A 144,179-nucleotide genomic window follows, 5' to 3' on the forward strand; every position below is an offset into this window, starting at 1 on the left:
ACAATCTCCCTAATATCTGATCATTTCCTTTTCCCCAAAACACAATTACCCTGGTAAAAGGCCACAGGTCTTTTTTGGGGAAAGCTGTAGGGTGGATTAACAGTATATTTTTGACAGTGTAACAGGATCCTTCTGTAATGGGACCTGGCCTTCCCTCATTCAAAGGGCTCTCAGTCTGTAAACTGTCTCAAGTCTGGGAATTAAGGGGCAGAGACTCTCTGTTTCTATGATTCAAGTGAGGGTTTTGTTCAATCTAGAACTCTTCTGCCTACATAGATCAAGTAGGAATTTAGTAGACTGTCCATCTATTTTACTTCTAGGTACTCCATCATCTATTAGCCAACACCATAGATCTGTGCAATTCACACTCTTTTGATTGCTGCTTTGAGTTTGCTGTTCATTGTGGTAGCCATGCCATCCTTTTCTTTAGCAATCAAGTGCTTGCTTCTCCCAGCCCAGGATCCAGTCATCCCCACAATGTTTAATGATTCTTGTTCCATGACAGCAGTTCCCACAGTAAAATCTAACCAACAGGGAAGAGCAACCACAGAGCTCTTCAGGGAAAATGAAATTAGTGTCAGAAATTTATTTGTCACAGTCCTGGTTAAAGGTGTGTCCTCTGGACATTCCTGGGTATGGGTAGGCAGGTCTTAAATTGTGAATCCATTCTCTCTAAGTCTTAGGATTCCCTCATCTACAGTATACCAGGGTAATCAGGCATCTTGACCTCTAACAGTTTAGGTCATTTTTTGGTCCATGTTTCTGTCAGACACCCAAGCAAACTGTTAGAGCTCATTCTAACCCCTTGAGCTACAGCCCTGAATCCAGAATCTCTGCTTAGGGAGCCCATATCAATAAATCAAGCCTGGTCCAACTTTATATTCCTTCCACCATTACACCATACCCTTAATATCCATTCCCACGCATATTCCCCTGATTTCTGTTTATATACATCAGAAAACTCATGCAATTTTTTTAGAGTATAGCATACTTCCTTATGGGCCACAGTTTGTATTTTACCTTTGGGGGCTTGTTGTGAATATAGTCTAGTTATAGTTCTAGGAAATAAGAAGGGTAGTGGGGGTGAGTAAAGAGAATAATTAGAAATATCTTCCAAGCTCATTACCTCAGGGTATTTCTTTACAGTTTCATCTGTTGTGACAGGATTAATCTCATCAGGCAGGGTTTGGATGGCAGACTCCCCAGGGTAGGACAGAGATTGGGTGATGTTTTCTTCAGGGCAGGGAGGAGGTGGAGACCCCTTGGGGCAGGCTGTAGGTTGGGTGATGCAAGCTTGACATTGGGTGGTATCCACAGGGCAGACCAACACAGGTTTATCTGGCAAACCTCAGCAGAATTTAAGGTTTCAATGTCTCCATCAATATCATCAACCCATATGTTTCCATCCCAATTCTCAGGGTTCTACTCCTTTCCAATTAATGTCCTTACTTTAACAGGAGACACCCTACAAAGTAGAGATTTTAATTTCTGTTGCTACTCTGCATACTCATATAATGAGACTCTGAATCTGTTTTTCAGAGATCTCAAGTCTGTGGCTGCACAAAACAAGATTTTCTTTTGTAGCACACATAGAAACATTCACATCATTCATGGAGTGCTTAAGTTGTAAATTTGAAGCCTTCAGCATATTTAGGAACAGCCATTCAACAGCATTATAACTTTTAACTCCACAAAACTTTGTTATGATGTTTAAAAAAAAACACTCTTACCAAGATCCTTGCCTCTTGTAAGCATGGAAGTGGTCATATCCAGTGGTAATATTTTGCTTATCTGTATTGCTAACTCATGCTGTGGACTGTCAGTCACCCCTTGTTTATTGGAAAGAGAGTCATTAGTGCCCTTTGAACCTAATCAAAGTAGTAAGCCAATTGCAATAATCTAAGAAAAAATTCAGAAATCACATTTTTAAGATTGTTTCTCAGGAACAACTCCTGGTACCAGGCCATATTAGTCAGGGTTCATCTCAAAAAACTTTTGAATTTTCCTTTATTTCCTATTTGACCCATTATTATTTAGAGATTTATAATTCCTTTGTAGCAATTTGGGAATTTTTAAGGTCTCTTTCTGTTATTGATTTCTAATTTTATTTCCTTGGCAATAGAGAATGCTCTTTGTATGTTGAATCTTTTAAAATATTTTGAGATGTTTTATGGCCCCTAATGTAGTATATTTTAGTTAATAACTGTGTGTGCACTTGAAAAGAATATGTGTTCTGCTATTGTTAGGTGGAGTGTTCAATAAATGTCAATCAGGTTAATATAGTTGATGTTTGTCAAGTCTTCTATATCCTTACTGATTTTATAGTATACTATGCTATCAATTATTGAAATATGAGTTTTGAAATCTTCAACTATAAATGTGGATACTATGAAATATAAATTGCCTAAATCCTATTTAAAAGGCAGAGATTATCAGGTTGAATGAAAAAGCAAAAGCAAAAACTGATAAAACTGTAAGAAAAAGGGGAAAAATCCACATTTATAGTTGGAGATTTCAAAACTAAGACTGCAAATAGTCTAAAATTCTATCAGAGTAGATGGTTAAAGAAATTATGAGTATCAATATAAAATTATGTGAAAGAAAGAAGAAGCACTCCTTTTCCTGGGGCTAAATATTTCCTTAATAATCATTCAATTCATAGAAAGAGATGAGAAAATCTTCACTAGAGAAATAGTTTTTAAGGTTGAATGGCAAACAAATATTTACAAATGGATTGTCTATTGGTCAATAATGAAAGTATGATGGGACATAAAAAAATTTAAACATCAATACTGTCAGCTGTGAGATGGCTTTATTCAGATATAACTAGTTTTACATGTACTCATTTATGTGTGTGTACATTTAATTCTTTGCAATTTTATGACAAGTACATTCATATGACCTCCAACACAGTCAAGACACAGAGTAGGTTTATCATAACATCTCTCCTGCTATCCTTTCAAAGAGACCTCCGTTCCTGCCCACTCCCTAACTCTTGGCAACTACTAATCTGTTCTCTATCTCTGTAATTTTATCAGTTAAAAATATTATGTAAATGGAATCTTATGTATATTTTAGTTTCCCAGCTGCTAGAACAAATAGCACACAATAGGTTGGCTTAACCAATAGGTTTTTTTTAAAAAAAGATTTATTTATTTATTTATTTATCTCCCCTCCCCCCCAGTTGTCTGTTCTCTGTGTCTATTTGCTGTGTCTTCTTTGTCTGCTTCTGTTATCAGCGGCAGGGGAATCTGTGTTTCTTTTTGTTGCATCATCTTGTGTCAGCTCTCGTGTGTGCGGCACCATTCCTGGGCAGTCTGTACTTTCTTTCGCGCTGGGCGGCTCTCCTTACGGGGAGTACTCCTTGCACAGGGGGGGCTCCCCTACGCGGGGGACACCCCTGTGTGGCACGGCACTCCTTGCGTGCATCAGCACTGTGCATGGGCCAGCTGCACACGGGTCAAGGAGACCCAGGGTTTGAACCACGGACCTAATAGGAATTTTTTGACTCACAGTTTTGAGGCTAGGAGAAGTCCAAAATCAAAGCATCAGCAAAGTAATGCTGATGCAGAATGTGGTATTCTGGGCTGCCTGCTGGCAATCCTTGATCATTGGCTTTTCTGTCACATGCAATGCACATGGTGGCATCTTCTTTCCCTTCTGGGTTCCACTGACTTCAAGCTTCTGGCTGTTCCCTGTGACTGCTCTTTCCTTCTAACTTTGCTTCTGCTTATAAACGACTCAAAAAAAAAAAAAAGACTCCAATAATCTGGATTAAAGCCCACCCTGATTAATTTGGGTCACACCTTAACTGAAATAACATCTTGAAGAGATTATTTACAATGGGTCCATACCCACCTGAATGTGGACCAAGACCATGTCCAAACTAGAGTACACCATTCTATCCACCACACACTATATAACCTTTTGAGACTGGCTTTACTTTTTTCTTACAGCATAATTGCCTTGAGACCTTCAAGATATTCTGTGTATCATTAGTTCATTCCTTTTTATTGTGTAGCAATATTCCATGTGGGTATATTATCATTTAACTATTCATTAGTGAATTGTTTCCAGTTTTGGGCTATTTAAAAGAAACAGGTGCTATGAACATTTGTGCAGACATTTTTGTGTGGACGTTTTCATTAATCTGGGATAAAGAGTGCAATTGCTGGGTTATTTGGTAAGCATTTGTTTAGTTTTGAAGAAACTGCCATATTCCCTTCCAGAGTGCCTGCACCATTTTACAATTCTGCTTGCAATGTCTGAGTTATCTAGTTTCTCCACATTCTTGTCAACACTTGGTATTATCACTTTTTTAGTCATTCTTATTTTTAAGTATTGATAGTTCATTGTGGTTTTAATTTACATTTCCCTAAATGAATAATTATGTTGAGCATCTATTCATGTGTTTGTTTTTCATATGTATAGTCTCTTCAGTGAAATGTCTGTTTATGTCTTTTGCTCATTTGCCAATTGGATTCTTTGCTTTTTTATTGCTTTGTTTTGAGCTTGCTTTACAAATTCTAACTACATATTCTAAAATCCCTTGTTAGAAAGGGCATAGGCAAATATTTTTCTCCCAGTCTATAGCTTGTCTTTTCATCCTCATCACAGTGTCTTTCACAAAGAAAGTGTTTATAATTTTGATTAAGATCAATTTATCAATTTTTCTTTTTTTTTTTTAATTTTAAAAATTTCTCTCCCCTTTCCCCCAACCCTCCACCCCCGTTGTCTGCTCTCTGTGCCCGCCTCTGTTGTTGTCAGCGGCATGGGAACCTGTGTTTCTTTTTGTTGCGTCGTGCAGTGCCATTCCTGGGCAGGCTGAACTTTCTTTCGCGTTGGGCGGCTCTACTTAAGGAGTGCACTCCTTGCGCAGTTCTCCTTACGGGGTGCCCTCCTTGCGCGTGGGGCTCCCCTACGTAGGGGACACCCCTGCGTGGCACGGCACCCCTTGAGCGCATCAGCACTGCGTGTGGGCCAGCTCTACACAGGTCAAGGAAGCCTGGGTTTTTTGTTTTTTTTTTAATTAATTAATTAATTTATTTATTTTTTATTCGTTTTTAAAAAAATATTACATTAAAAAAATATGAAGTCCCATTCAACCCCACCGCCCCCACCCTCCACTCCCCCCACAGCAACACTCTCTCCCATCATCATGACACATCCATTGCATTTGGTAAGTACATCTCTGGGCATCTCTGCACCTCATAGTTAATGGTCCACATCATAGCCCACACTCTCCCACGTTCCATCCAGTGGGCCCTGGGGGGATCTACAATGTCCCATAATTGTCCGTGAAGCACCACCCAGGACAACTCCAAGTCCCGAAAACGGGGGAGGCCTGGGGTTTGAACTGCAGACCTCCCATGTGGTAGACGGACGCCCTATCCACTGGGCCAAGTCCACTTCCCAATCAATTTTTCTTTTTATGTATTGTGTTTTTGGTATCAATTCTAAGTATTCGTTACCTGAAGATTTTCTGCATTTTTTCCCTAAAAGTTTTACAGTTTTCATGTTTTTTACATATATGTCCATGGTCAATTTTGAGCTAATTTTTTTCTTATTATTGGATTTAAAAATTTTTTTAATATAGATAAATAGATCACACAAAACATTATGTTAAAAAAAATGAGGTTCCCATATACCCCACTCCCCACCCCCATACTCTGTTCCTCCCGCATTCACATTCCCTTTCATCAGTAAGGCACATTCATTGCATTTGGTGAATACACCCTGGAGCACTGCCACACTGCATGGACCATCATTTACATTGTAGTTCATACTCTCCCCCCATTCATCCAGTGGGTTATGGCAGGATAAATAATGTCCCATGTCTGTCCCTGCAATATCATTCAGGACAACTCCAAGTCCCCAAAATGCCCCATATCACACCTCTGCCTCCTTCTCCCTGCCCTCAGTAACTCCTGTGGTCACCATCTCCACATCAATGATACAATTTCTTCCATTGCTAGAGTCACAACAGTTCTGTAGTAGAATACCAGAAAGTCCACTCCAATCCATATTATATTCCTCCATCTTGTGGACCCTGGGATGGTGATGTCCACTTCACCTCTAAATCGAGAGGGGCTTAGATCCCACATGACTGATGGATGTGATTCTCCTGCTTGCAGTTGTAAACACTCTCGATTCCCTGGTGTTGGTGGTTGACCATTCTCACCTCCCCATCAGCTGACCCGGGTACATCCAATGAACCAGAGAGTAGGTGTTGCAACTCTGCTGATGCTCAGGGCCCAATGGCATATGGACAGTGCAGAGACTTAAGTCTCCTGAGGATACACAAATCCCAGTACCAATCACAGGTTCAGTAAAAGTGACAGAAGTCATGTGTAGAGAGGTCACTTCTGAGTTCAACTCCATCACACTCAGGAGCACAAATCCAAAGTAGGGCCCACTGGCAAGGCAGTGAACTCCAAAGCCCTCTGTCATGACCATATAACCTGTGTGTCTCCATAGCCATCAGGAGCACCAGTACCTGGGGTTGTATCTACTTTGGCTATCTCTGGGATCCTGCTGAGACATGCATAAGCGTGACCCCTCTGGTGACCTCCTGACTCATTTTGAAGTCTCTTAGCCATATAACCTCATTTGTCTTTCAATCTCCCCCTTTTATTCAAGTTCTTTTTCTAGTTGCATCACCAGCTGGTGATAATAATCCCTTAGCACCAGGGAGGCTCAGCCCCGGGAGTCATGTCTCACGCTGGGGGGAAGGTAATGCATTTACATGCTGCATTTGGCTTAGAGATTGGCCACATTTGAACAACATGGAGGCTCTCAGGAGGTAACTCTTAGGCACCCTGCAGCTCTAGGCCTAGTTGAAATTTCAAGCACACAGGCTCCTAAGCATAGTCATCAGTATCAAGGGCCCATCATTGAACCATCCTTCTTTACTGGTCTTATTCCTTGCACTTGGGGGATTATTGCTGTTCCACTGGGGAATGCGACAGAGTTCCCCAAGATGGAAATTCTGCACTCCCTCAGTTGTCATGTGTAACTCTATCCACTATGACAATACCCAATGAACATCTGGACATATCTATATACCCTATATGCATGTCCTGGAGAACTCCTTCCCATCCATACATCCCCATCAGTGACACCTGCACCAGTGCTCTTCCCTGCCATAGTTGAACCCCTTTGTGATCTAGAACTTCTTAAAAAATGAAGCCTAATATATTGCCAAATTCAATTAGTAGGAAAATGAAATAGTATTGACAGGTTTAAAGATTAGAAATACATAATAATTTAGAAAAACTAAAATACAGTAAAAAATAAATTAGGGTATTAAAAAGTGAAAAATATCATAAAACTTTGCTTTTGACATTTTGCCTTTCATCACAGTAGGTGTTGCCCTGCATGTACAGTGGCAAGACAAGCTTGTCCATTCCTTCCTCAGTGTCTACATCCTTTTATTTCTTTTTTAATTTTGTCTTCTAAAAAGTTTTAGATCATCATAAAGTCACATATACAATATAGGGAACTCCCATATACCCAACATCAAACCCTTTTCCCACTTCCCCAGCAATGATCTTTTTGCAGGTGGATGTTATATTTGCTACAGCTGATGTACAGATATTGAAACATAGCTACCAACCATGGTTCTATTATGGCTTACATTATGTTTATATTTTAGACTGTACACTTTTCTAAATTTTGTTTATATTATGGTTTACATTTTAGACTATATACTTTTATAAACTCTTGGTGAAATTTAACATGGTTTATATCCATTATTGCATGAACTTGTGAAACTCTTCCATTGCCCCCCAGTGACCCCCACTTCCTTCCATTCTATTTCTCTCTCCCCCTTCCCTCAGGGTTGAGCTAATTTTTGTATAACATGTAAGGTTAGATCAAAGCCTATGAATGTCCAATTACTCCAAAATAATTTGTTGAACAGGTTATCCTTCCTGCACTGAATTGCTTTTGCATCTTTGTCAACCATCAAATACGATGTATAATACTCATTTGAACAGGCATTTTATTTTTGCCCCTACTTTTACTCATTCCAATTTTCTTTCCTTTCTGAAGTTGCAAGCCTCTTTCTTTCAATTCCTTTCTATTTAGAGAATTCCCTTTATTCATTCTTTCAGGGTAGATTTTCTAGTGACAAATTTGCCCGGTTTTCCTTTACCTGAGGATGTCTTTATTTCCCCTCCATTCCTGAAGGATATTTTAATCAGATATAGAATTAACAATTGGCAGTTCTTTTCTTGTAGCACTTGAAGAATGTTGTGCCACTTCCTTCCAGACCATGTGGTTTCAGGTGAGAAATCTACTGTCATATGAAGTGTTGATGTTCCCTTGTAATTAATATAGTACTTCTCACTGGCTGCTTTCAAGATTTTTGTTTTGTTTTCAGTAGTTTGATTATGATGTTTCTTAGTGTGACTCTTTTGTTATCATTTTATCCTTTTGAGGTTTTCCTCAGCTTCTTAAGTTTGTAGGTTTATCCCTTTAGCCAACTCTGGGAAGTTTTCAGCCATTATCTCTTTATATATCTATGCAGTCCCACTCATTCCTCTCCTCTGGAACTCCGATGAAATCAGTGTTAGCTTTTTTGTTATTGTAACACAAGTCTTGAGACTGTTCATTTATCTTTGTTCAATTTTCTCTCTCTTGTTCAGATTGGGCATATTCTATTAATTTGCCTCAAGTTCTCTGTTTCTATTTTCTGTTATATCCACTACACTATTTTTTTTTAAGATTTTATTTATTTCTCTCCCCTTTCTACCCCCACCCCGACCCCAGTTGTCTGTTCTCTGTGTCCATTTGCTGCGTGTTCTTCTTTGTCTGCTTCTATTGTTGTCAGCGGCTTGGGAATCTGTGTTTCTTTTTGTTGTGTCATCTTGCTGTGTCAACTCTCTGTATGTGTCATTCTTGGTCAGGCTGCACTTTCTTTCGTGCTGGGCGGCTCTCCTTACAGGACGTACTCCTTGCGCGTGGGCTCCCTTATGCGGGGACACTCCTGCGTGGCACAGCACTCCTTGCGTGTATCAGCACTGTGCGTAGGCCAGCTCCACATGGGTCAAGGAGGCCCAGGGTTTGAACCACAGACCTCCCATGTGGTAGACGGATGCCCTATCCATTGGGCCAAGTCTGCTTCCCAATATCCACTATACTATTGAGCCCATCCAGTGAGTTGGTTTTTGTTTGTTTGTTTTGTTGTTGTGTTTTTCAATTCTATAAATACTATTTGGTTCCTTTTTAGGATTTATGTTACTTTGCTGAAATTTGCTATTTTTCATTTGTTTCAAGATAATTTGTAATGGCTTTTTAAAGCATTTTTATGCCAGTGGCTTTAAAATCATTCTCAGATACTTCCAACATCTGATTCATCTTGGTGTGGATAACTTGTCTTTTCTCATTCATGTTGAGATTTTCCTGGTTCTTAAAATGATGAGTGATATTTTTATTGTATATTGGACATTTTGGGGATTATATTATGGTGCTCTGGGCCCTATTTAATCTTCCATTTTAGCTAGCAGTTCACCTATTTAGGTGTAGTGCAAAGTCTGGTTGGGTGTGTATCTTTAACATCTTACTGGAACCTTCCAACACCACCCTGGCAAAAGTACAGTACTGACTCACACTCGTTCATCGTAGTAGATGAGGTGGAAGTTCAGCTCCCTTTTCAGCTCTACTGACACCTCCCTGGCAACAGTATTGCACTAACTCACATAACATTTCTGCTTCTGAATGGGAGTGTAAACTCACATTTCCGCTGGGTCTCAAGGACACTAAGGAGGGGAAAGCAGAGGGCTGACTCACACAGTCTCTTTGATGCAGAGGCAGAAGCTCAGCACCCACTGGGTCATGTTGACACAGGGGAGGTACTGGTAAAGTGCAGTGCCAACCATCCTCACCTTTACAACCTTGTTGATTCCAGGTGGGAATAGAGGCTCAGATCTCTGGTGAACCTTTTGACATCAGAGAGAGTATATTAGTTTTTTAGAGAAGCTGTAAAAAAAGTAACACAAACTTGATGACTTAAAATAATAGAAAATATTCTCTCACAGTTCTGGAGGACAGAAGCCTGGAATCAAGGTTGTTGGCAAGTGCTCATCTCTCTGAAGTCTCTAGGGGAGGATCTTTCCTTGCCTCTTCCAGCATCAAGTGTTCTTTGGCTTGTGGTTGCAAAACTCCAATTCCTGCCTTTCTCTTCACAAGGCTGTCTCCTCTCCTCTAAGTGTTTTTCCTAAGTATGCATTTTATAAGGACACTTGCCATTGAATTTAGCCCCACCCCCGATAGTCCATTATGATCTCATCTCAAAATCCTTAACTTAGTTTCACCCAGAAAGACTCTTTTTCCAAATAAGACTACATTCATAGGTTCCAGGGATTTGACATGGACATATATTTTTGAGACCATCATTCAACACACTATGGAGGGGAAACTGGGGTGCTGACTTCTCTACCTTGAACTACCTTGTTCAGACACCTTGATGCCAGGTGCGGGTGGAGGCTCAGCTCTCTGTTGGGTCTTGCTGACACCAAGGTATGCATGATGGTGACTAGCCCTACTTTGAACTACTTGGTAAAGTTCTGTTGCTGCCGGTTGGGGAATTCAAAATTGCCACTGGATTGCACTGATACTACTCCAGCAGGGAAACCAGAGCACTACTACCTGCTTCAGAGAGGGGCATGAAGGGGTGTGGTAGAACATCTCTCTGCTCTACTACCATGAAACCATGCATTGGGGGGGTGGGGAGGGAGGTAGGTTTTAGGTTGGTGTTTGGGTGGTGTAGGTATAAGGTGGGTATTGCCAATAAATTTTTGTTAGGTCACCCTTTTCATGGTCCTATGGCTAGGAAGAACAGGATTTTTTTTTTCCTGAAGTGTGGGTTGTGTATCTGTGCCTGTTGGTGGTTCTGGATGGGAGGCTTTGCAGTATATGGGAGGCAATAAGGAAACTCAGAGAACTCACTGCTCTGTCATTCTTCAAGTTTCAAGGCCCCTAGGCAATTTGTCTTCTTTCCACTTTAACTTCCTAAGCTTTGTTGTATTACGTCCAGGGGTTTTCAGCTGTAAAAGGAAGGAATTGGGAGGAATGGGGCTATTACATCTAGGCTGAAACTGGAAGTTGATTCATAATTTATTTAATTTTAAATTCTAAATGTCATGGTCAAACATTCTCGTGGAATTTTCATTTTTTATTTTCATGGTTCCTACAATGTTCAATTTAAGCAGTAAGTAAAGTGAAAAATGTAAAATGTATTCTAAACTTTAATTAATGGTGACTTTTGACTGTATCTGCTTTCTTATTCATTTCTTATTCAGAGCATTTTCCAGGGAAAAAGCAAAAGATACAGATATATATTTTTTTTAATTTTTTTATTTTTTATTGACTTTGTAATAATATTACATTAAAAATATATATGTGAGGTCCCATTCAACCCCACCCCCCCACCCCCCCTCTCCCCCCCCCCCAACAACACTCGTTCCCATCATCATGACACATCCATTGGATTTGGTAAGTACATCTTTGGGCACCTCTGCACCTCATATACATTGGTTCACATCATGGCCCATACTCTCCTCTATTCCATCAAGTGGGCCCTGTGAGGATTTACAATGTCCGGTGATTACCTCTGAAGCACCATCCAGGGCAGCTCCATGTCCCGAAGACGCCTCCACCTCTCATCTCTTCCTGCCTTTCCCCATACCCTTTGTCCATTATGTCCACTTTTCCCAATCCAATGCCACCTCTTCTATGTGGACATTGGATTGGTTGTGTCCATTGCACCTCTATGTCAAGAGGAGGGTCAGATTCCACCTGGATGCTGGATGCAATCCTCCCATTTTCAGTTGTAATCACTCTAGGCTCCATGGTGTGGTGGTTGTCCTTCTTCAACTCCATCTTAGCTGAGTGTGGTAAGTCCAATAAATCAGATTGTAGGTGCTGGAGTCTGTTGAGGCTCAGGATCTGGCTATCACATTGTCAGTCCAGAGATTCAAATCCCCTAAATATATCTTAAACCCCAACATTAACTGCACCTCCAGCACATTAGCATGAAAGTCTTATGAAGGGAGATCCCATCTGAGTCCAGATTCATCACACATAAACACCATTTCCAAAGAGGGGCCATCTGCCCTGGTAGTTAACCCCATCGGCCATGACCATAACTCCCATGGGTCTCTTTAGCCCTCAAAGGAACCAATATCTGGGGGTTGTATCTGCTTTATCTGTCTCTCTGACTCTGCTCAGTTGTGCATGAGGGCAAACCTTCTGCCAGCCTCCAGACTCTTTTTTAGAGACTCGTAGCCATATAAACTCATTTCTCCTTTCCATTTCCCCCTTACTTTAGGTCAAACAGCATTTTAAAGTCATGGTATTTTATGTAGACATGGATATTCTGCTGATCCGCATTGAACCTTCCGAAGATACAGATATATTAAGGGCACTTGTTATTTAACATCATTCTTAGGTGAGATTAAAAACTACATTTAATGCTGTTCTCTTGTACAACTATGAGTTCTTATTTTCACAAAGTACCTTCAATAATATGTACAAGACTACTATCTAGAATAGTTTACCAGTATTCATTCATAATGCTTTAGTGGTTAACTGCAGTAACTGCCATCCATGATTTTAGAGTAGGACAGCCTCACTTCTTCCGGATTGATGTATGACCCCTACGACTGCATTCTCGTCCTGCCGTCTGGATTGCCTTTAGTCCATCTTTTGCGTTGATGATGAAGCTTACTAAGTTAGAAGGCAGGGTTGCTTCAATTATTGATGGGGACAATCTTCCTCTCATTTCTGTCTGGACAAACATCACTAGTTTGGAATGTGCTGGGTTCCTTTAAGCAAAGAAAGAGTTAAAATGATGAGAATTTTTAGTATTAAATATTGAATTTATAAGTTTATGGTGAACAAGATTCTTGACTTATTAGCCATTGTTTCCCTCAAAAGTGCTTATCATAGAATAGTTACTGAAGAAAGGAAATCTAAAAAAGACTAAGTAATTTGCATATACATCCTTATAAAATTTACATAAAAACATTAAGAAAGAAGTCAGAATGTGTTTTAAAGTCTTCAGCTTTAGGAAGCTTTTACCATTTTTGTCATTTTGTTGATATTTTAAATTACTAAAGCAATATATGCTTATTATAAAAACTTAAATACAACATTTTCATAATTAAAGATGACTGTCCTCCCTTATTCCCTTTATTTTGTTCCCCAGAGATAATCACTGTTTATAGTTTTGACTATTTTTTTAGATGGCTTTGTATATACAAACAGAGCATACATATGTAGGTAAATGTATATATATCACACATATATGCATATAAACATTTTTGCTTTTACAAAATTAGATATATTTATTTTTCTGCAACTAACTAGTTCTTTTCCTCTTAATGGTATATCATACATTTTCTTCTGTGTCAATACATACAGATCTGCTTAATTATTTTTTGTGAATGCACACAGTATTTCATATTCTATTTAATCAGTCCCTTATTGACTACAGTTTAGGTTGTTTCTTAATTTTTGCAATTATAAATAAAGCCTCAATAAAATATTTTTGTAATGTATCCATTTGCACTTCTATAAATATGTATATATAGAATTTCTAGGTCAAAGGTTTTTTGCATTTAACATTTTGAAATGTTATTTCTCAAATTATTCTTCAAGAAGATTGTAGTATTTTATACTCTTACCCACTGATCTTCCAACTGGAGTATGTGAAGACTTTTCAAGGGGTATAAGAGGATGAATACTTTTAAGGGAATACATTTTCAAAACTTCAACTTCCATATGCACTTTTTCCTTATACTGATTTGAGAATATGTCTCTGATAGAGAAGGAAGTTTTTCCTTTCCCATCAACCTGTCCATAATCACCCTTCTCTTGTTTTACAGAAAAAAGACATACATGTCTTCCATCCCGAATCTGAATAATACTAGGTAACTTTACCCTGGCATATAAAAATCTTTGAGGTGTCAAAGAGAAATTTGTATCTATTGAATGTGAGTTGAAAAGTAAAAGACAAATGACTGGGTAATAAATCCTTTTGAAATTTGTCAATTCTTTGCTTTTCAACAAAATGGAAGGACTTAACTGAGTTGTGAGCTGAAAGATCGTTAAAAATGATCTCTGATGATAGGGTTCTATATAATTTTTGGTATACAACTCAGAAGTAGTTCAAAGCATCAGTAACACTGCTAGAATTAAATATCTTCTATTTATGTGAGCAAAGTTATTCAGTGCTCAGATCGATAAAAATGAAAAGAGTAGACATGATGTTAAATACTGTCTCATTTTATTAGTATAGTGAGTAATATCTGTTCACAGTTAAATGAAATAATGGGTAGAAACATGGACTCTGGAACCAGTCTGCCTCAGTTTGAAGCCAAGGTTTGCCATTACTTATGTGTAACCTTAAGAAAGTTACTTAATTTCTTGAGGCTTCTGTTTCCTGTCTTGTAAAATATCTGTTATATCTACTTTTTAGGAGTACTGTGAGAATCAAATGAGTCAATATATGTAAATTGTTTATAACCATGACTGGCACATAGTATGTGCTATCTAAATTTTCCTCACAATAAAAGATACATTTCCAACAACTGTTTTTTTAATGTTAAATAATAATTTAACAAAATTTAAAATATATTTTTATTTTGATCAATGGGTACTGATAACAACTCAATCCAGAAGACATATATAATTTTTAACATTTAGATACTTATGAATCTCAGGAAATAAAAAAAATTAAAATATTAAATTTAAGTACATATTTTTGTTTCAGAGAAATATGATAGGGTGATTAATAAAAGACTTCAACACATAAAATACATGCTTGTAGATAAAATTATATGAGGAAAAAAAGAATAAAAATGTGAGTTCAAGGAGGAAAGGAATGGTGTTAAATTTTTACTGTTAAGGGTAGTGTGCATTTTGAAAAGGATAACATAATGGTGGGTTCAAATTGTGGTGTTTAGATTCTACTGGACACATTTATAAGAATGATGTGATCAGTTTTTAAAATGTCAATATTTACAGTATGCTGGAAATGCACCCATTTGCCCATTCAAACTTATAAAAAATTTTATTGTCAACCCAAAAATGTGTAAGAGGGACTACAGTTTTACAAAATTCTTTTAGGTAGTATAGAAGCCATTGCTCCAACCAATAGTGTGTGTCCTTTTCCTCATTCCCTTCTCTAGGCAGAATTTAGACTTTTTTTTTTTCAATAAGGGTGCCCTTGACAAGGCAGTATTAATTATTATTATTATTTTTTGTATTTTTTATTGTATTAAAAAGAGATCACACAAAACATTACATTAAAAAACATAAGAGGTTCCCATATATAGACTATTTTTATAGTGCCTCAAATGGCTAGCCTGAGAATCATACTAGCAGTATGTATGGTCGTGAATTTATATTTGCGTCTACTAGGGCTTTACACACTTAAACTCTTTTCAATTTTTACTGGAGACTATCATTATTAGTGATAACATGTTTTACAAGTTTTATACATGACTTGGAAACTGTCCAAAAGTTTGGTGTATTAGTCAGCCAAAGGGTGCTGATGCAAAATACTAGAAATTGGTTGGTTTTTATAAAGGGTATTTATTTGGGGTAGGAGCTTACAGATACCAGGCCATAAAGTGTAAGTTACTTCCCTCACCAAAGTCTATTTTCAAGTGTGGAACAAGATGGCTGCTGACATCTGCAAGGGTTCATGCTTCCTGGGTTCCTCCCTTCCTGGGTCTTGCTTCTCTCTGGGCTCAGGATTCCTTTCTTCCCAGGGCTTGCTTCTTCCTGGGCTCAGGGTTCCCTCTCTTTCTGGGGCTTGCTTCTCTTTCCTCTGTGAGCTTACTTCCTGGGGCTCCAGCTTAAGGCTTCAGCATCAAACTCCATCACCAAAACTCCAACATCAAAAACCCTCAACTCTGTCCTTTGCCATGCCTTTATCTGTGAGTCCCCTAGGTAGGGACTCAACACCTTAATGATGTGGTCCAATCAAAGCCCTAATCATAACTTAATCATGCCCAGGTACAGAACAGATTACAAACATAATCCAATATCTATTTTTGGAATTTGTAACCATATCAAAGTGCTACAGTTGGACTGCCTGAAAAGGGACAGTACAATAGATTGTTTTTGCCAGTATCTTTCTCTGTGACTATAAGTGAGACTATATATTTACTCCAGCAGGATGCTACACAGTATTCCCTTCCTGGAAGAGGAGAACATTCAATGAGACTTTTAGGTCAGCATTTTTTGCTGTATAAAGGAAAACTGACAAGCTTCAAGAAGGGAACATTGTTTGTGAAGCACACTTCAGGGTATAGCTTCCCAACTGGGCCATGCCAATAGCTCATTAACCTTGCTGATTTGAAACAATAACCCTTCTTTTGTGTTGTTCTCCCCTGCTATGGAAAATAAAGTAAAGGCCATAGACTTCAAAATTGATAGATGGGTAGAAAGTCCACACATTATTATTACTTTTATCATTATCTGCATCAATAATCCTGTCCACTTATGCAAATAATTATGAATTTCTTTTATTTTACTGGGTCAATAGAGAAAACTTTAAGAAATACAGGTCTAAAATGTAATTTTATCATGTAGTTTTTTTCTTACATTGATAGGTTTATAACTAATACCAAATTTTTGCATGTTTTTTATATACCAATACATTTACTTAAAATCATTTAGCAAAAATTGGAAATTGAGGAATTTGTGAAATGGTATAGATTGAATTGATGTATATGATTTTACTGAATATGTGTATTTTATGTTACCATTTTATTCCTAGGCTGGTTATTTATAGGCACTGATTCATCTCAGATTCTCCAATTTTTCACTTATCTGAATTTACCTATTGGATACTTAATTCTGCAGGATTTGCTTTCAGCAGGCAGTCCCTTGGAAAGAATTCACTCAAGGTAAATTATTAATTGTGGATAAATTTAAGTATAATTCTGGGTAAATTTAGTTTTAATACAGGAATATCTTAATAATTCATAGAAGTAACTCTAATGGAAAAATAGGAGACAATAGTGAAAGGGTAACTAGGGGGAAATGTTTGTGTGTATGTGTGGCATGCATGTACATATGTGTGTGTGACTATTCCCAGCAATATGAGATCATACTTTACAGAAAAGTATCCTTTTTGTTTATACTTAAGATGTAAACGAATGCAGATAACACTTACCCTTGAAGAGGTGAGCATATATAGCCACAAGGATGGTTATAACCACGGATGTAATTTGAAGATGGAGGATAATCTGGCAAATCCACACTCTTAGCTAAGTGATTAAAAAAAATTAAAATGAAACCTATTCCACAAAGTCTAAATGTAGGTGCATATATTTTAGAAAAATGTCTGATATAGAATTTAATTTTACCTAATTATTGTCAATATTTTCATTACTTTTATATGTGTGTGTGTATGAATGCACACTCAGGCCCAAAGTGAAAAAATGCCAGCATAGCAGTACTGTCCTCTCAAATTTATTCATGCTGACATTTCAAAGACGCTGTTAGCTTTTTTATAAAGGAAAAATTGTAAAAAGTAGCATTTAATTATTTTCTGAAACTTGAAGCAAAGGAAGAATTCATAAAGAAAAGACTATTCTATCAATGCAGTAGAATTATAGATTTTAGTTAATGTTTTTTTTAAAAAAGATATTTGAAGTGGTTATATGGCTTGTCAATAAAGATAGTGTAAAATCCTACCTTCTGCCAACTCCCTGTAGCTAACCTCAAAGTATAAAGAAAAATCAGTAGCATTTGTTTTGGGAATTATGCAGCATAATATCAGTGTTGAGCATGAATGTAGGAGGGAGGTGATTTGATTATAGTTAAGTTTATGGTAATTATATATACTCTTACTAAAAATATAAAAAATGTTTTTGTTTAATCTGTGCATTTGAAGTTTGCTCTTGTCAGAGAAAATGGCTTTTCCTATATGATTTCAAAATAAGCTATCAAATCTGTGGGAACTATAATGTTAAACAATAGTTTAGCAGACTTAGTGTGGTTGAATTAGTTTTCCATTTTAACAAGTTGGCCTGCATCATAACCTAAGAGACTTTTAGGCTGGCATAATGGTACTGCCAAAAGTGATATTAAAATATTTTTTTCTCTTAAAATATGAACATTATGCCTGTCTTTGAAAAAAATCTGTTATATTCCACAAAAAGACACATGTGGGTCTTTTGTGAAGCATATAGTGGTAATTAGTATGGATTTTGGAATATCAGAGATGCCTGAGTTTTAATTCTGATTCAGTGGCTTATCAGTGATGTGACAATTTCTTAACTGTTTAATTTCTGTAAACTTCAATTTCTTCATTTGTGAGATGATGCATTCAAAGTATTATATTTAGCTCAAATCAGGTGCATAGGGAGCTAAAACTAAGTCACTACAAAGAAAAATATCAGTATTTGTTGAAAATTATTTCAAAGGAAACTGCTTACAGCAAATCCCGTAGTGATTTGTGCACTAAGTGACTGATTATCTCTAGTTGTTATTGTGATTTTAACTTCTCACTTATTTTTTTACTTCCCTTCTGACCATTAATAACGAAGACAGAAATGATCTACTTTCAAAATATGCAAACTAACAGATTTGTGATTCTGCCTGTATTTTGTGTCGTAGGCAGCAAATAAATTTTCTATGTGCCCTCATTTATAAAATGAGGTAACATATATGAAGGTTATGAACCTCATTCCTTAGTGGTATGAGCTACCTGGGTTTGAGTGTATTAGCAGAACTATGGTAATCCAGACTCTAAACTTGAAGTACGACAGAAATATCAGAGTAACTGAAACTTTGCTGGGAAATAGCAATTAACAAAATTTAATTGTCCTTACCTCCAAGTAGTTTATAGCAGACAAAGTTATTCATATAGGAATGGTGAGGTTAAACCTAATTATGGACAAGAACAGGGTTCTACATCACTGTCCCACCAAATTCCCTCTTAAGTTGTCTGAGTTCAGAGATCTTTTGGTAGGAAGCAGGAAGTGGTTACACATTTGTATTTTTCAGAGTGATACATTTTTGGGAAGACTAGGGATAGATCAGAACCTCCAGTTTCTTGAGGAAATATTATAAGTATATTGATGTAAAGACCTATTTAGTGGGAATGTCTTTAATAGTTTTATCAGTAATTGGATATGCCTATTCTAAGCAATGTAAATTTATATATACAAAAATTAATTTTGTTTCTTAGGGATTTAAAAGTGTGTTCCTTGAGGTTTTAGCCTACAGCTATTTATACTCAATGCTGCAGGGTATATGCTGTACATGTCCAGGAGATGCCATAGTCATTGACCATGATGTAAATAATGGCACCTTTGGAGTTGGAGTAAACATTAGACTTGTCTAAATGATACAAGTATTTGTTGGTCCCACTGAATAAATAAAAACATACAGGAAATAATTGAAAATATAGTTTCTTTCAAATTGTGAATTAAAGGAAAAATCAAATTGTGACTCAGTAATTCTAAAACATGGGCAAAACGTTTCAACTTACAACTGACAATCTCAGTATTCCCTTCGTAGTGCTCGATGTGTACTAAGTCAATAAAATCTCGGGGGGAAATTGAGCCCATGGCAAAACTTTGTGTAATGGTATGACATATAATAGTGTCCTGCAACAAATCAAGACATAATTATTGCAACAATTATTTTAATATCTATTCTTTGTATTTTTTCCCAAGATTTTTTTGCACAAGGTTGGCCCTACTCCAAAAAAGAAAGTCTTTGAAGTTTTAAGGCATTATTACTAAATAAGCTTGTATTTTCTGTGTTAAAGAAGCATTTGGTCCTATTGTTATAAATATAGAGAATCAAGAAGAAATCTGGAGGATCATCTATCTTAATTTAAATGAAGAAATCGAGGTCCAACAGATTAATTCACATGTACAACTAGAGAAAATTGCAGACCTAGAATTCATTTCCAGGTTCCCCATACTGTACTACTTTCTACTATTCCACATTGGCTAGGTAAGTTCTAAAACACTGATTTAGCACTTTTGGAGATGAATACTATAAACATTCAAGGGAGCTAAGGTAATTCTTCTTACAATGTAATGCTCTTCAGAAATAACTGAGGAACACTGGAAAGGGAATCAACTTTGGAATCAAGAAACCAGGTACACGTCCTGGTTCTGCCACATAGCGACTGTAGTAACCTTGGGTAAGTCACATAATGTCTCTGATTTGTTTTCAAGTCTTTTCTTTTCTTCCCCTCCCCTCCCCTCCTTTCCTTCTTTTTCTTCTCCAACTCCATTCTTTCCATTATTACAACTGATTTGCAGCAACAGCAGAAATATTGAAGTGGTAACAGAATTTTGTTATATAATCATAAAAGGGACAGTCCAAGTGTTTAGATTTTTAGTTTTAAAGGCAATGTTTCTCAAACTGAAGCTTGAAATCTCAAGGGGAGTATGGACATGTGTTTTTTGTGGATAGGAATTTCAGGATTGCTCATCTTGTAGATGAAACTGATTTACCATCCTGGCTTTCTACAACCTCTCTACCATCCAAAATTTTAGAATCATTTTCCTAAAAGGAAGGAAAACAAGCTACAAAGTTCTATTTTAAATAAACGGCAAGATGATGGTAGATGTGTTGAGTATTATTTTTGTTTGTTTTGATGAGTGGAATACGGCAGGGAGTCTCAAAGACCTTAAGACCCAATGATCTGGAATTTAACAAACTCAATCAGTTGTAAAAATCATAAAAGTTTGTTTTACCCCATCATTTATGTTTACTACAAGTTTCTAACAAAGTTATTATTAGCCAAAACCCTGGAACCCATTTTTTAAAAAACACATTTATTGAGTTACTATTTACATACCTTAAAGTCACTCATTTTATTTTGAAACTATCAGCCAATCCAGTTTTAGATCATCTTGACTCCCTTTCTATCTTTGCATTAGTAAGTACTATTGACTCCATCTCTAAAAAATATCTTTGAATCCTCTGATTAATCTCCCTCTCCACTGCTACCACTCTAACTTAAGACACCATTATTTCTATGTTAGCTAACTGGTCTTGCTGATTTCCTTTTTGCCCTTTTGAATCCATTCTCTATTCAGCAGCTATCTCTCTCTTTTTTTTTTTTTTAAAGATTTATTTATTTCTCTCCCTTCCCCCCCACCCCGGTTGTCTGTTCTCTGTGTCTATTTGCTGTGTCTTCTTCTTTGTCCGCTTCTGTTGTTCTCAGCAGCACGGGAATCTGTGTCTCTTTCTGTTGAGTTATCTTGTTGTGTCAGCTCTCCATGTGTGGGTGCCATTCCCGGGCAGGCAGCACTTCCTTTCGCGCTGGGTGGCTACTCCTTGCGCGGGGGACACCCCTGCGTGGCAGGGCACTCCTTGAGCACATCAACACTGCACATGGGCCAGCTGCGCATGGCTCAAGGAGGACCGGGGTTTGAACCGCCGTCCGCCCATGTGGTAGACGGATGCCCTAACCACTGGGCCAAGTCTGTTTCCCTGCAGCTATCTCTTGAAAGTGCAAATCAAATCAGCCATTCCCCTGCTGAAAAGCCTCCAATGGTTTCCCACTAAACTTAGAATAAAAATTTTCCTCATGATTGATGACGTTCTTACAGAATCTAATCCCAGTCTAAGCTCTCTAACTTCACCTCTTTACCACTCTTTTCCTTTCTCTTTTTTCTCTCTTATTCTTTATGTGCAAACCCCACAGACCTTGTTTTCTATTCATTAAAAACTACCAAGGCTCACTATAGTTCTAAGGCCTTTCCATGTACTTTTCCCTCTGCCTGCAACACTTTTCTAGATCTTTGCAAGTCTATCTCCATCATCTTCATCTTGATATTCATGTTTCTTCTCTAATGTTTGTCACTCAGAGTCCTCCTTCATTAGCTTCTCTTGGTCATATCCTATCCTATTAGCCTTCATAATACTTGTCATTCTTATCAGTCCTTGTCTTAGTCAGCCAAAGAGGTGCTGTTGCAAAATACTAGAAATTGGTTAGTTTTTATAAAGGGTATTTATTCGGGGTAGGAGCTTACAGATACCAGGCCATAAAGCATAAGTAACTTCCCTCACCAAAGTCTATTTTCACGTGTTGGAGCAAGATGGCTGCTCATGGCTACAAGGGTCTAGGCTTCCTGGGTTCCTCCCTTTCAGGGTTTTGCTTCTCTCTGGGTTTTGGGTTCCTCTCCTTCCAGGGCTTGCTTCTTCCTGGGCTCAGTGTTCCTCTCTTCCTGGGGCTTGCTACTCTTTCCTCTGTGTGCTTATTTCCTGGGGATCCAGCTTAAGGCTTCAGCATCAAACTCCAATATCAAAAATCCAACATCAAAACCCTTCACTCTGTCCTTTGCCATGTCTTTTATCTGTGAGTTCCCACCCCTTGGTGGATGGGGACTCAATGCCCTACTGTCGAGGTCCAATCAAAGCCCTAATCATAATTTAATCATGCCCAGGTACAGACCAGATTGCAAACATAATCCAGTATCTATTTTTGGAATTCATAACTATATCAAACTGCTACATTCCACCCTCTGAATTCCAAAAAGACATTACAATATTTAAGAAAATCTCAAATCAGTAACCATGCAAGTACTAAATCATATCATAATCAATTTAAAGAAATACAGTTTCGCTTTGGGCAAAGTTCTCTCTACTTTAGACCTCTGAAACTTAAAAACAATTTATCTGTTTCCAATACACAAGTGGACAGACAAAGGATAAGCATTTTCATTACAATAAGGAGAAATTGGGAGGGAAACATGAGTCATGAGCCCTCTATAGTTCAGTAAACCTGCAGGGCTTCCTCCATTCGATTTCAAAGTCTGAGAACCATTCTTAAAATGATGGTTACCTCTCCTTGATGCCTTATGGGAACCGACCCTTTCCACATGATTGCTCAATGGCCATTTTCTTGGTCTCACTTTCATCCAGCATCTGGGTGTGGAACAAGCTCCAGAGCTCACCCCCAAGAGTGTTGGGGTGATTGCCACACCTTACCTGATCTTTGGGTTAGAGTCTTAACCACCCTAGTATAGTGACACGAAGACAACATTCTCCGTAACCTTTGGCATACAGCACAAGTTGACCACCTGGCTTTCCCTAATCTTTGGCATACAGGTTCAACCCTCTCAGAGCAGCAAGTTGACCACCTGGCCTTCCCTAATCCATGGGGGACAGGTTCACCCCTCTTAAACCTGTGGAGTGCTGACCTTAACCACCCTAATCCTTGAGGAATGTGCTCTACCCTCTCTGTACCCTGGGGTGGCAAAACTCTCCCTGAACATTGGGTGGGAACATCTACCCTCTTTAACTGCTGGGGAAAACTTACCCTCTCTGTACACATGGGTGGGGTTCCTCTCGGCCCAAGGTGATGTCTTAATTCCAGATCTCAGCTTCCATGGTTTTCCTCTGAAAGCTGTTTCTCCTTCAATCTTTCCTTTCCTTGTCCCTTTTAGTTCAAGCCTACAGTGGTTTTGTTCATATAGTTCTCTCAAAAACCTTGTTGGTTTAGCGTGCAAGAAGCAGGGGTCCAAGTCATCAGACAGTAAGACTTTCCACAAGTCTTTCCTAGATTACAGCATCTTCAATCTTTATTTACAAGTTCCAAGTTTAGTTAAGTCCCCAAATGAGGCACTTTCATCTGGGAGCTTGATTTCCAGAGGCTTGGAATTTCCAGAATCAGTTTCTGTGTTCTTTGTGCCCAACAGTTCAGTCCTCAGGATATCTCTCTCATCTAGCATTTTTCTATAAGCTGCAAGGAGAAGCCAAGCCGCATTCTCTGGGTTTCCTTTGGAAATTTCTTCAGCTAAATGCCCAGGCTTACGATTTGCAAATTCTTCCTTCCATAAAATACCAGAAGTTAATCTTGCTAAGTTCTCTGCAACTTTAAACCATGGATCACCTTTTCTCCAGTTCAAATAATAGTTTCATCATTTACTTCTATGGCATCATAAAAAGTCTCTTAAGCATCCATTTTGCTGTCAACAGTCTCTTCAAAACACTGTAGGTCTTTTCTTCCAAGCATTTCACAATTACTCCAAAACATACCTCTTACCCCTTTACAAAACTGTTCCAGAATTTCAATAATTGCAAAAGCACTTCCCCACTCCTCAGTATCAAATTCTGTATTAGTCAGCCAAAGGGTGCTGATGCAAAATACTAGAAATTGGTTGGTTTTTATAAAGGGTATTTATTTGGGGTAGGAGCTTACAGATACCAGGCCATAAAGCTTAAGTTACTTCCCTCACAGTTCATTTTCATGTGTTGAAGCAAGATGGCTGCCAATGGCTGTGGGGGTTCAGGCTTCCTGGGTTCCTCCCTTTCAGGGTCTTGCTTCTCTCTGGGTTCAGGGTTCCTCTCCTCCCAGGGCTTGCCTCTTCATGGGATCAGGGTTCTTCTCTTCCTGGAGCTTGCGTCTTTCCTCTGTTTGCTTACTTCCTGGGGCTCCTGCTTAAGGTTTCAGCATCAAACTCCAACATCAATAATGCTTCCCTCTATCTTTTGCTAACATGGCCCAATCAAATCCCTAATCATAATTTAATCATGCCCCAGTAAAGACCAGATTATAAACATAATGCAATATCTATTTTTGGAATTCATAACTATACTATATCAAACTGCTACAGTCCTAGACTTCAAAAAACTTATTATCTGGTACTATCTTGTTTTTTAAACTGCTTACTTGTTTATTATGTCTCTTCTGACTATAATATAAGCTTTGTGAACTCAGGGATATTTTCTTTCTTGTTCCTTCATGTATCCCAGAGTCCAAAACAGTATGTAGTTCATAATAGCTGCTCAGAAAGTATTTGTGGCAAAAGGACTGTGGGAAGATGGTGTTGTAGGAGTCTCCAGGAATCAGTACCTCCACCAAAACAACTATTAAACTGACAAGAACTGTCTCAATCAACTGTTTTGAAACTCTGGAGTCTAGAGGAACACTGTAGTATCCATGAAGGAGCAGGAGGAAGAGGCTGGTAAATTGCAATAAATAATGGAAAGTTTCACATTTACTGCAGTGACCACCCATTCACTTAACACCCAGACTCTAGGTGGGCAGCAGTGGGTCTGGAGCTCAGGCTTATGGCATGGCTTACTGGTGCCAGGGTGGGACATAAAGGCCTAGTTCTTCAAATGCTGGGTGTGTTGTTTTATTGCTGATCACTACTCTTGATCAGCTACTTCAGATCACAGGGGACCAGCTCAGAGGGTAGCTATTGTTCTAGTCCCTCTCAGGCAAAAGTTACTGTTTTTAATATAGTAACCTTCCTCTAAACTACAGAAAACTGTTAAAGGGCTACATTAACTGGCAAGTGCTGAATCAGAAAACACAGCTTTAAAAGCCGCAGAGAAAGCAAGTTCCTTGGGCCCTTGCTGGCCTGTTCCCCACTCCCTCTACAACACAAGGTGGACCCAGCTTGTATTCCCATTGTAGGTTCCTGGTCCTGTTCTACATGGAGCAGAGTGGCCCCTGTGTGCACATGGGGGTACATGTATGCAGTACATGGAAGTCCATGAGAATAAGCCAGGGAACTTGTCTCAGGTTTACCCTCCCAGAGTTTGTCCTGAGAAGTGTACTGTAGACCGCTGGAACAATGTGAGAAATAATAAGTTGAAGTGACCTAGGGCAAAGGACTACCTGCATTAAGTCACTGGAGAGACCACCCAGGAAGAGGTGAAAGACTATTTCAAGGGAGTAAAGGGGCATTCACTCCAACTCATGTTAATTGTAAATGGAGAATTCCTAAGGCCTCTACCATGCCCAAGCCCAGGAAAAGAAGCAGGCTCCACAGTTTCATACAGACTCAGATAAGACAGAGAGGACCCTGTACCTCACATTTGCCTCAAGCTAAACTTCTTGATAGGAGGGCTAAGCTCTGAAGCAACCATTAGCCAAAGCAGAGCCAATTTGCAAAGACAGTGAAATATGCTTTTTCCTTCGGTTTGTTCATTTTGATTGGCTCCTAGCATTCAAGAAAATCTATGTCACATCACTAGTTGAATACTATACAAACTGAAAAAACAGCTCAAATACTAAACCCACAGTTAATGCTTTAAAATAGGAAAATTTGGAAGCGGAGTTGGCCCAATGGATAGGGCATCCATCTACCACATGGGAGGTCCGTGGTTCAAACCCTGGGCCTCCTTGACCCATGTGGAGCTGGCCCACGTGCAGTACTGATGCGCACAAGGAGTGCCGTGCCCGCCGTGTAGGGGAGCCCCATGCGCAAGGAGTGTACCCCATAAACAGAGCCGTCCAGTACGAAAGAAAGTTCAGCCTGCCCAGGAATGGGGCCACACACACGGAGAGCTGACAAAGCAAGACGATGCAACAAAAAGAGACACAGATTCCCGTGCTGCTGACAACAGAAGCAGACAAAGAAGAACATACAGCAAATGGACACAGAGAACAGACAACTGGGGTGGAGGGGGAGGGGAGAGAAATTAATAAATAAATCTTTAAAAAAAATCTCAAAAAAATATGAAAATCCATGTATGCAGCAAAAGATTACAAGGCAAACAAAGAAACAGGAAATGATGGCCCATCCAAAGTGTCCTAGTTTCTTCTGTGGACCCCAGAAAATTATATTCTTAAGTTAAGCCATCCCTGTGTCTGCAAATCTATTGTATGTGGTGGGATCTTTTGGTTAGATTCTGTTATGGGAACTTTTGATTTGGTCAATTTTGATTAGATTGCTCTAGGACCTTTGATTGAACTATGTCAGTGAGGCACAGCCCAGGGTGGGTCTAGCCCTCTTGTTAGTCTTATATAAGCAGAGAACTGAAAGCAGAAACACAGAGAAAAACAGCTCCCATTTTGACCCTGCCATGTGAGAACCACAGAAAGACGGAGAAACCCTGAGAGGCTGAGAGAGAGATCAGAGACTGGAACCAGTGGAACAAACCAAAAGCTAAGGAGACAGACCACGGGAAACGGACTTTGGCCCAGTGGTTAGGGCGTCCGTCTACCACATGGGAGGTCCGCGGTTCAAGCCCCAGGCCTCCTTGACCCGTGTGGAGCTGGCCCATGCATAGTGCTGATGCGCGCAAGGAGTGCCGCGCCACGCAGGGGTGACCCCCGCGTAGGGGAGCCCCACGCGCAAGGAGTGCACCCATAAGGAGAGCCACCCAGCGTGAAAGAAAGTGCAGCCTGCCCAGGAATGGCGCCGCCCACACTTCCCGTGCCGCTGATGACAACAGAAGCGGACAAAGAAACAAGACGCAGCAAAAAGACACAGAAAACAGACAACCAGGGGAGGGGAGGGGAATTAAATAAATAAAAATAAATCTTTAAAAAAAAAAAAAAAAAAAAAGGAGACAGATCTGGGAAGAGATGGGCCATATGCCTGATCACCCACAGCTAAGCTCAGGGAGAAAGCCTGGAGGAGAAAGCAGAGACTGGCCGCCATCTTGCCTTGCTACATGGCAGGATTCCAGGATTGCCAGAAGCTGATTTTTGGTAGGATAGAATCTTTAATGATGCTTTGGTTTGGACATTTTCACAGCCTCAGAAATTTACCCTAATAAATTCCCTTTATAAAAGTCAACCTACTTCTGGTATTTTGTTCTTAGCATCTTTAGCAAATGAAAATATAGAAGAACAAGAAAAAAAATCCAGGAACCAGCAACAAAGAGGACCAAACTTTGCACTTACCAGACAGAGATTTAAAAAAAATGATCCTTGATATACTCAAGGAGATTAAGGAAAACACAAAGAAAGAACTAAAGTCTATGAGGAAAACAATGAACATAATAACAGTAATGAAAATTTCCTAGATGGTTTCAACAGAATATTGGAAGTGGCGGAAGAACGAAGAAGTGATTTCAAAGATAACACAACTGAAATGTTTCTGACTGAGGAGCAAAAAGAAAAAAGGAATGAAAAAGAATGAACAGAGCCTAAGAGACCTGGGTGACACCATCAGTACCAATATAATGTATAGGAGTCCCAGAAGGGGAAGAAAGAGAGAAAGGGACAGAAGGAATAGTCAAAGAAGTAATGCCAGAAAACTTCCCAAATTTAAGGAAAGATATTAATATGCATGCTTAAAATAAACCCTATACAGGCTAAACCCCAAGAGAACCACACCCAGACACAAGTAATCAAATTGTCCAATGCCAAAAACAAGGAGAGAGTTCTGAGAACTATAAGAGAAAAGCAAATAATTATGTACAAAGGAATCCCAATAAGATTAAGATTTCTTAGAAACCATGGGTACAAGAAGGCAGTGGTATGAAATATTTAGCTGAAAGAAAACAATTGCCAACAAAGAAGTTCATATCTGGCAAGGCTTTCTTTCAAAATGAGGGAGAGATTAAGACATTCCCAGATAAACAAAAGCTGAAGGAGTTCATTATCATTAGATCTGCCCTATAAGCAATGCTAAAGAGAATTCTTCAGACTGAAAGGAAAGGACACTAGACAGTGAAGCAAAGCAGCAATAAAAAATAAAGACCTCTGGGAAAAGGTAATTACATGTAGTTATAAATGCTGGTATTATTATATTGTATGTTTTGTTTTTTAACTCCACTTCTTCCTACAGGTGCTAAAATGCATAACATAAAAATTAATGATAAGTCTAAGGTTTTGGACATATAATGTGTACAAAGAAACTTATATGAAGTACAGATAAAAAAAGGTAGAGAGACAGAGGGGTATAGGAAAAGTGTAAGTGTATGCTATTGAAGATAACTTGGTATCACATTAAATTATTGTTATAGATTTAGAATATTAAAAAAACCCTGGTAACTGCAAAGAAAGTACATGAAAAATATATTCAGAAAGAAATGAGAAGGGACCCAAAATGGTACAGTAAAAAAATATGAAAGTAGTTATTAATGGAAAAATTGAGGAACAGAAAAGGTATAAGACCTAAAAAAAAAAAAGACAAAATAGCAAAATGGCAGGAGAAAGTCCTGCATTCTCAGTAGTTACTTTAAATGTAAGTGTATTAAATTCTCTAGTCAAAAGGCAGAGATTGGCAGAATGGATGAAAAAACATAACTCAAAAATATGCTGTTTACAAAAGACTCACTTTAAATTCAAAGATATAAGTGGTTGAAAGTGAAAGGATGCACAAAAATATACCATGCAAGTAGTAACAAAAAGAGGGCTGTGGTAGCTATACTAATATCAGATAAAATAGACTTTAAGTAAAAAACTATTATGATGAACAAAGAAGGACACTGTATTCTGAAAATGATCAATTCAACAAGACATAACAATTCTAAGTAAATATATACCTAATGAAAGTGTCCCAAAATACATGAAACAAATATTTATAGATGTGAAGAGAAAAAGAAAGCTCTATATTAATGGGAGATTTCAATAATCACTTTCAAAAGTGGATAGAACAGTGATGGAATAGTACACTGCTGTAAGAAGGAATGAAATTGGGACACATGATAACATGGATGAACCTTGAAGGCATTATGCTAAGTGAAATAAGCCAGACACAAAAGGACAAATAGGGAAGTGGATATGGCTCAAGCGACTGGGCTCCTGTCTACCATATAGGAGGTCCAGGGTTCAATTCCTGGGGCCTCCTGGTGAAGGCAAGCTGGCCCACATGGTGAGCTGGTCAGCATGGTGAGTAAGCCCGTGCAGAGAGCTGGCCTGAGCACAGTGCTGGCCCACATGGAATGCTGGCCTGCATAGGAGTACTGGCTTGCAGGGGAGTGCTTGGCCCATGTGGACAGCTGGCACAGCAAGATGACGCAATGAAAAGAGACACAGAGGAGAGACAATAAGAGATGCAGTAGACCAGGGAGCTGAGGTGGCACAAGAGATAGAGGGCCTCTCTCCCACTCTGGAAGGTCTCGGGATTGGTTCACAGTGCTGCCTAAAGAGAAGACAGGGAAGCAGACTTGGCCCAGTGGTTAGAGCATCCATCTACCACATGGGAGGTCCGTGGTTCAAACCCTGGGCCTCCTTGACCCATGTGGAGCTGGCCCATGCGCAGTGCTGATGTGCGCAAGGAGTGCCCTGCCACGCAGGGATGTCCCCCGTGTAGGGGAGCCCCATGCGCAAGGAGTGCGCCCCACAAGGAGAGCTGCCCAGCGCAAAAGAAAGTGCAGCCTGCCCAAGAATGGTGCTGCACACATGGAGAAGCTGACACAACAAGATGATGCAACAAAAAGAAACACATTCTGACAACAGAAGCGGACAAAGACTTTGCAGCAAACAGACACAGAGAACAGACAACTGGGGCGGGAGGGTGTGTGTGTGTATATATATATATAAATAAATAAATCTTTGAAAAAAAAAGAGAAGACAAGCAGACATAGAAGAACACACAGTGAATGGGCACAGAGCAGACAGCAAGAACAAACAATGAGGGGTGGGGGGGAGAAATAAATAAATCTTAAAAAAAAAGGACAAATATTGTATGGTCTCACTATTATGAACTAAATATGAAGAACAAATAAATGGAGTTAAAACACAGACTATAGATTACTAGGAGATAGGATGAGGACTGAGAAGGGCTACTGATGCTTAATGTATGTAGAATTTTCAATTAGCTTGAATGTAAAAGTGTGGAAATGGATAGAGTTGATGGTAGCACATTATAGTGAGCATAACTAACATGGCTGGTTTATAAATGGGATTTTGATTGAAAGAGGTAGTGTAGAGATGTAAATGTCAATTGAAAGAAAGCTAGAGAATAATCTAGGGACTAAATAACATAGTGAATCCAGAGGTGGATGAGGACTGAGGTTAATAATACAAATACAAGAACGTTTCTGTATGAACTAGAACAAATATACATCGCTATTATTAATACAAGGTAATAAGAAAATAGTGATGCATTAATTATAATACACAATTAATGTAATTTGTGGACTATAGTTAATAGCAATATTGTAATATTCTTGCATCAATGTCAAAGAAGGCATTATATCAATGCTAAGTGTTAATAATAGGGGGTATGGGATTTTTTCTTTTGGACTAAGGAAAACGTTCAAAGATTTACTAGGGCAATGACTGCACAACTGTGTCATGAAAGTGAGAACCACTGAGTGCACACTTTGGATAGACTATACAAGGCATGGGATTATATAACACAGTGAACCATGTGGTGGAGAAGGACTGTGGTTAACAGTACAAATATGAGAGTGTTCTCTCATGCTCTATAACAAATGTACAGTATTAATACATAGTGTTAATAATAGGGGTGTATGGAAAAATATACCAGATGTATGCTTTGGACATATTTAGCAATAATAGTCAGATAATCTGTAACAAATGTTCCACAATAATGTAAGGTTTTGATGGCGGGGTGATGTATTGGAATCATGCACATTATGCATAACTGTTTTGTAAGCTCACAACTTCTATTATTTAAAAAATGGATAAAACATCTAGGCAGAAGATCAATATGGAAATAGAAAACCAAAATTCTAAACCAATAATACCTAAAGATATATATATATATCTGACATATATCTATATAACCGATATATCTATATCTATAACAGATATATGTATCAGATATTTATATCTCGAGATAGAGAGAGAGAGAGAGACTACTTTAGCCAATAGCAGCAGAATACACATTCTTCTCTAGTGCATATGGATCATTCCTCAGGATAAATGACATGTTAGGTCACAAAACAAATTTCCATAAACTCAAAAATATTGAAGTGATACAATATATCATACCTGACCATGGAATAAAGCTGGAAATCAATAACAGAAGGAGAAAGGGAAAATTCACAAATATGTGGAAATTTAATCAATGCACTCTTAAACAACCAATGGGTCAAAGAATAAATGAGAAGGGAAATTAGGCAATATTTTGAGGTGAATGAAAATGAAAACACAACACACCAAAACTTATTGAATGCAGTAAAGAAAGTGCTGAGAGGGAAATTTATAACTCTGAATGCTTTCATTAAAAAAGAAGATCTCAAATCAGACACCTGACCTCAAAACTTGGAGGATCTAGAAAAAGAGAAAAAACTAAACTCAAAGCAAGCAGAAGGAAGGAAATAACAGTGATCATGAAACATAGATAAAGGAAATAGAGAATTAAAAAAAAAACCAGAAGAATCAACAAAATCAAAAGTTGGTTCTCTGAAAAGATCAATAAAATCGACCAACCTTTAGCTAGATTGACCAAAAAAAAAAAAAAAAAAGACAGAGGACAAAAATAATATCAGAAATGAAAAGGATGACATTACTTATTGACTCCACAGAAACAAAAAGGATGATAAGGGGATACTTTGAATAACTGCATGTCAACAAATTAGATAACCTAAATGAAATGGAGAAATTCCTAGAAATAAACAAACTTCCTGCCCTGACTCAAGAAGAAATGTAAAATCTTAATGGACCAATAACCAGTAAAGAGATTCACTCAGCATTCAAAACTTACAAACAAACAAAAAGGCCCAGAACCAGATGGCTTCACAGAGGAATTTTATCAAATGTTCCAAGAAGAAATAACACCAATTCTGCTCAAATTCTTGAAAAAAACTGAATGCAGGGAACATTCCCTAACTCATTCTGTGAGGCCAACATCACCCTCATACCAAAGCCAGATAAAGATACCACAAAAAAATTACAGATAAATGTCTCATGAATATAGATGTAAAATCCTTAACAAAATATTAGTAAACCAAATCCAATAGCATATTAAAAGAAAGGGATTTATCCCAACTGTACAAGGGTTTTTAAACCTAAGAAAATCAATTAATGTAATATACCACATTAAGTGAATGAAGGAAAAAACACACATGATCATCTTAATAGATATAGAAAAGAGATTTGACGATATCCTAAAATGCTTCTTGATAAAAATACTTAGACCTATTCCTAGAAGGAATTTCCTCAACATGATAAGGGCATATGTGAAAGTCCCACAGCTAACATCATATTCAATGGTGAAAGACTGAAAGATTTACCTCCAAGATCAGGAACAAGACAAAGATGCTTACTATCACCACTATTACCAACATTGTGCTTGAAGTTCAAGCCAGAGCAATTAGGCCAGAAGAAAAAATAAAAGGCATCGGAATTGGAAAGGAGGATATAAAACTTGCCCTATTTGCAGATGGCATGATCCTACATACAGCAAATTTTGAAAAAAAAAAAACACAATAAACCACTAGAACTAAAAAACAAAGTCAGCAGTATGGCATGGTACAAGATCAACACCAAAAATCATTACATTTTCTCTACACTAATAATGGGCAATGTGAAAAAGCAATAAAGAAAAAAAATTCCATTTACAACAGCAAGTAAAAGAATCAAATATCTAGGACTAAATCTAACAAAGAATGTAAAGGACTTATACGAGGAAAATTAGAACACATTGCTGAAAGAAATAAAAAAGACCTAAATAAATGGAAGGACATTTCAATTCAAGGATTGAAAGACGAAATATTGCTAAGATGTCATTTCTACCCAAGGCAGTTTACAGATTCAACAAAATCCCAGTAAAAATTCCAACCTCTTTTTTTGCAGGAATGGAAATGTTAATCATCAAACTTCTATGGTAGGGGTAGGAGTCCTGAATAGCCAAAAGCATCTTGAAAATGAAGAATAAAGTTGGAGGACTCTCACTTCCCAATCTTAAAATTTGTTACAAAAGCCACAGTAATCAAAACAGCATGGTACTAGCACAGAACATAAATACAGACCAATGGAATCAAATAGAAAGTTAAGAAATCAACCCTCACACTTATGGCCAACTAAGTTTTGAAAAGGGTGTCATGTTTGCTCAATTGGGTAAGAATACTCTTGTCGGCAAATGGTGCTGGGAAAACTAGATGTCCATATACAAAAGAATGGCATACACCATATACAAAATTCAACTCAAAATGGATTGAAGATCTAAATATAAGAGCCAGAACTTTAAAACTCCTGGAAGAAAACATAGAGAAGCATCATCTTCATGACCCTGTGATAAGGATAAGTTTTTTAGACTTTACACCCTGAGCAAAATTTACAAAAGAAAATATTGTTAAATGGGACCCTCATCAAACATAAAAACTTTTGTGCATCAAAGGACTTCTTTATCTTTAAGTAAAAAGACAACTTAAAAATTGGGAAAAAATATTTGGAAACCACATATCTGATAAGTGTTTGATATTGAGAATATGTAAAGAAATGCTACAACTCAACAACAAAAAGACAAAAAACGCCATTAAAAATGGACAAAAGCTTGGTATAGACATTTCTCTAAAGAAGATACACAAATGGTCATAAAGCACATGAAAAGATGCTCAATATCCTTAGCCATTAGTGAAATGCAAATCAAAACCACAATGAGATACTATTTCACACCCCTTAAAATGGCTACTATAAAAAAAAACAAACATGAAAAGTACAAGTGCTGGAGAAGATACAGGGAAACAGGTCAACTCATTCATTGTTGATGGGAATGTAAAATGGTGTAGCTGCTGTGGAAGACAATTTGGCTCAGAAATTGTTCCTCAAAAAGTTAAATATAATATTACAGTATAAGCCAGCAATTCCTCTTCTAGGTATATAACCAAAAGAATTGAAAGCAGGGACTCTAAGAGATATTTGTACACTGATGTTAATAGGCCATTATTCACATTGCCAAAAATGAAAGCAACCCCAATGTCCATCAAGTGATGAATGGATATTCATATAATGATATATTATTCATTTGCAACAAGGAGTGAAGTTCTTATACGTGTGACAACATGGATGAATCTTGAAGACATGGTGAATGAAATAAGCAGATACGAAAGGACAAATATTGTATGATCTCAATGATATGAAATAATTAGAATATGCAAATTCATAGAGTTAGAAACTAGAATATAGGTTACCAGGGGCCAGGGCAGGAGGGAGAGATTGGGGAATTAATGTTTAAATTATACAGAGTTTCTATTTGGAGTGATGGAAGACTTTTGGTAATGGATGCTGGTGATGGTAGCACAATATCATGAATATAATTAGCAGCACTGAATTATATATTTCAATGTAGTTAAAAGGACAAAATATAGATTTTATATGCTTATAGAATAAAATTTTTAAAAACCATGGGGATGTAAAACACAGACAGTGAACCCTAATATAAAGCATGGACTATATTTAATAGTACAATTAAAAATGTTCTTTCATCAATTGTGACAAATATACCACCACTAATGTAAGGTGTTAATAATAGGGTAGTATGTGGGAATTCTGGATTTTATGCATGATTGTTCTGGAAACCTACAACTTCTTTAATTTAATATAAAAAAATTAAAAATTTACTCATGGAATGAATTAATTGGTCAAAGGAGTGTAAACATCTGCCTGGGAAGGAAGCAGAGAGAGGTCCTTCTTGCCTCTCTTATTGCCTTTCCCTTCTTCTCACCCTCCATGTCCTCAACTTTCTATTCTGATTACCTATATCTTTCTTTTGTCCTTGTTTTCCTTCTCTCTTCATCTCTGCTTAACAGAGATAAAGTATTAGAAAATGTTTCTAAAACTGCAACAGTCTATATAATATTATTTAACACTTTATCCTTTGTCTTAAAAAATGATTTTTATCTGGTCTTAAGCCTTCATAGTATGATTTAATTGTTCCTGTTATCAAGTTTAATATGACTAAGTCTACTGACTTCAAATTAACCAGGCATGCTTACTCTCTTTTCTTTTTAATCTAATTGGGGAAGTTAAATCCATGAATTCAGTCTCCTCACAAAGGCATACATCTGCAAAAAAGCTGACGTGTGAGATTCAAAATGTGGTATGTATTTACAAATTGAACAAAGCTAATTTGAATTAAATAGCTGACTAAAAAAGAGGGGTTATAAGGCCTTTATGAGGATTTCAATTTAATTTGAATAGAGAAAATACTAAATGTCAACATGAGTTCAATAAACTCAAATTGCTAAGATATAGAACTAAATACAAATTAATAGAGTAAAAATTCAATATTAAACAACTAATTACCGAATCAATCCTGTGTATCATATTACACCTTTTTAATGATTTATCCCATGTAACTCTCTGTTCAGGTACGAAAAGGAAATCAGATACTTTGCATGTTGACTCTGGAATTACTGCTTCAACACGATATCTAGAGTTAACAAATGAAGAAAATTTAACAGTTTAGTGTAAGCTGAAAATACAATGCTATAAATGTAAAGGAGTGCTAATTTAGCAAATAATAGTAAAGAAATAAGCCATGTATATTTAAATATTAGATAATTAATATACATCAATTTATTTCAAAAATATTTTTCTACAGTTGTGTTTATATGTTTCTTTTTTGTCTTTTTAAAAGGACTGCTTTCATTTTATTTATGATCATTCTAAAATCTTCTAATCAAATTTTACCTACTGTATTTATCATAAGCCAACAGTAATCAAATTTTGTATGGTTGTGCAATATCTTATAGTTCCAAGTCTTAATTTCAGGATGTAAAATGGTCTTTAGTAAAGGGGTAGACAAACCTTTTTGGTAGAGTAGCAGATAGTTTACCAACCCCATCTGGATGAACTAGTTTTGTCCTGAATTCATCTAAATTTTAATTTACAATAAACAATTTGGGCAATAACATTTGTGTGGATTTGGTTAACTACAAAAAACTAAGACAGTGTGAGAAAACTGGATTAACACCCACTACTTATAGCAGAAGGTTGTTAAATGAAATCTGAACAATATTGGCTATACTGTCTTTTCCCTGTTAATTGTTCTTTTCAGACGAAGGTGACAGGCTTGAGTGAAATCAAACTTTTAAACCTCTAAAAAGTTAAGATTTCTGGAGGAAAACCATATTCCTGTGGACCTTTGCTTTTATGATTTGGTAAACAAATAAGGAATTCATTAGAATATTTGTATGTTGGGTTTTTTTAAAAGATCAGAAGTTTCCTAATTTTCTCTAAGAGGTATTCTCAAATTTCCTTAGTTCATAAGGTTTCCTTCTTTTATATATACAGCATTTTTCAATGCTTATAATTAGGTGCTGGGCAAGACAGTGAGAAAACATCTTATTGTCAGGCACTGAAAAAAGAAGTTCACAATTTAGAGATGTCAGACATGAAATTTTGCTGTTTGCATTTACACTTAAACAATAGTATAAACTATTAAGTATAAAACTATTGTTACAAGATTTGCATATATTGCTGTGGGTTTTAAAAAATTATTATTAATCTATTCTCTTTAATTAGATTGTATATCTTTGAAGACAAAGAGTTTTAAGCTTTCAGTATTTCTATTAATAGCTAATATCTATTAGGTTTCTTTAGTTTTTATTTTTATTTTTTTTAAAGATGTATTTTATTTCTCTCCCCTTCCCCCCACCCCGGTTGTCTGTTCTCTGTGTCTATTTGCTGCATCTTCTTCTTTGTCCGCTTCTGTTATTCTCAACAGCACAGGAATCTGTGTTTCTTTTTGTTGCGTCATCTTGTTGTGTCAACTCTCCGTGTGTGGGGCACCATTCTTGGGCAGGCTGCACTTTCTTTCGTGCTGGGCGGCTCTCCTTATGGGGTGCACTCCTTGCATGTGAGGCTCCCCTATGTGGGGGACACCCCTGCACGGCAGGGCACTCCTTGCGCGCATCAGCACTGTGCATGAGCCAGCTCCGCACGGGTCAAGGAGGCCCGGGGTTTGAATCGCAGACATCCCATGTGTTAGATGGATACCTAACCACTGGGCCAAGTCCACTGCCTAGGTGTCTTTAAAAAAGCAGCTGTTCATCATATATTTATTGATACCTACTCTAAATCTTTTGATAAATTCTTTCATTGGCTAATCAAATATTTAGTGCTTATTGTAAGTATACCCCTAATAATAAAAGATTTTCTACTCTGGGAGAAGATGTGGCTCAAGCGGTTGAGTGCCTGTTTCCTACACAGGAGGTCCCAGGTTCAGTTCCCAGTGTCTCCTAAAAATAAAGACAAACAGCAAACAAACAAATGAAAAAAAGCAACTCAGGGGAGCTGATGTGGCTCCATGGTTGAATGCTGGCTTCCCATTTACGAGGTCTCAGATTCAATCCCTGGACCTCGGTACCTCAAAAAAGAAAAAAAAGGGGGGAAAAAAAGGAGAAAAAGGAAAAAGATTTTCTACTCTAATGTAGTTTCAGTCTAGTGGAGTACCAGGCATCTTATGATAAATGTTGAAGAGATAGAAAACATAAGAATATGATGGTAAGAAGAGGAACTCTGTATTGAAAATATTTTTGGAAGATTTATCTAAACTTTTTGTTATTTTTGACAATACTAGGGATGGGCAATATTGAAAGAGGACTTTTAGGCATTAGATGTTTTTTCTATTTTATTGAAGAAGATCCAGTCTTTAACTTTATGTAAACAGTACACCAAACATTTTTCTGAATTTTGCTGTTTTCATTTAATACTTTCTTTTAAGATGTATTCACATAAATCTTGTATGCTTATTTCAAGTTATGTTTATTATAGAAGTCTTATATATATATATGTATATGTATGTATTTTTTTTTCAGTTAGGCCAGTAAAAAGAATCTATTTGGGAAATGAGGGAAAGAACAGAGCTTGCTGAGAAATGAGAGGGAAAGATGGAAATACACACCAAAATTTGGTGCAGGCTCCTCTAGGCAGAGAGAGCAATATATATTTTTAATAAAAATTCTTTGTTAATTATATACATTACAAATATTTTTTCCCAGGCTACAGATTGTCTTTCTACTTTGTTTATTTCTTGTGACACAGAATTGTTTAATTTTAATGCAGTCAAATTTATCAATATTTTCCATTATTGTTTGTGCTTTTTATGTCTTCTTTAAGATATCCCTCCCGACCCCAAGATCATTATGATACTCTCATATATTTTATTCTAAAATTTTATAATTTTGTATTTCACATTTCGGACTTTCATCTACCTGGAATAGATATTTGTGCATGGTATGGGTTTGAGGTGTGGATCTAATTTTATTCTTTTAACATATGAATAAAAATTATGTCAGTATAATTTATTGAATAGTTGATTATTCCCTTACTGTTTTATAGTACCTCTTCTGTCACAGATCAAGATTCCACGTAAGCATGGGCCTGATTATGCCTTACATTATTGCAAAGCCAAACTAACATTTGAAAGAAGTTCCCCAGATATCTCTTGATTGGATTGGCTTATAATAATTCTAATAATACTCTATATCTATATTTACCTAGTTTCTTATACCTGGGCACTTAATAAATATTTAATTGTGTATGCTGGTATTCATAGTTAATAGTACTTAAACACATAGGCAATACCATGAAAATGCTAAGAGAGTAGCATGGAGAGTCAGCCTGCCTTTTCAAATTACAGCTCCAGCTTTTATCAGCTATGTGATCTTAGATAGGTTATTCAATCTAAGTTTTTCTCATATGTAAAGTGGAGACAGTATTATCTATTTCACAGTTCATGAGGACCAATCAAGTTTACTTATTTAAAGGACAGCATGTGGCATATATTAAGTGTTTACTGAGTGTTAGCTATTATTATTTCACATAAATTGATTCTTTTATGGCAGTAATACCACTCTGCTTTGCATCATAGGTATATGTTTCTCTCCCTTACAAAGAGTAAAAGTTGGATGAAAGGATAAAACATTAATTTTATTTTAAAGGGTTTTTTCCCCCTTGAGAATGTTACTAAGATTATAACGCTTATAAGGATATGAATATGGATTGTGACTGTCTTGATCACCACTATATTATTAGCACATAGCACAGTTCCTGGCACATAGAAAGTAGTGAATATTTGAATGTAATGAACAAACAACATAATTTTAAATAAATACAGATACCCTGTTGAAAAGATGGCTGGAAATCATGACTTTGTAAATTTACTTTCTTGTGAAAAGTCCAGATTTGTCTTTATAGTCTTCTGTACTTTTTTTCCATGTAGAGAAAAGTTACAATGCTTTGTACCTTTCTTTAGGATTGCCTAATTATTAAATATCATATTTTACATAAGCCTGTAATTTATCTGGAATTTAGATTGATGTAAGGTAGGAGGAAGAGATCTAATTTCAAATATTTATATTTTCCTGTTTCTCATTCATTCAACAAAGAGTACTTACTATGTGCCAGATATTGAGGATACAAAGATGCTACAAGCAAAATATGTCCTACCCTCAAGCTACTCTGTGATAATAATAATCAGACTATCATTTACTGAGTACATAATATGTGCCAAATATTGTGTTAAGCGCTTTTCAAAGAGTATTTCACATAATCCTCACTAACAACTTGCAAGACATAATTATTCTCATTTTATAGGTGAGAATATAGACTCAGAGACATACTTGTTTCAAGTCTGAATGATTCCAAAGCCAATACTCTTCTCATTATATTATACTAATATATGATGGGCTGACTATATCTGTATCTCTGAGATTTGGGTATGAAAATTTTAGGGGAGGAAAGAAGGCTTCTCCACGTACATAGAAGTTCATCAACATTTGAAGACTTGTGATTTTAAAAATCTACCTAAAGACAGGGGTTGGCAAAACTATGTATGGTCTGAGGTCAAATCTGGTCTTTTGCCTGTTTTTGTAAATAAAGTTTTATTGAAACAGTCATACTTATTTATGTATTGTCCATGGGTGATGTGCATTATAATGGCAGAGTTTGGTAGTTATAAAAGCAACCGTATGGCCTGCCAAGGCCTAAAATATTTACTATCTGCCCCTTTACCAAAAGTTTGCTAACTCTTGGGTTAGTCTGTCTACTCAGTGGCTATTCATTCATTTTGCAGCAACTTGCAAAAGTGAGAAAAATATGAGTTTTAGATATTATATGACCACAAGGCAGAAATTATTTAACTTCTGGAAGATTATAAAACAGTATTAAAGCTGTGTCTTGAGCAGAGGTTAGACTACTAATTTAAAAGGATTTTCTGAATTCACTAATTAGAGATGTATGAGAGTTACAGTCTTTTAAAAAAATATGTAAATAGCATGCCTCTTTGGAAACATAAAATATCTAAATGTCTTGAGCACTTGAGTCTATTACCCAATCAACAAATATTCAGTATCTCCTGTGTTTGAGACTCTTCAGAGAAATCAAGTTTGCCATATTTCAACCTAAGAATTCTATCAATCATCAAGATGCAACAGTTCTTTAGATATTTTACTAAACTCTATAATAAAGCTTTATGCTCAATTTAAGTACCTCAGGTCAAATAAAAAATATTTTAATTACTTTATTTTGTCTCTTTTCGTTTCTGACAAACTTTAACTGGTATCTGGAACAAATGACAATATGTGTGACATTATACCTTTTACAAATCATACATTTCATGAAGATTTCATGCTGCAGCGAAGAGTTTTTAGTAAATGTAGATTTGTATGAGTAGGTTAATTTTAACATGTCACTAAATCACCTTACAGCCTATTATGACATGGATGAACCTGGAGGACATTACATTGAGCGAAGCAAGCCAGACACAAAAGGACAAATACTATATGATTGCATTATTATGACCAATTATTTGGGTAACACATTGTATGACTCAAAAAAAAAAGTTATAGGGATCTAGTACATTTAATTGAGAAATGTATGTTTTATTCAATTTTTCTTTTTAGTTTTTAATTGTTTATATTTTCAATTATTAAATGTACAAAATAAAGTTAAAAAAATTTAAAAAACTTATGGTTGTTGTGATTGAGTAATGTCAGAAGAGCAACTAGGAGGGTAAGGGAACAGAAAATTAGTGTATAATATCTGCTTTTGCATATTAAAAATTGTAAACTTGAGGAAGCACCTTTAAGATGACAAGGTACTTAAAGGATTTTAATGATGTTATTTTTGGTATTTCAACTGTAATATTAATGAGTTAAGGGCAGGACTTCTAGAGTGGCTTGTGAGGAGGTCAGTATACCCTCTCCTTAGTGGCCCAGTATTTAAATGGTGAAAATTATAAAAATGCAGTCACTTAAAAGCTTCTGAGGCATCTCTGACAGACCTGGAGTAGTTAATGTCTGTTGCTAAGGTTTCCACTACAGATGCAAAAAAGAGAAGGTCCTTATGCTTTCTGTCTGTTTGGTTGTAGCAGCCAAGATTGAATGGGGAATATAGGAAATCATAAAAACATGGGGAAGGGGAAATAATCTTTGCAACTCAGAAATGAACTTAAAAACAGCAAAATAAAGAAATAAATAAGAGTCTCTGGAAACTGACCTAAGGGCATACAGCAAATGGAGAAATCTTTGTTCAAGAAAGTCTACTAAATCTATGTAAGAGAAGTGAAAGTTTGTGGCATTTTAGCTATGACCTGCTTGCAACCACCCCATACCGCCATGTTACAGAAATTCTTTTCTTGTTGGGTGCAATCAAAATAATAAGGGCTTCCTTTCCCCACCAGCTCCAAGTCTGGTGCTATGGTTTTACCCAAGAAGGGGCAGGTTATTGACTTTTCTCATTCCTGCAACTCCAGCTCATATTGTGAAAGCTCTATTCTAGCCAGGTGTTGCTGAGAAGACTGGATTTCCCTTCCCTTCCTCAGCTCTCACTGGTAGGCTCAAGGCACAATAAACTGTGAATACTGATTATTCCTTACAAGAAGAGAGACATGCTAAGAAGCTATAAAGACTGGTAGCACTTCCACACTGCCTGAGGGGGTTGGATTTTATTTCTCCATACAATGTAGAGAAATGGTAAAAAGAATAAGAGCGAGCTCCTAGAACCAAACAATTAAGAGAAAACTATTACGTACATGAAACTAATAGAAACAACCCAAACAGCAAGATCAGCCAGCAGTTTAATAGAAAAGACCAGGGAAAGAGATAGTCAAAATGACCCTTGTAAATTTATACTCAATCCAGGGGTCTGGAAGGCAGGCTGCCCCTGCTCAGGAGCAATCAGAGGGGATGTGCGGCAAACTTGAAAGCATTACCAAAGCCTCACACAGACAAATCAGCAAAGGGACAGGGATAAGGCTTAAGTGACTTAAGCACAATCTCTGAATGAGAGCTTGTGGTGGTTTGAATTTAATTCTTAAATTTAATCCATTCTTGTGGGTGTGGACCCATTGTGAGTGGGACTTTTTGATGAGGCTGCTTCAGTTAAGATGTGGCCCACCTCAATCAGGAGGGATGTGTTTTCATCCCATTACTGAAGTCCTATATAAGAGAATAAAATTCAAACAGATGAAAGAAAGCTATGGGAAGCAGCCAGAAGCTGCCATAAATGGAAATCAGAGGAGAAGGGAGAGACCTGGAGATGCTGCCCCGTACCTTATCACATGACAGGGGAGCCAGGGAGGGTAGGCAGCCAGTCCCAGAATGCCACAGTCTTGGGGAGAAAGCATAACCCTGATTAGGACTTTTCTTTAGTCTCAAAACCATAACCTAATTCCCATTGTTGAAGCCAACATATTTCATGGTATTTGCTTAAGCAGCCTAAGAAATTAGAACAGGCTAGACCTAGTGATTCATTTCTAATGAATAGAATATTGCAGAAGTGATGGGATGCAACTTCGAAGATTAGATTGCAAAAAGAGTTTTGCTGCTGTCTTGCTTGCCCATTTTTTTCCCTTGGAGCCCTCATTCTGAGGGATGCAAACTGCTGTGTTGTGAGTGGTTCTCTGGAGAGGTCATGTGTCAAGGAATTGAGGGAGGCTTCCAGTCAAGAATCAGCAATGAACTGAGGTCCCTAATCCAACAGTCCAAGAGGAATTGAATCCTACCAACAACCATGTGAATGAGCTAGGAAGCAAAGCCTCCCTCAGTTGAACCTTTGGATGAGACATAATCCTGAGCCCACTCTTTGATTTTAACCTTGAAGCTGAGGCACCAAGTTAAACATTGCCTGGTATAGAAGCTTGGCATTGTTTATGAATTTCAAAAATAGATATTGGATTATGTTTTTGAACTGGTCTATTCCTCTGGGTATATTAGATCATATTGGATTTGGAAGTTTTAGTTGATTAAATTATGATTACGGCTTTGATTAGGCCACATCAGTAGGATGTTGCATCCCTGCTTCCTTGGAGGGTGGGACTCAGAGAAAACAATGCCACAGAAGAGGAGTTAGTGGGAATTTTTGAGCTGGAGCCCAGGGAAGTAAATGCACAGGAGAAGAACACAGTGAAATAGAACATAGCACAGAGGCCCCAGGATTAGAGAGAGCCTGATAGTCTACAGTCTTGTGAAGAGAACAGAGAAGCTGAGCCCAGAAAGGAATGAGCTTGGACAAGACTTATCTCAATCTACAGCTGATATTGGAAGAAGCTGGGACCATGGAGCCTTAAGGGGAAGAGGAGGTTGAATGCTTGCTGGTGTTGGCAGCCATTTTGTTCCAACATGTGGCAACAGACTTTGGTGAGGGAAGTAACTTATGCATTATGGCTTTGTGACTATAAGCTTCTACACCAAATAAATAACCTTTATAAATGCCAACAGATTTCTGGAATTTTGCATCAGCACTCCTTTGGATGATTAATACACCTGGGTTCCTGAAATCATGAAATAACAAATGTTTGTTTTGTTAAATTCTAAGTGTGGAGGTAATTTGCTGCACATTAACAAATTAATATTGCACAGTGCATATAAATTTCACTCAAACCGTGAATGCAAAATATTCCAATTGCCTGCTTAGTTTTGCATGTAAAATTAAAATATGTCTTTTAAAAAGTTTCAATAAAACTTAAAAATAGTCTCAGATTTAATCTCTTGCCTGAGGTTATTCTTTGAATTGCTCTAGGCATGGTGTATGGTGTATCACCTTATGTATAAACACCCATTAACTATTTGAAAAATAGATGAGAAACTTGCAAGGTATCTTTGATTTGTGTGTTGCTGTCTATACTGGTCTGATCTGAAAGGCACAAAAAACCATATTATTCAAAAGTATATTTCCCTAGTGTGCCTAAGCTTGAGCTTACACATTGCCCGCCCCCCCAATTTTAATTATGAAAGTGCCATTATTAGAATTGCTGTTTAGATATTAAAGGTAGGGATGATCTTCCTGATATTTTTAAATGAATGGGAAAAAGTATACCAGCTTTGTCTTATTGTCAAAAATTGGTTGGTACACAAATAGGCAAATTTCAGTCAGATGAGAAAAGAGCAAGAAGCACAAAATGAGGGAGTTGACAGAGTAGACCCGAAAAAAGTTAATAAAATTTGGTCTGCTCAGTAATATATGATGATCTGATGGCATTAATGTGATCAGAGCAAAAAATGAACAACTGTTCAAAACAAGGTACAAAAAAAAAAAGCACAATTTCTCTTGATGTTCTTGTACTTGAAATAACAGGATACACAAAAATATCCTTAAAAGCAGCTTACAGAAAAAAATTGCCTGTATCAGCAACCATAAAATAAGTAAATAAACTTTACTATTTAGTGGCTCATTTAATGGAAAGGTGAAGGGTTTAAAAGGTGATTTAATACTACTATCAGCAAGAAAATCTGCTTTTACAGTAATTATTTCTTAAAATGGAAATTTCCTATCTTAATTTGTGAATTATTCATTGGAAGGATTATTTTTCTGTTTATCTTTAAGTTTGAAAATAAGTGATAGAGGTTCCTAATTGCTCTATTTTATAAATAACACATTTCAAACTAGTGACTTTATAATTTCTATTTCTTGATCAGTATCAAATAATTTCTTCTAGCAAATGAAGTGGCATTGAATTTAAAATAAAAAGAATTTAAACTAATGATTGTAAATAGGAAATTGTACTCACATTTTTCCATGGAATTTTTTAGAATCCTTGCAGGAAACAGTTATCTTTTTCTCAAAGGGGAATAAAAATCCACAAATAAATTAGCTGTCAGATACAGAAAAAATGGAAATGAAAAAAAAGCAAAGATGCATTTTTTGATTTATAAAAGAAAATACTTAAAAAAAAATCTTTACAATGAATTGGGTTTTATTTTTTCATTAAAAAAATCTTGAAACATATTTAACTTATTTTCTTACTGAAATTTTAACCAATTTCCAGTCTGATGTATCTTGACTGTAACCTAAAACTTCTTGGGTAGTTTCCTGGGCAATTGCCTTATAGTCCATCTATCTGCAAAATTAAAAAAAAAACAACCCAAATGTTAAGATTGTAATTATACAAAAAGAAAATTTAAAGGGCTGTATTCAATTTTAATACATTTCTATTTAGCTGGCACATACCAATGAACAATAATTATTTGTTGAATACATGCATGTATGAACCTCTTTGTCCTTATTCATAGTCTCTCAAATGTGAAAATATGGTATATTGCAAATGGTACAGGATTTGGAGTCAAAGAGACCTGGGCCAAACCTTGTGTCTGCCACTTACTAATTGTGTGAAACAGGTTATATAGTATTTCTGGTTCCTCATTCTGCTCCAGTTGTAAAACTGAGATAATACCTATCTTGTAGAATTAGTGTATGGGTTAAATGAGCTACTGCACTTAAATATCCTGCCCCAATGCCTGGCACATAATAATTATTTCATAAATCATCATTATTTCTAACACCTTAATCACGCTTCCTTCTCTTGTAAAGTATCAAAATGTATTGATCATGTGCTCTTAGATTATTCTTTTTAAAGTGAGTGGTAGTGGCATTACATGATCTGACACCTGGCCTCCTCTCCAAATACTTTGTATCTCTCTTCTTCAGGCCATTTTACTCCAATCACATCTACCTCCTGGTTATTACTCGAATACTACCAAGCAACTTCCTATCTCAGGGTACTTGTTGTTCCCTTTGCTTGGAACATTCGGAGTTGCAACTCCTACTCTCCTGTTCTTTGGACTTATCTAGGTCAGCTAACAGGGAGGTAAAGATGGTCAACCACCACACCAGGGAACTGAGAGCCTTCAACTGTAAGCAGGAGAATTGCATCCATCCACCATGTGGGATCTAATTCCCCTCTCAATATAGAGTTGGAGTGGACATCACAATCCCAGGGTCCACAGGATGGAGGAATAAAATATGGAGTAGGGCAGATTTACTGGTATTCTACTATATAACTATTGTGACTAGTAATGGAAGAAATTGTAGTGCTGATATAGAGAAAGTGGCCATGGTAGTTGCTGAGGGCAGGGAGAAGGAAGAAGAGATGTGATGTGGGGGCATTTTAAGGACTTGGAGTTGTCCTAAATGATATTGTAGGGATAGATGCTGGACATTATATATCCTGCCATAACCCACTGGGTGGACTGGGGGAGAGTGTAAACTACAATGTAAACTATTACCCATGCTGTGCAGCAGTGCTCCAAAATGTATTCACCAAATGCAATGAATGTGCCACAGTGATGAAAGAGGTTGTTGATGTTGGAGGAGTGGGGGTGGCATGGGGTGTGGGGTATATGAGAACCTCTTATATTTTTTAATGTAACATTTTTTGTGATCTACGTATCTTCAAAAAAATACAATGAAATAAATTTAAAAATTTTTAAAAAAATCTATCTTCCTCCCAAACCAGCAAGACACATGACTTATATATATCGATAATTTTACTCTACAGGCAAATGAAATGATAAAATCCACACAATTTAATAAATGTAATTAACTTTCAAAAACAGTTAATTTTTTTATGTTCCTGTAACTGACTCTTCTTCATTGGTGTTTTGCTTAAATGTCATCTCCTCAGAGAGGATCAATTTCAAATCAGTTCAAGATAAACACCACTAATGAATCCTTGCTAGGGGTTCTGTACTTTAGTAGGTGTGGCAAAACAGTTGAGTAAGATACTGGTTCTGCTCCGAAAGAGCTCAGGAAGCAATAGTCTCATTAGTCCTTTGATCCATCAGGGGAAGTTGGCTACTGTCGTGGAAAGAATGTGGTGGAAAGAAGGGTTTCAAATCCTGTTTTTGTCACTTACCACTGGCTGTATTATTTTGGGTAAATTGCTTAACCTCAGAAATTAAATTTCCAAATCTATAAAATGGGGATCATGATACCTATCTCATGAGGTTGTTATAAGGATTGAACTAATTTATATAAAAGTGCTTGAAATAGTGTGGGTCCCATTATAGGTAATCAAAAAGATTAGTTTCTTTTTAAAAAATGAACAAATTTAAACCCATTTATTCATGAAATGATGAAAGTTTGAAACTAGAGTGCTGGTAGTTGCATAATATTGTGAATACACTGAATACCAATGAACTGTACACTTAAAATGGTTAATTGTTTGTTACATGAATTTCACCTCAATTAAAATAAGAGACAATAAGAAGTGAAAGAATAAACCTCTCCAAAGAGCTACCTCCTTAAGCACCTCAATAAACCATTTTAAAGTTATTATCAGAACATTTCTTAGCTCTCACCTAAAGCTCTTCAGTTTGATCATAAATCTATCTTCTCTTGTTTAGTTCTCCAATCAACCATAACATCTAGCTACCATCTTCTAAATTTGAAAAACCTTAGTAAACCATTAACCTCCTTTTTCCTTAAGTAAATTCCTGGTTTCTTTACCTTTCCTAATAGATCTAGTCCAGAATTTTAACAACTATTGGGACTCTTCTCTGAATCCTCATGGAGATCTCCATCTCTCTTAACCTGTAAAGGAATAAAGTGGAAATAGAATTATTGTGATCCGTGAATTGGGTTGAGGTATTTGATAATGCCCTTTATAATTTCTCAGTGTTCTTTATTTGCACTTTATATCCTCAGCAGGTAATATCTGCCATAATGCTCCAAGACAGAAGAAATAGGTAGTCTGAGAAGCTTTGAAGATACTGTTTATGAAAAGAAGTTTAAGAAATTATGTTTAAGAAATTATCTTATTTTTTAAAAAAGGACAGGTTAAAAAGACATTTAGGAGGAATGTGGATAAAAATCCAACTTAACAAGCATCCTATACTCACCAGGCAAAAACTCCCCCTTCTGAAATCTAACTTTTTAAGCTGATTGCCATTAACATTTTATATAGACCTCATACAGCCATTCTCGGTTGTTCCCTGACCTGGGCTTGTCCTAGCTTGTTTTAGTTCTTTATTTCCTATTAGCAGCCTTGATTAACCTAGAAATTGCACAAATTATAGGAACATAACCACTAGACTGTAGCTCAGGGTTTTAAGAACTGTGATATATTCACTTTCACATCACCAGCAATTAGCACACTAGGTTTTTAAATGAAGCACTAAACTGAATTTTATGGCTTCTGGACTTTTCCATTTGCTAGGAGAAAAGGGAAGGTTATTGGGCTGGAGATGGATGAAAAGAAGAGTATTTTACCTGGTGATACCACTTGTTTAAGCTGAATCATAGTCAGATGGAGTAAAGGTCAAGGATATCTTCACAGATTCGATCAGTGGAAAATAAACATAAACCAATATGAGATGGCATTCTTTTTTTTGATACACCACTTGGATGAAACTGGATTCTTCGCACCTCACGTTCTGTCCCAGCCTTGTAGACAGGTTCACACATGTTGTTAGTGGGTCTTTACACCTGTTTGTATAATCTCCCTCTTTCTGAGCTGCCTGACTGGGTCCCCAATCCTTGGGGTCACTGCCATTCTTCTCTGGTCCCCAAGGAGTTTCTTAAATCCCCTTTCCGGTCAAACTCCCTCCTCTAATCACTCATTTGATCTGAGCCCTTTGAGAGGCTGGCTAGAAGCCCGGGGGACCCTGGGCTCAGGGATGGGACGGGGAAGGCACTGGTGGGAGGGAGGGAGAGGGAATGAAAAGGGGGGAGCTGCCCCTCCTGCTGAGATGCTGTCGCTTCCCGAGAGGGGGTTGCTCTGAAAGCGGGGAGGCCAAGTTGATTTGGTAGAACTGGGGCTGCGGAGCTGCTCTCGCCGACAGGCACAGCAGTTGCCAACGCCCCAAAGCGCCTACCCCACCCGCTCCTCTTTCACAATCCCGGGAGCCGGCCCAAGGAAGCTCAGCCTGGCCTGTCACCTGAGCTGACTGGCAAAGAATAGGGGTGACGGCGGGGGAGAGGGCGCGGGGGAGAGGGCACGGGGGGCAGCGAACTGGCCTCAGTCCGGAAGCCCTCAACCCCAGAAGAATAAGGAGGGAGAAACTATAACTCTCACAAGGGGGTGCAGCCCAACTCCCCACAGCGTTCCCTTTTCCTCAGCCGTCTCCTCCCCCTCCCTCCGCCCCTCCAAGGGACAAGCATGCGCACCGCAAGCCAGCGCCATGTTAGGGCGGTTTGAAAGCGCGCGCGGGCGGAGCTCTCGGCTGTGACGGCGGAGAAAGCTTCGGGGTAGCCCAGGCGTGGCTCTATCTCGGACGGGGTTGCTTTGTCGCATCTCCCGCTGGGTGACAGAACTGGGCTTTCGGCGGAGAGTTGTGGAACTGTGCGTATTAATCTCTTGTTGGGACTTAGTCGGTGAGTTAGGGCGGAAAAGGGGGGTATTATTTGCGAGGGGCGCCCCATCCTCTGACAGCCCGAGGAAAAGGGCTAAAGTAAGGGAGGCCAGGAGGGAAGAGGAAGACCTTTTCTGAGAGCGGGCAAGAGTTGGGATTCCCTGTGGAAATAGTAAAACTTTAGGGCAGGGCTGCCGCGGCGGTGGAGGGTCGCGTGGACGGGATGCAAGGGACCTGGCTGGGCCTCTGGGAGCTTGGGGCGGATGGAAGCCGGTGGGGGAGGGATGGGGCTTGCGGTTTAGGGGCGGAGGCCTCGGTGTCTCCCCCCCACCCACCCCCCGTCCCCCGTAGCGCTCACTGTTGCTGCTTAATAAATGGTTTCTAAAAGAAAAGAAATTAAATGAAGTCTGTGTCTGTGTCTAATGGGAGGAGTGGAATACCAAAGGGGAGGGTGTTTCCTGATAAGGGCGGAAAAGTTTGGACCAAATGCCCTCGGGTTGTGGCAAAGATGCGCTGTGCAGCGGCTCCAGAAATTTTAGCTTTCCAGGTTCATTAACTACTGTCTTTCTGCTGTAAAATAAAGGTTCAGTTTCGTAACTTGTAAATTACAGAGATATGATTTCAAATGGTTCTTAATTTCCTGCGATATTCCCACTATTTAACCCCGAACATTCTGCTTTTTGAATCAAAGGTAATTGAATTTTTTTGCCATAAGTATAACATTTTCTTCGGAATGATGGATTTTCTTTTAGAGAAACGAAGTTTTTACAGAAGAAGTGGTAAGCTAAATGGGGTTTGCTTCAAAATAACCCTGTGGTTGAAGAGGGGAAAAGTGGGTGGGGGTATAGATAAGTTCAGTAATAGAACAGGTCGATGGATGCTTGGGCATTTATTATATTATTCTTTATACTTTTGTGTATTTTTGAACACTTTTCATAATAAAAGTTGAATTATGGATTTTCTTTTTGCCAGTCTTGTGAATTAGAATAACTAGTCAATGTTACTTACCCATGTGTTAAGAACTATAACAGCTATCCCCTTAGGCTTTTGTTTTTGGTTGAAGATTTTGTAAAATAAGTAACCTGTATTGTTATCCAAGCAATGTTTACATAAGTAATAGGGGTAAAGAAAGGGCAAAGCTGACTTAGTTTAGCCATTCTTTAGAGTTATACGAATATCACAGCATTCAAAAGGAACTAAAAAAGGCTAACTCATCTCAGGTTCTGCTGCTTCTGCTGACGACTGTCAGATATCTTGCAAAAAGAGTAGCTTGTGTTTTGGCTAAGGCAGAATAACATTTTATTTTTGTCTCTTCTTTAATTGGAGGACTTTGAATATTTAAAAGTAATATTTGACGTTATTAAGATAACATTAAAAGTGGTAATATAAGTATTTCCAGAATTATAGCAAAAATTAAACATTAACTTTATATTATAGCATCTTAAGTACTAGACATTAATTCATTTTTAGTAAAGAAAATCAATTTGAAAAGAATGTCATGTACTGAAAGAGTACCTATTCATTGTTATTCCTTTGATTTTTAAAATATAGATTCTATTTATTGCTCTACTATGGTAAAGAGGATTTCTTTCCATTTTGGTATTGGAAAAGTAGTAAGATGAATAAGTCAGTTTCTAAATTATTTAAGCTTTAAAAGAAGTGGGCTGGACCTGTGTAACATAAGAATTGAAAATAGTGGGAATAGTATAAAATATAAAGATCAGGAAATGATTATTAACATTAATATTATTTATATTATTTTAGGAAAAGGGCATATTGCTAGCTCATTCTATAAAAAGACAGTCTTCAAATATAAATGTAAATTATTTTGTTCTTTTTGAATCTTTTGAAGGGATGTTTTGGCTACTGTTTTACATATTAGCATTTAACATTGAAAGTGGATCTTCTCCATTTTTTCTGTTTCCAATAACGTGATTTGATGTGTTTAAAAATTTTATTGAGCACCTGCTATACTATGTGTGGTGCACGGTGGGGGGATTAAGAATTGAAAAATATTCTGTAGAGGTGATTGTTTGGTATTGTGATGTCATAGAATATATCACCCTAAGTGAAAAAGACTTCATCTCTAGTTTTTTGGACTTTAAAAATAGTGAGTATTCTTTCTTTGGTACCTTCCATATATGTTCTTAGATGACTTTTGTATACATACTTCTGAGCACATAGTAGGTGCTCAGTAAATATTTGTTAAATCATTGAGGTAATTCACAATAATTAAAATAATATAAAATCTACAATGTACTGTGCCTAAAAAGGAATGTTTATAGATCATAAGTCTTAATCATGAAATTATAAAAAGTTTACATATTCATCTGCATGTGGCCATTATTCCTTTTAATTGGAACCTTAATATTTTGTTTTTGTATTACAGTTATTTTTAAGAGAAATGACTAGAAATAACCCATATTGAGGAAGCCATGGCAAAATCAAGTACAAAGTACAGAACTTGTTCTCGAGAATCTTCAGTATCTTCTCTTCTAGCAAGCTGCAGCCTGAGTGGTAGTAATTCCACAAACTCTGATGGCTCTTTTCAGTACAAGAATAAACTATACAGATCTGCTTCTCAGGCTTTACAGGCCTATATTGATGATTTTGATTTAAGCCAAATGTATCCTGGTGCAAGCACTGGAAAAATTAATGTTCATGAGAGTTCTACTAATATAGCAAAATTCTCCAAGTATATTTATAAACCAAACAATGGTATGCTTCTATTATTCTTTGTTTTCAACAATTTAAAAGCCTTGGAAAGTTTGACTTTTTTTCCTTTGCATAAAAATGACTTTTACAATATTGAGATCTGGATATTTTTGTAAAATGATTTTGTAATTCTCTAGTTCCTAGGAATTTTCAGATAAGATCCTTTTTGACTTTGGAGAGGAGGCTGATAAATTTTACCTACTAGACATAGAATGGAAAAGGTTTTCATTGAACTCTCTTAGAGGGATGTGGACAATATATTCCAAAAGAGGAGAATTAGAACAGCTGTCTTCTCTGTGTTAATGGCATTGTAGGGGTTAGTAGGCAAGAAAGCAAGTTATTTTTCCAACTAGTTTAATGGTCAATTTTTTTTTCTATGTAGCAGTCAGTATTGAGTAACCAATATTAATGTGTTTGCAATGTATTTATAATGTGTTTGTGTATCAGGTGTGTTTAGATGATAAAAGTTGGAGAAATGGGAAAATTCAGAAGGCTGTAGAGGAAAGGATAGAAGTTAAGTAAAAGTGAAGAAACGTGAGAAAGAAAGCAAATCCTATTTTTTAACCTTTTTACTTTTTCTTAAAGATTTGGTGAGGATAAGGGTGAAGTGGGAAAGAGAAAGATTCTTAAATTCTTTATTTTCATTTACTGTAGAATATTATTATGGAAAGTTTATATGTGATGTGGGAAGATAAACAGAATTGTGCTTTGTTTTTCAGCTTTTGAAAATCCTGATCACAAAAAGGGCTCACATTCCTTGTCATCCTATAAAAGACAGACTAGTAATGACGTAGACTCCATTAGCCTGACAACTGATGATCTGTTAAAACTTCCAGCAGATGGATCATTACCTTCTTTCACTTTTGTTGGACTGGATCACCAAACTAAAAGGAAAAACAAGAGCTGTGTTGGAAGATTAGGTTCATCACACATTGAAAGGAATCTGGATTATCAAGAACCCTCCACACCCATAGACAAAGATAATTTAGTTACTCCTGTTGTATGTACAAACATAGATGGAAAACAACGTGTCAGGCTTAAAAAAACAAAAATTATGAATAGGACTAGTAAATGCATTTCTGAATCATCTTTTTCCAAGAAGGCTTCTTTCAAGGACAGTCCAGAACACAATCTTGAAAAGAATTATCCAAGATGGCTTACCAGCCAGAAATCTGACCTTAATGTTTCAGGGATAACTAGTATACCTGATTTCAGATACCCAGCTTGGCTCCACAATCAAGACTTGCTACCTGACACAAATAGTCAAAGGATTTGTAAAATATTTAAAGAAGATCAGTGTTCCCCTAAGCATAGTTATCAGGCACAAAGAACTTCTCGGCTTACAAATAAATTAGATTGTTTTGAATATTCTTTTGAACCCTCAAACTTTTCAAATTCCTTGAGTGATGATAAAAGATTAGGTAATGAATACAAATGTGATTTTGAACGTAGCCAATGTCAGTATGAGAATCCACTTCTCTCAGGACAGCCCAAAAAGCCATTCAGTGGTAATACTTTTTTTTTTTTTAAAGAGCCAAATGTATTTTTGTCCTAACATTTAAGAGCTTTCATGTTTTCCTTTTGATGTAATAAGTTAATGTATATTTAAGAGCTTATTGTCTCACTTAGCATTTTTAAAAGAAATGTGTCTTCTCCCCTTTTTCTGTTTGAAATGTCACATTTTGATGTAACTTGCTGTAATAGATATGTGTGCATTCTGAATTATCTGAATTCTCACTGCGTTTGTGAGATTTTGCTTTGCTTTGCATTCATATTGTTCCTAAAGAATTAATATAATCTTTTTAAATTAGATGACAAAATTGAATTGCTTATCCTGAAGGCTAAGAGAAATCTAGAGCATTCCACTGAAGAATTACCAAGGTCTACGAAAAATGACAGTCCCTGCTCATTAGATAAACTTGAAGCAGAAAGATCATGGGAAAATATTCCTGTTACTTTGTAAGTAAGCAACAATGGACAAATTGCTTAGTTTTCCAAATGAAAAAAAAATCATGTGAACCTATCATTTATTTTAAAATAGCAATGAAATAAACAAATGGTAATACAATAGAACTAGCTTTCAGTATTGCTTGTTTTAAATTGCATTTTTCATTTGTTACTACAAGGATGGTGTAATGTTTCATAAACCATGTATGTTATATAACTTTTGGGTTTCTTATTCTTTTCATTTCACTATAAAAAGTATATATATCTTAATATGAGGAATTAGAATCAAAAAACTATTTTGCAGATGGAGGAGTGCTGAGAAATTCTTGTTTCTTTTTACTTTAAGCTTTTCTGACCCCCACTCTCCATATTTTCTCCATATGTTGCAGTTACCCTTTTCTTTTCATTTATACTTCACTTAGTCTTTTATTTTTTTCTCCCTAAATGATATGTGATTTTCTTGTATGGTCTATTGTGTACATTCTTGTCGTTCCTAAAATTGTTTTTCATTTGTTTGTTTAACCTTTCTATGCCAGTTTCTCAGAGTAATTTTTACTGTGGATATATATACATACATATATAACGTAGAACCTGCCCTTTTAACCATTTTTAAGCATACTCTTCAATGACATTAAGTACTAAAACTTTTTTATTAACCAGAACTCTTTACCCACAGTAACTCTCCATACCCCTATCCCCAGTTGCTGATAACCTATAATCTACTTTCTGTCTTTATGAATTTGCTTAGTCTAGATATTTCATATAAGTGGAATCAAAATATTTGTCCTTTTGTGATTGACCTATTTCATTCAACATGATATCTTCAAGGTTCATCCTTATTGTAGCATATATCAGAACGTCATTCCTTTTTTGGCCAAATATTTCATTGTATGTATATATCACATTTTGTTTATCCATTCATCTGTCATTTGGCAGTTGCATTGTTTCCACATTTTGACTATTGTGAATAATGCTTCTGTGAACATTGGTTCTCAGAATAATTTAAAAATGTTTATCTAGATAACTGTGAGAGTGGATTTAGAATTGGGAGCTTAGATATAAAAACTCATTCTTAGTGATTGATATTCCATCTGCACTTAATCTTGGTGACTCCATAACCTGCCTTAGGTGCTGATTATTTATTTATTTATTATAACTTCCATTTTGTTAAGGACAGAGTCTGTTAATTTCTGGATTATTACTGATAAGTTGAATGTCTTATTTTTTTTGAATGTTGACACTGACTATAATTCTGGTTTGGAATATAAATGAATACTAGGGTACTTTCTGGTGTATGGTGAACTCTCTTGTAAATATGGTGATGATTATCCAGAATAGGTTTTCTCCATTTAGTTTTGTTCCCCAAGTTGTTTCCATAGTATCTTTTTTTTTTAAGTTGGATTAATGACTAGTTCATATAATTCTTAAATTTTTCTTATCTTAGTTTCATTTCTTATTTTCTTTTCCATTGGTCTGCATATTTTTAAAGTGCAATATATTTTGCTTTCAATTGGAAACAAAATGGATGAGCAAGTAATTGCAGGGATGTTTAAAGTAAAATTTTGAATGCATTTAATGTATTTTATAATTAGATAGTACAACTTCTGACTTGATAATTAATATTATCAATGGTTTGGCCTGTACCTTGCATTTTTGGAAAATTCAGTTCATATTATGTTGGGTATGTTTGTAGATAAAACTAATGATGGATTGCTGAGAAGGAATAGATCTTAGTTTGATATTGACAAATTATTATCAACCTGTCATCAAAAGCAAAATTGAATAGGAAAGTACTCAAGGTAGTGTAGTGAAATAGAACACAACTGTAGTCCAATAAGTGTTTTTTGGTTAACTGTTATGGAAAATTTCAAACAAATGCAAAAATAGAGTAATAGTTTAATGAACCTCTATATGTCTAGCACCCATCTTCAGCAATCTGGTAAATGCTTTTTGATGACATTGGGTGGATGTATAGGCCATGTTGGCAAAGAATGGGGGAAGGGGTTACTGGGAGCAAGAAAAATCTCATGGTAAACTATAAATCAAATGAGTCAATAATGAAGAGCTGCTTATTAAGAAAAAAATTAGCATTATGACTTTTAGGTGTTTTAAAAAGATTCTTAGATAACTTGAGTTACAAAACACCTTATGTTGATATATAAATAAAAGATAGAATTAATTTATTCTCTGTGACAAAAAGAATTTGATTTGGGGAACATTCTTGTTTTTGTGTGACTGCTTTATCCTTTGCTAGCCCTTGAACATCAGGAAAGAAACCAATATTTATTGAGCAACTATTAAATGTACAATAAATGTATTGAATTCATTCATTTAGTTTATATAATACCTCTGTGAGATAAATAGTATTGCTGATCATCTGTGATAAGATAGCTATAAGAAGTGAGAATAAACAGTAGAAACGTTCATGGCACTGTTAATGACATTTGGATTATCTTTTGCAAAAGTATTAGTCTGTATTAGATTAGGAAAAAAAAGGAAAGGAAAATGGTCCTTTAGCACAGATAGATTGGAGAAACTAGTTAAAAATGTCAGTCAGTGATAATTATAATTTTTAAAACTAGGCAAGAGAACACATATAGATCATGAGATCTTGGTATCCAAAAGATTGGAATAAGATTTGGGTTAATGGAGAACTCAATTTGGAATTGCAGCTCTCAGGTAGAAAGCATAATGGATGCTTAGGAGAGGAGAGGGAATTAGGTATAATTCAAGGAGACCATTAAGTCCTCAGCCCTACCTCCAAGAAAGGTAGCAGGGAAGAGGTTAGGTATGGGTAGGAGATGGTGAATATTATTACTTTAACTTTTTTTTCTTCATCTTTCCTGGATCAGACTTGGGATATGTGAGAAGCAGGAAGATAGGGATTGGATTTTGGTATCCGTTTAGGGAGAAGTTGAAGGAGTTATATCCATGATGGTTATTTCTTGTATTTAAATGATAACCATTAAATTATATAATGCCTGTTTTTTGTAAATTGGAAACTTACTTGCTGTCTTGTATCCTTTAAACCCTATTTAGCAAATCACCTGTTCCTGTTTACTCTAATGATAGTCCTCAACAAACCTCAAGGGCAAAATATGCTAAAGAGTTCCTTGAAGACTTTTTAAATAATGATAATCAGGTGGGTGAAATGAAATCTTTTTAACTTTAAAAAAAATTAATTTATTGAAGTATATCATTCATACATAAACATACATGAATAATAAGTGTATAATAGTTGTGAACTTACAAAACAAACATATGTAACATACAGGACTCTCATAACTTATCCTACCACCATTAACTTGCATTGTTGTTAAATGTTTTTAAATAATAAAGAGCACTGACAAAATACTACTACTGACCAAAGTATTTTTCCCCAACCATACCTATTATTATTATCTTTATATCATTTATATATGAACATACATAAACAATTAAGTGTATAATCAAAGTTGTGAACTTAAAAAGCAAACATGCATAACATCATACAGGGGTTCTCATACATCAGTCCTCCACCAACAATTTCCATTGTCATGAGATGTTACAAATTATGAAAGAATATTGTCAAAATCACATTTGGTGTGTTTTTCCCCCAAACCACCCTATTATTATTTTTTTATTTTTTATGATAGAAGTTGTAAACTTATAAAACAATCATGCACATGTGCAGAATTTCCAAACAACACCCCTCCATCAACACACCACACTGTGGTGGAACATTTGCTACAGATAATATAATCTGATTGTTACCATGTCCATAGTGTATATTAGGCTCACGTTTTCTATAATGCCTCATTGTCAACACAGTACATCTTTGGCATAGATGCAATAATATTATGTTATTGCTCACCACATTCCATAGGTCAATCCAGCTGTGTTTTTCCCATGCTTCTCCACATTTCCAACACCCTGCAGTAGTGATGTACATTTGCTCTAGCTCACAAAGGACACTCTTGCATCTGTACCATCAATCACAGTTCTCATCCACCTCTTGGTTTACTGTGTTATACGATTCCTAGATAATTCTCTAGCATTCTGTCAGTTGGCATTTACATACCTAGACTACAATTTTCAGCCACATCCCCATTTATAAACTAGCTGTTAACTCACTGTGTTACCATTCACTCTATACATTTCCACATTTTACAGTAAAGCTAATTAAAATTTCTATATACATTAAACATCAGTAGTCCATCTCAGTCCTCCTCTTATCTCCTTTAAGAATTGACCACCTACCACCAGGTCTTGAAGATATTTTCCTACAATTTCTTCTAGAAGTTTTATGGATCTTGCTTTTATTTTTAGGTTTTTGATCCATTTTGGTTAATTTTTGAATAAGATGTGAGATCGGGGTCCTTTTTCTTTCTTTTGTCCATGGATATCCAATTCTTTCAGCACCATTTGTTGAATGGACTGTTCTGCCTGAGCTGTGTGGGTTTGACAGGCTAGTCAAAAATCACTTGAGCATACATGTGAGGGTCTGTTTCTGAACCATCAACTTGGTTCCATTGGTCTATGTGTCTGTCTTTAGGCCAGTACCATGCTGTTTTATCACTATAGCTAGGTAATATGATTTGAAGTCTGGAGGTGAAGGTTTGCTTTTCCTTTTTATGATTCTGGCTATTCAAGACCCTTTACCCTTCCAAATGAATTTGATGATTGTGCTTTCAATTTTTTTTTTTTAATTCCGGTGGACTTTTTAATGGGATTTCATTGACTCTGTGTATCAATTTGAGTAGAGCTGACATCTTAATGATATTTAGGCTTCCAGTCCATGAACATGGAATGTTCTAGTTATTTAGGCCTTTTTAAATTTCTTTTAACATTGAGTTGCAGTTTTCTGAATACAAGTGCTTTAAATCATTAAGTTTATTCCTGACTATTTGAGTTTTATCTGTCATATTTTATTTTCACCTCTCTTTTGATACTTTTAGTTACTTTTATTGATATATCCATTTCTAGACTGTCTTTCAGGCCTCTCTCTTCTGTCTTTTCTTTCAGGCTCTAACACATCCTTTAATATTTTCTGAAAATCTGGTCTCTTGCTTAGAAATTCTCTCAGTTTCTGTTTATCTGTAAATATTCTAATCTCATTGTCATTTGTGAAAGATAGTCTTGCTGGATATAAGATTCTTGGCTGGAAGTTTTTCTCTTATAGTATCTTAAATGTATCAGACCACTGTCTTCTTGCCTCCATGGTTTCTGGTGAGAAATCAGCACTTAATCTTATTGAGTATCCCTTATATGTTATGTATTGCTTTTTTTCTTGTTTTCTCAGAATTGTCTTTTTTGTCTTTGGCATTTGAAATTCAGATGAATAGGTGTCTTGGAGTTGGTCTATTTGGATTTTTTCAGATGGGAGTATGTTGTGCTTCTTGGACATGGATATCTATTTCTTTCAACAAGGTTGGGAAGCTTTCTACCATTATTTCTTTAAATATTCCTTCTGTCCCTTTTCCCTTCTCTGGGACACCCATGACACATGTTTTTATACCTTTTACTGTCATTTAGTTTCCTGAGACCTTGTTCAATTTTTTCCATTCTTTTCTTCATCTGTTCTTTTGTATGTTCATTTCTTCAAGCTCACCAATCCTTTCTTCTCCCTCCTCAAGTCTGCTATTGTATGATCCCAATGTTTTTAAAATTTCATTTATTGCACCTTTCATTCCCATAAGATCTGTTATTATTTTTCTATGTATGCTTTCAAATTCTTCTTTGTTGCTCCTCCAGTGTCTTCTTAATATATCCTTAATCTCTTTAGCCATCTCATTGAATTTATTAAGGAGATTTGTTTGAACATCTACGATTAGTTGTCTCAGCTCCTTTATGTCATCTGGAGGCTTATCTTGTGCCTTTAACTGGGCCATATCTTCAGGTTTCTTGGTGTGGATTGTAATTTTTTGTTGGTGTCTTGGCATCTGGATTACTACTTGGGCAGATTCACATCCCAGCTGTTCCCAGGGTTATATCTTAGCCACCTACTCTACCAATCAGTAGCCGAAATTGGCAGCCAGCCGTCTCCTCCTCCCCTGTTTTTGGGAAATGGAGTTTCCAATTCCAGCCACAGACTAGCTCATGAGGTGGCTTGTGCTTCCAGAGTAGGATTATCATCGGCCTCTGCGACTTGGCTGGTAATTTCCCAGAGAGGCTGGTGCAGGTTCCCCCAGCTTTCTCCCTGTAAGAGGTGGGGCTGGGGCATGGCTAGAGCTGCAATCTGACCCTGATGGAAAGAAGCCGGACCCCACCAGCACCTGATTTTCAGTCCACCATGCTTCCCCTTGTGCCTGGCATGGAGTTCAGATTTTGGCTACCGGCCTCTTTCTGACTTGGCCAGGCTCAAACTTTGGCTGTTCTCAGGATACTTTAGCCTGCTGAATTTTCTCATCAGTAGTTGAAATTGGTGCCCAACCGTCCCGTTTCCCCCTCACCCCCCCGTTTATGGGAAGTGGAGCTTTCAATTCCAGCCGCAGAACTTCTTCCGAGTTGTGCCTCCAGTGGAGGATGAGAACCAGTCTCCGTGGTGCTGAGTGCTCTGCTTACTAGCTTTCTCTGCAGATGAGTAGTCTCCTCCTTCCATTCCTTCAAGTATGCTGCAGGATGCTCTTTGGCCTTCTGGAGCCCCCAAACAGGTGCTTCAGCTAACTCCAGATAGCTCTGGGTGTTTACCAACTGCCCTATAGCAGGAGCTGATTCTAGTACCTCCTTACTCTGCCTACATCTTGCTGGTTGTCCTCTCTTTTTAGCTTTTGAAAGAAGGTTTATGACTAATCCACAATTATTAATTTCTAAGTTATTTAGATATTTTTAAACAAAACAAATTGCCTATATTCTATCCTCCCCAATACACATCCACAAAGCCAGAATTTCTGATGTTATTTTAGTATTCTAAAATAGAGGTGTCTTGTATTGAATTCAACAGAGAACGTGATTTGTCATTACAGAGTTTTTTCTGGGGGAAGTGTTAAGAAAAAGTCACTTGGGTGAAATTTTAGAAAAGTTGTTCAGGGAAGGCCTCTCTAATGAGATGGTAGTTGAGTAGAAACCTAAAATGATGAACAAGCCAGGCATCCATGGGGGATGGCTTTCAGGTAAAGGTCAGTAGTAAATGCAGTAGCCATAAAGTAGGAGTGCGTTTGTATGTTCAAGGAATATTGGAGTCCAGTCAGTACTGCTCTGTAACACTTAGCAATAGAGTGAATGGTAAAAAGATTGGAGAGTAGCCAAGAGCTAGATCATAGGGGGTTTGTAAACTATGGAAGAAAATGTTAGATTTTATTCTGGGATGAGAGGTGGTTGGAGAATTTTGAGTAGGGGAATGAAATCATTTATATTTCAAATATAAATGGCAACTGTGTGGAGCTTAGACTTAAGAGGGGCTGGAGAAAGAGCAGGGAGCCCACTTATGAGGGTATTGTGTATTTCATTAGAAAGATGGTAGTGTCTTAGATTAGGGTGGGTGCATTGTAAGTGTTCAAAAGTAGTTAGATTTGGGGTGAATTTTTAAGGTAGATCTTATAGGAACAAGATAGAGAAGATTTGAAGGATAAATCTAAGATTTCTGAGCTAACTAACTAGAGGACTTAGGTAAAGAACACTGGTGGAATACTGGTAAGTCTACTCTAGTCCTCCTTTCATTCCACCGGTATTTTTTACCTATAGACTTATTGTGATTCTAGAAAGGAAGAACTTTTATCATTGATGTGGAGGCATTGGCTGCTGGAGGTTCTGAGGGAAGGGAGAGGGAAAAACAGGTGTAATATGGAGTCATTTTCAGGACTTGGGAATTGACCTGAGTGACATTGTAATGACAGATACAGGACATCATATATCTCATCACAACTTATAAAATTTCATGGGAGAGAGTATAAACTACAATGTAAACTATAATCCCTGCTTAGTGGCAATGGTCCAAAATGTGTTCATCATATGTAACTAGTGTACCATACTAATGAAATATGTTGTTAATGTGGGAAGAGAGGTAGGGAGTGGGGCAAATGGAAATCCCCTATATTTTTTATGTAACATTTATGTAATCTAAGTATCTTTTTAAAAAAACAGTATTTTCAAAAAAAAAAAAAAACACTGGTGGAGGAACAGGTTTGGGATAGATGAGGGATCAAGAGATCTAGAATTCTGTTTCAGAATTTTAAGTTTGAGATGGAAGACTATTAACATACTAACCAATTCACCCCTCCTCCAAGTCCCCAAAGTACGATTTCACTAGCAGGGTGGTTTTGTTGCTATTTTCTACTTTTTATTTTGAAATAATTTTAGATGAGTGTTGCAAAAATAAGGCAAATTCCCAGTTATCCTTTTCCTGGTTTTCCTTAATGCTGCAGTCCTTTATAACCATAGTATATTATCAAACCAGGGATTTAACCTTGACAACAGTACTGTTGACTAAACTATGGTCTTATTCTAATTTTATCAGTTTTTCTACCAATGTCCTCTTCAGGATCCAATCCGGGATCCAGCTTTGCATTTAGTCTCCTTAATCTCCTCCAATTTGTGGTAGTTCCTCAGTCTTTACTTGTTTTTCATGACCTTGGCACTTTTGAAGTAAACTGGTCATTTATTTTGTAGATAGTCCCTCCATTTGGGTTTGTCTTTTTTCTCATGGTTTGAATGAAGCTATGCATTTTTGGCAAATGTTTGTGCTGGTCTCATTGCTTTATGTTAGGGGTTTCATGATATCAGTAAATATTTTCACTAGTACTGTTAAATTCGAACATTTGTTTAAGGTGGTGTCTATTGAGTATCATCTTAGTAAAGTTACTGTTCCCCCTTGTAATTCACAGATATCTTGGGGGAGATACATTGGGACTAGGGAAATATCCTCTTTCTCCTCAAAACTTTGTCAACTAATTTTACCATCCATTGGATCTTCTATTTATTTTACATTTATTAAATGAAATTCTTGTGTAATGGCGAGGTGTTCCTTCTCCCCTAATTATTTATATCGGTATGGACTCATGGATTTTTATTTTATTTCAGGTTTATAATACAGTATCATTTTTTATTTTTTTGCTCATATTGTTACAGTTTAGGCCATTAGGAGTTCCTTAAGGTTGGCTCCTATGTCCTTTTGACATTTCCCTGTCCTTTTTTTTTTTTAATCTATTTTATTGATACATATTAATAAAGCATACAATTCATTGAAAGTGTATAATCACTGGTATTTGCTGTAATCACATAGCTGTGCATTCATCATTTCAATCATATTAGCATTTTCATAATAATAATAAAACTGTACATACAAACAAGAGAGCTGCTCACCTCTCAATCTCTGTGCTTCCCTCACTGTACGTAACTGCTGTTTCTGGGTATTCTATTCAGTGAATCATCAGTGACTTTTAGCATAATCACAGTGTTGTACATTCACCATCTCAAAAATTTTAAAATACTTTCATTGCTCCAAAAAGAAAGACTCAACACCCCTTAGCATTTCTTCCTCAGACCTACATAACTACTAATCTTTCATTTTTATAAATTATTTGTATTTATATTTTATGTAAATGAAATCATACAATATGTAATACTCTGTGTCCGGTCTCCACTTACTATAATTTTGTTTTTGTCTAATATTAACATTTTATACTGTTAACATTTGTTCAGCTTGAAGGAAAAATGGTCTTATACATGCAATTCTGCATATATTCTTATTTCACATAATATATTTATATTCACATAATATATTTAGTTCATAACAGGGCAGTCATACAGTATTTGCCCTTTAGTGTCTGGCTTGCTTCACTCATCATAATGTCCTCCAGGTTCATCCATGTTGTCACATGCTTCATGACTTTATTTCTTCTTATGGCTGTGTAATATTCCATTATTTGTATACTCCACAATTTGTTTATCAGTTGATGGACACCTGGGTTGTTTCCATCTTTTGGCTATTATGCATAATGTTGAAATGTACATTGGTGTGCAGTTTATCAAATCGTGTCACTGCATTACTAAAATACCTAGTAATGGTATTGCTGGGTCACATGGCATATCTATATTCAACTTCCCTTAGGAACTGCCAAACAGTCCTCCTCAGTGGCTCTCCCATTCTATCATCCCACTAACTGTGAATAAGCATTTCTATCTCCATATCCTCTCCAACATTTACAGTTTTCTGACTTTTTAATAGCCGGTCTAATAAGTGTGAAATGGTATCTTATTGTAGTTTTGATTTGCATTTCCCTAATCACTAGTGATGTTGAACATTTTTTCATTTGTTTCTTATAATTCTTTTTTGGACAGTTGTCTTTTCAAGTCTTTTGCCCATTTTTTAATTGGATACTTTGTCTTTTTACTGTTGAGTTGTATGATATCCTTATATATCATAAATATTAAACCCTTATCAGATATCTGATTGCCAAATATTTTCTCCCATTTTGTTGGCTGCCTTTTCACCCTTTTGACAAAGTCCTTTGAGGTACAAAAATGCTTAATTTTGAGGAGGTTCTATTTGTCTATTTTCTCTTTTGTTGCTTGTGCTTTGGGTGTAAGGTTTAAGAAACAAACTACCACCTACCATAAGATCTTGAAGATATTTTCCTACATTTTCTTCTAGGAGCTTTATGGTTGCTTTTATATTTAAGTCCTTGATCCATTTTAAGTTAATTTTTGTATAGATGTGAGATAGGGGGCTTCTATCATTCTTTTGGATATGGCTATCCAGTTCTCCCATCGCTATTTGTTGAACAGAGTGTTCTGGCCCAGCTGGGTGGGCTTACCAGCTTTGTCAAAACTCACTTGACTGTAGATGGAGGGTCAATTTCTGAGTTCTTGATTCAGTTCCTTTGGTCAATTTGTCTGTCCTTATATCAGTATCATGCTGTTTTTACCACTGTAGCTGAGTAATATGCTTTAAAGTCAGGAAGTGAAAATTCTCCAACCTTTTAAAAATTTTTTTGCTATTTGGGGCACCTTACCCTTTCAAATAAATTTGATAATTAGCTTTAACATTCCTGCAAAAAAGGCTGTTTGGATTTTTAATGGAATTGCATTGAATCTGTAAATTACTTTGGGTAGAAATGACATCTTAACAATATTTAGTCTTCTAATCCATGAACAGTGAATAGTCCTTCCATTTATTTAAGTCTTCTTGGGTTACTTTTAGCAATGCTTCATAGTTTTCAAAATACAGATCCTTTATGTACTTTGTTAAGTTTATTCCTAAATATTTGATTATTTTAATTGCTATTATAAATGGAATTTTTTTCTGATTTCCTCCTCAGACTGCACATCAGTAGTGTATAGAAGCGCAATTGATTTTTGCATATTAATCTTGTATCCCACCACTTTGCTGAACTCGTCTATTAATTCTAGTAACCTTGTTATGGATTTTTCAGGATTTTCTAGATACAGGATCATCTCATCATTGAATAGTGAAAGTTTTACTTTGTCCTTTCCTGTTTGGGTGCCTTTTATTTCTTTGACTAGCGTAATTGATTTAGCTAGAACTTCTAGTACAATATTGAATAATAATTGTGACATTGGGCATCCTTGTCTTGTTCCTGATCTCGTTAGGAAAGCTTTCGGTCTTTGACCACTGTGTACAATGCTAGCTGTAGGTTTTTCATATATGCACTTTGTCATATTGAGAAAGCTTCCTTCTATCTCTGTGTTTTGGAGTGTTTCTATCAAGAAAGGGTGCTGTATTTTGTCAAATGCCTTTTCTGCATCAATTGAGAGGATCGTGTGATTTTTCTTCTTCAATTTATCAATGTAGTTTATTGCACTAATTGATTTTCTTGTGTTGAATCATCCTTGCATACCTGAGCAAAACCTACTTGATCATGGTGTTTAATTCTTTTAATGAACTTTTGGATTCCGTTTGCAAGTATTTTGTTGAGGATTTTTGCATTAATATTCATTAAAGATACAGGTTTGTAATTTTTTTTTTTCCATAGTATTTTTATCTGGTTTTGGTATTAGAGGGATGTTGGCTTCATAGAATGAATTTGGTAGCATTATTTCCTGTTCATTATTTTGGAAGAGCTTGAGCAAGACTGGTATTAGTTCATCTTTAAATGATGGGTAGAACTCACCTGTGAAACTCTCTTGTCCCAGGCTTTTCATCTTTGGGAGGTTTTTGATGACTGTTTCAATCTCATCGTTTGTGACTGGTTTGTTGAGGTTTTCTCTTTCTTCTAAAGTCAGCGTAGGTGTTTCATGTGTTTCCAGGAATTTGTCCAGCTCTTCTACATTTTCTCGTTTTTTGGCATACTGTTGTTCATAATATTCTCTTTATGAGATCTCTTATTTCTATGGAGTTCTTGACAATGTCCTCCCTCTCATTTCTGATATTATTTATTTGTGTTTTCTCTCTTTTTTTCTTTGTCAGTCTAGCTAAGGGCTTGTTGATTTTGTTGATCTTCTCACATCAACTTTTGGTTTTGTTGATTCTGTTGTTTTTCTTTTTTGCTCTAGATTTCATTTATTTCTGCTCTGATCTTTATTTCTTTCCTTTGGCTTGGTTTGGAGTTAGATTTTCAATTTTAGCTCTTTCTTTTTTAATATAAACATTGAGGGCTATAAATTTCCCTCTCAGCACTGTCTTTATGGTGTCTCATAGGTTTTGATATGTTGTGTTCTCATTTTCATTTGTCTCGAGATATTTGCTGAATTCTCTTGCAATTTCTTCTTTGACCCACTGATTGTTTAAAAAAGTGCTGTTGTATCTCTATATATTCATGAATTTTCTCTTTTTCTATCCATTATTGATTTCTAGTTTCATTCAGTTATGATCAGGAAAACGGCTTTGTGTAATTTCATTCTTTTAAAACTTATTGAGACTTGTCTTGTGACCCAGCATATGGGCTATCTTTGAGAAGGATCCAAAAGCACTTGAAAAGAATGTATACCCTGCTGTTTTGGGGTGCAGTACTCTACAGATGTCTGTTAGGTCTACTTCATTTATTTTATTATTCAAGTTCCTTGTTTCTTTCTTTATCCTCTGTCCAATGTTCTATCCAATACTGAGAATGGTGTATTGAAATATCCAACTATTACTGTAGAGACATCTATTTCTCCTTTCAGCTTTGCCAGTGTGTGCCTCATGTATCTTGGGGTACTCAGTTTCGGTGCATAAATATTTAGAATAGTTATTTCTTCTTGTTGAATTGCTGCTTTTATTAATATATCATAATCGTCTCCATCCCTTATAACAGCTTTGCATTTAAAATCTATTTTGTCTGATATTAGTATTGCTAGTCTATCTCTTTTTTGGTTATTCTTTGCATGGAATATCTTTTCCAACTTTTCACTTTTAACCTGGTTGTATCCTTATGTCTGAGGTGAATCTCGTGTACACAACATATAGATGGCTCATATTTTGAAATTATTCTATAAGTCTGTGTTTTTTTGATTGGGGAGTTCAAGCCGTTAACATTCAATGTTATTACTGTAAAGGCATCACTTATTTCATCCATTTTGACCTTTGTCTTTTTGTTGTCATATCATGCTATAGTCTATCTTTTTACCCTTTCCAATAGTCTTCATTTCTACATTCTTCTCTAATTTTCTTACCCTTGTTTATTCCTTTCAGGCTGTAGCAATCCCTTTAGCATCTCTTGTAATTCTTGTCTTTTGGTATCATATTCTGTCAGTTTTTGTTTGTGAAGACTTTGATCTCTTCATTTTTGAAGGACAGCTTTACTGGATACAGAATTCTTGGCTGGCAGTTTTCTCTTTCAATACCTTAAAATACAGCTTACTATCTTCTCTCCTCTATGGTTTCTGATGAGAGATAGGCACGTAATCTTATCAAGTTTCCCTTGTATGTGATACTTTGCTTTTTTTCCCTTGTTGCTTTCAGAATCTTTATCTCTGGTATTTGTCATTCTGAATAGTAGGTGTCTCTGGATAGGTCTATTTGTGTTTATTCTGTTTGGGGTGCATTGTCCTTGGATATTGATATTTACATCTTTCATAAGGATAGGGAAGTTTTCAGTCATTATTTCCTCAAATATTCTTTATGTCCCTTTTCCATTTTCTTCTACTTTTTTGATGCCAATAATGCATATGTTTTTGTGTTTCATATTGTCATACAGTTCCCTGCAACCCTTTTCCATTTTTTCCATTCTCTTCTCTTTCTGTTCTCTGTCTTTTCCAGTTCAAATGTTCTGTCTTCAAAATCACTAATTCTGTTTTTGGACAATTCTAATCTGCCCTTATGTGCCTCTTACATATTTTTAATCTCATCCATCTTGTCTTTTCATTCCCACAAGGTCTGTTACTTTTCTTTGCAGACTTCAAATTGTTCTTTATGCTCACCCAGTTCCTTCATATCCCTTATCTCTTTCTCTTTAGTCATATTTTCTTTCAATTCTCGAAATTGATTTAGGAGAGTTCTGTGATTACCACTAATTAATTGTCTTAAATCCTGAATCTCTTCAGGATATTTGGTTTGTTCCTTTGCCTGTGCCATCCCATCTTGTTTCCTAATATGACTTGTAAGTTTTTGCTGATGTCTAGGCATCTGATATGTTGGTGAATTTACTCTGATAGCCCATTTCTCGCTCTTGCCTATTGTTATTTTCACATCTCTGATATTTGTTTCAGCTTATCCCAAGTCTTTAAAATTGTCCAGCTTTTAAGCTATGAAAATCATGCCAATATCTCCTTAATGGGGTGCAGATTTTTTTCCAGGAGTGGGGTAAAGAGAGCTCTTAAAGCTTTTTTGTCCATGTAATTTCCAGACTGGCCAGCAGATGGCGTTTGTTGGTGCAACAACAAACTCTGTTTTCCTCTGTTTGTCTGGCCAGAGATTCAAAGTGGGCTCCTCTAGTGGAATTCACTGAAGAAAAGCCCCCTGACTCCCCCTCCCTTTTCCTGTCCTCTCAGCTACAATGAGTCAGAGGTTTTACCTCCACTCTCCCAGGTTGGGGAGGGGAGCCCTTCCCTGTGGCCGGAAGGTTTAGTAACTCAGTTTGTTCAACTTCTTTGTCTCTCTGTCTCTCACCCTCCTGGGAGTTGCGAAATACTGCCCTGGTCTTCTCACCTCCAAAGCAGGTTCCTTGGGCACCTTTGGCTTTTTCTTTTTCTGTTATCTTTGTGAGAGATGAGCCTTATCTGCCTGATCCGATACCATGTTCCTACAAGTTCTGTCCCTATCCTTTTGCAAACAATTCTCTGAGAAGCCTTGTTCTTATTTAGTTATTTGTACAACCCTAGTACATATAGAGTAGTTTCTGAACTGCTAACACAACCCCTGTAAGAAACAAATGTACTAACTAGATTACATTATTTGTGTACAGTTCTTTCTGTCTTTAGACTTAAAATATCTCATCAAAATACTGTTTTCCAAGGTTTATTTTCCTCCCAATACCCGTCAGTGTTTATGTTTTTCATTTGTAATACAATTAGGTGTTTCATTTGTTATTTTATGTATTAGGTTGGTTCTACTTTTTTTGGCTTAAATTATATATGTTTTGAATATTTGAAACATACCTGTTGTTCTGGGAGTTATCTATTCAAAAAATATATATAGTCAGAGAAATTCATTACTGGATATAATGACAAGTCTCAGAACAAATTCTAGCACATAAACAACATTTATCAAACATTCATTAGTGAATGGCATGAAACAGTTTATAAAATCTTTTTTGCAGTTTTCTGTCTTTTTCAGGTACTTTGTCTGAAAAATTTACTTGAGGCAAATGTGAGAGATTCTAGACACACAGGTATGGTTGGCATCAAGCAACCAGAAATTCTTCTAAACTAATGGCTGGATGCAGGATCATTTGGATATAATACCTTAGTTGTCCTCTCCAAGGGTGTAAAAGTAGATGCCTGACTGGATTGTAAACCCTATTTATTATAGCCTATTTGATAACGTGGGGAATGCCTTTAAAGTATTTTTAGTTATTCTGCTTACTTTAGATGTGTTCATCAGTGAGAGCACATTTCTAACATTGTTCTAGTTAACAACTTCTCTAGAAATGAAGTTTAAATAATTACTATATATAATTATATAAAACTCTATACTGAAGTAATTTATAGTAATTTCAGACATCTTAAGAGGGCTCTTTGCTACTTTGTTGATAACTGTGAGGACACATCAACTCATTTGAAAGGTGTGAAAAAAACAGGCCAAAAAGATATTTAAAAAGGAGTTTTAGAACATCCCTTACAGATACTTTTAAAAGAATCCTGATTACCTTTATATAGTTAAATACTGTTACCTTCTTTGGACAGAGGTAAGATCACTGATAATTAAGAGTAGAGTGTTAATTAGGTAGCAAGGAAATTATGGCTGATGAGAAGTGAAAAGCCAACATTCTCTATGAAAAAAATCTTTAAAATCTTTAAAATTCTTGTCCTTGCTTAGCTGATAACCAGTTTCATTTATACATTTGAAAATGGTATTTTGGCGTACATGCTCTCTGAAGATTTTTTCATTTCTGAAAATCTATGATTTAAAATGAATTAATTGAATGTGTTGCAAATACAAACATGTGCTATTCATTTTTAAAGAACAAGGACTATATGCTAAACTGTGAATAATGATTGCCTTTAAGTTACTTTTTTGGGCCTGGTTTTAGGGAGGTGGTGAATAAAATTCTGATTTTTTAAAATACTTTATTGACATGTATTGTTTGGATTTTTAAAATATGTATCTTTTAATTTTACATTGGGGGAAATAATAAAAAATAAAATTTTATTCTGCGTTCAGAAGGGTAACCATGGGATCGTCTGTTTTAACTTTAGACCTGTACCCTTTCTGGAGGCAAACATCATGGTCCTGTTGAAGCCCTGAAACAAATGTTATTTAATCTTCAAGCAGTTCAGGAAAGTTTTAATCAGAATAAAGCCACAGAACCAACAGAAGAGATTAAGCAAGTAAGCACATATTTGATTTGTGAATTGAGATCTGTGAATTTGTGTAAAGATTTCTTCCTACATCTTTTTTAGTCCTACTTCTAGTTTCATGTAAATAAGTATGCCATATTACACATGTTGTAGAGTTATATGACTTTTTTTTTTAATAACTTACTGAAATTTAGTACGTTGTTTAATTTATGATTATAAATACACATTTTGTTTAGATATGATGGTATTATAACTATAGTATGAAAGGATTTTAAGACTTGTTTTTAAAGCCCTAGGAAATTAGGCTGTAAGCCCAACTTCTTGAAGTCATATTTGAGAGGCCCAGAAAACCTTTTCAACATTAGACTTTTCCATACTGTATGTAAAGTTTTATTTTGACCATTGTATTTTTTTAAGCAATTTTATTGAGATATAATCACATACCATACAGTCTATCCAAAGTGTACAATCAACGGCTTTTAGTATAATCACAGTGTTAGGCATTCTTCCTCACCAAAAATTTTAGTACAATTTCATTATTCCAGAAAGAAAAACTGCACACCCCTTAGCAGTCACCTCTCAATCCCTCTGTCCTTCCCCTGCTCTACATAATCACTAATCTAATTGCACCATTATAAATTGATTTATATTTACATTTTATATACATGGAATCATACAATATGTAGAACTTTGTGTCTGGTTTCTTTCACTTAGCATAATGGGTTTGTTTTGTTTTTGCCTGATACTAACATCTTGTAACATTAATGTACATTTGTTAAATTCAAAAGAAAAACAATTGTATATGCAATATTACCTATATTCAGATTTCATATGAGGTTTTATTATGCTATACAGTCCATGTTAAACATTTTTCAGCTTTCCTTCTAGTCGTGTACATGACCATAGACTTTCCCTTTCAATCACTGTCATACCTGTATAATAGTACTGCTAGTTACAAATACTATGTTGTGCTTTCACCATTTCTGTTCATTTCCAAATATTAACAAACAAAAAATTCTGTACAGATAAACCCTCAGATTTCCATTCTCTAACCTCATTCTATTTTCAGGCGACACATATTCTTGTTATTAACTCTGTGAATTTACACAATATATTTATTCATAATAATGCAGTCATACAGTATTTGTCCTCAGTGCTGACTTGCTTCACTCAAAATAATGTCCTCTAGGTTCATCTATGTTGTCATATATTTCATGACTTAATTTCTTCTTACAGCTGTAAAATAATATTCCGTCATGTGCATACACCACAGTTTGTTTATCCAGTCATTGGTTGATGGACATCTGGGTTGCTTCCATCCTTTGGCAATCATGAATAATGCTGCTATGAATATCAGTGTGCAGATGTCTATTTGTGTCACTACTCTTAGTTCTTCTGGGTATATATCAGTAGTGGTATTCTGGATCATGTGGCAAATCTATATTTAAATTCTTTAGGAACTGCCAAACAGTCCTCCACAATGGCCATACTATTCTGCATTCCCACCGACAGTGAATAAGTGTTTCTATTGCTCTACACCCTCTCCAACCTTTACGGTTTTCTGACTTTTTAATAGTGGTCAGCTAAATAAGTGTGAAATGATATCTCATTGTAATTTTGATTTGCATTTCCCTAATTGCTAGTGATGTTGAACATTTCTTTGGACAAATGTCTATTCTTTTGCCCAGTTTTTAATCGTGTCATTAGTTTTTATTGTTGAGTTGTATAATCTCTTTATATTTCATGAATATTAAACCCTTATTGCATATGTGATTTTCAAATATTTTCTCCCGTTGAGTTAGCTGCCTTTTCACCCTCTTGACAAAGTCCTTTGTGATACAAAAGTGTTTAATTTTGAGGAGGTCCCATTTGCCTAATTTTCCTTTTGTTGCTCATGCTTTGAGTGTAAGATCCAAGAAACCACCACCTAGCACAAGATCTTGAAGATGTTTCTCTACATTTTCTTTCAGTCACTTTACGGTCATGGCTTTTATATTTGCTCTTTAATCCAATTTGAGTTGATTTTTGTATAGGGAAAGAGGGTCCTTTTTCATTCTTTTGGTTATAGATATCCAGTTCTCCCAGTACCATTTGTTGTAGAGACTTATTTGTCCCTTTAACAAGGACTTGGTGGGTTGGTCAAACACTTGTTGGTTGTAGAGGTGAGGGTTTATTTCTGCACTCTCAATTCAATTCCACTGATCAGTGATTCTTTATGCCAATACCATGCTGTTTTAACCATTGTAGCTTTGTAGTATGTTTCAAGGTTAGGTGGTAAATCCTCCCACACTGCTTTTCTTTTTTAGAATGCTTCTGGCTATTTAGGTACACTTTCCTTTCCAAATAAATTTGGTAATTGCCTTTTCTATTTCTGTAAAGTAGGGTGTTGGAATTTTGACTGGTATTGCATTGAAACTAGTTTGTTTGTGTAGGATTGATATCTTCATAATATTTAGTCTTCCAGTCTTTGAACACAGAATGCCTTTTCATTTGCTTAGGTCTTCTTTGATTTCTTTTAGCATTGTTCTGTGTTAATATTAATAGTTTTTTGAATATAGGTCCTGTTCTTCTTTGGTTAAATTGAGTCCTAGGTATCTGAGTCTTTTTGTTGTTATTAAATTTGAAATTTTTTTTTCTCCTTTCCTCCTCACATTGTTCAATAATGGTTCAATACAGAAAGATTACTGATTTTTGTGTGCGAGATTGTATCCTGCCATCTTGCTGAACTCAAGTGGTTTTGTTGTAGACATTTCAGTGTTGGAGATTTGGACCCGAAGGGTATCAGGAATGAAAGAAAGTGAAAGAAAGAAAAAGAAAGAATGAGAGAGAGCTGGGATCCAGGGGGTCTGCGAATAAAAACTCCTCAGACAACTTTATTGTTTACAAGGGCTCTCTGTATACCCCAGTGTACGTGACAAGAAGCAGGCATAAGTAGCCTATGTGTCATTAAGCATAAACACATAGCTTACGTGTCATCAAGCTGCAACACCTATTAACTATCCGCATTACCCATAGTCTAAGGAATTTAAAAAATTCTTCAGGTACAAAGTCTAAGTGTTCTATTCACTACAAAAGGTATGTGCTCATCTTTTCCTTTAGCCTTTGACAGCTTCATCCCATTTGCTGGGAACTCTTAATTACCGCATTCCTTAGGTTGCAAGCGTAGCCATGGAGACAGCACCTCTCTCCTTGAGCGGCCACTGTGCCTCAGTTTCCAACATTTCAGAATTTTCTGTATAAATTAGGATCATGTCATCTGCCAATAGTGAGAGTTTTACTTCCTCTTTTCCTATTTGGCTGCCTTTTTTTTTTTTTTTCTTTTCTTTTCTAATTGCTCTAGCTAAAACTTCTAGGACAGTACTGAACAACAGTGGTAACAGTGGGCATCCTTATCTTGTTCCAGATCTTAGAGGGAAAGCTTTCAACCTTTCCCTGTTGAGTATGCTGCTGGCTGTGGGTTTTTCCCATATGGCCTTTATCATTTGAGGAATTTCCCCTTTATTCCTTTCTTCTAAAGTGCTTTGATTAAGAAAGGATGCTGGATTTTATTGAATGCCTTTTCTGCTTCAATTGAGATGGTCATTTTTTTTTTTTCATTTAATTGGTTAATCTGGTGTATTACGTTAATTGATTTTACGTTGAACTACCATTGCATACCAGTAATAAAATCCACTTGATCATGGATATATAACAGTTTTTATATGCTGTTGGATTCTATTTGCAATTATTTTATTGAGAATTTTTGCATCTAGGTTCATTAGAGAGATTGGTCTATAAATTTTCTTTCCTTGTAGTATCCCTATCTTGCTTTGATACTGGCTGATGTTCACTTCATAAAATTTGTTGGGTAATTTTCCCTCCTCTTCCATTTTTTGGAAGAGTTTAAACAGGATTGGTATTAATTCTTCTCGAAATTCTTGGTAGAATTCATCTGTGAAACCATCTGGACTTTTCTTTGTTGGGAGATATGCTTTGATATTGGGTGATGTTCACTTCATAAAATTTGTTGGGTAATTCTCCCTCCTGTTCAATTTTTTTTGAAGAGTTTAAATAGGATTGGTATTAATTCCCTCGAAATTCTTGGTAGAATTCATCTGTGAAGTCATCCGGACTTTCCTTTGTTGGAGATTTTTGATAACTGACTCAATCTCTTTAAATGTGATTTGTTTGTTAAGTTCCTGTATTTCTTTTAGAGTCAATCTAGGTTTTTGCATTTCATCTGGGTTGTCTTGTTTATTGGCATACAGTTTCTCATGATATCCTCTTATGGTCATTTTTATTTCAGTGGGGTCAGTCATAACTTTCTCCCTTTTCATTCCTGATTTTGTTTACTTCATCTTCTTTTTTATGCTTTGTTAGTTGAGCTACAGGTTTGTCAATTTTATTGATCTTTGCAAAGAAGCCACTTTTTTTGTTATTGATTTTCTCTATTTTTTTTTTTCTTTCTTTCTCAATTTTATGCATCTCTGCTCTGATCTTTATTATTTCTTTCCTTCTGCTTGTTTTGGGAATTGTTTGCTGTTCTTTTTCTGGTTTCTCCAGTTCTGTTACACCTATAGTTTTAACTCTTCCTTTTTAATATAGGTGTTTATGGCTATAAATTTCCCTGTCAGCACTGCCTTTGCTCTGTCCCATAAGTTTTGATAAGTTGTATTCTCATTTTCATTCATCTTGAGATATTTACTAGTTTTACTTGCAGTTTCTTCTTTGACTCACTTTAGGACTGTGTTGTTTGGCCTCTATACATTTGTGAGTTTTCCCCTTTCCCTTCTATTATTGATTTCCAGTTTCATTCCATTATGATCTGAGAGGGTGCTTTGAAAAATATCATTCTTTTTATATTTATTGAGACTTGCCTTGTGACCTAACATGTGGTCAATCATGGAAGAAGATCCATGAGCACTTGAGAAGAATGTTTAACCTGCTGATTTGGGATGCATCGTTCTTGTATATGTCTCTTAGGTCTAACTTGTTTATTATATTGTTCAAGTTCTCTGTTTCCTTGTTGATCTTTTGTCTAGTTGTTCTAGGCAATGATATGAGTGGTATGTTGAAGTCTCCAACTATTATTGTAGAGATGTGTATTTCTCCTTTACTTTTGCCAGAGTTTGCCTCATGTATTTTGGGGCTCCCTGGTTAGGTGCATAGATATTTATGATTGTTACTTCTTTTTACTGGATTGTCCCTTTTATTAGTCTGTAAGGACCTTCTGTATCCCTTAACTTTTTTGCATTTATAGTCTGTTTTTTCTGATATTAGTATAGCTGTCTTTTCTCTTTTTTGGTTACTGTTTGCATGCAATATTTTTTTCCCAACTTTTTACTTTCAGCTGGTTTGTAACCTTGGGTCTAAGGTGAGTCTCTTGTAGGCTACACAAGGATAGTTCATTTTTCAAAATCCATTCTGTCCGCTTACATCTTTTGATTGGGGAGTATGATGGTTAGGTTAACATGTCAGTTGGCCATGTAATTGTGCCCAGTTGTTTGGTCAAGCAAGCACTGGATTACTTATAATAAAGGACATCAGTGAGTTGATTGTATAGATAGATAATTTCATACATACTCAACCAAGGAGTTTGCTGACAGCAATGAGTGATGTTTTACCCAATCAGTTGAATTCCTTAAAAGGGGAAGCGATTTCAGCATTCAGAGAGAATTGCTGACTTTGGACAGCCAACATCTCCTAGGAATTCATCAAGGACCTTCCTCGGAGCCCCTGGTTTGCAGCCTGCCTGTGTAGTTTGGATTTGTGCCTCTCCACAGTCATGTGAGAGAATTTTATAAAGTCTCATACTATTTACAGATATTTCCTGTTGATTCTGTTTCCCTAAAGAACCCTGGCTAATAAAGGGAGTTTAATCCGTTCACACTCAATTGTATTACTCTAAATGTATTATTTATTTCCACCATTTTATTCATTGGTTTTCATATGTCATGTCTTATATTCATCTGTATTTCTATGCTTTTGGTTATCCTTTCTGCTATTCTTGCCTTCTATACTCTCCTCCAAGCCTCTCTCCTGACTTTTTCTTTCAGCGGCACAGGAAGTGTGGGCGGCACCATTCCTCGGCAGGCTGCTCCCTCCTTCGCGCTGGGGGGCTCTCCTTATGGGTGCACTCCTTGCGCGTGGGGCTCCCCTACGCGGGGGACAACCCTGCGGGGCGTGGCGCTCCTTGTGCGCATCAGCACTGCGCATGGGCCAGCTCCACATGGGTCAAGGAGGCCCAGGGTTTGAACCGCGGACCTCCCATGTGGTAGACGGACGCCCTAACCACTGGGCCAAAGTCCGTTTCCCTCCATGGTTTCTAATGAGAAAAACAGACTGTAACTGTTAGTAGTATATGTTTTAATTGTAGGTCTATTAGGGATTATTCTAATTGGGGTATTCTGTAATTCTTGGATATATAAATAAATTTTTTTCATGAGAGTTGGGAAATTTTCAGCCATTATTTCCTCACATACTCCTTCTACCCTCTTTCCCTTCTCTTCTTCTGGAACTTCCATGACATGTATGCTGTTGCACTTTATGTTACCATTCAACTCTCTGGAGCCCCTGCTCAATTTTTTCCATTCTTTTCTGTCTCTGTTCTCTCTTCAATTCTGGCTATTCTTTCTTCTGTGTCATTTATCCATTCTTCTTTTATTTCAAGCCTGCTGTTGTATGCCTCTAATGTTTTTTTGATCTCTTTTTTTTTCTACTCAAGTTTTCAAAATCTTTGTGCTTGCTCAGTTTCTTCTTGATGCCTTCTATATGCCATATTATCTTTCAGCTCATTAATTTGATTTGGGAAATTCGTATGAATCTTGTTGATTAGTTGTCTCAAATCCTGTGTCTAGAAATAATTTCACTCCCCTCTGCATCCTCAACAACCAGTCCAGGTCAGTAGGGAGGGTGTTTAAGGGGGTCAGAGGTCTTCAGTGTTGTGTTAGCTCCCAGGGCCAACAATGCCACGGCCCTTCCTGGCCTGGAAGGGCTCATGGGGCACAGCAGACCAAATCTGTTCCCAAAAGCTGAATCAGCTTTAGGTTGCATCCCTTTCTTTACTGTTTCCTGGGGAGGTGGATCCCTCTGGCCCCCTCTGTCTGTGATGGCTGGCCCTAGGTCAGAGAATTTGAAGCTGACTGCTGGTACGGTAGGGGAAGGGCACCGGTGGCTGCTGTTGCAGCCTCTACTCATGGTCTGTCTGTGGAGACTTTTTTTCCTGTTCTCCTCTCTTCTGGGTGGTGTCCAGCCTTCCCCTGATGTTCTAAACCCTAGAACATATTTTTCCAGGCTGTTTCTGCCATGCTCTAGCTATTTTTCTGGGAGAGAAGAGAGTCCCATGTCTTTCTAATCTGCCATCTTCTTGGAGGCCCTACAAGACCATTTTATTTTAATTTGTGTGTTACCTAGGAATTTAAAAATGTTTCTGTTTTGGGCTTCTATTCTGTAGGTATTGCATTTTCTTCAGAATAATATATAGTATAGAGTTCTAGTCTCTCAATTCTAATTGTGGTTTCTAATTCTATCACTTGCCAGCTAGTGGAGTATTTGGAAAAATGACTTAATCTGTTTGAGTTTTTGTTTCCTCTTCTGTAAAACGAAGTTATTGAAAGGATAAATTGAAACAAACTATATAAAGTACTTATGCTTGGCACCTGGTAAATACTCAGTGAATGATAGCTGTTTGTACTGTCATTGTTTTGTTATTGTTATTCCATAGAACTTTATGAAATTCAGCTTTTACTAAAAATGAATGGATTGCTAGCATACAACATACACGAAAATTAACTCAAAATGTATCAGGGACCCTACATAAGCAGTGAAACCATAAAACTCTTGGGAAAAAACAACCTGCATGACCTTGGGATTTGGCAAAGATATGACACTATTTGCACAAATTAACAACAGTAAATAGAGACAAAATAAACTTCAAATTTAAAAACTTTGAACGTCAAAGGGCACATTATGAAGAAAGTAAAAAGCCAGCCTACAGAAAGGAAGAAAATAGTTGCATGTCATATATCTTATAATGGTTAATACCTCGGACATATAAAGAATTGCTGTAAATCAACAACAAGAAAACAAACAATCCAATTAAAAATAGGCAAAGGACTTAAATAGACTTTTCTCCAAAGAACATACAAATGGCCAATAAGTACATGAAAAGCATTTCAACATTATTAGTTTTCAGAAAAATGCAAATCAAAACCATGATATATCACTTCACACCTCTGGAATACCTTGTTAAAAACAGAAAATAACAAGGATGTGGAGAAATTGGTGGGAATATATTATTGGTGGGAATGTAAAATGGTGCAGTCACTATGGAAAACAGAAGTAACCTATCACCCAGTAATTCCATTTCAAGGTATGTACTTAAAATAATTGAAAATGGGAACTCAAATATATTTATACACCATTGTTCTTTGTAGCATTATTCACAGTAGCCAAAAGGTGGAAGTAACCCATGTGTCTCTCAGCGGATGAATGGATAAACAAAAGTGGTATATCTGTACAATAGAATATTATTCAGCCATTAAAAGGAATAAAGTTCTGGTACATGTTACAGTGTGGATGAACCTTGAAGACATTATTTTGAGTGAAATAAGCTGGACAGAAAAAGACAAACTTTGTGTGATTCCACTCAGATGAAATAGCTAGAATATGCAAATTCATAGAGATGGAGCAAGGAGGAAGGAATAAGGAGTTTTATTGCTTAATGGGTACAGATTTTTTTTGGGGGGTGATAAATTCAGTAATGGATGGTGGTGATAACACAACTTTGTGAATGTAATTAATACCACTGAACTGTATACTTGAAAGTGGTTAAAAGAAAAAAAAATTGAATTGTACATATGTTACAAAAATAATTTTTTAAAGAGTGGATCAGTTCTTGAGAACTACTTATTTTGAGTTGTATTTAATTTTTCTCCTTTCATTTTAATGACCATAATATAGCATTCTAATGATCATTAACTTGTAGAGTGTAATCCATCCTTCTTTTCTCTCCCCTTTTAAACATCAATGAAACATACTCATTAAAGTCACAGATTTCAAGCCAAAATTTCATTTTTAATGGACATAAATTTAGAAACTTATTTTAGGCCAATTGAAAGTAGAAGTGATAGTATTTTTAGAATAAAGAAAATATAAAAATATTGATGCTTTATATAAATTATTTACTAGAATTCTTTGGAAATGCAGGAAGTGTATTTAATGTTCTTAATCACATGTTAAATAGCATATTTATAATTATATACTATTTTCAGTGTTTTATTGTATTTGATATTTTTAATAGGTTTCAGAAGATGAATTTTCCAAGTTACAATGGAAGGAAAGTATGATTCCTATTACTAAGTCGCTTCAAAAGTAAGTATCCTTTCCTAATTTTTGAACATGTTATAGATACAAATCCATCTTAGCCATTCCTTTGATTTAAATCAGAAAGTTACAGCATAGAATTATTAAGTAGTTCCAAGAATAAATATATTAGGTATATTTAAGATTATTGGAACACATTATTTAATAGTGGGTATTCTGCTTCAGTTTTCTCTTAAGCCTGCTCTTTCTTATTAAAATGTTCTTAGACCTTAATGAGATAACCTTAGACATCTAGAGTATAATGGATGTGAATGCCTCAGAGCTCTTCTCTTTTTATTTCTGAGTAATAGCAACAATTTGACATAGTCTGTGTTGCTGTGGATATCCTGGAAGAATGACTTCGTTCATGAAATGTGTTTCCATGTATTTCCTTTCAAATAAATATAGTAATCATCAATGAATTATTTGACATTTCATCACAGAAATCTAAGTGAACATAATTTTGAGATATAAAGATAGGTATAAATGCTTTAATGGTAATAATTCATCTATATTTTGGGTTCCATTGTGTTTTTTAAGAAGTGCTGAAAAATACAAGTAGTTCCTATAGTTATGATATTGGCAGAATAGGGGATCTTAATTTATGGGTTTGGTTGTGCAAATATAAAGTGCCTTCAGGAAATGGAATACTGAGTTTAGAAAATACTAAGATTAAAAATTTTTGCTCTTATAACAGTATTTCACTTGGCCAGAAGTGGAACCAAACAAACTCTTTTTTTTTGTCCTTTCAGAATTTGCTTAGGATTCTGTTATCTAAGGAAGTGGTAGAAAAGTTAAATACTAAGATATGTGAACTTAGGACTCTCCCTTATCTTGATACAAATATCTTTTTTGTTTTTATAGTTTAAAATATATGTATGATTTTTTTTTTCTCCCTCTACTTAATTTATAATGTTCTCTAGGGTAGAAATGTTTCTTTGAATCTTTCCATATTACTTAGGTATAGTGATCTGTATCTAGTAGGATTCAGTGAATAATGATGATAACAAACATTTACTGAATATTTACAAAGTGTCAAGGTCCTAAGAGCTTTTAAATATAATTCGTTTTATGTTCACAACCCTATGAGGTGCATACTGTTATGTTCTTATTATAGAGATGAGGGAATAGAACAGGCATGAATGTAATAAAATAACTTCCCCAAGGTTACATAGTTAGTAAGAGTAAGCACTGGCATTCAAACCAGGCAGTCGAATCTGAAGTCTATGTTGCTAATCGCTGTTTTTAACACTACTTCCGTTAATGACAGTGGTGACTTATCCATTTAGACTAGGTGTATACCCTCAGTTGATCATCTAGGATAAAGACCTCATTCTTCTTTAAAATTCAAAGTAGATGACCTCAAGCTTTCCATTGCTCTTAAAATCATTGATATAGAACTTTCGTTGTAGACCTACATGTATTTTCTGAGTTAAAAAGTATATTCCCTTGCAAGTGATTTTCTTGGTGAAAATCATCACTGGGCTTAGGTAATTAAATCACCATAGAAACTGATAGTGATCCATGGGTGCTTTTACCATTTGCTAGACTTTTTAAGATAACTTTTTCTATCTTAAACTATCAATAGTTTCACCTACATTCAGAATTTTGTTTTCAGGGAGAGCATAATTCATGTTTTGTTGGATGGCTTTTAGCTGTTCTGTTGGATTTATTGAAAACATCTTAATTTAGCTTATGTTTTGCATTTCAAAATTATTAGGCATTTGTGGTGTTACAAAGTACCATTAAATTTAAATTGAGAAAAGCATCTTAGCACATTTTTTTCATTATTTTCTCTCTGTAGATTGTTTTAAGTACAGTTTAAAATTAATTCAGTCTTAGAATACTTTTAGTCTCAGAATACTTCCTAGACTGCAAAATATTCTGGGCAGATTTCTTATTTTAAAATAAACTCACCTTCTTCAAAAGTTACAGATTCTACTTTGGATATAATAAAAAGATAAAAATTTTTAAAAAGTGAAAAAAAAAAAAAAAAAGAAAGTCCTATGATTAAGTCTCCCTCCATTCCTCAACAGTTTTTTTGTTTTAATGATTGAATGGCTAACCAGTTTTAAGATATTGTTCATTAGCCTTAGGAAACTTGAAGCTCTTAGTTTGGTTTCTTTAATTCATTGGACACTCTTAAGAAGACTCATTGGAGCCAAAGTATAGATGGCTGATAGCCGCTTAAGATATTACTTCTTCAAGAGGGATTTCTACTTTAATAGGAATAAAAACTGTAATGTTTTGTATTCCTGTATTACTTAGTCTTGTCTTATTCATTTACATATGTTGAACTCAGTAAAAACCTGTTAAATGAAACCTTATAAGAGAAACTTGATATCTTTAATTAGATAAAAGAATTATAGTTTTTAAGTAAGGGACTGTCCTAGAATGTTTTATTATCTTGTAAGCAATAGCCACACTTCCTAGGTGGACTTTCAATATAGTATTGCTCTTGTTATATAGAAAGAGCAATAGTAGACTAATCAGTCATCCAAGAAATAATTTGTATTTGGCTTTGAAATATCTTACTTTCTATATAATTTGGAAATGAACGTGTGAGATTCTGTAGTTCTCAATACTTAAAAAAAGTATTTTAAGACCATGTGTGAAGATCAAATTTAATGATAGCTATAAAGCTGTCCAGTTTCACAATTGTCTCTTCTTGTTCAATATTCTGGTCTTCATTCCATGGTAGAGCTAAAATTACATCTCAGATTTAGGAAACATCATCTAAAGCAATGGTGTTTCTTTATTCTAATACTTAGATCTAATAGGGAATGTTAGGCAGTTCATTGTGAAAAGGTCCTTTCATCCAGTTCTTGCTGGGTTCTAGGCTGAATATAGGTCAACAAACAGTATTTAAGAGAAGTCAGTAGTAGAACTAATAGGAAAACAGGCAAATTATGAGTAAATTGAAATAGAGCTTAACTGCTGTCATATAATCAGTTTATGTTACTGAGCTTCTTTTATGTCAGTTCTTTTATGTCAGTTTATGTCAGTATGTCAGTTGCTTTTTCACTCTTTCAGAGATGAAAAGAATCATTTCCTTCCACAATTTTATCCTCCCTACTTAAACCTTTGAAATAGCAATCAACTTTCTGATTGCTTCTTCAGCAAGTGGCTCATGTTTTGTTCTCAGCTGGGTAGATAGAGGTTAAATTAAAAGAACTGTCAGCCAATTGTCTAGTTGAGTTAGGGAGACCAAAAATTTCAAGTTTCTACTTAGTTTCTCTAATCCCTCTCACCTACCACATCATACACCCACCCTTCTTGTCTTTCCCTTTCATTCCCTTCCTTTTTCTTCCTTTTCTTTCCTTATCTACTTAGCATTGTCCATTTGTGTTCTCTGTCCCCAGGCGAGTTGTACTAGACCATTGTTTTATAAAGGCATAAAATAAACTATGATTAGAAAAGGAAACCAATTATGTTGAATGTAAATTATGGAAATACTAAAACTTGTGATATAATAATATATGCTTCATATTCTTAATATGTGCTTCTTTAAAATAAGACAACACATTTAAAATGCAGGTAAGTTAAAATTCATTTTGTAAAAGCATATGACAGTATGGAACCCTTTTGCTTGAATGAAAACATTAAACCATGGAGTGGTCTTTTTTTTTTCACTTTACCTCTCTACGTGTTGATCAACAAATAGAAAAGGAATATTGGAAAGCATTGATGTCTGGGTCACCAGTGAAACCTCACTATTCGGTGGATGAACAACTAAGCTTAAAAGTATCTGATACTTGACTAGTTATGTCTCATGAACTTTTGAACCATTGTCAATGGTTCAAGAAGACTTAGATCATATATGTTCTAGCAGTGGATTTAATAACTATTGTAATTTTAAAGATATTTTGAGATGCTTGCAACAACTATAATGTGATATGAAAATGTCTATAATTTTTGTGGGAGACAAAGTCACAGATAATGTTGAATTTCAAATGGTGTTTAGTAAAAAAAAAAAATGAAAAATTTTTTCCCCATTCAATTTCACAGACTGTTCAGGAGATCTGTGGCCCCCCTCTGGTATATAATTCCTTTTCTGGGAATTACAGGAAATAAGATAGGACTCTAGCCAATTGTCTTTTACTTTCCTTTGAATCACAGGTACTTTAATAACAAACCTGAAAAGAATAAAGAAATACGTTCTAAATATATTAACAGATCAACTTCTTTCTCAAAAACATATGTCTTTAGGAAGAGTATAATTCCTTGGGTAAAGAGATACTATTACAGGATATATAGAAATGATAGAATCCCGTTATTTTTACCTCTGATTGCTTAACTCTTTTTTTTTTTTTTTTTTTTTTTTATTGACTTTGTAATAATATTACATTAAAAATTTTTATGTGAGGTCCCATTCAACCCCACCCCCCCACCCCCCCTCTCCGCCCCCCCAACAACACTCGTTCCCATCATCTGATTGCTTAACTCTTGATGAGTTATTGTCCTTTTGTTAATGAGATGACAATCTCAAAAATTAATTGAAATTGCCAAAAAGGATACCAGAGTCCAGATTCTTTTCTCATTACATTTTAGTGAAAGTGTCGAAAAAGTTCTCTAGAGTATAGGGAAATAGATATAAATGCAGCAATTAATACTACTGTTTTCCTCCATGTCCGTATCCTGACTGAAGTGGAAGATGTATTTTATTTAACCTATAGTTATTGAACCTCTACCACATGTAGAATACAGTGGTATAGTTACAATCTTTGAACTCATAATGGAAATAGAAATTATTAATTTGGAGATTACTGGATAATAAAATTATTCCTTCTCTGTTTTTCTTACTATCTTACTTATTTGTGATCTGAAATATGATTAAATGACATTTCTGAGTGGTTCTCAAGGAGTTGAACAATAGGGGAGAGGAAAAACTGGAATAATACATTTAGAGGAATCCTGGAAAGTTGAGGGCCTCTCTTTTCCTCGTTTGTTCAAGAATGACTGAGTTTTCTCCACTGTGACCTGACCTACAATCCTGACTTTATTTTAGACAAAAATCCAGGTTGTTGGTATAATACTACATTATGCCACATTATTGGAAAAGTCATTGATTTCCTCCCACTCCCTTCCTAATAAAAACAAGTTTTTCTCAAAATTGAAACTGATCCCTAAGTGGTATTTTTTTTTTTAATTTTAACTATCTTGAATGTAAATGTTAAAAATAAATTTTGTCTTAATTTCTTAAATGTTGCCATGCTTAGCATACCAAAAGAAAAAAGTATCTTTTTACAGAGCTGTTGTGAAAATCACCTGGAAAAAAATGGTTTGTGAAGTGTGATACAAATGATAGCTGTTATTATTGTTTCTTATTTGACTACTTAGAAGATTAATTAAAAAAACCCTCGAATGTAAAAAACCATATACATTTTAAAGGTAAATGTTTATAGAACTTCAGAGAAAATATTTTATACTCTTATTATCCAGGTCTCAAGTTTTTATGAGGAAAATTTCTCAAAGTTTGATATTTATATTAGTGTTTAATTTCATTTCTTAAACTATTTGTGAGTTAAGAAACAATATAATCACCATTTCTTGCTGTCTGTGTGGCTATTCAGGTCTTAATATTGGTTTATAATGTGTTTTATACTTTTTAACGAAGGGCTTTGCACCATTTATCTCGCCTGAGAGACCTGGTTGATGATACCAGTGGGAAACAGTCACCGAAAATGTGAAGAGGAAAATAAAACTGTCTAACCAATAAATAGTCACCACAGAACAAAAATGTATTTTTTTTTTTTGCTATTACTTAAACTGACAAAGTAATTATAAGCTATGTCTTATTTTGTGATTGCTTCAAGTATTATATATTTCTGAAAAGCCAAACTTGAAAATGTCCATAGGCTTTGTGACTTATCTTTGTTTTGTGACAAAATATCAGAATCTTAACTGGAAATACCCACAAGAAATCCTAACTTTGGTCGTTAGACTGGCAAATGGCTAATATTCAGACAGATGATTTCTTTTCTTGAAGGTTACATAGACTTTTAACCTTCTTCAGCATCCATATCGTTTTATTATCTGCTTCTCAATAATTAACTCTTCCTGATTTCTATCCAAAAATCTCTGATGTCAAATAGATTTTTTTTCATACAGATAGCATCCACTTTTGAGGTGTTTAAGGGGATATCAAAATTGTTGTATTATGTCTTATCCATGTGGACATCTGTTAATTTTAAGTTTTCATAAGTCTAGTATTTAGGTATGTTGTATTTGCAAATGAATCAATTTAATACTGGAGTGATGCTGTCCTAAAACTAATATTCTTGTAGTTTATGTTGTGAAATCCAGAGAATGTCCTCATTTAATTAATGCTTTGATTCTGCATATAGATAGTCTTAGTATTTGACAGTTTATAAAAAATTATTTTGGGTATTTGAGAATGTAATGTTTTGGTATTGAATTATTCCCCAGATTTTAGTTTTGGGGTTAGCTCAGTTAGTAAAAACTATGAGTCGGTAGCCAATTGCCTTCTGAAATTTGATAACTAAACTTGAAATGAATATGGAAAATCAGAAAACAAATTCTTGTGTTTTAAAGCTATTTTATAAGAACTGAGCTTTCTTTAAAGCAGTTAATAGTCTTCAAAGTTTGTCCCTAACTGGACCTGAACAGACCACTATAATTTTGTTGTTTCTACCAAGTAAAGTTCTAAGAAGCCAGAAGTATCTTTACCAACAAAACTAAGAATTATGTCATAAAGCATAATTAATATAGCATACTTAAAAAGCCCAATGAAATTAAGGAGTATCATTGTATATAAATGCTACCTACACATTAACACTTTACCCATATAGCAGCATCTTTGCCAGTAGATTTACTGTCAAAATGACAGGAATTTCACTGGATCATAGAATTTTTTCTAAATTATTAAGTTATTAAAACATTTATTAAATATCTTTGATATGTCAAAAGCTGTAGAATGAGCCCTGTCTTTTCTTATTTTTTGTCTTGGCCAGTGAGCTTGAGTCACTATACTCTTCTGCCAAGAGGGACTTGGAAATAAATTTGTTTAGTTTACTCCATGGAGGTCTTTCTGTCGCTGACATTCTGTTTTTTGGTTATGTATTCTTGATGGGAAATAATTTCGATAATGAAACGTGGATTACTTAAATGATTAAAGTATGGCTGGCTGTTAAAATACAGGTTTTAAGTAGTAAGCATTAGGTGGATCTGGGTCATGTTCCAGGCGTAGCAAAATCTACTATTAGACAAACTCTAAAGAAAGCTGAGAAAAGGACATCAGGTAATAATGTATGTATTACCTTCTAATTGTATATTAATTATGTTGATTTTATATAATGTATGCTGTGCCTGGAAAACTTTTCCCAAGTGCTCTAGTGACTGAATAGCACTGATTTGGTTAGTGCTCTCATTTCCAAGAATGTATCAATACTAAGTTTGTTCTAAAACTTCATGTTTAAACTATTATTTTAAGAAACAATTATATTTACCAAAGGATTATTAAATTTTCCTTGTGTGTTAAATCTTGAAAAGTTTAGTCTTTTACCTAAAAGTTAAATTTTGTCAGAATAATTAATCCTAACTTTCTTAATTAAAGAAATATACAGGAGGGAGTTACCTAAAACATTTTTAAAAATCTAAATCATAAATGTTGCAGAAATTCTCTAAAGAATTATTTAATTACAGGTGTAATATTTCAGGGTTTTTTTTTTTTTTTTTTTTTTTCAAGTTTTCAGGGTTAAAAAGGGAGCAACAGAATGGAGACTGCTGGTTTAGGACTATGAACTAAATTATTGTCTTACTCTTAGAAAAAGTAAAGAAAGACTTCAAATTTTAATAGCATATGAAAAAATGTAACAAAAAAGAAAAAGCTAAATTGCAAAAATTATCTGAAGTCAGGGGATAAAGCTGTTACTAATATGAGAGGACTTCAAGACTCATCAGTAAGAACTTCCAGTTTCCCAGTTTTTGTGTGACAATTCATTTCTGCTTCATAGAGATTTCTAACCAAATTGACGAATTGTCTTCTTAGATTTGTTTTGGATATATGTCTCTCTATGTTATTTCTTATAGAAATTTACAGATGTGGGTTTTGTTTTGTGTTTAATGGTTTATGATAATGTTAAATTATATACAGTTATTCTAAAATGTTGCTGGAAGATAAATCGTCACAAGATTCTTTTTCCCTTTATGTTTTAAATACATGGGATCACTCATAGATTTGAATTTTCATTTCATTTTTTGTGTCCCAACCTTCACTTTGTATCTCAAAACTCATTTGGTAGAAGTGCTATCAAGAAGTGAACCTGCTAAAAGGCACATAGCTTGAAAGGAGAAAAAAACAAAAGGCCAGTAAAATTGGTAATTTCTGAATAACTTATTTTTCCCATTTGTGAGAGACCGTATATCTCTCTATTTCATGTATAGACTGCACGCTTCATACATGGTTATATGTTGTGTTGGATTGTAGTGTCTTCCATATAATTGGGGTAAATCTAGGCCTACACATGAACATATTGTACAGTGGGTTATATTGTTAGATAATTGAAATGTGGAATTACTCTTTTCCTATTCCCCCTCTGCTTCCCTCTTGCCTTTATACTTACTTGTCATTAAGATCATTTTCCTTTTTTGGACAAAGGAAAAAAAAAAACAGAGCTTTTTACTTTCTCAATTTATTATGCATTATCTTTACTCTAGATCCAAACCCTTCTACTTTCACAAGTGCAACAACTTTTATCCATCCCTTATTATCTTAACTGGGACTAGTCCATATGCCTCCTAATACCTATTTCAACCTTAAACATTTCTTCCCCTCTCTTTCATCCTTTATACTGAAGGTAAACTCACTGGTATTTGCAAAACAGTGTTTATACCTCTATTCTACACTTACTGATTTATTTCAGCTAATTTCCTTTAGCTAAATGCTTTACTCAGATGTTCTGAAACTATCTATGTATGTTCTTACTTTTGTACATATTATTTTTCTTACTTGAAATACTTTTTATCTAAAGCTTACTCTGCAACTTCTTTAAAGCTCTGACCAAGTCTTTGCATTTCCTTTTCCAAACATTCTAATCCTCTGGTAGAGTGACTTCCCCTAAACTCTGGTAGAATGGTTTCCCCCATGTTTCTCCCATACCACTCATTTGGCTTTTATTTTGTATTTCTTGTTTTATTTTGTGGTTAGTGCCTTTTATATTGCAGTGTTTCCTTAGGAGGTAATATATGTCACAAATATTAATGATCGACTCTAATTTATCTCTTTGATGATTGCACCTCCTACCAGGTATTCTTGGTTATACAGTATACCTTTTCCTGTATAACCAGTCAAAGTTAAACTGTTTTACATAGTGGTCGTAAGGGTTAATTGATGATTCTAAACCTGGTTCCCTGTATAAAGTTGTAAGCTCATGATAAAAGAGACCACATTCTTTATTATATGATGTTCTGTAAATACTTTTTAAAATGAGGTAAATTTTATCTATTTTGGAAGAATTATTTTTGTTGCTGTTCATTAAATAGGATTAACAATTATGTATTTTGAATGACTTAGCTGTAAGCCTTCTGACCTTTTGAGTCCTCAAAACTTTTAAGATTTTTGAATGTTTTTCATTTCATCAGATAAACCATCTTTTACAGATCTAAATCTAGGCAATTTTTCAGTGATTAGTTTTTGCTTCTTTGATCTTGATATGATTGAAAGTATCAGTCTGGGTCCATTCTAGAGATAAAACCACACATTGGTTTTAAACAAGGGAAGTTGAATATTTAAAAAATTTTATACTATAATAAAAGATGATATAAGAAAACTATATATGGTACCCTAGAACTGAGAGAGAGTATCCAAGGATAGTATCCTTGGAAGGAAAAGTCCTCCCCAAGAATGGGGTTCAGACCTTGTTGGAGATATCGTAGCTTCAGCCCACTGGATGGGCTCTGGTTTGCCTGGACTAGAGCTAGTCTGTAGTTGCTGGGCAACTGATGTTTAGAGGGCTATTTATTTCAGCAGGGAAGCTATGCTGGTGGCTGGGTGTATGCGCATGAAGAGAGTGTGGAGTCTTCAGTGCTGGCAGGTTCCCTGGAGTGTGAAGTGTTTGTGTTGGGAGGGTCATGGAAAGGTCATCAACATCCTACATTCTGGAAGCATGGCTTGGGTGCAGCATCACTGGATATCTTCACACTTACACTGCTGGTTTAGGTGCAGCTGCCAGAAAACAGCAAAAGCGCCTCTTCAGGTTGAATTTGGAGCTGAGAGACAATAAATTGATAACTGACATGTAAACTGATAAGGTTCTAGGAAGGTTTTGGTGGGAAGAACATTCATAGGGGAAATACGAAATGCCTCATCTGTCTACCTCTGTCCTCCCTTGTTTGCAATTCATGTAGCCTGTTCAAACCGAGGAAGGTGGGCATCTATATAAGGAAGAAAAATTTCAGATGATTTAGAAAACTAAGGTGCTGTGAGAAACCTTGGGCCAATATTTTCAAAATCTAATGGTTTTATAACTTTGTAAAAGAAAATAGTTCATGAACTAGAAAGCCAATACTATTATAAATATTCTGGAATTTTATGAATGGTAATCAGAATATCAGGTATTCATCTAGGTGGCCATATAGCTTTAATATGAATATTTCTGGGAGTGGAGAATTCCAGCTGGAACTGAGTGTGTTTATGTGTGTAGAGGGCTACAGGGGTGGGAGTGGTGATGATGTATAAGAAGGGATGACCTACCATGAGGAACTCAGTGGTGGAAATACACATATAGATAAAATTACATGACAACCAGGTAAGTACTGTTTCAGAGAAGTGAAGATGGAGCAACTGTTAACAGAAGCATAGAAGATGGAGCATCTTAGTGGCCTGGAAAAATCAAGGAAGATTTCACTCAGGAGGGCATATTTGAGTTGATCTAGAAAAATGAACAAAAATTTGCCATCAAAGAAATTAGTGGAAAAGTATTCTAGACAGAGACAGTAGCTTGGGGCACTTGGTATTCTCTGCTAAGAATTTAGACAAAAGGAAGAGGATATCACTTCTGAAGCAGCCTAAAATGAATGCTTTTTGTTGTTAATTCCTATAGTGATTTGTGCTTGCAGTCATGTAGAAAACATTTTCTCCAAATGCTAAAACCATTTCCCTTCTATCCAGTAGCCTGTCCTTAAAACCCTCTTATCATGGTAGTAATGCTCTGTTACTTAGTAAATTTTTAGATAGTAGGGCTAGAATGCAGACCTGTTTAGTTTTTGTTCAGAGATATATAACTACCCTTATTGAGGTTCCTGTGATGTTTTAGTTGAATATATAAGTTCCCAGAATATGTTTGGGTAGTTTTATAACTTGGTGTTTAGAGGGCTATTTATTAGGTTGCTGTAGTATATAACGTTTTGATTTATTGAACCATTTACTTGGGTTTTGGGGCAAGAGCACAAGAAGACAGAAACAAGCATAAGGAAGGCTCTCTTGGGAGGGGGTCCAGAAGCCCTGATTGTGGGGAGGAATATTGTCATAATTTTTATTTTTTATTTTTTATCTATTTTTAAATATTTATTTCTCTCCCCTCCCACCCCCCATTGTCTTCTCTCTGTGTCCATTTGCTGTGTGTTCTTCTGTGACTGCTTCTATCCTTATCAGCAGCACCAGGAATCTGTGTTACTTTTTGTTGTGTCATCTTGTTGTGTCAGCTCTCTGTGTGTGCGGCGCCATTCTTGGGCAGGCTGCATCTTCTTTCACCCTGGTGGCTCTCCTTAAGGGGCGCACTCCTTGTGCGTGGGGCTCCCCTACGTGGGGGACACGCCTGCGTGGCAGGGCACTCCTGTGTGCATCAGCACTGCGCATGGGCCAGCTCCACACGGGTCAAGGAGGCCCCGGGTTTGAACCGTGGACCTCCCATGTGGTAGGTGGATGCCCTATCCATTGGGCCAAGTCCGCTTCCCTATTGTCATAATTTAGCTCAGCCAAGTATGGAAGGAACTTGATCATGCCCCTGACAAACTAATAATTTAGCTCCCCTTCAAATCATTTCAGTAAATTTTTAAAAAGGGGATCATGAAAAATTATTCAAAAACAGACTCACTTATTTCATTACAAGTCAAAGCAGAATCAGTATTTTCACAAATGAACAAAGTGTAGCAAATGTTTCTCAGATTTCTCCAGTGTTTATGTTCTCTGTGTGTGTGTTTCTGAGTCAGAGTTCTTAGGGTTCTTTCCCTTATTAGCTGAGCTTCCTTTGGCAAGTTGAAGCTCTGAGTTTCAATTTATGAAGTAGGGCTAAGGATAACACCTTACACAATTGTGAGAATTAAATGAGGTAATACCTGTTAAGTGCTCGCTTAGCACAATACTTGGCACATTGTAAGTTAGCTGTTATTGGTAAATAGAATTATGCCAGTACATAGTTTTAGACTTAGTTGGTTAGGACTGCTTGCTGCCACTCAGCTGCCTGTGTCTATGAATACTTTGGAGCAACAGAAATAGGTCAATGCTGGTAAGAGCTGAGTAAAATAACTTTTTTTTTCTGCTGGAGGGCACTGTCTACTTGGGCAGTAATATTACAAAATATCTGAAAGTCACACCCCTTAAGCTGGCTTTGAACTCAGCCCCTTGGATTCTTTCTCCAGTGACATCTTTTGAAGGTTGTGCTGAAAGACTTGAATGATGTGTCCTATTCCCTTCCCACACCAAGGTATTTTTGTTTTGAAGAAGGAACGATCTCTGTAAGCTAGAAATACTCTTTAAAATTAAGGCATTATGATTCATGCCCCAATTCTCTATCCTTCCCTTTAGCAGGCTTCAGCCTCAGGGTTTCTAATAGACCATTAATGAACTTGCATTGTGCCAGATTTCTTTTTTTCCCCACACTCTCATAATGGAAGAGTGTTTGAGCCTTACATGTCTTTGCCAGTTAATGGGGTTGCCCTTGAGAATATAGAATAATAATTGGCTTTGGGTCTTCAGCAAGATCGAGGTATAAGATAGTGAGCTGGGAGTGGAGCTCAAGGAAAGTTACCTTGTTACTTACCAAAGGTATCAAGTACTTCTACAACACACCTTCTGATACCAATTGCAAATACTGAAGTAACAACTTAATTTTATACTGACTACCTGGATTTAGTCCAGATTCCACAAGTTAAGGGCAGTCCAATACAAGATTCCCCTTTGGGCTCCATTTGCAAGTTTGGGGGTCCTAGGGTCACCCATGCTTCTCATCAACTGGCTACAAATTCAGGAATTCCCACTTGGGTTTAGTAAGTCAGTAGGATGAACAACCTAGAACTCATTGAAAGTGCTATGTGTAATGACTAGTTTTATTATAATAAAGTGATAAGAAAAAGCCAAAAGAAATGCATGGGGTGAGAGGTCTGTGAGGGTCTCATGCAAGCTTCCATGTCCTCCAGGTGAAATCAGAATACAGAGATGTATCTTCTCAATCATGGACGCTCATTGGAACTTTTAGTGTCACAAATTTAAGTGGGGTCTTATTATGTAGGCATGACTGACAGAATTTCCACGTTGTTGATTTCAATCTGTAGCCTACTCTACCTCACAGAGATCAGGGAAGTGGGCTGATATTACTTAGCTCAAAATCCCAAACCCCTACTCATATGACCTAAGGCTATAGGTGTGGCTAGCTTGTCCTACCCTATAACTATCAGTTGTGGTCCTGGACCTACCAGGAAGAACTAAAGTTATTCCTGTCACTGGAAATTCCAAAGATTTAAGAGTTTGCTTTTTCCAGGAACTGGGGAGAAATACCAGCTAAGTTTTTCATTATACTACACTTCTCATCCTCAAGGCCGCCTCTCTATACACCAAGTTTAGCTAGTAGACTAAACCAGTGTTTCTAGCCCCCCCTCCCCTCCACAATCTCTCTACTGTTTAAATCCCCTTAAGTCAAGGGAAAAAAGACAAGGTGTGGAACTGGGAAAGGGGAAAAGCAAAAAGGGGCAACAAAAGGTGAAATACAAACTTTGATAACATCACCATTTTAAACTGACATCATGTTTAAGGTTAATCTTTGCAAGGATTCATAGAAGATTCATATCTCTTCCTGGTGGCCACACCTACAAAGTAATTTTGCAGGAGATTTTATAACATCCACATCCTAGTTGACATGTAACTTATGGTTCTCATTTCAGTCCCAGAATGTCAGTTAGGGCCAATAACTATGTCAGCCTTCCACTTAGCTATGGCCACAAAGAGAAGGTCCCAAATAGGAAAGTGGGAATAGGGAATAGGGAGAATGTGTGATTAGTATAGTGGAGAATCTGCCATGATGGAAGGATAGGCATTCCGTAATGCCTACTGGTGATAAAAGGGAGGGAGAACCTCCTTAGCTTGATCTTTATAGGGTCCTGGAATGTAAAACTGGAAACTGAAGTCCATGCAACCTTCTTCTCTCTGATCCTTGGTTTTAGGTTCAAATGTAAAAGTTCAAGTTTTTAACAACCGTGTAGCAAAGAATCCCTGCCTATTGGAAGGCTTCACTGTCAAGAATGAGCCAAACCCTTCTGCAGGCCTCCCATATCTGGGAGATGAAAGTTAAACCAGGGGTCTGGTTCAGTAATTTGAATGGTGTCTTGCCTAATGACCACACATTCTGACCTTGAATGAAAAAGGGGGCAAGGTAGGTATGCTTTTGATGTTGACAGATTTCAAATAAGGGGTGGAATTAGAGACAGCTGTTCCCAGATAGCTCTGGGTTTCTACACTTACAGGTTCTTGGCTTATGTCACACAAGGGAATAGAGTTTATTAAGAAACCAAAAAAGTGCATGGTCCAAATCATGGACCATGGGTGAACTGTAGAGTGAGATGTGCATAGGACCCCATGTCAGGGCTTTTTAAAGTCTTTCTTCCTCCCCCTTCATAATTATGGGGTGGGGCCCCAGCTGTTTGCTATTCTGATTGGTTGCTCCATCTGTCATTTCTCAGGAGGCCAATGGGGAGGCCTCTTGAGGGTGTCTGGGGCTTTCCCTTGACCCTGAGGGGAATTCTTATTCCAGATGAATTCTCATGGCTGGCATCTCACAGTGTCTTTCTAGCAGCCACCTTCTCAGGGCATTTCTGGGCAGGGCCTCAGCCATGTGGTGTGTCAGCCATGTCTGCTGGGCCAGCCACCGTCTGCTTTTCACTGTACCAACCTGTGTTTCAGCTAAGAGATTTTCCAAAAGCTCCTGACTTTACAGTGGTTAACAGATGGTTGTGCTGGAACTAGATTTTAAATCATCTAGATTGCAACAATAAGGATAATCCCATTAATAAAGTGGGACCCATCCTACCTGCAGGAGAAGCCAATAATTGGTGATTAATTGATTATGATAACAGACCTTTTAGTTGATCCTAGGTCTGAATCTAGGATTGGGGAGAAGTGAGCTCTGTGCTCTAGATCTGTGCTCTATAGCTAAACCTAACATACTGCTTGTTTTTGGACAGCCTGTGAACTAAGAAGGTTTTTTTTAAAGGAAATTCTGGGGATTGAACCTAGGACCTTGCATATGGGAAGCAGGTGCCCAACCACTGAGCTACATCCACTCCCCAAGAAGGGTTTTTACATTTTTAAATGTAAAATTTTTAAATGATTGAAAAAAATTAAAAGGAGTAATATTTCATGACAGGTAAAAATAATAGGAAATTAAAATTTTTATTTTAAAGTTAGCATTGGAATATAGCCATGCTTATTTGGTTATTATTTTCTATAGCTGCTTTTTCACTAAAGCAGTAGTGTTAAGCAGTTGCAATAAAGACCATATATAGTGCTTTCATCACTGCATGGCTACTCAGCACACAACAGATTGCAGTGAAGCAATTATAACTCGACTGTTTTGAATGCCACACGTATCACTGTATTACAATATTTTATTTTTTTATTAGTGCATACTCATAAGATCAAAAGAAAATAAGTAGATCTCAAATGTCACACTTTTAAGGCACGGTGGAATGTAGATTTTGTTTTTGAACTAGAGGGCAAAGCATTGTGTTTGTTACGCAATGCCACCATAACTTGTGCTAAAAGAATACTATATACGTTGATGTTACTAGACTAAGCACTCATCACAATGTTTTCAACTCATAGAAAAACAACAATCAGACAAATTAGGAAATTTAAAACAGAACATTTCATTACAGCATAAATTCTTCACACACACACAAAATAAAAACGAGACTGATGGCTCATTAAGTTTCTGAGTGACTCGTTTGTTAGCCAAGTAAGGAAAGCCACTTACCAAAGGTGAGTTAATTAAATCCTGTTTGATTGCAGCAACTGAAGGAATGTGCCTAAGAAAATAAACTTAAGACTTTTGGAGAGAATAGTTGCTCAAGTTGTAGAGGCTATTAGGAGCAACATCAATAGTTAAAAAGTAGGGTAAATGATGTCAAGTTTTTCTTTTTTGATAAGTAAATAGTTGTTACTGATACTGCTCAGTAGTTTATTCAAGGAGTCAGTACCAAGTCTGAGATAACAAAATAATTGTCCTCTATGAATACTCTGCATGGAATAATTATGGAGGGTATTTTCAAAAAAGATGAGAAAACACTGATCAGTAAAATCTGAAAATGTGAGATGTTTAAAGCCTATAGTTATTCATGACATTCATCAGAAATTACTTTACAGAAAATATTTTCATCTACCATGTATTACTAAACCAGTAGTGTCAATGATGAACGTCATTCTCTCTTTGGACTTAACCAGCATCAGTTCCTTGAATTTTTGTCAAATGAAAGCTGAATATCCTGTCTTGCCATTAATGTATCTCAAAGCAGTTTGGTTGCACATTAATGGTCAAAATTTTATTGTGCTATTTTAAACTCAGCTAATACTGAAATTTTTCTGGAACAGAAGAACAAGCCTCAACCATTATGGAATACTGAATGACTTTGGGAATTAGCTTTTGAGGCAGACTTCGTAATGATTCTTAATGAATTCAACTTAAATTGCAAGGCAAAGCAGTGCTTATATGCAAATATCATAGCATGGTAATGTAATTTTGATGACAACTAACATTGTTTGAGTCACAAGTAATGCCAAATCCCATGCTTTCACGTGTAGGATCTTCACTCCTACATCAATTTGCAGTGAATGTGTTTTCCAAACTCAAACTGCAGTTGTAGCAGTGTTTTTCAGACCTCCATGCAAGTGTAAATGAGATTTCCATATTTAAAAATCCACTTAACTGTGGAATTGAGGAGCTTCCACCTAAACTTTTATTGGAGGCGATGAATGTAATGACATACAAAAAGGAAAATATCAAGAAAAGTATCTAATATTATTCCATAAATGCTTTCCAAGTGATGAATATGCTCAACTAAAATAATATGCTTGTGTATGGTATTAGTATTTGGTAGTACCTATCTGTGTGAAAAGACATTTTCAAAGATGAAATATAAAAAACTTCAGAGCAGCATTAACATGAATATTTGTAAATGATTTTGATAAGGAACACTAACTTTGAATTCCAATTAAGTAAAATATAATCCCATAAAATACATTACATTTTTCTTATGAGGACACTTGCATTACAAAAATTGTATGCAATTATTTTATTTTGAATTTGATTAGTAAAAATTTTGTGGAGATTTATTTTCTTTCTTGGTATATAAATACCTACATAATTATGATTTTGCTTCTTGGCCTGCAAATCCTAACTTATTTATTTGAGCTCATATTGTCACAACCTGGCTTATGGGAGCTCTTGAAAGACTCATTTAAGTGTTGACATTCTAAAAAAGCATCATAACTTTCTGGGGACAAGAGAATGCTCCAGACTTTCCTGATTTTTTTCTTTTTCTGCCTTAAGACTGAGATACAACCTCCTTCCGAGGAACCAGGAGTTCTGGTTCTTCATAGTAAAAAATAGTATTAGAGACCAAAATATGGACACTAAAGATGTTAGTGAGAGTGAAAGGAGGTCAAAGTACTGCTACCACAGCCCTTGTTGGACTGCTATTAGTATAGAGACAAAATTGGAAAATGTCTATATGAAATCACATTCTTTTTTTTTTTTAAAGCAGTTACAAAAATAATACAAATCCCAAACAGAAATCTCCAATATAGTAACTCCTATATCTCCATATCCACAGATTTTAACCTTTTTTTCGTATCCATCTATCAGTCCAATTTCTGAACACTTGGGTGTAGGTTGTATAAATCATGCTCATTGAACACATAATACTGTGATGTACATTTCCTAAGTACAAGGGTATTCTCTTATGAAATCAATTTAAGTGCAGTTATCAGGTACAAGAAGTTTAAGATTGAAATAATGCTTATAGTTTATATCCCGGTTTTTTCATATGAGCAATAATGTCCCTTTGAGCCTTTTCTCTTACCTAGCCAGATCCCATGCAACATCATGTATTACATTTTTTTTAACAGACCAATTTTATTGATACATGTTAACAAAGTATAAATCCATCCAAAGTGTACAACCAGTGGCATTTAGTACAGTCATATACCGGTGCATTTATCATTTCAGTCATTTCTAGAGCATTTTCATTATTCCAGTAATAATAGTAATAAAAACCAAACTCATCACCTCTCCATTTCTCAATATCTCCCATGTCCCACATAGCTGCTATTCTGTTTCCTTCTTTCTAGGATATTTGTATTTATATTTTGTAAAAACAGTCTTATACAGTCTTTCACCCATATTTATATTTTATATGAGATTTCACTGTTATACAGCTCCATGTTACATTTTTAAGCTTTCCTTCTAGTAATATACATGTCCTTAGACTTTCCCTTTCATACCCAAATAAAAGCTCTGCTACTTACAAATACCGTTATATGCTCTCACCATTTCCATTCATTTCCAAAGATTTACATACAACTTTCTAACCAATTCTGCACAGACTAACCCTTCTCCATTCTCTACCCTCATTCTATTTTCTGGTGACCTATATTCTAATTATTAATTCCATGAGTTTACATAATAAATTTAGTTCAAAATAGAACAATCATACAGTATTTATCCTGTGTCTTGCTTGCTTCACTCACGTAATTTCCTCTGGGTTCATTCATGTTGTCATATGCTTTTTTTTTTTTTTTTTTTACCACTGTGTAATATTTCATTGTGTGTATACACCACAGTTTGTTTATCCTGTCATCCATTGATGGACACCTGGGTTATTTCCAACTTTTGACTATCATGAATAGTGCTTCTATGAACATTGGTGTGCAGATGTCTGTTCATGTCCCTGCTCTCAGTTCTTCTGTGTATATACTTAGTAATGGAATTGACACATGACAAGTCTATATTCAACTTCCTTAGGAACTACCAAACAGTCCTCCACTGTGGCTGTACCATTCTCCATTCCCACCAACAGTGAATAAACATTCCTATCTCTTCACATCCTCTCCAATTTTCTAGCTTTTTCATAGTGGCCAGTCTAATAGGTATGAAATGATATCTTATTGCAGTTTTGATTTCCATATCCCTAATCACTAGTGATTTTTTCTCACCATTTGTATTTCTTCTTTGGACACTTGTCTTTTCAAGTCTTTTGCCCATTTTTAAATTGGGTTGTTTGTCTTTTTATTGTTGAGTTGTATGATCTTTATGTATCATAGATATTAAACCCTTATTGGATATGCAATTTTCAAATATTTCTCCCATTGAGTTGATTGCCTTTTCACCCTCTTGACAAAGTCCTGTGAGGTGCAAAAGTGTTTAATTTTGAGGAGGTCCCACTTATCTATTTATTTCTTTTGTTGCTCATGCCTTGGGTGTAATGTTTAAGAAACTATCACCAACCACACGATCTTGAAGAAATTTTCCTACATTTTCTTCTAGTTTTATGGTCATCATTTTATATTTTGGTTCTTGATCCATTTTGAATTAATTTTTGTATAAGGTGTGAGAGAGGGGTCATCATTCTTTCTTTTGGGTTATGGCCATTCAGTTTTCCTGGCACCATTTGTTGAAGAGACTGTTCTAGCTGTACTGGGAGGACTTGACAACCTTGTCAAAAATTACTTGAGTGTAGATGTGAGGGTCTATTTCTGAGTTCTCAGTTTGGTTCCATTGGACAATCTGTCTGTCTTTATGCCAGTATCATACTGTTTTTACCACTGCAGTTAAGTAAAATGGTTTAAAATCAGGAAGTGAGAATCCTCCAACTTCATTTTTCCTTTTTAAAGACATTTTTGGCTATTTGGTGCACCCTACCCTTTCAAATAAATTTGATAATTGGCTTCTACATTTCTGCAAAAAGTCTATTGGAATTGCTTTGAATCCGTAAATCAGTTTGTGTAAAATCACCATCTTCATGATATTTAGTTTTCCAATCCATGAGCATGGAATGAATGTCCTTACATTTATTTAAGTCTTCTTTTAGCAATGTTTTTTAGTTTTCTGAAATACAGGTCCTTTATGTCCTTGGTTAAGTTTATTCCTAAATATTTGATTTCTTTAGCTACTATATAAATGGAATTTTTTTTTCTGATTAGCTCCTCAGATTGAATGTCAATAGTATATGGAAATGCTATTGATTTTTGCCTATTAATCTTATATCATGCCACTTTGCTGAACTTTTCTTTTATTTATTTATTTATTTTATAATTATTTATTTTTAAAAATTACATTAAAAAAATATGAGGTCCCATTCAACCCCACCGCCTCCACCCCCCGCTCCCCCCACAGCAACACTCTCTCCCATCATCGTGACACATCCATTGCACCTGGTAAGTACATCTCTGAGCATCACTGCACCCCATAGTCAATGGTCCACATCATAGCCCACACTCTCCTATGTTCCATCCAGTGGGCCCTGGGGGTATCTACAATGTCCCGTAATTGTCCATGAAGCACCACCCAGGACATCTCCTCATCCCGAAAACGCCTCCACATCTCATCTCTTCCATTCCCCAAACCCAGCAGCCACCATGGCTACCCTTCCCACACCCATTCCACATTTTCTCTGTGGACATTGGATTGGTTGTGTCCATTGCACATCTATGTCAAGTGGGGGCTTAGATTCCACATGGATACTGGATGCACTCCTCCTGCTTTCAGTTGTAGACACTCTAGGCTCCATGGTGTGGTGGTTGACCTTCTTCAACTCCATGTTAGCTGAGTGGGGTAAGTCCAATAAATCAAAGTGTAGGAGCTGAAGTCTGTTGAGGCTCTGGGCCTGGGTGTCATATTATCAGTCCAGAGATTCAAATCCCCTAAATATATCTAAAACCCCAGCACCAACTACAATTCCAATAAAGTAGCATGCAAGTCTTGTGAAAAGAGATCCCCTCTGAGTCCAATTCCATCACGCAGAAACACCAGCTCCAAAGAAGGGCCATCTGCCATGGCAGTGAACCCCATCTGCCATGACCATAGAACCTGTGGGTCTCTTTATTCCTCAAAAGAACCAATACCTGGGGTTGTATCTACTTTATCTGTCTCTCAGACTCTGCTCAGTTGTGCATAAGGGGATTCCTTCTGACAACCTCCAGACTCTTTTTTAGAGACTCATAGCCTTATATTCTCATTTCTCCTTTCCATTTCCCCCTTACATTAGGTCAAACAGCATTTTGAAGTCATGTTATTATATGTAGACAGGGATATTCTGCTGATCCGTGTTGAACCTTTAATTCAAGGTCCTTTTCTAGTTGCATCTTCAGCTGGTATGTGGTAGTGATCCCTCGGTGCCAGGGAGGCTCATCCCCGGGTGTCATGTCCCACGTTGGGGGGAATGCACTGCATCTACATGCTGAGTTTGGCTGTGAGAGTGGCCAAATTTGAGTAACATGAAGGCTGTCAGGAGGAAACTCCCAGGCACAGTGCTACTCTAGGCCTTATTCTTATTGCAGGTGTATAGGCTCAAAAGCATAGCCATTAGTATCAGGAGCCCACTGTTGGGCCCTCCTTCCTTCCTGTGAACTTTTCTTTTAATTCTAATAGCTTTGTTGTGGATTTTTCAGGATTTTCTCTATGTAGAATCATATCATCAGCAAATGATGAAAGCTTTACTTCTTCCTTTCCTATTTAAGTACCTTTTATTTCTTTATCTAACCTAATTGTTCTAGCTAGAACCTCTAGTGAAATACTGAATAACAGTGTTGACAGTGGGCATCCTTGTCTTGTTCCTGATTTCAGTGAGAAAGCTTTCAGTCTTTCACCATTGAGTACAAAGCTAGCTCTAGGTTTTTCATAAATGCACTTTAGCATACTGAGAAAACTTCCTTCTATACCTATCTTTTGGAGTTTTTTTTTTTTTTATCAAGAAAGGATGCTGTATTTTGTCAAATGCCTTTTCTGCATCTGCATCAATTGAGGGGATCATGTGATTTTTTTCTTCAATTTATCAATGTGGTTTATTACACTAATTGATTTTCTTGTGTTGAACCACTTTTGCATACCTGGGATAAAACCCACTTGGTGGTGGTGTATAATTCTTTTAGTATGCTTTTGGATTCAGTTTGCTAGTATTTTGTTGAGGAATTTTGTATTAATATACGTTAGAGGTATTGGTCTGTTATTTTTTTTTCAGTGTCTTTCTTTGATTTTGGTATTAGGATGATGTTGGCCTCATAGAATCATAGATGTTGGTAGTGTTGTTTACTGTCAGTTTTTTAGAAGAGCTTGGGTAAGATTGGTATTAGATAATTTTTGAATGGGAAGCCATCGGTCCTGGGCTTCTCATCTTTGGGTGGTTTTTGATGACTGTTTCAGTCTTTTTACCTGTCATTGATTCATTGAGGTCTATTTCTTCTATGGTCAGTGTAGGTTTGTGTGTTTCTAGGAATTTGTCCATCTCCTCTACATTGTCCAGTTTTTGGACATACAGTTGTTCATAGTATCCTCTTACAGTCTCTCTTATTTCTGTGTGGTTAGTGGTAATGTGGCCCCTCTCATTTCTGACTCTTTATTAGTGTCTTCTCTTTTTTTTTTCTTTGTCAGTCTAGCTAAGGGTTTGCAATTTTGTTGATCTTTTCAAAGGACCAACTTTTGGTTTTGTTGATTCTATCAGACTTTTTCTAGATTTCATTTATTTCTGCTCTGATCTTTACTGTTTCTTTTCTTTGGCTTACTTAGGATTTAGTTTGCTGTTCTTTTTCTAGTTCCTCCAGGTGTGTAGTTAGATCTTCAATCTTAGCTCTTTCTTTTTTTTAATGTAAGTATTCGTGGCTATAAATTTCCCTGTCAGCACTGCCTTTGTGGCATACATAGGTTTTGATATATGTTTTCATTTTCGTTTGTCTCAAGAAATTTGCTGAATTCTCTTACAATTTCTTTGACCTACTAATTTTTCAAGAGTGTGTTGTTTAATCTCCATGTATTTATGAATTTTCCCTTTTTCTGTCCATTATTGATTTCCAGCTTCATTCTTTTATGATCAGAGAAAGTGTTTTGAATAATTTCAATCTTTCTAAATTTATTAAGACTTGTCTTTTGACCCAACATATGGTCTATCTTGGAGAAGGATCCATGAGCATTTGAAATGAATGTACATCCTGCTGTTTTGGGGTACAGTATCTATGGATATCAGTTGGATCATATTATTCAAATTCTCTGTTCTTTTTATTCTGTCTAGATGTTCTATCCAATACTTAGAGCAGTGTATTGAAATCTCTAACTATTATTGTAGAGATATCTATTTCTCCCTTCAGTTTTGCCAGTGTGTGCCATTGTATCTTGGGGCACTCAAGTTAGGTGCATAAATATTTAGTATAGTTATTTCTTCTTGGTGAATTGCCTCTTTTTTAAATATATAATGGCCTTCTTCATCCCTTTTTAGCAGTTTTTCATTTAAAATCTATTTTCTGATATTAGCATCACTAGTTCAGCTCTTTTTTGGTTACTCTTTGCATGGAATATTTTTTTCTAAGCTTTCCCTTTTAATCTGTTTATGTCCTTACATCTGAGGTGAATCTCTTGTAGACAGCGTATATCTATATGTTATATATTTTTTATCCATTCTATGGGTCTATATCTTTTGATTGGGGAGTTCAAGCTATTAACATTCAATATTATTAATGTAAAGGCATTACTTACTTCATCCATTTTGTTCTTTGGCTTTCTATTGTCTTCTCATACTATTGTCTGTCTTTTACCCTTTAATTTACCTTTCCTATAATCTTCATTCCTACATTCGTCTCTGAAGTTTCTCACCCTCATTTTTTCCTTTCAGGCTACAGCATTCCCATTGGTTTCTCTTGTAATTCTTGTCTTTTGGTAACATATTCTATCAGTTTTTGTTTGTCTGTGAAGACTTTGAACTCACCCTCATTTTATTTTTTGAGGTACCCGGTCCAGAGATTGAACCCGGGACCTTTTATGTGGGAAGCTGGTGCTCAACCACTGAGTCACATTGGCTCCACTGAGTTGTTGTTTGCATTTGTTTTGCTTTTTTGTTTGTTGTTTTGTTTTTAGGAGGCACTGGTAGCCGAACTGGGGAACTTACATGTGGGAAGCAGGCGCTCAATCACCTGAACCACATCTGCTACCTAACCCTCATTTTTGAAGGGCAGTTTTACTGAATACAGAATTCTTGGCTGGCAGTTTTTCTTTATTTTTAAAAATACATCATACCACTTTCTTCTTGTCTCCATGGGTTCTGATGAGAGGTATCACTCAATCTTATCTAGGTTCTCTTGTATGTGATACTTTGCTTTTTCTTGCTGTTTTCAGAATCTTCTCTTTAGCTCTGATATTTGTGATTCTGAATAGTAGGTGTCTTGGGTAGGTTTATTCAGATTTATTATGTTTGAGGTATGTTACCCTTCTTGGATATTGATGTTTATGTTTTTCATAAATGTTGGGAATTTTTCAATCATTATTTCCTCAAATATTCTTTGTGCCCCTTTTCCATTCCCTTCTCCTTCTGGGATACCGATAATCATATATTTGTGCATTTTGTCTTGTCATTCAATTCCCTGAGACCCTGTCCCATTTTTTCCATTCTTTTCTCTTTTTGTTCTCTTGTCTTTTCCAGTTTGGATGTTCTGTCTTCAAAATCACTAATTCTGTCTTCAAGCAATTCAAATCTGATCTTATGTGCTGCTACTTTATTTTTTTATTTTTATTTATTTCTCTCCCCTTCCCCCCTGTTGTCTGCTCTCTGTGTCCATTCGCTGTGTGTTCTTCTGCATCTGCTTGCATTATCCGGTGGCAATGGGAAACTGCATCTCTTTTATGTTGCATCATCTTGCTGCATCAGTTCCCCATGTGTGCAGTACCACTTCTGGGTGGGCTGCACTCTTTTCACGTGGGGTGGCTCAGCTTGCGGGGTGCACTCCTTGCGCATGGGGCATCCCTATGCTGGGGTTCCCCTGCATTGTACGGCTCTCCTTGCACATGGCAGCACTGCACATGGGCCAGCTGACCACATGGGTCAGGAGCCCCTGGGGATTGAACCCTGGACCCTCCATATGGTAGACAGATGCTCTATCAGTTAAGCCATGCCTGCTTCCCCTCTAATTTATTTTTAATTTGTCCATTGTATCTTTTTTCCCATAAGATCTGTTACTTTTCTTAGCAGGCTTTCAGATTGTTCTTTATGTTTACCTAGTGTCTTAATATCCTTTTATCTCTTTATTCATATTTTCTTTCAATTCTTTAAATTTATTTAGGACTGTTGTGTGATTATCATTGATTAGTTGTCTTAAATCCTGTATCTCTTCAGGATATTTGATTTGTTCTTTTGGCTGGGCCATCTCTCCCTGTTTCCAACTATGGCTTGTAATTTTTTTTTTTGCTAATGACTAGGCATCTGAATATTTTGGTGAATTTACTCTTATGGCCAATTTCTCCCTCTTGCCTATTTAAAAGAATCTCTTCTTTGATTTTTAGTTTAACTTATTCTGTGTCTCTGAAATTGCTAGCTTAAGTTATCAAAATTGGTCCTGGGACTCAGTAATGGGGCACAGATTTTTTTCCCTAGAAGTTAGCCTTCAGAGAGAACCAAAAGCAGTTTTTGGTTTGCAATTTCCAGATGGGCCAGCAGATGGCGCTTGGTAACACACCTTCCCACAGTGGTATATCAGTCTTTGTTTTCCAGTGTTTTGGTTTGGCCAGAGCTGAGATTCAAAGTGGGCTTTGCCAGCTGAATTCACTGAAGAGAAGACCCCCAACTCCCTTTCCCTTTTCTATTGTAAAACCTGAGTGGGAAGAAGATGTCTGTTCCCCTCTCAGTCAGCTTCAGTGTGCCAGGGCTTTTACCCCCATCTTAATATCTTGAGGTAGTAGAGGGGAGCCCTTCCTGGCTGATGTGGTGGTTTGGTAGCTCACATTTGTTGTTTTGGGTTCTTCATCTCTCTGTTCCTTACCCTCCTGGGAGTTGTGTAACACTGTCTTATTCTGCTGACCCCCAGAGCTGGTCCCTTGGACAGCTTTTGTCTCTTCCTCCATTGTTTTTGTGAGAGAGTTGAGCCCTGCCTGCCTGTTCCAATGCCATCTTCCCACACCCACTTATTATATTTAATTGTCATTGTCTTTTTAGTTGCTCTTTTTTTTTTTTAAGTTTACAACATAAACTTTCACATATTAACCCCTATATTAACTCCAAAAATACCATTCAAGGGGATTAATCACATTCACAATATTGTGGTACTCTCATTGCCTTCCATTGCTAAAACTTTATCATCTCCCCAAACAGAAATCCTATACCCATTTTGTATTATCTTCTCATTCCCTCTGTTCCCTACTCCTGGCAACCCGTACCTCAAATTTTTCACTGTGTGAGCTTGTATATTCTCCAATATTTTCTTTGTAGTTACCATGGGGCTTAATTTAACATCTATAACTATCTTGATTGCTTTGCTACCAACTTGGATATTATACACAAACTATATCCCTCCATCCCACCACCTTTATGAAGTTCTTGAGATGTATTACATGCTTATACATTATGAGTCCAGACCTACTGATTTATCATTGCATTTTATACGTTCACTTTTTTTAGATATTGTAGAAGTGAAAAGTGTAGTTACAAAGCAAAAATACAATAGTACTGGCATTTATATTTATCCATATCATTAACCTTACCAGACATTTTTATTTCTTCATGCCTTCATTCTAGTGTCTATTGTCTTCTCCTTTCAGCCTGCAGAACTTCTTTGGCATCTCTTTAGGACCAGTCTACTGGTGACATATTCCCTTAACTTTTATTTATATGGGAATGTCTTAATCACTTCCTCATTTTTGAAAGACAGTGGCAACTTTTGAGTTCAGCAACTTAAATATGTCATCCTACTATCTTCTTGCCTCCATGGTTTCTGATGAAAAATCAGCACATAATCTTATTGAGACTCCCTTGTATGTGACATGTTTCTTCCCCCTTGTGGCTCTCAGAATTCTTTTCATCATTGTCTTATAACAGTTTGATTATAATATGCCATGGTGTGGGCCTGTTTGGGTTTATCCTGTTTGGAGTTTGTTGTTGGATGAGTTTCTTTAAATTTGAGAAGTTTTCAGCCATTATTTCTTTGATATTCTTTCTGCCCCCTTTCTCTCTTTGTTTTCTTTCTGGAACTTGCACAATATGTATATTGGTAAACTTGATAGTGTTCACAGTTTCGTCATGCTCTGTTCATTTTTCTTTATTCTTCTTCCTGCGTCTCAGACTGAATGATTTTAATTGTCTTATCTTCAAGTTCACTGATTCTTTCTTCTGCCAGCTCCAATCTACTATTGTACCCGCCCCCCCGCCCAGGAGTTTTTAATTTCTGTTACTATGGTCTTCAGCTCTGTTTCCTTTTCATAATTTCCATGTCTCTGTTGATATTCTCTTTGTTCATTATTCTTTTCCTGATTTCTTTGTTTTTTTTTGGTCCGTATTTTTCTTCAGTTCTTTGAACATATTTAATCCTTTATTTTAAAGTCTTTATCTGGAGTGTCCCAGGTCCTGTCTGCCTTATTGATGGTTTCTAATGCTTTAATATTCTCCTTTGCCTGGGTCATCATTTCTTGTTCTTGGTTTGTTTAGTAATCTTTTTTTGAAACCTTAACATTTTGCTATCAATGTGTTATCATTGGAATTTAGACTTTGGGGTGTCTGTTCCTTAAGCTTATATCCAGCTAGTGTTATGACAGAGCTTTTCAGGGATGCCAAAAAAGAAAAAGAAAAAAAGAAAACACCTTTCTTATTCTTTGCAGATTGATGTGTGTAAGTGTGTAAGCACTCTCCTTCACAGTTTATCCATTTGGAGAATAGCACCAGGACAAAGCATAGTGGCTTCCCTGATCCTTACTGTGCATGTGTCTTTTCTTGGGCATGCACATGTGGCTTGGGAATTCCCCTGTTTACACTGTTCTAAATATCCCCTTTTCCCTCAGAAACAATTTCCTCACATTCCCGGGTACTGCACTGTATGTTATTCCTTGCCCCAGGCTCTCCCTCAGCGTTCTGTAGGAGAGCTTGGTGAGCTGCCATCCGCATGCAGGGCTTTGGGATGGTGAGGGTCTCAAGCCACCACCAGACAGTTTGGGCCAGATCTACATGCTTCCGCTATATACACAAGGGTTACTCTGCTCCCTCTGAAATTGGGATCAGGGATCTGCACTGGGAGTGCAGCCTGGCTCCACACTGACCTGGTGAGGGGTGGCAGATGGGCCAGCCAGGGTACCGTGTAATCCTGCCACTTTTTTTTTTTTTTAAGATTTATTTCTTTTTAAAAATTTATTTCTTCACCTTCCCCCCACCCCAGTTGTCTGTTCTCTGTGTCCATTTGCTGCGTGTTCTTCTGTGTCTGCTTATATTCTTGTCAGTGGCACCAGTGTCTTTTTTTTGTTGCGTCAGCTCTCTGTGAGTGCGGTGCCACTCCTGGGCAGGCTGAACTTTCTTTCATGCTGGGTGGCTCTCCTTATGGGGCGCACTCTTTGCACATGGGACTCTCCTATGCTGGGGACACCCCTGTGTGGCATGGCACTCCTTGTGTGCATCAGCACGTGTGGGCCAACTCCACATGGGTCAAGGAGGCCCTAGGTTTTAACCATGGACCTCCCATGTGGAAGGCGAACACTCTGTTGAGCCAAGTCTGCTTCCCATCCTGCCGCTTTTAAGTAGCCTTCTTCTTTGATTTGGCTCTTGCCCTATTACTGTAGTCCTTTTACTGTTTTCTGGAGCTTTCAGAAAGATATTTCTGTCAGTTCTTGGTGACTATTCAAAACTTCTTTGGGGGAACAGAGCCTTAAAGTATCAGGACCCACACTGATATTTCTTATTTAACACAATCATATTGCTATACCATACCTTTTTTTTTTTAAAAAAAAAATCAGTACTGTATATGATTTCACTGACCATTTAGTAGTACTCTAGGTGATACGATAAGGGGAGACTAATGTGGCTAGCTGCATTGCTCACTAGTTAGCATGGCTTTGGGGAAGAGATGTGATTGTACTGAATCCTAAAGTTCAAATAAGAGTCATTCATCCATTTAAGCCTACTAAGTGCCAGGCCTTATGTTAGGTTTTTATGATGATGTCTCTGTCCTCATGAAATTTGTCACTGAAGGCATTTATATAACAAACAATTTTACAAATAATTAAATGAGCACTTCAAATGCACACAAGCTATTTTAAGAATGTATTAGAGGTACACTTAGCCTAATGGAAGGTTATTAGAGAGTTTAGATAGATGGGAGCAAGGAAATGGCATTTGGCAGGTGGGTGGTAAGAACTGAGAACCATGTTCAGAATACACTTGTATTTGGTGGCATTAAGGAGCCCACACAGGCAGGAGATGAAATTGAAGCTGTTTAAGGATTTTTATGACAAGGAAATAATGTATTGCTTTTTCTTCAAAAGCTTTGTGAATTTGCAAAAAACCCAAACCAAACTAAACAAAAAACCAAAACTAGTTTACAGAATGCATTATTTCAGACTAAGAGTGCAAAAGAGGTGAGAATCCATGCTGTCATGGTAACTTTTGGTCATAATATCAGTGTTTGCCTGACAGCAAATATGCACTGACATGATTTGAAGCAAGTTCTACATATTTAGATAATTACCTTCAGACATGTTGCATTTATTACATATGGCATCACTTAACATAGACTTGGGTCATTAGGTAGGAAGGCATGGGAATGGCACAGAGGTTGTTTTTTTTTAAACTTTAAAAAAATTTATTTTTCTTGGTTGACTGCTATGAAAATGTTCATAGCTTGTTACCAGTAAAGCTGAGACTAGCATAGAACTCCCTTTCCTAGGCCATATTATTAAATTCCAAGCTCAACTTATTAAAATTACTTCCTACCATATCACACACTTCCTCCCCCTATCCCACTCTGTTTTCTCCCAGAGCACTTATCACCTTCTAACATAGTATATAATTTGACACTCATTATATTATTTTATACTTTGTGTTATATTTTCTCATATAATGTAATACTATATTATGTTAAATTATTTTACATTACTTTGATTTTCTTGTGGCTCTTCTACTAGAATGTATGTTGGACACAGACAGATTTTTGTTCATTTTGATTACTGATATACCCCAAGCCTAGAACAGTGCCCAATGCATAGTGAATATCCAGTCAATATTTGTTGAATGAATGCCATGAGCTGTAATAGACGTTTTCTGGAGTTGGACTCAGCTGATTTTGTTGTCCATATTGTCATTCATTAATCTTCTTGGAATTTTGCTTTGTTTGCTTTCAATTTGCTGTTAGATTGGTATTATAAATTTCATATGGACCCCTTTTTGGGGAACAAATATCTGAAATGTTGAATATCTTTATTATTGTGTCCAATGGTATCTTACAAAGATGTGAATGTTGGCAATTTGATGTTATATCTCAAAATAATCATATCCCAAATTCAAATGGTAGACCTAGACAGTCTTAAGGGTCATGTCATCTAGTCTTCATTTTTAACACAGGAGGAAATTGCTTTAGCAAAGTAAAGGAACTAGCTCAAGATTGCATGGTTATGTAGAGTAGAACTGAATAAATAGAACGTATTCCTTTCCCTAATATCACAAGTCCAGGGTTCATTCTTAGGGTTCTCTGACTCTTGGGTTAGATGCCATATCTGCACAACATCTGCAGTGTTAGTGTTCTGTCCAAGAACAAGAGTGTTTCTGGAGTAGATAATAGTGGGGTGTGGAGCAGCGAGAATATGTATTAACCTTGTTCCATAGAGAGCTGAAATTTAAATGTACAGCATTTATTTTAAGGTGATAAAAATTTAAATTATTTATGGTACTACTAAGATGATTTTCCGATCTTGTTATTAGGGTGCCATAAAATAGAATTTTTTTCCTGTTTAATTATCCTCATTTGTTTGTTAGCTGGAATAAATCATTACATTGCAAAATCTTTAAGGCAAGGTTCTATGTCTTCTATGATTTTGGTAGCTCTCCACAGTGTCTGATACATAGTACATTTTCTTTCTTTCTTTTTTTTTTTTTTAAAGATTTACTTATTTCTCTCCCCTTCCCCCCTTACCCCGGTTGTCTGTTCTCTGTGTCTATTTGCTGCGTCTTCTTTGTCCACTTCTGTTGTTGTCAGCAGCCCCAGAATCTGTGTCTCTTTTCGTTGCGTCATCTTGTTGCGTCAGCTCTCCGTGTGTGCGGCATCATTCCTGGGCAGGCTGCACTTTATTTCGTGCTGGGCGACTCTCCTTACGGGGCGCACTCCTTGCAAGTGGGGCTCCCCTACATGGGGGACAACCCTGCATGGCAGGGCACTCCTTGTGCGCATTAGCACTGTGCATGGGCCAGCTCCACACAGGTCAAGGAGGCCCGGGGTTTGAACCATGAACCTCCTGTGTGGTAGACGGATTCCCTAACCACTGGGCCAAGTCCGCTGCCCATAGTACATTTTCATTTATCTCTGACACTCAGTAGTCATCCAAAAAGTGAGCAATGGACAAATATTTGCATGATGAGAACATAAATCAAATCAATCTTATTACTGGTAGACATTTTGAGGGAAGTAATCAGAAGGAATCACCCAACACTGACTTATCATCCTTTCTTATCTGAATGATTGTAGATGACAGATAACATAGAGATGGGGGAAAGCCAGGGAAAATTTCTTATTGGGACATAGTAGCACTGCTTCTTCTCCCATACAGTGTGGTATTAGTACAGTAAGGATCTACTTGGCTCAATTTTTCTAAGGAAATGTTCTTTTATTTTTCAATTTGTTCCAGGCAAATAAACTGAAGCCATTTGATGAAATTATATTTTAATGTACATTCACTTTATCCCTTTGACAGAGATTGGAATTAGTTTCTTTTATTTGCCAAATTTATGATTAGAATGTTCTAGCTCTTGTCATGGAAAGAAAATTTCAAAATATAAAATTTGCTGCATATCCTAGTGGACACACAAGGGCTAGAGAGCACCTAAATATGTTTTAGTTAGGGAAGGATAAACTATGGTAAGAAGTAGACCTTCAAATGTATAATGGTACGTACAACAGAACTTTATTGCTTGTTCTTGCAACAGTTTGAGATGGATATTCCTGGTTGGCAGGTAGGTTTCCACTATACAGTGAATTAGGACTCAGTTTCCTTCCATCTAGTGGTCCTGCCACCCCCAGGGCATTGTTTGCATCCAGCTGGTGAAAGAGGGAGGTGGCATGGAGGAGACTTACCCAGTTTTTAAAAGTCTAAGCCTGGAAATGGCACACAGCATATCTGTTCACTTTCCATGAGCTAAAACTCAGTCACATGTCCACACATAACTGCAAGGGAGGTTGAGAAATATAGACTAGTTGTGTGCTAAGGAAAAAGGGGTAATAGAATTTTTCAGGATTTTCTTTCTTTTCCTTTTTTCTTTTTCACTCTTTATTTTCAGAGAATTTTGGGCGTTAGATTTGAGACTTCCAAAGATAGTGTATAGAGTCCCTGAATACCCTTCTCCGAGTGTCTCCTTATGTTAATATTGAAATAAGCACAGAATAATTTTGAAAACCCGGAGATTAACCATGATAACCCTATTAACTAAACTACTACTTTATTATTTCATCAGTTTTTCCTATAATTCCCTTTTTCCATTCTAGGATCCAATCCATTTAGTTGCCATGTCTTCTTACTCTCTTCCAATCTGTGATAATTCCTATCTCTCCTTGTCTTTTATGACTATCATTTTTAAAGAGTCAGTAATCACTGGCAGTAATTTTGTAAAATGCCCCTCAATTAGGGTTGGTCTGATATTTTCCCATGGTTAGATTGAGGTTATGATTGGGAAATCTACCCCAGACCAGAGATGATGTGCCTATCATGATGTCAGTATGTACTATGGGTGATGTTAATCTTTCTAATTCTGCTAAGGTGGTATCTTCAGGATTCTCTGCTATAAAATGACTACTTTTCCTTTTATAATGATCAGATATTTGGGAGAGGTAGTTTTCAAATATTCTGTGTTTCAGATTAACCTTTTACTCAGTAATTTTAGCATCTATTAAGGGATTTCACCTTCTGCAATGATTACTGTAGTATTCTTGTGGTGATTTTCATTTCCCTCATTGGAAAATAGATTTTTGGGTGAATATCTGATTATACAGATATGGATTCCTGCCTTCCTCCCATTTTGGAGATTAAAGTGACCATGGTTAAATAATGCTAAATGTTTAGAGATAGATAGAAAATGAACTTGCAAAATAAGGACGATTCTATAAATTATTCAAGGACATAGGTGAGGATGTAGTACTTATTAAGAGTGGTAGTAGGGGAAGCAGACTTGGCCCAGTGGTTAGGTTGTCTGTCTACCACATGGGAGGTCCGGGGTTCAAACCCTAGGCCTCCTTGACCTGTGTGCAGCTGGCCTGTGCGCAGTGCTGATATGTGCAAGGAGTGGGCTGCCATGCAGGGGCGTCCCCGCATAGGGGAGCCCCAAGCGCAAGGAGTGCGCCCCATAAGGAGAGTTGCCCAGCGCGAAAGAAAGTGCAGCCTGCACAGGAATGGCACTGCACACACGGAGAGCTGACACAGCAAGATGATGCAACAAAAAGAGACCCACATTCCCGTGCCGCTGACAACAGAAGCAGACAAAGAAAGAACACGCAACAAACGCAGCAAATGGACACAGAGAACAGACAACTGGGGTTGGGGGGAAGAGGAGAGAAATAAAAATAAATAAATCTTAAAAAACAAAAAGATTGTAGTAGATGATTTTATGGATTCAGGGTGTCCTACCCTATTGAAATATAGGTACTTATTAAAGTAGCAAGGCTACTTGTGCTTGATCAACCCTAATGTTTATTGGGCACTTATTTTCTGCCAGGCACTGTGCTAAGAGCTTTGCCTATGTTAACTAATTTAAGCCTCTCACACATTTATGAACGCAGTATTATTAGCCCTGTTGTGTAGCTGAAGACCCTGAGGCACAGGGAGTTTACATAACTTGCCCCAGGTCACACAGTTAATAAATTAGTCTCTGAACCCTGGTGGTTTGTCTCCAGAGTTTGTGCTCCTGTCACTTAACTATAAACTTAGACTCCCATGATGACCATTGGCAGGCTGACATTTATCTTTACACACTAGTGTGGCCATAATGAATATTACTTCTATTCTGACTGGACTGTGTCTTTGGGTTTTGGACCAGTCACTGGTAAATAAAAATATTCATGTTTCCTATTTATGTTTGCATTCAGCAAGTATTATATTTGACAACAGAAGTGAATCTCAGGAAATATTTTCAGCAGCTTATATTTATGATTAGAGGAAGAATAACAAACTTTAAAGACTGAGGTGAAAACATCTACTGAAAATGTATTTGTTAATTTTTCTTCCCAATATTGAGGCTTTAGCCCATGTTTTCTCTTTGGCCACAACATATAACAAGTATGGTTTTTGTTTAAAAGTGATTATTAGATAAGTGTTTGGGTGTGTTACAAAGAAATACAAATGGGGTTGCCAATTTTCCATCTCTTTGTACAGAGTCTAGTACCTACTTGGTGATTTGGCTAGTATTTTTAGAATCTAGTTCAATTTATAATTCTGCCTCTTTTGTTACCAGCCTGCTAAGCATCTCTGGTATACCAGAATCCACTTGATTTCTGAGGCTAATGTGCATGGCTGGCCTACCCACTTTTGGGGGGGTCTCTGGGCTGCATCACAGAATCACATTAACTTGCCTTAAAATTATTTTTATAATATTCCTTCTTTCAGCTGTCCTGCTTTAACTCATCTTGAAACATTTATATATATGTCAAGGGCAAAAAGTCTACTGATGTAAAGAGAATAGGAGAGCTGGACTTGTTTTGGCTCTGCCAGCAATTTACTATGCACCTTGGGAAAAATACCTCTCAGCCCAGCAGCAACATTTTTTGACTCAGTGCTTCGGTGAGTTTTACTATAGTTTGTTTGATGATTTGCTTGTCTTGTTATTTAAATGAATGCTAAGCATAGCTCACAGATAATGCTGGTCATGTAGGGCTGTGTTTTTACACTTATAAGAAAGAACAGCAAAATATGAAATTGTGTATAATTTGCTTTGGAAGATTTATATAGTACTATCAGCTGATAAGGCCAAAGAAGAGGTCATTCTATATTTCATCAAGTTTAACAGACCACTGATTGTAAAACTCATCCCATTTTCAGAGATGTTAAAATGTGGAATAAAATGCATTAATGTGGACACATGTGGAAAGCCCCAAAGTCAAGTCCCCATCACTTGAGCATAGATTAGCCTATAGACTTCTTAGAGCCTAGGCTGCCTGATCCACACATTCTTACCTCATGGTCTGTTCCAGAGGTGTTTATAGACAGCCAGAAATATGGAATAAAATGAAACTAAGTGTGCCTACCTAGGGAAGCTGGGTTGGGGTGGGGCCTGAAGTCTCAGCTCAAAATTACAATTTCAGTTAAGCCTTGTCTTTTCTGACCTTAGGCTTAATCACTGTCATCACAGGACCTTGTGCAGTCATCTAATGTAACACTTTGCATATTTTGTTGAAATTGGTTTCCTTTCTGTTTCTCTTCTCTCTCTGTTTTTTTTTTTTTGATGGTACTGGGGATTGAAGCTGAGACCTTGTACATAGGAAGCAGGTGCTCAACCACTGAGCTACATCTGCTCCCCAGTTTCTTCTCTTTAATATCCTCAAGGAGTGACACAGAGCCTGGAATTGAGTAAGCATTCCACAATGGTTTTTTATTTTTCTTTTAAAGATTTTATTTATTTATTTATCTATCTATCTATCTATCTATCTATCTATCTATCTATCTCCCCTTCCCCCCCCGCCCAGTTGTCTGCTCTCTGTGTCCATTCGCTGTGTTCTTCTGTGACCACTTCCATCCTTATCAGTGGCACCGGGAATCTGTTTCTTTTTGTTGCGTCATCTTGTTGTGTCAGTTCTCTGTGTGTGGCGCCATTCTTGGGCAGGCTGCACTTTCTTTCGCACTGGGCGACTCTCCTTATGGGGCACACTCCTTGTACGTGGGGCTCCCATACACGGGAGACACCCCTGCGTGGCAGGGCACTCCTTGAGCACATCAGCACTGCACATGGGCTAGCTCCTCAGTGGTTATTGAATGTTCTATTGGTGCATGATAGGAAGGGAAGAGGTAGGAACGACTGTTTCATGGATTCTTTGGTAGCAGTATTTAGATTAAGCAGGCTACCACTTACCACCAGAAAAGATGTTGTAGAATGGTCTTGGGGTGGAAATTTTACTTTCAGTAACAGTATTATTCCAAAATCCCGAGGGAAAGTCAGTTGCATTATTTGGAGGCAGGACTGAAGAACTTCATGGTTACGGGTCTTTGTAACAATGTTAAAAATCTGCAAGATTTTGGGCTATAACTGTACCTATCTTTGCCTGTTTCTTAACCTGTAAAATGGGAATAATCATAGTACCCAACTGACAGGATTCCTGTAAGAATTAAATCATAAAATGAATGTAAAGCACTTAGCATAACTCCTGGTACATAGTAAGAGGTGGTGATAAAAGTTAGCCGTTATTGTTATTATCTGTGTATGAGCCTTCATTGGGCAAAAAGTTGGTTCGCTTCAAAGTGAAATTGAGAAATAATCAGTTTTGTATCATAAACCACATTGAACAGGGGAGCAATGGAGTTGTTTTATTGTTCTTTCGTTTGACCAGCTTCCCTCCTTCATTCTCTCCCTTCTTCCCTCTCTTTTTGTCTCTTTTGCTTTCTTTCTTGCTCTCATTCTTTTTCTTTCTCCCCTTCTCTCTTTTTTCTTTCTTTCACCAAGATTGTAAATTAAGAATCAGTTTCCTTATTTCATTTCCTTTATTTTCAGCTCTATGTAATTACTACCTTAGTTAAGAATTACCATTCTTCTCTCAAGGATCTCCCAGTTTGCCAGATCTACTTTTTTTTCTCCTTCAGTCAGTTGTCCGCCCTTTTGGCAATGGACAACTCAGTGTTTGAAATGCATGGAGATGCAACACGAATGCCTTATCTATTGGGAAGATGAGCACAAATAAAAGAATGGTAAGATGGAGGTTTGCATATTGAGACTAGTTACCCCCAGGACTCTTATGCAGAGCTCAGGAAAGAATCCCATTTAGACCAGCTTTCCTCAGGTGGTCCTGAGGAAAGAGTCTTCTGCTTTGAACATTTCCTGATTTGCCTTCGCCTTCATTAGCTCTTTCCCATACTCCCTTTTGTTCTTTAATGGTTCAACATCACAAATTTTTGCTCATCGTATTAACCAGTGCTTTTGACCACTAGGTAAAATATTTGTCCCTTAATTGGGAACTTCTGGAGACAATGCCTTTGATCCATGCTGATAAGTGAACCTCTTACAAGTTATGATAAGTGAGCCTCTGACAAGTTAATGGAGGAAACTTTTAATTTTTGATTAGACTGACTTTTCACTATCCCTCCTTAAAATCTTTCCATTCTCTATCTATTTGAAGAGTTTTCTCCTCTCTTCTATTTAAAAAGATCAGGGCTAGGTTTTTTCCAAACTCCAGGTTGTTATCACTAGCCCATAAATCTACATAGTGGATTGGAACTGGCATTTAAAAAAAAATGAATGGATGGGAAGCAGATGTGGCTCAAGCAGTTGGGTGCCTGCCTGCTGTAGTTCCTGGTGCCTCCAAAAGAAGACGAGCCAGACAGGAAGCTGACGCATTGTGCTGGCACAGCAAGCTAATGCAACAAGATGACATAACAAGAGACACAGGAGAAAAACATAATGAGAGCTACAACAACAAAGTGGGGAGCAGAGGTGGCTCAAGCGATTGGACACCCTCCCCCCCAACATGGGAGGTCTTGTGTTCAGTTCCTGGTGCCTTAGTCCTAAAAAAAAGAAGACGAGCAGACATAGAAAGCACAAAACAAACTGAGAGCATACAGTGAGCACAAACAACAAGGGGGGAGTAAATAAATAAATCTTTAAAAATAATAAATAGAATAACCAAATAAGTATTGTTTTGTGAAGTTTTTTTTCCACTTGTGTGCATGTGTATGTGTGTTTGTGTGTGCTTGTATGTATGTGTATTGTTCTGAATTGCTCTGGGAAATGTATTTCTTAATGAGGGATATGGTCAAAAAGATTGAGAAACATTGATCAAAGCCAGTGATTAAGGAAGAAATATTGTTTAGTAAATCAATAGTATTTGAGATATAAAAAGTTTTATGTTGTCCTTTTTTCTTTTTAACCTAAATGTGGCTTGAGAGTAAACTTTTCCTTGAGAGTACTTAAGTATTAATTAAGAATTAATTAAGAATTAGTACTTAAGTATTAATTCAAATTTTAATGATTCCAAAATGATATGCTGTTGTAGCAATGTGACTTAGTGGACATACGACTAAATCAGAAGGACTTATTTCTAGACCTACAATTACAAATGATAGTATGGCACAGGTCATTGCTCCTCCCTTGGCTTTAGTTTCTTCATCAGGATAATGGGACATAGAGGATGAGGAAAAATATTTAGGATCCCTTCTAGTGCAAAATTTCTGTGTTTATATCTTGAGACTATTTGGCCCCCTCTTGCTGAGGAAGTGTGACTGATAATGCATGGACCTATCAGACAAAATTTCAATCAAGTAAATAATTGCTAGGTGAATATATTCCTAAAGTAGTATAAGTGCATAGTAATTCATGGAAGAAAATGTTACTGTGTTCTGGAGATGTTTACATAGAGAAGGTGGAACTGTAATCAACATTGGTCAACATTATGATTCATTGTTTGACACAATACCCTCATACAGTAGTAAATGGAATATATTAAAAAAGAGTATACTATACAAAATACACCATTTAAGATCTTTAAAGTACTGAGAACTTAAGTGTTTGAGTTATTATTGATGAAAGAAATGTTTGCTCAGAGAGAAAGGCCAGAAATTCAAAGAGCAGTGGAACAGAAGAGCCTAGACATGAACGCTTATGAATGCCCATTTACTGGTCAAAGAAATGAGGGCAGGGAAACGGACTTGGCCCAGTGGTTAGGGCGTCCGTCTACCACATGGGAGGTCCGCGGTTCAAACCCTGGGCCTCCTTGACCCGTGTGCAGCTGGCCCATGTGCAGTGCTGATGCACACAAGGAGTGCCCTGCCATGCAGGGGTGTCCCCCGCGTAGGGGAGCCCCACGCGCAAGGAGTGCACCCGTAAGGAGAGCCGCCCAGCGCAGCGCGAAAGAAAGTGCAGCCTGGCCAGGAATGGTGCCGCCCACACTTCCCGTGCCGCTGAGGACAACAGAAGCGGACAAAGAAACAAGACGCAGCAAAATAGACACAGAGAACAGACAACCGGGGTGGGGGGTGGGGGTGGGGATTAAATAAATAAATAAATCTTTAAAAAAAAAAAAAGAAATGAGGGCAAATTGGTCTTCCCAAAGGTTAGGTTTTATCATCTCTTGGCAACTTTCAGTAATGTATGATTGAAACTCATAGACACAACAATGTTGTTTTTAGCATATATTTGTAATGAAAAGAGTAACATGGAAATACATGGGAATATTGTGCTCAGACTTGATACATAGGCTCATGGAGGTAGGACATGGAATGAAGCTCTTTAAATGAAAGAGGGAAGAAGAGAGAGACCAACGTCTGTCAGACAAGTTGTTTACTGGTCTGTTAATTATTCCCACGCAAGTACCTGTATATAGAAACAAATATGTATATTTTGGCACTAAAACAACCTTAGAAAATTTTTATCATATCCTCTTTAATGTTCAGGTAAAGATTCTTGTAAATGGGGGCTAACTGAATTGGAGTATATTTTATATACAAACTTATACCAGTTTTTTAGCTCTAATTTTTTATGTGCTGTGGTTGCTGATCTGTTTATCCTTGTTGATTTGGATGTCAGCAAGGTATATGGTATATGTATGTCTGTATTTGTGTATATACTCATATTTAAATATGTTATTTTGAGTATATCTTTCCTATAACTGAATTAAAAAAAAATTAAACAGAAAACAAACCAAAATGAGAAAGGGGTCAATATTTCTAATGCATCATGAGTAGAGGAAAACAGTCTCATAATTTCTCCTAGGAAAAGAAGAGGCAGTGGTCATTAGTGAGCACATTCCTGGTGTGTCTCTTGGCATGCATCATTACCACAGCAAGAGGAGTACTGATCCTCTCCTTGGTTTATGTTAATAACTCCCAGTCCCATTCACACTTTCATTTCCCTCTGCAAAAAAGGGCAATTCCTGGAAGTGGACATGGCTCAACTGATAGAGTATCCACCTACCGTATGGAGGGTCCAGGGTTTGATAGCCAGGGCCTCCTGACCTGTGTGATAAGCTGGCCCACACACAGTGCTGCCACGTGCAAGGAGTGCCATGCCACACGGGGGTGGCCCTGTGTAAGGGTGCCCCACATGCAAGGAGTGCGCCCTGCAAGGAGAGCTGCCCCATGTGAAAAAAGTGCAGCCTGCCCAGGAGTGGTGCCACACACACAGAGAGCTGACTCAGCAAGATGACGCAACAAAAAGAGACAGTTTCCTGGTGCTACCTGATAATGCAAGCGGATGCAGAAGAACACAGCAAATGGACACAGAGAGCAGACAGTGGGGGGTGGGAGAAGGGGAGAGAAATAAATAAAATAAATCTAAAAAAAAAAAGGGCAATTCCTGTACTACAAAAGTCTGTTGATCCCAAATTCCAGTTTCTCAACCATTTATCTAAACCTCAGGTATGAAGAAGACACATTTGGAAAAAAATCATTTATTTTAAATTGCAGTTTCAAAACAAATTTTTCATTGTATGCTTACTAAGCTTTGTTCTCTTTTCATTGATTGAAAGAAACCAGCTTTGAGCCCATCTAGATGAAGGAAGGTGAGGACTAGAGAATTGGGTTAATGTTGCCCCAGGCAAAAAATTTCTTCTATAGATAGTTCTATGTCTGGCTGGAGGTGAGAACTGCTGGTGTTCAAATTGAAATCTCTCTCTTCTCTTGCCAAGCTAGGTGTACTTTATTTTGACTAACAGGGACTAACTGGTAGCATTATTGTCATTCCTGGAGTCTTGCACACCTGTTTGTCTTCTTCCCTTTGGGGATTTCATTGTTCACTCCACCACCATTGCCTTTTTCATCTTGCCTCCCTTATATTCTGTGGGCCAGGTAGCCTGATGTTCCTTAGGAGATGGTCTCCAAGCTGATGGTTCTTGCTTATGATTTTTCAGGCATTTGAATTCCCTCGTGCTATGCAGTGGGCCCAGTAAAGGAACAATGCCAACAACTATCTTCTCGATGAAGAAGAGAACTTTTGCACTACCCTGAACAGTCAGAGATCACAGATGATGCTGGGACACCTGAGAATAAAAAGCAATGGCCTCAGGGCCCCTCACTGGCATTTCCATGCCAATGAGTAAAGCTGTCTTATACAAGTATAACCAGTTTGTCCACATTCTGCTGTTAAGCATCTATGCTATTATTTCCTCAGGTTGTTATTTTATTGGTACAAAACCTACTAAATCAAATGATAGACAACATCCAGGCTTTAGCTGTATATTCAGTTAGATTAGTTAACAATTCCTTGAAGTATTAACCTATGGCCTATTAAAATGATTTTTGGCATCACTGAATTTTTTCAGTATGAAATCATTTTTATACAGTATTATTAACATAAGATTGCTGTTTAGTCTTTTGAACCAAAGCTAAAAGTGACAGCTCTGATCTAATGATCAAAGAGACTGAAGCTTACCTCCTAGGAAAAAGCAAAAATCTGAATAACAAACTAGTTTGCTGATGTTCAGCCTGTAGTCAGGCCAATGGAATTAAAATCAGATGCCTTTTCATGGTTCAGACCCTTTAGGAATTTCATGAAGTCAAGTGTAACAGCTGGAAGTGAAATGAGAAAAAACTTAATTGAATTCAAATAATTCATTAATTCCAAAAAGTATTTATTGGTAGCTTTCTATATTCCAGATACTGATGAAGCAATAGTGACTGTATTAGTCAGCCAAAGGGGTGCTGATGTAAAATACCAGAAATCCTTTGACTTTTATAAAAGGTATTTATTTGGGGTAGAAGCTTATACTTACCAGGCCATAAAACATAAGTTACTTCCCTCACCAATGTCTGTTGCTATGTGTTGGAGCAAGAGGGCTACCAAAGCTCAGCCTTCTTCTTTCTATTAAGACTCCATGGTCCCAGCTTCTTCCAATATGAACTGTAGGCCTTCAGGCTCTCTAGGCTTTGTCTCTCTCCCTGGGGCTCAATTCTCCCTGGGCTCAGGCTTGCTTCTTTCCACAAGGTAAACTGTAGACTATCAGGTGCATAGCTCATCATTCTTCCTGGGGCCTCTGTTGTGTCTATGGAGCTGTCTCTGTTCCACTGTGTTCTCCTGTGTGTTTACTTTCCAGGCTCCAGCTCAAAACTCCAGCATTAAAACTCCAACTAACTTCTCTGCTCTGCCAAGTAGTTTTATCTTTACTGATGTTACCCAATCAAAATTTAATCGTTATTTAATCAAGTAAAAGTGAGACCTCTGAATTCATACAATCTAATGTGCAAACAGGCCAATTTACAAACATAATCCAGTATCTATTTTTGTAATTCATAATACCAAACTATTACAGTGACTTAGCCTTCACAGAATGTTTTGAGTTTAGTCTTACCCTGATGATTTGGTTAATCGATGTACAGCCAACTTTATGTTAATTTTTGTTAATAAATTAAATCTCTTTTTAATTCTTGGACAATTTATACAATCTTAGAATTTACAACAGTGTATTAGTCTGCCAAAGAGGGGCCATGCAGAGTATCAGAAATCTGTTGGTTTTTATAAAGGGTATTTATTTTGGGTAAAAAACTTACAGTTACAGGGCCCTAAGAGTCCAACTCAAGGTTGCTTTCTGACCAGTCACTTGCTACATTTTGAAGCAAGATGGTTGCTGATCTCTCCCCTCTGGCTTTCTCTCTGTCAGCTGCAGGCCAGCATAGGGCTTGTCTCAGGGCTTCCTCTCTCTCCTGGCATAGGCTTTCTATATCAGTCTCGGCTCCCATCCCAAGATCAACTGTAAGCTATCAGGCAAATGGCTCTTCTCTGTCCAGGGCCTTAGCTCTTTGAGCCTTCTCCTTTCTGTCACATGGCAGGATCAAGATGACGAAACTCCTCTTCTTGGTGTGTCTATCTCAAGTGAGTTTCCCTTTATATCAGCCCATCAAGGGGATGGGGACTGAACCTGAGTTATGCCTTTCTGATGTAGTGCAATCAGAAGACTTACATTGATTTTATTAAACTTAATCAGAAGCCCTTAACTGGATTTAATACAATCAAAGGGTATCACACCCAGAGGAATAGTTTACAAGCATAATCTTTCTCTTTTGGAGATTCATAAATAGTCTCAAACTGTCATAAACAGGAAGAGAGACTAAAGGTTTATCTATAAGAGAAACAAACCGTTCTTATTTTTCTTGAGAAAACAGGCTCAGAGAGAGTAGATGAATTTTCCAAAGAAAACTGTAGTCCTTGGCTAGGTTTGGACAAATTGAATGTTTTCTGACTTCTTATCTTTTCCCACCTGTCGAACTTACATAAAAGAGGACAGTCTCCTACTAAGAGGACTTCCTGGAGGGTAACCCACCTGAGGGTTCCCATAAGATAGGAAAATTGATCTGGAGCATGCCCCAGGGTCCAGCTCAACCTGGAGGTGACTGTTCTGGGGATCCAGGGAGAGTTTCTAATGTGAGTTTCTAAATGTGGATCCCAGGCAAATGGTAAGAACATTTATTCTCCCAGAGTAAGGAACCAACAAATAGAATGTGAAGGAAATCCCTCCACTGCATGCTCACCCAAGGAGATTTTTTTTGCTTCTGTACTTTTTCATAGAAGTACTGGGAGGAGTGGCCCTGAGAGGAGCAGGGCAGGAGTTGGGGCCAACATGCAGGTCCCTGCAGTGAGTCTGCCATAGGCCACAGTGCTGCCTCTGCTCTGCTGGAGGAATTTGTGGCCCTGGAGGGATAGTTGTATATTTGTGCTGTTCCCTGGATGTGTACTTGGCAAGAGCTTTTTCGGGGTTCATCTTTCATATCCTTAAATTTCCTTTTCATCTATCCTTGATGATGTTCTGCTTATGTGACTATTCTCTGATAAAGCAAGAATAATGCTATCTTTTTTACCTGCCTCATAGGGTAATGCTAAGGAAGAGATTAGAGAACAAAAGAGGGGATAGGATGCTATATCAGCATAATTTTAAGTATGGTATCATGATTAAAAGTGTAGGCATTGGACCCAGGCTGCTTAGGTCCAAATCCCAGCCAGTGGGCCAGGAGAGGACTATAGGATCACTTAAGCGTAAAGCCTCAAGATGCTGGGCTCACAGAGCTCAAGAGGAAAGGGTGAGCCTGGAAGATAAAACCTGGGCAGAGCTAGGTGGCCATCTTGCTTCAATACATGGCAACTGTCTTTGGTGAGGAAGTATCTCTTACAGTGCCTTGAATTGGACTTTTCACAACCTTGGAACTGTAAGCTTTTACTTCAAACTCCCTTTACGAAAGTCAAAATTTCTGGTACTTTGCATTGGTACCCCTTTAGCAAACTAACACAGGGGGCAAATACTACTTTTAATAAAGCACAGATATACATATAGGACATAAACATATATACAGTTTATCTTTGGTATTAAAATTTCATAGGATGGTGATTGAAAAAACCTAAAGAGGTGCCTTAGAAGGGAGGTAATGAAAGAAATTTTAGAAACACTACTCTATAGAGATGTCAATCCCAGGGTATCACCCTGTCTTTTTTTTTTTTTTTGAGGGAGACTGGAAAATTCCATTACTTGCTTCCCAGGGCCTCACAACTTTCCTGGGGGGTACTTGGAATGAGGTTTATGGAAAGCTATGTGAGAAAGAGATGGAGTAAAATTTAACTGTAGATGTTGAAGTCTTTGTGGACTTTGTTACTGATTTTATCAATAACACACAGTTTTATCCTGCTGGCAATAAATCACACATTTTATTATGTTGGCCTGGTGCATTCAGACTCTTCCTTGGTTCAGAGTGCAGAGTAGCTCATGCTGAAAAGAAACAATTACAATGTCCAGGCTAAACAGAATAATGTACCATGTTATCTGTTGTGAGGAAGGCATAGGTCTCAGTGACTATCGGCTAGTCATTAGCAACTCCATGGAAACCCACTTTATTTTTTTTAAGATTTATTAATTTTTAAAATTTATTTCTCTCCCTTCCCGCCCCCCCCCCAATTGTCTGCTCTCTGTGTCCATTCGCTGTATGTTCTTCTGTGACTACTTCTATCCTTATCAGCATCACGGGAATCTGTGTTTCTTTTTGTTGCGTCATCTTGCTGTGTCAGCTCTCCGTGTGTGCAGTGCCATTCCTGGAGAGGCTGCATTTTCTTTCACGTTGGGCGGCTCTCCTTACAGGGTGCACTCCTTGCACGTGGGGCTCCCCTACGCGGGAGACACCCCTGCGTGGCAGGGCACTCCTTACGCGCATAAGCACTGTGCGTGGGCCAGCTGCACACGGGTCAAGGAGGCCCGGGGTTTGAACTGCGGACCTCCTGTGTGGTATGTGGACTTGGCCATTGGGCCAAGTCCGCTTCCTGAAACCCACCTTTGATGCTGGGTCAATGGAAAGATTTAAAAATTTAAAATCATGACCTAGAAAAAAAACTGGGCAGGGAAGTGGACTTTGCCCTGTGGTTAGGGTGTCCGTTTACCACATGGGAGGTCCACGGTTCAAACCCTGGGCCTCCTTGACCCATGTGCAGCTGGCCCACACACAGTGCTGATGTGCGCAAGGAGTGCCGTGCCACACAGGGGTGTCCCCCGTGCAGGGGAGCCCCATGCTCAAGGAGTGTGCCCTGTAAGGAGAGCTGCCCAGTGCTAAAAAAAGTTCAGCCTGTGCAGGAATGGTGCCACACACACGGAGAACTGACACAGCAAGATGATGCAACAAAAAGAGACACAGATTTCCCTGCCGCTGACAACAACAGAAGCGGACAAAGAACACACAGCAAATAGACACAGAGAAAAGACAACTGAGGGGGGACGGGGAGAGAAATAAAATAAATCTTAAAAAAAAAACTGGGCAAGTAAGAGGCAGAGTTTTGGGTTTGTTTTTGTTTGGGTATTAAGGCTGTATGCTATAGGTGTTAGTAGTTTTAGGAATAAATTCAGTGAAAAATAGAATGATTGCCAGTAAAGTTGGTCTCAAGTGATTCATCTAAAGCCTTTAAATGTCTTCTGTACCTACAAAATCTTTCCCCAGCATTAGCACTGCTCAAATGATTACTGTACTTGGAAACAATTTTGTTTCTCTTCATAAGGAGTTATAGGTGGTATGAGCCAAAAAGAAAAAAATTATCAACCAGGATGGATTGTCCTTTCAAATATGTTTTCTCCTACCTTGTAAAATAAGCCATTGAAGATGCTTTTAGAGAGGTGTTCTTAAGTACATAGACAATCACAGTACAGAGAGAAGCAGGAACACACAAGAGAGGAAATACTGTGAATTTAGTTTTTGGTTTTAAAATATCTTGACTTGACCAAGGACTGGAACTTTCTTCTAAATGAGCTTTCTTTAATAGTACATTTCCCCCATAAAATATTTGTGTTTGTTTGGGATACAAGAATACTTCCGCTCATATTTTCAGCTGTCATTCCTGATGTTTGTAACTTTTAATTAATTTAAATATGACATACATGGACAAGAGTGCACAAGCCATAAGTTTAAGAGCTTGATGAAATTCTGTAAACTGAATGTGCCCAGCCAACCAGCACCTTTGATCAAGAAACATTAAATAACCCCTGCCTTCCTACAAGTCCTCTTGCACCAGCTTCAGTTATTACCACCTCACTTCCCAATATGATAAATTAATTTTGACTATTTTTGAACTTTGTATAAATGCTGTCATACTATATGTTCTTTTTTTATACCTGGTTTCTTTTGCTCAGCATTATGTTTGTGAAACTCATTTGTATGTTGTTCTTCCTCTTAATTTTTATGCTCTGAGACACAAACACTTGGCATTTACCTGTCATCTACCTAGTTCAGTGTTAACACCCATGACATGTGCATAGTTAGAGTGATTTTAAGTCCAGTCCTCATGGTAGCTTTGGTAACTGAGGCTGTCCCAGTTCTTTCTCATTTACATAGTTATCTGTGAAGAACTGAGAGCAAGAAGACAGGAAGAAGAGACAAGGTCTGTTCTCCATACCTTGCAGCATCTTTTCCTTTCATGGTCTCCTTTCTACTCCAAACGCATCCAACCCAGAAACCAAGAGGAGAGCCTTGTAGATGTCAGCTACACTAATGATGTTAAATTGCAAGGCAGGGGAGTGGATATGGCTCAGGCTCTTGGGTACTTGCCTCCGTATGGGAGATCCCAGGTTTGGTTCCTGGTGCCTCCTGGAGAAGGTGAGCAAACAATTAGCAGACAGATGAGAGAACCATCTGGGGGAGGGAGAGATTTAAAAAAAAATTCCAAGGCAGTCTTTTCCTAAACAGACAGGAGCCACTTTTCTCTCTATATTAGAGAGGGAGAGAGATGGAGAGGGGTCTTGGAACAGATTATCAGCTTTCAAAAAGGAGTGGTTTGTTTGCCTGGTAATTTGTTTAGGATATTTTTCCTCTTCTGGTGAGATTGCCCATAAGAAATGAGTTTATACATCATAAAATATATAAATAAATTTAACATTAACACTATCTGTATTAGTCAGGGTTCTCTAGGGAAACAACTGACAGGAGATATCTGTAGTAGTATGAGAATTTTATAAAATTGTCTCATGAAACTGTGGGATTGTACAAGTCCAAATTCCGTAGGGCAGGCTGCAAGCTAGGGATGCAGATGAAGGTCCTTGTTGAATTCCCCAGTAGCGCATTGGCTGTCTGAAGTGGGGATTCTCTCTCCGAATGCTGAAATCACTTCCCCTTTTAAGGCCTTCAACGAACTGGATGAGATGCCAATCACTGCTGATGGCAATCTCCTCAGTTGGTTGTAGATGTAACCAGCCACCTATGCAATCAACTCACTGATGATTAAAGTCCATGAAATGTCCTTGTAATACAATTAGAAAAAAAACTGGGCAGGGAAGTGGACTTGGCCCAGTGGTTAGGGCACCGTCTACCATATGGGAGGTCTGCGGTTCAAATCCTGGGCCTCCTTGACCCGTGTGGAGCTGGCCCATGAGCAGTGCTGATGCATGCAAGGAGTGCCATGCCACACAGGGGTGTCCCCCATGTAAGGTAGCCCCACGTGCAAGGAGTGCGCCCCTGTAAGGAGAGCTGCCCAGCGCAAAAGAAAATGCAGCCTGCCCAAGAATGGTGCAGCACACGCGTAGAGCTGACGCAGCAAAATGATGCAACAAAAAGAGACACAGATTCCCGTGCTGCTGACAGCAACAGAAGTGGACAAAGAAGAACACGCAGTGAATGGACATGGAGAACAGACAACTGGGGTGGGGGGTGGGAGAAGGGAAGAGAAATAAATCTTAAAAAATAAAAAAATAGATAAAAATTTAAAAAATTTAGAAACACCTCAGTAACCTAGTCTAACGCCCTTTTCAGATGAGGAAATGGGGGCCTGAAAAGCTGACTTCCTGCAGGTATAAAGTACATGAGAGTCACAGTGATAAGACTTCTCTAGATATTGATGATCTCTGTGTACCTGAGGCCCAGCTCTCCTTGTGGAGGAGAGTTTAAAGGGCAACATAACTTGGTAAAGCTTTGGTTTCTTCTGGAGATTTTAACCTTCTGAGGATGTGCTTATTGACTTCTTTTGATTCTCTTTATCTTTGGAACACAGCTTTGGAGGGCTGCACATACTGTTTCAGGAAAGAATTCCACAACAGCTTTCAGCCAGTGCTTCTCATGCCAATGTTATGCCCTATACAGGGTACTATGGGAAGACTCTTATTTTAAGCTATGTATAGTCCACAGCTCCCTTCCAACCCTCTAAAGAAGATTGTGTTAAAGGGGTACATGTGCCTGATCTACAACTTGCAGGTCCTGGATGACTGTCTCAATTTGTGTTGGTGCTGGAAATTCTTGCATTTACTCCTCCACCTGGCTAAACCCATCTTGCCTATAGATTAACTCCCCAAACTCTAGATTCACATGTAGCTGCCTACTTGACATTTCCACTTGCTTGTTAATTAAATGTCTCAAACTTAACATGAACAAAAGTGAATTTCTCATCCTTCTAAATCCATTCTACTTTAGTATTTCTTGTCTTGCTTAATGACAGCTCTGTCTTTTAACTTACTGAAACCAAAAACCTCTAAGTCATTCTTATGTCTCATCAGTTGCAAGTCATGGATCTGACCTGCTCTTGCTATTCCAGTGCTACTGCCTTGGTCTGAGCCACTCTAATTTCTAATTTCTTTCCTAAGTTTGCTTTAGTAGTTTCCTAACTTGGCTCCTTCTGTCTTTGAACCCCACTTTCAATCTATTCTTTTTTTATTCTTCTTTATTTTCTTTTAAATGTTACATTAAAAAAATACGAGGTCCCCATATGCCCCTCCACACACTGTACCCCACTCCTCCCACATTAACAACCTCTTCCATCATTGTGGCACATTCACTGCACCTGGTGAATACATTTTGGAGCACTGCTGCCCCACATGCACAGTGGTCTACATTGTAGTCTACACTCTCCCCCATTCCACTCAGTGGGCCATGGCAGGACACACAATGTCCGGCATCTGTCCCTGCAGCACTACCCAGGACAACTCCAAATCCTGAAAATGCACCCACATCATATCTCTTCTTCCCTCTCCCTACCATCAGCAGCTACCGTAGCCACTTTCTCCACATCAATGCTACAATTTCTTCCCTTACTAATCACAATAGTTCCCCAGCAGAACACCAGTCAGTCCACCCTAATCTATACTCTATTCCTCCATCCTGTGGACCCTGGGAAGTGATCATCTTTATAAATAAGTTAGATTGTGTCATCCTCTCTTCAGAACTGCCAAGTCATTCCCATTTCACGCAGAACCCCAAGTCCCACAGGCCCCTAAAAGGATCTTCCCCCCTCCGTGCCCTGCCCCCTCCAAGCCCAACCACCATTACCTCTGACCTTGTCTTTACTGATTTTCTTATCCACACCAGGATGACCCTCCAGCTCCCTTGCCACACTTAATGTATTCAGGCATTCGCACTGGTAGTTCAATCTGCATGAATTGCTTTGGTCTGATTTCTAATTTGCATGTCCTCAAGAGTTTACTCAAATGTCATCTTGTCAATAATGATCCTAGTTAAAGTGGGAAAATGGCCTCCACATCTGCCCCCCTCCCAATACATAGAAATATTTCTAGATCTAGAATATCTGGGTTCAAGGTATACACATTCAATTTTTTAACTTAAAAAAAAAATTAGCTGCAGGTTTACAGAAAAATCATGCAGAAAATACAGAGATACCATATAGTCCCCCCCACCCAAGTGATCCCTTTCATTAACAATTTGTACTAGTGTGGTACCTTTGTTACATTTGATGAAAGAATACAGTTAATAGTACAATTATAATGTCACTGTCCAGTTACTCCCCCAGGCTTCCAGGTTTCAATATAGCGGGCTGGTCTTTAGCTACCACAGTCCTCCCCATGTGGAGCCTCTGGTCTCAAGGAGAGAAATAGCCCCTTCCTTGCATCCCCCTTCCCTGTGCAGGAGGAGTCGCCCATGTCACATGAAGCCCTAGGTCCTCTTGGCTGCTAGAGAGTGGAGTCCTCTGGACTTTCCTGGTGCTTACTTCAACTTCCTCTTATAGCACGCATCTTGGGGACTTTCCCCCCTAAGTTGTCAAGGTGTTTTCTCTCTCCTGAGAGTGACTAGAAGCTCGTTGGGGGCAGTTTTTTTTTTTTTTCTTCCTTCTATAGTACCAAGAACAGAGTGTCACACATAGTAAGAGCACAACAAATATTAGATGAATGAATGATATTGGAGGTGCCTTAATATGCATATAAATGTATGAAATATGCCTTGATAAAGCTCTAGTCACAAGTGTAAAGTGAAATTCATATGCAAATATTCAAATAAAATTTACCAATGAAGTTTTTAGTTTTTAGCAGTTATAATAGATGCTTTTGGTTTTATGGTTTAGGCAAGAGGTTCCATGGAATCTGAGTGAGGCTCCATCCTTTGATGACCTTCTGTAGATAGCCTGTCAAGCCTGTAACCAGATCTGAGGCTGAAACTATCCTGCTTCTGGTCATCAGATGGCGCTCACGTACCACCAGAGAGTTTTGTAAAGCTTCTCCATCTGAAGTTTCTAGTTTACCAAAGTGGATTGCTGTGCCTATCCATATTAAATTCTGCATAAATTGACTTCCTGTTGACTTCTTGGCTATAGTTCTGTTCTCCAAACGAGGATTTATTATACATGCAGGAAACCTTATTATAAAGCACCGAGCTAAGGCTGAATTGAAGGCCAGATCCTACCTCTGCAAACACAGTGACATTGTCTTTTCTTGCTTGGTCTTTGTGCTGTTTAAACAACTTCCTTACCAGGAAAGAAAAGATCACAGCGAAAAGCAGAGAAAGAAAGTTACAGAGAGGGTGTTATCTAGACTTGGGAGTCTTGTTGACCTTAAAAGGAACCCAGGGTGGAAGCCTGGGACAAATCACTTAGGCCAAGCAAGCCTGAGTATCTTCATGCATGAAATGAGGACACTTAACTCAATGTTTTCTGAGATCTGAGGAGGTAATTTTTTACTATGTTTCATGAACCCTCATCTCCTTACACTGCAGGAAATATTATGTCTTGATCTTTCTATTTCTGCCTTTTCTCCTCCTTTATTCCTCCTGCCCAAAGAGAGATTAAGAGTAGTTTATCAGTGTACAGGGGTGGGGTGGTGAAAAACAGGCTCTGACACTTACCAACTGTTAAACCATCTCTGACTGTCCTCTTTGAGCCTCAGTTTACTTATCTTAAAATAGACTTAACAATGCACTCTTGCAAGTTTGTTTTTATGTAAGAATTGAACAAAATCATCAATACATGGTTGACCATTTGCTTCCTTAAACCTCTCAATAGATAACAAACGCAGACTAGTGCTAGCCAAGAATTTGAGTCTAAATCTTCCATGAATTCATTTTTAGTTTCACTACTTCCTGGGTATCACATTTATTTCTTTTCATTTGGACTTGTTTTTTATGATGTGATTGTGTATCCATGTATTCACTGCTGGAACAAATATTTATTATAGTGACCCTACTATGTTCCAGGCACTGTACTAGGCTATGGATGAGATTAAAACAACAATAAAATCTATGACCTTATGGAATTTACTTTTAGTGGAAGAAATAAACAATAAACAAGTAAATAAGTACATTATGGTATTATAAATTATGATATTTACTACTAAGAGAAACCAACAGGTGCCATGATTTCATTATATTAGTAGTGAGGGAAGGAGACGTCAGATAGGATGGTCAGGGACGTCCTTTTTGTGTAGATAACATCAACATACAGAGGAAATGGAGACAACAAAAGTGAATATTTTCCTCTGGAGTAAGCAACGAAACAATCTATGAACTCAATGCCTGCTGAAAGACTTTTATTTTTATCACCCTTAAATAATAAATGCAATTATGTTAATAAAAATGTAATAATACCATACCTTTTATAATACTTTGCAGTTTATATTAACATGTTTCTTTGGGAGATTGCATCAAATCGATCTTTTTACCTTAGTGCTTTGCATTTAGCCTGGTCCATTGTAGGTGCCTAATTAATGCTTGTTGAATGGATAAATGGTTACAAGCATCCCCCAAGGTGGACAAGGTGTTATTATTGTCCCATTTCAGAAATATTGAATGACCAACCTGTCCCTGATTATAAGGTTCACAAGGGAGTGGAGCTAGAACTAGAATCCTGATTTTTTTAAACTTTTACTCTAATATTCTTTTCAGTATTTCAGTCTTTGGAATTAAAGTCTCATCCTTATGTTTATGGAATTTCTCTTTCATATGTAAGAATGAGTAGGTTAGGTAGGTGCTCTCCAAATATCTGCCAGAAGACCAGTGTAATCTGGTGGAGAATAAATTGTCTTTTAGGGAACACTAATGTTAATCTGAGTGTAATTATTCACACTACCAACACTCTACCTATGAAATTCTGGACAGGTTTACACCTGCCTATTGCTGACCTTTGGGTGTGTTTTACAATCCAATAATTAGCTCCAAAGTTCTAATACTTCTGTGAGTTATTAAAGAATGACTGTAAAGCTTCCAGAGAAGATGTGGCAGCAGCATCTTACATATTGTAGAAAATCAACCAATATTTTAGGAGTGGGAGATGGATTCCTTCTTATTCCACCAATAGTCTTCCCTCCTTTTGTGAACATCTTTAAAATAGTCCAGAGAGATCTCATGTGTTGGTGGGTTAAAGAGGTAAGTAAAAAGATGCCTGTGTAGAATGATTTGAAGAGAAGATCTTTCACCAAAAAGATCTCTCATGGGGATCTGGAATGCCACCCCAATGGCTTTGTTTCCTTATTTCAGATAGAATATTTTCCTTGCAGGCTTTCTTTAAATACAAATCTATTAATCAGTCACTATGCTAGATGCTGGGAGAGATGAATAGGAAGATAAGAGTTTTTGTCCCCAAGAAACCTATTCATTCTTTTATTCATTCTCACTCTCCACATGTGTTTCCTAAGCAGACAACATTTGCCATTTACTGTTTTGGGCTCTGAAGGAATCAAATACCTAACAGGTTTTGAGTGCCCGGGCAGGCACTGTTCAAACTTCTTTTCATGTGTTACCTCTAGTCTCATAACTAACCCATTATCCCCATTTGCAAATCAGAAAAGTAAGATCCAGAGAGGTTAGGTAAGTTACATGAAGTCACACTGCTAGGGAATGGTAGTGGCAGGATTCAAACATGGATCTAGAACTTAAGTCTTAACAGGGTTCCTGCCTTCAAGGAGCTCACAGCCTAGTGGGAGAAACAGAAATATAAAGAGATGAGCTAGAATTCAACAAGCCTGGGATAAAGGGATTATGAAGGTGTACTCCAGTAACTGGCTGCCTGAAGGAGCTGACAAGACAGCCTCACCATACGTGAGACATTTATACTCTCTCTACAGCCTAGTCCCATACACAGTCTAAACACCAAAGAATACCTGTTTTCTTCTTCACCTCCTTCTTTGCTGTTTAGGTGTATAATATAGCTGAGGTTATTTTGGTAATGCGATTTTTAATTTTTTAAGTAATATAAGTAAATAAATTACTGATTAAATTATAAAGTATATATTCTAAGTGCTCTACATAAATTGAGTTATATACTTAAAACATTAATGGCAGTCAGTTCCTATAGAGTAAGTTAGACTAACAATGGAGCAGATATCTCTTGTCCTCTCCAGGATTTGTTCCTGGGATATAAGGTACAGATATTAGAGTTCACCAAAAAATAGGTGTGTAGCAACTGCATTACATTAGCAATCCCTGGAATTATTTATTTTGATGCCCTGGGTCTGTCTTAGCACATAAATGTTTAAGAAGGAAATTAATGAATAACACTTGATTAGAACCCAACAAAATATAGCATCATGATGGGCTTTGAAATGGCAGGGAAAACAGCTGTGCAGGGTATGTGTTTGCAGCTAGAACTTACCTGCTGTTAGAAAGGGAACTATTCCTGTCAAGGAAAATTTTTAAAGTACGTGGTATTAGCTTCATGCATGATTGCAAATGTCAAAATCACATTAATTTGATTTTTAAAGTTTAAGGTATTCTGCCATTTGGTTACTTAGTATATGAATAGAATGACATTTATTCTTCTTGGCTCTCAGCAAGCTACACATGCACATTTATTTGAAGGGCACATTTATCCCTTTAATGAGTATTTTGGGAGCACATCATGTTAGGCTAAATAGGATGGGTGATCTAAAGCAAAAGAACATACTCTGAAACTGGAAGACATACCTAACATATGTGAAACTCCTAAGTAACAATGAAAACCAGTATGGGATCGTGGCAATACGTGGCACAAACAGTCTATCTACAGAGTTCAGAGAAGGGAGGGAAAGATTCTGTCCAGATCTTGGTGCCTGGTAGGGTTTGAAGAAGAGCCCTCTAAGAATGGAGGTATATTGTGACCCAAGGCAGGAGTGAGTCAGGTCTGTTTTTTTGAGGAAGGATAATTATGATTTTCTGCTGGTGGACTAAGGATGGCTTAAAGGCTGTTTTTTGAGCTCTAACCATATGCTAGACTCCGTCCAAATACTTGAGGTACATCATGTAACATAACCTTTAAAATAGCCCCATGAAATAGGCATTGCTAACTCCATTTACAGATGAGAAAACTCAGGTGAAGGGAGGTAAAGTTACTTGTCCAAGTCACATAGCTAGTCAGTTGAACTCATGTTTATCCCTGTGGCAGTTTGATACTTCTGTGTACCCAGAAAATCCTGTTCTTAAGGTTAATCCATTCCTACGTGTATAAACTTACTGTAGGTGGCAACTTTTGATTAAATTAATTCAGTTAAGGGTCTTTGATTAGATTGACCCAGGGTGGGCCTTAATCCTCTTACTGGAGTTCTTTACAAATGGAGGAATAAAAAGCCACACACAGGAAAAAAAGTCATAGATACAGAGAGAAGCCTCCAGAAGTCGAAATCAACAAAGGATGGTGTGACCTGAAGCTGAAAATAATGAGGTCCAAAGAAGAGGGAAGAGATGAGAAGACACTGCCATGTGCCTAGTGGCCCATAGCTGCAGCTTGGGAGAGAACAGATCTGATGACGCTTTGATTTGCACATTTTCACTGTCTCAGAACTGTAAGCTTTTAACCTAATAAATTTCCATTGTAAAAGCCAACCCATTTCTGGTGTATTGCTCCAAGCAGCTTTTAGCAAACTAAAACAGTCCCTCATGAGTGGTCTTGTGCTAGCCAATCTGCTTCCCTCCCTAATTGTCCAAATCTATAATCCAAGTGTAAACCCACCTCTCTTTAGGTCTTCCCTTCTGTAGTAGGTTGATTGGTGGTTCTCAGAAAGACATATCTATATCCTAATCCCTGGACGATGTAAATGTGACCTTATTTGGAAAAAGGGTCTTTGCAAATGTAATTAAGTATTTTGAGATGAGATCATTCTGGACCATCCAGGGGTTCCTAATCCAATGACAATTGTCCTTATAAGAGACATACAGAGGAAACAGAGAGGAGGAGGCAATATGACCATGGAGGCAGATATTGGAGTGATATAGCCACAAGCCAAGGAATGCTTAGAGCCTCCAGAAGATGGAAGAGGCAAGGAATGGATTCCCCATTTAGACGGAATGCAACCCTGCTGTGGTGGTTTGATTTATGTACCCCAGAAACAAATATGCCGTTAATCTTAATCCATTCCTGTAGGAGTAAACCCATTGTAAATAAGTTATTTTGAAGATATTATTTTTAGTTAAGGTGTGGCTAACTGAATCAGGATGGGTCTTAATCCTATTAACTGGAGGCCTATAGAGAAGGCCACAGGAGGAAAGCCACCAAGAAGGAGAAGAAGATGGAAATCAGTTGAATCTGGAAGAGAAAGGGGAGGGTATTACCAGGTACATTGCCTGAGGATTGCAGACAGCCAGCATCAGAACACTACAGTCTTTGGGAAAAAAGCATTGCCTTACTAATGCCTCAATTTTGGACTTCTAGGCTCAAAGCCATGAGCCAATAACTTCCTGTTATTTAAGCCAACCTATTGTATGGTACTTTTTTTAGCAGCTGGGAAACTAAGACACCCGCCAACATCTTGGTATTAGATTTCTGGTCTCTAGACTATGAGAGAATAAATTGTGTTGTTTTAAGTCACCAAGTTATTTATTATGGCAGCCATATGAGCCTAATAGGATGTGGTAGTTTGAAACTGTATGAACCCCAGAAAAGCATGTTCTTAAAGTAATCCTTTCCTGTTTGTCCCATTGTAAGTAGGCCCTATTAAAGAGGTTGCTCTAGTTAAGGTGTGACGAACCTCATCTGAATGAGTCTTAATCCTCTTACTGGAGTCTTTTATAAGACAGTGAAATTCAGACAGAGAGAGAAAGCCACAGAAGTGAGAAGGTGAAAGCAAGGAAATGCTGAAGAAGGGAAAGAGACCAGCAGACACCACCATGTGTATTGCAGTGTAGCAGAGGAGCCAAGGATCTCCAGCAGCTAGTCTCCAGGAGGAGTACATTTCCTTGATGATGCCTTGATTTTGAAATTCTCACAGCCTCAAACTGTGAGCTAATAAATTCCCGTTGTTTAAAGTCAACCCATTTCATGGTATCTAACATATGGCTGCCATATAATATACTGAGCTGTTATGGTGGCTCTTTTTCATGATAGGGGAAAGAGATTCTGGACTTCTACCTTGTCACTCTGCCATTACCAGGTGGCTGCATACAAGGTCCAAGATGATACACCATCATGTCTGTATTCCATTGTTTTCACTGTCATCCCATTGGCCACAACTTAATCACATGGCTGCAGGGGAGGCTGGGAAATGTTGTCTTTACTCTGGGTATCATATAGGCAGCTAAAACTCAGAGATTCTATTACTATGAGAAGGGAAGAGTGAATATTGGGGATGTTGAGGGAGATATAAGGATATATAGGGATAACTGGCAATCTCTGCTACAGGCGGGATTATGAAAAATAAATATATGAAACTGAATGTTAAATAAGATATTCACAGAGTCCAATAGAAAAGACCAAATAATTAAAAATCTCTAGGAGGGATTCTATCCCTTAATTGGTATTATCCAATCACAACGTTTGCTTTCCTATTTCAGATGTGCCTTCTGCTTGCAGAGAGAGAGAGACAGAGAGAGGCAGAGAGAGAGAAAGAAAGCTATTTTAATGTTCCCTTGCTTCCAAAGTAGTTGTTTTTACCCTAGGAACCCTCCACAAGGACTAGTCCTTAGTCAGAATAACCTGCAGTAGTATCTTTGCCAAATCTGAGTTATTCTGTCTAGAGTTATTCTCAAGGGACTTGAGAAAAACCCCAGAATGAGTTTTGTTGAGGTGAAGTTAAGCTTCTTCATTCTATGGCAGATCACTTGGGTGACTGACGAATATGTATGTGCATGCATGCGTGCAGATACACACTCATATCCCACTCACAGCAGCAAAAGTTATTCTCAGATTCAATGCAGTGTAAGTCCAAATTAATGAGAAAAATTTTTTAAGGCAAAAAGCCTCAAAGACACTATGGGTGACAGTGTTGAGAAGGTCTTACATTATACACAGACAAGTGTGAGTTTTTGCTTGTTCACAGGAGAGTCACTACTCTTCTCAAACATGAGGACCATTCACCCCTAATGATTGTCTTTCAGCTCTTCAAAGACTCTAACTGAAGTTTGAAATGGCATCTTTTTTTTTCCCCCTATGGACCAGGTAAAATTTTACTCAAGACATACTCCTGTCTCCCCAAACTAATCTATGAAGGCCAAAATAAAACAAAATATAAAATATATTTACTTCTTTTCAGAGTAAACTTTAGTGTTTGGGGTAAGTCATGAGTGCGTGTGGTAGTTACAGTTGTATTTCTAATGACATTTGGTTAAAAATTCTCTTTGATTTGAGAATTTTTTCTAATTGCACATGCCCTAACAATGGTAGTTTTTCTGCTTTAATTCAATTTTCCTTGACAAGTCTCTTGTGCTTACTAATAGCTGACTCTACCACCTTGGTTCCTAGCTTGACTCTAACTAGTATGCATCACATCCTTCTAGTCAGTTGCTTAAGAGTAAGTGTTGTAGGCACTCTTGATTCCTTGGTGTGGTGGTTGACCATCTTCACCTCCCTGTTAGCTGATCTGGGTAAGTCCAACGAACTGGAGAGGGTTCTTAGATCCCACATGGCTGATAGATGTGATTCTCCTGCCTACAACTGCAAGCAGGAGAATCACATCTATCAGCCATGTGGGATCTAAGCCCCCTCTCAATTTAGGGATGGAGTGGATATCACCATCCCAGGATCCATAGGATTGAGGAATGAAATATGGATTAGAGTGGACTTACTGGTTTCTTCTATAGAACTATTGTGACTCTAGGAATGGAAGAAATTGTATCATTGATGTGGAGACAGTGGCCACAGTAGTTGGTAAGGGCAGGGAGAAGGAGGAGGGGATGTGATGTGGAGGCATTTTCTGGATTTGGAGTTATCCTGGGTGATATTGCAGGGTCAGATGCTGGACATTGTGTGTCCTGCCATGACCCACTGGATGGACTGGGGGAGAGTGTGGACTACAATGTAGACTGTAGTCCATGCGATGCAGCAGTGCTCCAGGGTGTAGTCACCAAATGCAATGAATGTGCCACAATGATGAAAGGGGTTGTTGATGTGGGAGGAGTGGGGAGGTAGGGGGGTGGAGTATATGGAAAACTCATTTCTTGTGATCTATGTATCTTAAAAAAAAAAAAAGACAAAAAAAGTGAAGTATCTTTTGTCTGATAAAAAGTGTTAACTAAAAGTGTGACTTGCCTTTTCTTAACAGCCCTTTTCTTCCGGAGTTTTTCTCCAAAATCAGAACATGAAAATTTAAGAAAGAAATAATATATAGAACCATATAACTTATAAGTAACATCCGTTAAGGTGAATAGAATTTATTTTCTCTTTGCATTTCTCTCCTTGCATCTTCCTTTCTAAGCAAATGAGATATTTCAGGACAATGAATTTCTCAGAACTTATGGATAATTTTGGTCTAAAAGATTGTTTTAGAGTATTAAAAAAATGCAAGTTGAGCAGACATAAGAGAAGAGTATTACAAACACAAAGCATTTTTTCCCCCCACTTCATATCCTGTTTCCTTTTCAAAAGCAAACTGGGAGTGAATGTAGACCCTGTGCAGTCCTGGCAGTAGGTTGTAAGTTTCCTCACAGTGGTTTTCAAACTGATACATTGGGTGTACACTGGGATCACTTTGTAAACATTTAAAAATCCCAGGGCATAGGTCACTCCCAAAGATTCTAAGTTAATTGGTCTTGTATGTGGCAAAGGCCTCAGGATTTAGCAGGTGATTCTGGTCTATAGCTACGATTGAAATCGGCTGTAGACCTTTAATAGAGCTATTTCTGGTAGGATGCAATTCTGAGTTATGACTTACATAAGTATTCTAAAGCACAGCAATTTGAGCAACAAAATAAATAAAGAAGAATTGAACTATACTCAAGGTATAAAATATAAATACTAAGAAGTGATTGACTAAATAAATGGGGAGCATAGACAAATCTCTGCAGAAGAATTCCAAATAATTTATATAGATACTCTGTTCTTTGGGAGGTGGAACATAACTCACTACTCCCAGGTGAGGGCTATGTATAGTGACCTCATTTTACCACCTCAGCCAGGTGATCAAGGTCAACATCAACAATGTTAGTCATGTTGATAGTAAATACCCTTGATATAGTGTAATGAAAATGGCAGGTACTCTGTGGTCTTCCTCCCCAACATCCAAAATCTTCTCTAATTATGAGAAAAACATTAGACAAATTCCAGTGGAGGAGGATCTTACAAAATATCTGACCAGAGCACCTAAAATCTTTCAAGCTCATAAAAAACAGTGAAAACCTTAGAAATTGTCACAAGCAAGAGGAGCTTAAAGATACATGAGAAGTATATATAATTTGGCATGCTGGATGGGATCCTGGAACAGAAAAAGGACATTAGATAAAAACTAAGGAAATCTGAATAAAAATGGACTTCAGTTAATAATAATGTATCAATGTTGATTCATACATAATTGTAACAAATGTATCATACTAATGTAAGATGTTGATATAAATATGTTAATCTGAGTATTATATATGGGAACTCTGAAATATTGTCTCAATTTTTCAATAAAATCTAAAAATGGTCTAAAAGATAAAGTCTAATAAAAATGTTATTAAACATTTTACATGAATTAGTTTCACTACATTTTACTTACACTATAAAATGATTGTGTACATAAATTTAAAAAGTCAAATCTAATCCATTTCCCAACACCAAGTCAAACCCAAGTGTCTAAAGGTAAACAAAACATCATAGAGGGAATCAGATGTGGCTCAAGCAATTGGGCTTCTATCTACCATGTGGGAGGACCCAGGTTCAAACCCTGGGGCATCCTTGTAAAGGTGGGCCATGCCACAAAGTGACCCAGCAAGATGATGATGCAACAAAAGAGAGACACAGGGGAGAGTCAAGGCTAGATGCAGCACAAACCAGGAACTGAGGTAGCACAAGTGACAGGGAACTACTCTCCCACATCGGAGATTCCCAGTATTCAATGCTGGTGAAGCCTAGAGAAGAAAAGATGAAGAGAGTACAAAAAAAAAACAGATACAGAAGATCACACAAGAATGGACACAGACAGCAAAAGCAGAAGGGAGGGGGCAAGGGGGAGGGGGAGGGTCAGGAGAAGGGGGAGGGGGAGAAAAAATCATAGAGAAGTCTTACTACCTCATTGGCTTAAAACATTGAATGGTATTGAATTAAACATTAGAGAAGTTTGGGAGGCTGATGGGAAACATGCTCTCTTCAAAACACTTTAAAAATAATGTAAATAACTTTCTGTCTCTGAAACGGGGAGCCCATGAAGTTCATTCACCTTTATTTTAAATGCTTTTAATGCTTGGTAATACAGTATTTTGGCAAATCCTTTAGAATGAGACTTCCTTCCTCCCTCCCTCTCTCCCTCCCTCCTTCTTCCTTCCTTCCTTCTTCAATTGGAAAAAATGAGACTGGAGTAGTTATTTTTTCTGATGTCTAGGAGAGTAGACTGACAATTTCTTTTTCCCCATCCTCACCACCACCTCCTTCAGAAAATTATTTTATGGGTATCCAAAACTATTTGATTTGTTAAAGGCCATTTTTTTTAAAAATTGAAAAGTGTATGTTATTTAGTCTTTAAAGGTTGTTTCTATTTCCTTTTTGGCACACTTTGGAAGGAATGGATACATTTGAAGGCGTGAAAGGGATGAGGAGAGGATCTAGGAAAAAGAACCCAGTGAGTTGTGTCAGGGATTTCTACTCTTGCTAAAAAAGGCCTCAGCCACCATCACCTCTCACCGGCTTGCCTCCTGAGAGAGATTAAGTTTATCCAGCAGATTTGTGCTGCGTTTGCAGGGCCTGTTCAAAGTTGATATTAGTGTAATGTTTCTTAATGTGTGCTTTTGGCTGTGTTCAACTTTAGTTTTGAGTTGCTGATCTTTTTAATCTTGTTTTGGGTGAAATAGTTTAGAGTCAATGTCTTACATATTATAAAGACCTTGGTGCAAAACTAGAGTGGCAGGATAAATTACAGAAATAGTAACTTACTATTTTCTTCTGTTATTTTCCCTCTCTTATTTATTTGAGGAATATAGCCTGGTCCAGTTATTTTGGCTCAGGATTTTTTGTGGAATGGAAAGGAGAAGCATTTGTTCTTTCTCCCCTGTCTCCCTACCTCCCTTCCTTCCTTTCTTCCCTCCTGCTTTCCAAAACACTTAAGGATTCAAGAGCTAATGGGAATATCCTTTCAGGAGGATGGAAATAGATAAGGTCTTTGAGGACCTGAAGAAAGGGAAGAGGTAAAGTCTTCCCAAACTGAAAGGAAAAAAGAGTTTTGAATTTCCTGAGGGAAGTGGGATAAAAGCATTGCCTTGAGGCAATGGCCAAGGAGGTGGAAAGTCCGCAGAAAAATAGCACCCAGGGGAGGAGAGACTCTGTATAGTCATTTGCCAGTCCAAGTAAAGGTCCCTAATTCCCATGGATGGCACAAAGGTGCCAAGAGCATTGGGCCTTCCAGGACCACTTCATTGGAAATGAGGGTTTCCACGGTGGTCAGGGTGCTTCCTGCCTTTCCTGAGCCCCACAGAACCCTCATAGATTCTGGGGCAAACTAGGAATGGGAGGGGTGCTCATGAGGACAGGGATAAAAATGTGGGCTTAGTGCTAAATTAAGTTGATTAAAAAGCAATAAAACAGCAACG

At 37.1% G+C, this 144,179-nt stretch overlaps 2 protein-coding genes and 1 non-coding gene across 6 annotated transcripts; 2 read left to right on the forward strand and 1 right to left on the reverse strand.

Moving 5' to 3' along the window:
• Positions 1-12,452: 12,452 nt before the first annotated feature.
• STARD6 (StAR related lipid transfer domain containing 6) lies at positions 12,453-49,965 on the reverse strand. The gene is made up of 8 exons (XM_058277758.2): positions 49,094-49,965; positions 48,332-48,415; positions 45,847-45,944; positions 45,615-45,693; positions 35,906-36,032; positions 19,517-19,634; positions 17,192-17,285; positions 12,453-12,827 (listed from the first exon to the last, which is right to left on the reverse strand). The coding sequence occupies exons 3-8, from the start codon at positions 45,938-45,940 to the stop codon at positions 12,632-12,634; spliced, it is 708 nt and encodes a 235-aa protein (XP_058133741.1). The 5' UTR covers positions 45,941-45,944; positions 48,332-48,415; positions 49,094-49,965; the 3' UTR covers positions 12,453-12,631.
• On the forward strand, positions 41,872-42,003 carry LOC111764470 (small nucleolar RNA SNORA31). The gene has a single exon (XR_002797064.1). It is a non-coding gene; the product is annotated as a small nucleolar RNA SNORA31 (small nucleolar RNA).
• On the forward strand, positions 49,885-89,343 carry C16H18orf54 (chromosome 16 C18orf54 homolog). Of its 4 annotated transcripts, none has more exons than XM_058277756.2 (8): positions 49,885-50,197; positions 52,565-52,893; positions 53,610-54,398; positions 54,702-54,849; positions 57,877-57,979; positions 71,551-71,682; positions 80,933-81,003; positions 84,659-89,343. In XM_058277756.2, the coding sequence occupies exons 2-8, from the start codon at positions 52,611-52,613 to the stop codon at positions 84,720-84,722; spliced, it is 1,590 nt and encodes a 529-aa protein (XP_058133739.1). In that variant the 5' UTR covers positions 49,885-50,197; positions 52,565-52,610; the 3' UTR covers positions 84,723-89,343. The 4 variants fall into 4 exon arrangements, with proteins under 4 accessions (XP_058133739.1, XP_058133738.1, XP_012381125.2 ...); XM_058277755.2 differs by having other exon boundaries at positions 49,886-50,165; XM_012525671.4 differs by having other exon boundaries at positions 49,887-50,197; positions 86,612-89,343.
• Positions 89,344-144,179: the final 54,836 nt, after the last annotated feature.

The sequence above is a fragment of the Dasypus novemcinctus genome, chromosome 16 (assembly GCF_030445035.2).
Source record: "Dasypus novemcinctus isolate mDasNov1 chromosome 16, mDasNov1.1.hap2, whole genome shotgun sequence".
NCBI lineage: Eukaryota > Metazoa > Chordata > Mammalia > Cingulata > Dasypodidae > Dasypus > Dasypus novemcinctus.

What these genes read in the sequence shown, in the direction of transcription:
- C16H18orf54 (XM_012525671.4), top strand. Translation starts at nt 52,611, where the DNA reads ATGGCAAAATCAAGTACAAAGTACAGAACTTGTTCTCGAGAATCTTCA. An exon ending in TATTTATAAACCAAACAATG is followed by an intron (nt 52,894 to 53,609) that starts GTATGCTTCTAT and finishes TTTGTTTTTCAG; the next exon opens with CTTTTGAAAATCCTGATCAC. An exon ending in TTTTAAATAATGATAATCAG is followed by an intron (nt 57,980 to 71,550) that starts GTGGGTGAAATG and finishes TTTTAACTTTAG; the next exon opens with ACCTGTACCCTTTCTGGAGG.
- STARD6 (XM_058277758.2), bottom strand. Translation starts at nt 45,940, where the DNA reads ATGGACTATAAGGCAATTGCCCAGGAAACTACCCAAGAAGTTTTAGGT. An exon ending in TGATACACAGGATTGATTCG is followed by an intron (nt 19,635 to 35,905) that starts GTAATTAGTTGT and finishes GATTTGTTGCAG; the next exon opens with GACACTATTATATGTCATAC. An exon ending in ATATGCTCACCTCTTCAAGG is followed by an intron (nt 12,828 to 17,191) that starts GTAAGTGTTATC and finishes CTTTGCTTAAAG; the next exon opens with GAACCCAGCACATTCCAAAC.